The sequence below is a fragment of the Myotis myotis genome, unplaced genomic scaffold (genome assembly GCF_014108235.1).
Source record: "Myotis myotis isolate mMyoMyo1 unplaced genomic scaffold, mMyoMyo1.p scaffold_m19_p_1, whole genome shotgun sequence".
In the NCBI taxonomy this organism is placed as follows: Eukaryota; Metazoa; Chordata; class Mammalia; order Chiroptera; family Vespertilionidae; genus Myotis; species Myotis myotis.
The window spans coordinates 69732500-69876678 of NW_023416313.1; the positions used below are offsets into that span (position 1 = coordinate 69732500).

At 37.7% G+C, this 144179-nt stretch overlaps 1 protein-coding gene, 1 long non-coding RNA gene and 1 other non-coding gene across 5 annotated transcripts; 1 reads left to right on the forward strand and 2 right to left on the reverse strand.

Annotated features, from left to right (window-relative positions):
• Positions 1–13805: 13805 nt before the first annotated feature.
• Positions 13806–115273, reverse strand: EMCN (endomucin). 3 transcript variants are annotated; one of them, XM_036340727.1, is made up of 12 exons: positions 115027–115262; positions 77671–77793; positions 67797–67874; positions 57435–57539; positions 45647–45685; positions 32297–32389; positions 31827–31880; positions 30118–30213; positions 25473–25497; positions 24313–24374; positions 18904–18977; positions 13806–15047 (listed from the first exon to the last, which is right to left on the reverse strand). In XM_036340727.1, the coding sequence occupies exons 1-11, from the start codon at positions 115091–115093 to the stop codon at positions 18943–18945; spliced, it is 777 nt and encodes a 258-aa protein (XP_036196620.1). In that variant the 5' UTR covers positions 115094–115262; the 3' UTR covers positions 13806–15047; positions 18904–18942. The 3 variants fall into 3 exon arrangements, with proteins under 3 accessions (XP_036196620.1, XP_036196611.1, XP_036196629.1); XM_036340718.1 differs by lacking the exon at positions 18904–18977 and having other exon boundaries at positions 115027–115267; XM_036340736.1 differs by lacking the exons at positions 18904–18977; positions 31827–31880 and having other exon boundaries at positions 115027–115273.
• LOC118671842 lies at positions 49157–52533 on the forward strand. The gene is made up of 3 exons (XR_004972888.1): positions 49157–49205; positions 50137–50285; positions 52035–52533. It is a non-coding gene; the product is annotated as an uncharacterized LOC118671842 (long non-coding RNA).
• Positions 50134–50293, reverse strand: LOC118662458. The gene has a single exon (XR_004969774.1). It is a non-coding gene; the product is annotated as a U1 spliceosomal RNA (small nuclear RNA).
• Positions 115274–144179: the final 28906 nt, after the last annotated feature.

Consider the following 144179-nt stretch of genomic DNA (forward strand, 5'->3'; position numbering starts at 1 on the left):
AAAATTAAATACAATTTAATAATTACCAAATAACAATGAAGCAAATGCCATCAGCTGTTAATATGCTGATTTAGTTCTGAATTTCCTGATATAGTTGGCAAAATGGGAGCTATACCAGGATGGGGCAGTTGTTTGTATGGAAAATAATACAATAATTAATAAATAATAACACAAGAATAAACTATTGTTTTGTGTACTCACAACTGCAAACCTACTTTTGCCCCCATCTGTATTGGCTTTATATTGTCTAATAAGATAAAATAATACCAGCTCATCTTCTGAGACAGACTTTGGAGGCACAAATTTAAATCCATTGTGTGATACAGAGAACAGACTCAGAGCTGTCAGAATGGATGGGGGATTATGGGGCTGGCTGAAAAAGGTGAAATGATTAAGAAAAACAAAACAAAACAAAAACTCATAGATACAGAAAATAGTATCTGGGATTACCAGAGGGAAAAGGGGATGGGAGGAGGTAGAAGAGGATAAAGGGGGAATAAATGATGACAGAAAGAGACTTGACTTTGGGTGGTGAACACACAATACAATATATATTATAGGATTGTACACTTAACACCTATTTAATTTTATTAACCAATGTCACTCCAATAAATTCAATATAAATTAAAAATAATAAAATAGTAAAAAATAAAAATTAATCCATTGTATCTTATATTTTTAAAATTTATCTTTATTGTTGAAAGTATTACAGACATCCTCTTTTGCCCCCCTCCACCCACACGCCTCCCCCTTGAAGTCCCCAGGCCTTCCCCACACTATTAACTGTGTCCATGGGCTTTGTGAGTCTTTATCTACAGGCTACGGAGCAACATATCTGGCAATGTTTTCAATTAGATTTTTCAAAAGACCCACCTATGCTGTTCAAAATGGAGTTTTATGTATATATTATCTATGAACTTGAGTGAATAACATTAAAACATCACTTGGGGAAGGCACTTCTGCAGGAAAAAATGAGTCAGATTAAGGAACATTACTTCCTAATGGTCTTTCTTAATGCAGACATTAAGTTTAAAGCTTCTAGGAGAATGCTGAGTTAAGGTACCCATTATGTTATTTTTCTGACATATCAGTTGCTTAAAATGATCTATTCACAAATGCTAAGAGTTGACTTTGTGTATTTATCTGATAAGAACCTGGAGCAGAGCTGCTGCCAAATGAATCTGATTTATTGGTCAAAATGGGAGTCATGTGTTTGACTTTTAGGAGTTGAGCATTCTATTGGCACTCACTTCTATCTGCTTCAGCGACATTTCTCTCTCTTGGTTTGTCAGCACCCCTGATACTATTCAATCTTGATTTTCCTTCTGCCCATTCTTTAATCGCTGGTGCTCTTCCACTGTTTTATTTTCACTGTGAGTTCAACTCTTCCTGTGGCAACATACTCCCTCTCTTTAACCACCATGCATATGCTATCATGCCTCAAAATATTTCCAGTTGGGACACCTCTCCTGAGATCCAGGCTTCTAGTTCCCACCACATCTCCATTTGGAAGAATATATGTATGTATAGATATTGTAAACTCCACTTCTTCAAAATTTAACTTATCAGATTCTCTCTTACTTCTCTGTTCCTGATATTAATACCACTATTTAAGCAGTCATTCAAGGGTGCCATCCATCTGGAAATCAACTAAGATGTATTCCCTTTCCTCTTCTTTCATATCTTACATTGCAGAATACTATCAATTTTCTGCCTTTATGGTAATTGTCTTAGTCCACATACTAATAAAATTTAAATGGAATTATATTAATAACTCCCTGCACACACATGTGTATGCATTTGTGCATGGGTGCACACACACACACACACACACATACACTAGACTGGAGAACCTTAATAGCATAGATTTTTTATCTCATTTTTGCTTTTCTGACACATTCTAGTTGCAAAATGTTTATTGAATGGATATGTAATGGGACAAAATAAATAATTAAATTTAATTAAATTTAAAATGGCCCTGTCTTTCTTATTTTTATTATTATTATTTTATTTATTTTATTTTTTTGTCTTTATTGTTTTTAACAAGAGTTTAGAGGTCTTGTCGTTTCATTTCTTTCCTTTCTCTCTGGAGGTTTCCACCTTTGCTAGCCAGCATGGTTCTTTGGGATTTTGTAATAGTGAATCAAGATAAGAAGAAAGAGGGAAGGAAGAGAAGTCTTTATTCAGGGCTTGAAGTGAATTTACTCAGAGAAACTGGAGAAGATTCCAGAAAGGCAAGTGTATTATCCTATATAATAAAAGCAAAGTATGCAAATTGTCCCCTCAACAGGGAGTTTGTCCGGGAGTTCAACCAGGGGGCAGGGCCAGCCAGGGGAAGGGAGGGAGGTCCCTGCCAGTGGTGGCAGCTGCCAGCCTCTTGGGACCTTACTAGAAATTCATGCACTGGGCCTCTAGTATTAATATAATGGACTAGAGGACTGGTGCACAACATTCATGCACTGGGTGCGGGGGGGTTCCCTCAGCTTGGCCTGCACCCTCTTGCAGTCTGGGACTCCTCAAGGGATGTTCACCTGCCAGCTTAGGCCTGCTCCCCGCATGGCGGACATCCCCCAAGAGGTCCTTAGCACTGCCACGGAGAGGGGAGAAGCTCCTGCCACCACTGCTGCACTTGCCAGCCATTAGCCCGGCTTCTGGTTGAGCGTCTGCCCCCTGATGGTCAGTGTGTGTCATAGCAACCGGTTGTTCTGCTGTTTGGTTGATTTGCATATTAGGGTTTTATTATATAGGACTAGAGGTGTGGTGAATTCATGCACGGGTAAGGTCCCTAGGCCTGGCTGGCGATCAGGGCCAATCAGGGCCTTCTGGCTGATAGCCAGGGCCTTCCTTCCAGCTGCCAGCTGGGGCCTTACTTCCTCAGCTGCCAGCTGCTGGCCGGAGCCTTCCTTCATTCCATTCACCCCATGGTGGTCAGTGCACGTCATAGCTAGCGATGTAACTCCTGGTCTCCCAGTCGAACTCCTGAGGGGACACTTTACATATTAGCCTTTTATAAATGTAGACAAGTGGCCGAAACCGGTTTGGCTCAGTGGATAGAGCATCGGCCTGCGGACTGAGAGGTCGCAGGTTCGATTCCGGTCAAGGGCATGTACCTGGGTTGCGGGCACATCCCCAGTAGGAGATGTGCAGGAGGCAGCTGATCGATGTTTCTCTCTCATCGAGGTTTCTAGCTCTCTATCTCTCTCCCTTCCTCTCTGTAGAAAATCAATAAAATATGTTTAAAAAAAATAAATAAATAAATATAGACAAGTGGCCTGGTGCAAAAAATTTGTGCAACGGGGGGGGGGGGGGGGGCGGTGTCCCTCAGCCCAGCCTGCACCCTCTCCAATTTGGGACCCCTCGCTGCCCTCCCCTGCCAGCCTCATGGCCCCCAACTGCCCTCCCGGACTGTTCTCCCAGAAGGTCTCCTAATCTAATTAGCATATTATCTTTTTATTAGTATAGATGTGGCAGAAAAGAGAAATTTCAGAGTATGTTATGGTCAGGAGACCCCCCTCAAGTGTTGAGTAATGCAAGCAGAATAAAAGAAATATGAAAGATAAAATTTGAAATTACTTTTTATTGCCTAATTATGTCCTGACAAAAGAGTCACAGATTCAGTGCAGATAATGGAGTACAGAATTCATAAAGGAGTGAGATAATGATTGATTGAATGAATGAAATCCTGACCAGCATTTTCATCTAGATGGAGAGTATTTCATATCTGCATAGAATTTACTGCAGATGGTCCACGGGTAAGGGATTGTAACCAGAGAATTTTGTGAAAGTTGATTTACAAAAGGTAATTTTGATTTATGTATTTTCAAGATAAGGTGATAATTATTTCTTAATAGTAAAGGTGCTTTAATAGAACTGTATCCTGATGAGCCTATTGAAATAAATTTATATGTGAATATTTGTCAAAGCACTAAATAAGTTAATTTCTTTGATGAGATTGCTTAATATTTTCTAATTAAATTACATTTACAAATATGCCGATTTCAATTTTAATGTAGTTGGTGGAAAGCTTTGTGAGTATGTATATATTTTATGGATAATGTTCAGCAAATATGTTCAACTTTCTTTAATTCACCTCCTCATTATAATAGAACTGTTATTCACTTAACAAAGAATGAACGCTCTAGCAGATGCATCTGCTCACCTAGTAACTAAATGTTCATTGTAGATGGGGGCCTTTAGGACATAGGCTTGACTTCCACATCATTACAAATGGATTTTTTTTTCTGTCATAAGTTTACTTCCTCTCATGGTGATATCAGCAATTTTATTAGAAAACACCCTCAAGGAAGCATTAATAGTGTAAGAGCGAGAGAGAACGATGATCCGGTTTGGTTCACAGGCAGTTCCTTTTTAAGAATTTGCAAAATAATGAATGGTTGGTACAATTGCAAGCAATCTTACCTTATCTTTACCTATATTCTTAATAATTATCTCACTGTCGATGTCAAGCAGAAATATCTGCTGGGTCCATACTAGATTTAGAAACCGAGTTGTAATCTTTTTTTGAGAAGAAAACTGGAGAGTGGAATATCTGGTAGGACAACTAATGTGTAATTTAAGATATATTCTCTTTATAAAGGTAATATAAACAACACTTTATTTTGAAGACATTATTGGATAATTTAACAAACTTTGACTCCATCACGAAGGCCTGGTTCTGAACTACTTGATATTTTAAAGCATTAGCCCGGCTTCCAGCTCTTCTTTTTCATTTCTGAGGATTGGAGTTTCTAAACCTGAAGATTGGGGTCCCTAGATTCCTTGTAGCTATGCCATCTAATGAGGCAGCCATTAAACAGCATGGCTATTGGATGTCTGAATGTGGCAAGTCTGATTTGATGGGGTATCAATGCAAAATGTATACACCTGATTTCCAAGGCTTAGTTTGGAAAAAACATTGCATTTTTCTTAGTTTTAAACATTTTTTATTTTTTATATACATGTTGAAATAATTTCCATCCATTTCTTTCCAGTTTTTTTGTAAATGTGGTACTAGACATCTTATTTTATATATTTTGAAACTTTTTTGTTCCATTGACTTATTTTATTGCGACACTGTTATGTATGTACTCATCCCCCCACCCCCCACCGCCAGCTTCACTTTGCCCATCTTCACCCAGCCTTCAGCCCCTCCTTCCCTCTGAGCATCACTATACTGTTGTCTGTGTCTATGGGTTATGTATGCACATATGTTCTTTGGATAATCTCTTCATCTTCTTTCATCTACCTCCCTCCCTCTCCCCTGCTTCCCCCTGACAGGTGCTAGTCTGTTAAAATTATATATTTGGCTTACTTTCTATTTCTATTGAATAGTATGGCTTTAGACTGTAGAAAATTTGTCATAGGATTGTGACTCTAGTGACATAATTTGCTTAGATGTCAGTGGGTATTTGAGCTTTAATAATTTTATTAGCTTAAGACATTCTGATAATAAGTGTCTCCGAATATGCACCCATTAAAATTTTTTTCTCATGCAGTTAAGGTGTTGATAAGAGAATTTTCTCTTAAGTCTTTGGTGACTGAATGACTTCTTGGTGATGCAAGGACAATTTTTGGTAATCCAGCAGCCAAGGTGACAATCCAGATAAGGTAGGTAGGCTAGTTGATCTTTCAAGTCTAAGGCAAGAAAAAAATTTCAGCTTCTCTGATGGAAATGGCTCTGGACCAGAATTCAGAAGACCTCGATGAAGCCAAAGCTTTCTTGGCCACTTACAAACTAGTTGTATGTTCTCCAGCAATAAATTATCTTGCCTGGAGCCAACAATGTGTTTTCATACCTATGAAAGGGGGCAGTTAATACCAGCAACACAATCCATCCACAGGGTTATTGTGGTAAGTGGAATTCTGATTGATAGAGTGCTCAGTAAAATTTGTTGTAAAGCCTTATCACATAAATAAGATGTTTTGATTGTATGACCTTTTAAGAGACAGTAAGATTGTATATATATATTTGTTTTACTGTATTTTTTGAAGGGAAAAATATATACATGGTATTTATTTCGCAGAGCTCTTGCAGAGCCTAAATTGATACTTCTACTCTCTGGTCCCTAATTCAGCCGGAGGTGATCACCTTAGCTGTTTCTGTGTTCAGTTGCTGTGAGGCTTATTACCACAGTGGTAAAAATAAATGTATGTTTTTTCTGTAACAACTTTAGACAGTAGCTAATGACTCCACGCTACGAGTAGAATTTAGCTCACTAATACTACTTTGCATTCATCTTCCTCTCGCCTCCCACATTTTATGATCTATATCACTATTTAATGCTTTTATTGCTTCTTCTATTTAACTTTAAATAATATAATTAAACTCATCTTTCTCCTTTTCATTAACTTAGTGTCTCTTGGTTTTTCCTTGTGTAAAATGAAAGCATTAGGGTCCCTACTGCATCTTCCCCTCTCCTTCTCTCCATCTTGTAACTTCTTTGAACTATGCCATCCTATCTAATAAAGACGGAATATGCAAATTGACCATAACTTCACGACAAAGATGGCGGCACCCACAGCCAATAAGGAGGAAATATGCAAATTGATGCAACACGGAGAGAGGTGGAAGATGGCTCCAGGCCGGAGCAAAGGCGGTGCTGGCAGCCAGGGGAAGGAAGGCCTATTTTTGCATGAATCTTCATGCATTGGGCCTCTAGTTACTTTATACCTTCACAGTTTCAGTTCAACCTTAATTTCTGTCAACTGAGTGATTCCAAAATTGAGAACCTCTAAACACATCTTACGTGATCAGGATTAGATAAAGTGTATTCACAGCAGAATCCAGCAGTGAGTTTTTCTTCCCTTAAAGGGGTTTTGGATAATTCTCCTGGGGCTTCCTTCCTGTGGACTTAAAACACCATACCGAGGCGTGGTAGAGAAAGCCTTATGCTGTTCTATTCCAAGAAAAGCCTATGTATAAGATGAGAATGACAGCACTAACCACACTCAAATCATCATGGCTTGTACTTTCATGAGAACGTTTGCCTAAACGTTGAAATGTCTTTTAGAGAATAATGAAGACCTGCCTCTTGATACCCATAATAGGAAAGCACGTGTTGTAATTGGTTGTTATTGCTGTCCATCATGTTGGGATAAAAGAAGTGGACAGGTTACCTCGAAGGACAGATTAGTTTATCTTTAGATCTTCGCCCTAGATGGATCAAAATTTGAAAATCCACCTTTTAAAATATGGAAATAGAGTGGGTGAGTTATAGAAAATCTCAGGTCTTTGAAACAGTTAAAGCAGTGGTTCTCAACCTTCTGGCCCTTTAAACACAGTTCCTCATGTTGTGACCCAACCATAAAATTATTTTCGTTGCTACTTCATAACTGTAATGTTGCTACTGTTATGAATCGTAATGTAAATATCTGATATGCAGGATGGTCTTAGGCGACCCCTGTGAAAGGGTCGTTCGACTGCTAAAGGGGTCGCGACCCACAGGTTGAGAACCGCTGAGTTAAAGAGATACTCAGGTGACTGAGTTTGAGAACCCAGTGTATATAATCTTTTATTATTAATTAAATTGACTAGCAAATAGAGAAGTTTTTCTGGAATCTTTCTACTAATGTTTGTATCTCAAGGGTGTGAACTTTTTATTGCTTAAGTAAAATACCTTATTAATTTGTTTGGCTCAGCAAAAAGAAAGAAGTCTTTCTTGATCTTGGGCCAAAACAATTTCCTAAAATAGGTTAAGAGCAGGAAACATAATCCTGTGTCATTCAATTGTGCCACTTAAAGTCCGCTATTCAAAGCATCAAAAGCACATATGTTCTTTTGGAAATATTTTTGACTGTGTGTTTTTCCTTTCTTCCAGCATTAAAAAAATAATTAACAAAGCAAGATAAAAAAAAGATCTGTTGCATCTTCCTGAAACTGCTTGTTGCTGCAATAAGACACTACTTGGTTGAAATATATTTAGTTTCTTCAATGCCCCTGGGAAAAGAGGCAGACCTTTTTCTGGATGTGGCTTCTGCTTCTGTTTAATGTTGCATACCAAATTATTTGTCTTTATTAACTTTCTTTTTTGTTTGTTTTGAAGTTATTGTTTCTCATGCTTGGTTTATTTGCAGGCATCATGCTAATCTTCTCAAAACCTCCATATTGCCATTTTAGAATCGAGAGCATGACAGATGGAACCTAGACTTAAGCTCGTGTCTAACTCAGAACTCATCATTCATTCCACTCCTCTGCACTGTACACAGTGTATGCTCTGGGAGAACAAGCGATGCCACATAACTGATGGTGTTCCATTTCATCATTTCAGCTTGCCTGCCCCTATTAACAGTAAGTCAGAAAAGCTCCCCCCCGACCCCCCGCCTAAGCTCTCTGTTTCATCTTCTATAATAGACAATAAGCTTTTACAGGGAATTATCATCATTTATGATGCATTTTCATAACTCCTGCGCCTAAAATAAAACTTTGGCCTAGTAGGAGGTAATAAAGCTAAACTGATGATGATGAAGATAATAACTATTAGCATTTAGTATTAATAGATAATTTCAATTTCTGTTCCCTTCCCACACACATTTTTTTAAAACTTCACTTTTGAAAGCTTCCCACACTTCTCTATCTAGATAGTTTGACTTCAACTCTAAACTTCACACTCTACCCTCTCCAGAGTGGGAGCTCAGCTATCAGAAAGTCACTGTTCTTCTTGTGAAATAAAAATTTAGAGCAATCCTAGGGAGTGGGCCATATCACAATAAGAGGATGGAGCTGAGACAGAGCACATAAGTCTAGAATGCCAAAGTGAAGTTTAATCCTTTTCTAAACATAATTCTTAGATAATAGAGACATTAATTAAAACCTGCCTCTTGCAGCATATATAGGACAAACAGTGTTCTGCACTCAGTAGGTAAGTGGGCTTCCTGCAAAGCCAGCGGAAACCTCAACTGTGCCTTCTCCCATCTATCAAATCATCTGAGCAATTTGAGTTAACGAAATGGCATTGCAATGGAAGCAGCGATGTAGTGGCTGATAGTGTTTGTTTAAATGCTTTCATTTGCTTTATTTGTTAAATTAAATGTATTGGAGTGACATTAGTTAATAAGATTATATAGGTTTCAAGTGTACATTCCTATTATACATGATCTGTATAATGCATTGTGTGTCCAACACCTAAAGTCAAATCATCTCCCATCACCATTTGGCTCCCTTCAGCATTTACTACCCCATTCACCCACTTCTCTCTGGTAACCATCATAGAGTTTCTGTGTCTGAGTTTCAGTTTTATATTCCATACATGAGTGAAATCATATGGTTCTTAGTTTTTCTGACTGACCTGTTTTGCTTAGCATGATATTCTCAAGGCCCATTCATGTTGTCACAAATGGCAGTATTTCATCTTTTCTTACAGCTGAGTAGTGTTTCGTTGCATATCTATAACACATCTTCTTTATCCAATCATCTATTGAAGGACATTTTTGTTGTTTCCATGTTTTGGCCAACATGAATAATGCTGCAATGAACATAGGGGTGCATATATCTTTGCGAATAAATGTTTTCACATTTTTTTATGTGTAGACCAGAGGCCCAGTGCACGAATTCATGCACGGGTGGGGTCCCTTGGGGTAGCCTGCAGAGATTGGGCCCCCAGCCTCGCAGTCCAGCAGCCCCTCCTGGCACCCTGCCTTGGCCTGGCACCACCCGCTCACCTGCTCAACCATCCCGGCCCGGGTCCTGCTCTCATCGGGGCTCATTGAGGCCAGCAGCGCCTCCACTGCTGCCCACTGCTGTGTCACCGACATCCACCATGTTCCATGCCAACCCCTGGTCATCAGTACATGTCATAGCAAGCGGTCGAACTCCAGGTCTCCTGGTTGAACTCCCAGTTGAATGACCGCCCAAAAGGACAATTTGCATATTAGGCTTTTATTATATAGGATACCCAGAAGATAGATTGTTGGGTCATAAGGGAACTCTATTCTTAATTTTTGAGGTACCTCTATAATATTTTCCATTCTCACCAGCAGGGAATGAGGTTCCTTTTCCCCCACAGCCTGGCATGAGCCACAAAGTGAGTGAGAGGGAAGGTGCTAGAATCCTAGGCATTCCTCAGATGGCTGCTATTTGTGCTGGGCTTGGAGGGGTCCATGAGAAGCCAAGCTGTGAACCAAGTGTGGCTGCTTCTAGTGCTGGGCTTGGGCCACTTAGCAAAGAGCATGTTGAGGCCAACTCTGCACCCAAGTTGGGTGGAGTGGGGTCTCAGGGAATCACTAGGGCAGAATGAGAAATGTTAGTCAGTTTGGCGCTCATCTGCTGGCTCTGTGAGGGGAGGACTCAGAAAAGGTACAATAGCCTCTACCAGCACTTCTGTCTGGGAGACAGTTGCCCCTCCAGCTCTTACCCTGATTCCAGACAATTCAGTTCCTCCCCATATGTCCCTGGAGCTTTTTGAGCTGCTGCCCCAGCATGGGGCTCAGAGCAAGTGAGTTTGAGTAAATCTGTGTGCAGGCCCTTTAAGAGGAATACCTAGGATTCCAGCACCCTCCCTCTCACTCAGCCACAATCTCTGCTGAATTTTACAGCCAGAGATAATGGGGACTTCTCTTCCTTGGCACTGGAACCCTGGGCTGAGGGTTCTGGTGTGGGACTGGGACCCCTCGCTCCTCAGGGGGAACTTCTACAGCTGAGCTATCCTTCCCAGTTTTTATCCGGCACATGTGGATGTGGGGCCAGACTGTTCCACCAGTCTGCCCCTCCTACCAGTGCCGACGTGGTTCCTTCTTTTTATCTTAGTTGCAGAACTTCTGTCCAGCTAGATTTCAGGTGGTTCTGAATGATGGTTGTTCTATAGTTTAGCTGTAATTTTGATGTGGTTGTAGGAGGCAGCGAGTTCTGCATTTAGCTACACTGCTATTTTGACTAGAAGTACCCGCTAGGGGTATTTTAATACAACTACTAAGGTGTGAATCTTCTGGGATCATTGATCAAAGTGATCAATGAGGATTTTCCAAAATGGATGATCAGAATGTCTGTCTGCCCTGTATGATATCTAGGAATTTTCAGCATACAACTAGTCAGTAATCTTTACCTGGTTTCATGGAGTTTCATGCTAAGTGTATATACAGCTTAATATCCCATTAATAGATACAAATTCAACTATATACAAAGGGTTTTGCTTTGTTTTTTTTTTTAGGTTTTTTTTTTTTTGCTATGTAGCTCCCTCCTGTCTGATGCTCTGCTCCATGAATTCCAGCTACCTGAGTCTCCTTGCGCCAATCTACATCTTCTCAACTCAGTGCGCTTATCAGGTTCTACCTAGGTGTCCTCTTCTCTGCAGCTAGACTCAAATGTGCCAGAGTTGGTTGTTCATAGAGATCACAATTTTGTCCTCTCTTCCTAAAAAGCACAGCTTAATTCTGCCTCTGTCTACTGAAGCAGTTGTTCAGTTTTATAATTGTTTATAGTGGGATGATAAATCTGGACCCTGCTTATACCTATGGCCAGGAGCATGATTGCATAACCCCTTTTTATAGATAAATAAACTGAGATTAGAAAGACTAAGTAGTATAGTGATGAAGAACAGGGACTTGTGATTTAGGTTGGAATTTAAATTTTTGCTGTTTACTAGTTTTACAACCTTGGGTAACTTATTTATCTTTCTGTCTTAAAATGGATATGCTTATAATAATGATCATGGTAATAATAAAAATAATAATATTAGAAATTGTCTCTTGCTATTATTGTGACAATTAACCAAGATGATGAAAGTGAGTTTTTAGCACAGTGCTTGGCACAAAATGAGTCTTGGATATGGTGTTAGCTAACTAACAATATTATCCTTAATTACTTCGGTAGAATTCTGACTTTAAGTTGAGGAATGCAATATTGGTTAACAAGATAGATGTTTTTTCATCACTTATCAAAGCTTGGTTTCCTTTAAAAAGTAGCCAGAACAGGAAATAGCTATATTCAGGCCCATAGGACAAATCCCCTTGAAACAGTGACAAGGTACACTCATTTAATGAAACACGAGAAGTCCTGTTAGTGTTTGCAGGGAATATTTTTAAGAGAAGATCTCTGGATAACCCATCACAAATTCTCAGTTCAGGGTACTTATTTAATTAATCACAATGATGGATATCTTTAATATTAGGCAAAAAATAACAGTTCCATTGTCTTGAGACTATAATTACTCAAAACATAACTTTAAAAATTTTATTTTTGTTGTTGAAAGTATTGCCAATGTCACCTCCCTCCCACCCCCCACATTGACCCCTTCTAGCCCACACCTGCTGCCTGCCCTAGGCCTTCACTACACTATTATCTGTGTCCATGGGTTATGCATATATGCATATAAGTTCTTTTGTTAATCTCTTGCCACTCACCCACCCCCGCCTTCCTCTGAGATTCCATAGTCCATTACATGCTTCTATGTTTCTGGATCTATTTTGTTCATCAGTTTATTTTGTTCATTAGATTAAACATATGAGTGAGATCATGTGATATTTGTCTTTCTCTGACTGGCTTATTTCTCTTAGCATAATACTCTCTAGGTCTGTTACTCTTTGAGACAGCATGGAGGGACCTAGAAAACATAACTTTTAGAGGACATACCCAGTTGTCTTATTAGGACTCTGTGCAAACTTGAATGATCATAAATAGAGCTCAACAGAGAAAAATCAGGAAAAGCTAGCAGGTTCACTGCTGAATGTTCTCTGATGTCCTGAGTTGTATATCAGGTAGACAAGAAATAAGACACACAGATTTGTCAGAAATGTAATGAAATATTTCAGCCCATAAAGGAGAATTTTGAAGTCTCTCTATGGGCTGATTATAGCCGGTGTGTCAGCCAACAACATTCCCTTACTTTTAGATAACAAACATGCCAGTTAGTTAGCTCTTGTTTGTGTTTTACTATAGATAGACTTAAATTATATTCATATTGTCATGCAGAGCAAACACATAGAAAAGTTTGCCTTTGATCTAAATACAGCTATTCCCTCTCTGCAGTGACATTTGAACTGTATATTAGAATAAAGAGTGTGTAACAAGTGAGGCATAGAAAGTAGACAATTTAAATAAGATAATTAAAAATCTAATTAATTATAATGTTGCCTTGAAACTTATTTCAATAGAAGGTTAAGTTGATTTATGAAAATGCAGACATCTGAGATTGATGCTCCAAAATGCCATGAATATCTGCAAATTCCTGAATTTTCTTACCACTCTGACTCTGAAGATTTAATGCAATAGTTGTTAGTATAAAGCATATTCTTTATGCACAATTCTTGAACTAGAATGAATTTTATTCTTTCATGGCCATTAAGAAGCTTTCCCTTTTCCCAATCATTGTAAATTCTTCCAACTATTCTTATGCAAAGTCAAGAAAATGGTTTTTCTAGACACCGGAATAACATATCACTGCAGTAATTTAAGTTGCAGAAGAGTTTGTTTCTCTCAGCACATTCGGTGTAACAAAGCTTCTGCCGAGGAGCTCAGTAAAGCATTCTAAGGGTGTTGGCATATTTTCCTTCTGAAGACAAATGCCCCATGTTTGGCACCCTCCAGCCCCTGTGGCACCAGTATAGAAGACTTTTAGGTTGGAGTTAAGCATGGATAGAACATCTCTCATGGGAAAGTGTATGTATTGGGGATCCTTGCCCTTTTCTCTACCCTCTTACTTTCCTTTTCCCCTTCAATTTCTTATCTTCCTTCTCAAAGAAACACGAGGAGATACCACTTAGAAATTTAGATATGCTTGTTGGTGTCTTAGTGCGCAGACATCGGAAAGCTAAAACCAAGAAGATTATTTATATAATCTTTAAAGCTGGAAGTTTTCAAATACACTGCAACAAAAGAAATTTAAAGGGTAGTTTTATATACGCCGTTCAGATTCTACTGCACTGTCCTCACATCACTAGGATGATTTAGCACTGACTTGGTGAAGGTAATCATACAAGTGAAAGAGCTGCCCCTGGCAGCTTGTTAGTTTCCGAGCTTTCCACAGAACTTCACCCAACATGACATTTTGATTGCATGCATCCAAGAAGTGGTCAAGGTTGATCAGTCAGCTTTCAACTGAATAATCTGCTCCTGATGGAGCGGCAGCTACAATCATATGTTTTTTAAGGAAAGGGATACAGTGAAAAATAATATCACAATCATGTATTTATGAAATGTTCATTTCTGTTAACAATCACTGCTAGGACAAATCATTACATTTCTAAAAGAAATTAAAAAACTGCATGGAGATAGTCTTAACTGAAAGGATTACCCTCAATCCTGCTTATGTTCTTAACGAATGCAGTACAGTGTCATAAATGCCCTTACATCCTTGTTACATAGTGTGAATTACAAATAGAAAGATCAAAGAAATGTTATGACTTACCCCTAACAGGATCTAATACATGAATCCTCTGTCCCTTTCTCACTTATTACAGATGCCTTTCATTATAGAGTTCCCATAATCTAATAGTCAATCCAAAATTTTTCATAATTATAGGAAGACAATACCTTTGCCATCTTCACGGTCACATTCTGATATTTTAGTGTGTTGAATACAGTCAATATTTATTAAAACTAACATATGAACATATGAATAAAGTATCTTTATGTACAAAGTGGCACGTCATGATTTCTACCTAATATTTAATAATACACTTGCAAATTTTCCCTGCATTAACATAGTCATAGTAGAAAACAATAAATACAAACATTAGGTAATAGAAGAACACCAGGAAAGTAGGAAAGGCACCATGGGTAAAAACTGCCACTTCCGGAAACTTTAAACTTGAAGGAAGGTCACGTCGTCAGGGAACCCACATGCCTGGGCTGCCTGGTTAACTGCTCACAAATGCCTTTCCTAAAATCGGTTTTCCTGAGAACGTTCCCAAACAATGTACAAATGTGCTTTCTCCCGTCTCAATGGACAGGAAAGAGCCATGACTTTTTATTCTATCAGATTATTGCATGTCATCTGGACATCATTTTATTGGGACAGGTGATTGGTATAGACTGGCGAGCAGGACTGGAAGTCAGGATCAATTCCACAGGTCTTTCTCTCTTTCTACTCCTGGAGCATAGAAGCTGAAGATTAAGCCTGTAGGGAAAAAACAGTTCAGATTCCAAGAAAGTGAGTAAGTAGAGATGTTGGATATGGGGGTGAATGTGTTAGTGACTAGAATAATTATTTTCCACCCAGTAGAGTCACTTGAAACTGAACATGTCTGAAAGGAAAACCACTATACTGCCTCCTAAACCTGCTCCCTCTCACTCCATAATTCCCAGCTTTGAGATTACCTCCATGACCCATCCAGTCACTCATGCCAGAAGTCTGGACATCATACGTAGTTCTAATCTTCTTCATTCCTCACTCTCCACATTCAGTCAATCACAGAATCACATGTGCCTGACATTTCTCTCTTCCATTCTGTCTCTTCATCCCCATCTCTGTGTCACTGCAGATGTGGTAAGTCCTGTCCTTTTCCGAGAGAATACTGCAATAGTTTTCTGACTTCTCCGCTTACAGTCTCATTCCTTTTGGATTCATCTTTCACAGTAAACATCAGCGATGTGTCTCAAGCACAAATCTCATCATATTCCTCTTCTAATTAAAGCTCTTAACTGTACCTTGTCACTAAGGGACATAATTCAAGGTGTGTTGCTTAGGGTGACAATGTGGGTAATTAAGAAATTTATTGGCAACGTTCATTCTTCTCCTAATAAGTAGAGAGAAGAATGACCAGGCAACTCTCTGCGTCTCTTTCATAGGAAGCAGAGCAAAGACTTTGGTTGATTATATTGGGGCAGAAACAACTTTCTCTGTTGGTCTAAAAAATAGCCGGAGATGGGAAATGGGCAGTGGCCTGACCTGGCAGGGGCTAGATGTTTGCTGTGTGGCAATGCTGGGGTTTGCTAGAGTCTGGGAGGAGGAGGATATGATGGGGGTGGGGCAGGCATGGTGCTGGGGTGGAGACCTGCACCCTATTCTTTATGGCACAGTTGGCAGAAACAGGGTCTTTGGTAGAGTTGGTTGCATTCTTGCCTTACATAGGGGAAAGGTGGCCACTGGCTTCCATGGCATGAGGGAGAGGCAGTTTGAGGAGCAGAGAGTGGCCATAGGGGCTATGTTAAGCCTTAGTTTGTGGAAAGGACTGCAGAACAGGGTATTTCTGATGGTCTCCCAGAGCATCTGCAGCTGACAAGAGGGTTCAGCATTAAAATCTCTCTAAATTTCAGTGTATGTGTCATCTTTAGGAATAATAGTAATAATACAGGACTTTATAAGCACTGAATCTCTCACAACCTTAAAATTTCATAAATTTATAATTCTTACAAAGAATAAATTATTGCTTTTATAGTAAAGTATCACGATAGGCTCTTTAAGTATATTAACACTTTAGAAACAAAGAAGCACAATGATCTTAGGAGAAATGATTGTTTTAGCCTGGTTTTTGGATGTGGAACCCAATGTAATTATTAACGTAATCTATACTTTCAAATGCAAGATATGAAACTATTTGCTTCACCAGTATGATTTTTCAAAATTACAAAAAAGTTCAAGTAGATTGAAGGTTATATATTTTGGTCTTGATTCACATTTTTGATTAGCAGTAGTATAGGAATCCTCTATACAATTTTATGTTATCATTTCTATTCCATCCTCCATAAATGATCTGTTCATGGTCTTTGCTTTACTTTTCTATTTCCCAATATGTATACAACATATTTGTATGTTTAGAATATTAATGAACTGGTGTCGTATTTATACATTTCCTCAATTTGTTTTCTTATCATTCTCTTTATATTTGGAACTTTTAAGTCATAATATAGTATAATTTCTATCTTTTCCATTGATTTTTCTTACATTGTTTTATGTTTTGAAAATTCTTACTCAGTCAGGCACTTAAAGCATGCCTAATTTTTCCTCTATTGTCTCTTTCTTCCTTTAGTCCTTTATACATTTTCTCTGTGGGGTATTAGTAGCTACTATCCCCATGTCCACACTGATTATTGACCACTTCATTCAGACCATTTGTTGGCATCAATAAGAAGGAAGTGTGCTTTCTCTACTTCACATTTTCGCATTGAAATTCTGGTCTTAGCTGAAGTCCTATGTAACAGCAAATCAATTCCTTTAGTGATGTCATCTTTGCTACTTCTTGTCATAAGAGAATTAATCTCAGAAGAAGAAAACAGAGCACATTTGCATTTAAAACACAAATGTGTATTGAACTGCATAGAACTAACATATGTCTAGTCTTTTACTTCAGTGGCCTTCAAAACTTAACACAAATTATTTTTGTATTAATAGCTCTTTTGACAGTGGTCCCAGTTATTGTTTAACTGAACTTGGCTCCTCTGTAGGTGAACTTCCAAGTAAAGTCAAGTGTTTGCAGCATAGATCAGCTAGGTAAACATCTGGATTCATGTGAGTAGGGTAGTGCTTATGATTAATGTTGCATCAACCATTTTTTCTCAAAAATCTGCAACCAATATAGGAACAAAGGAGTTTTTTATTACAGTTTCTGTAACAGCATCGTATTAGTGGCTGGGCAGGTGACATAGGGAGTAGACACAACAATGATAATCTCCCCCCTGGACATTACCCAGAGTGACTGCCATTTTGGTCAGGCCAATTATGGGCATATATATTTTTTGTTCTTTAAAAAAATATTAGTTGCCAAAGGGCAAATTCTTCTGCAGGTTCTAAAACGAACCAAATACTAATTGTGAGGGCTCTTAATCAATGCTTCATATGAAAATAAAATGAGTCAGAAGAAAATATGAGCCAATTCTAGGAAAGCAAAGACAATTGCATGCTAAGCTGGGACAGTTAATTCCAGGAGGCCTAAAATTGGCTTGTGCTCTTTTAAATATATATTTTATTGATTTTTTTATAGAGAGAAAGGGAAAGGGATAAAGAGTTAGAAACATTGATGAGAGAGGAACATCAATCAGCTTCCTCCTGCACACCCTCTACTGGGGATGTGCCTGCAACTATGGTACATGCCCTTGACTGGAATCGAACCTGGGATCTTTCAGTCTGCAGGCTGATGCTCTACCCACTGAGCCAAACCAGTCAGGACAAGGCCTGCACTCTTTTAATGAAATGAGAAATACACCTGCTTTGCCCTGATTCCTGGTTAAAGCATGGAGCATGCAGAATAGCAGTGTTGCTTGTAAACATAGTTTTGAAAAGTTTTAATTATTTATTGATTAACTATTATTGTAGCGAAATTGATCATCTGCATATGGTAGTCACTAAAATACCTGGAGGGCTTTGTCACTCAGCTAGTTATAGACCAAGAAATTGTCTGCATGACTGGCTTGGTATAAAAAACTCCAGGTGAAACTACATTTTGGATCACCTTGTTTGAGGTGCTCTGTGCACACATCCATGGTTCCTGGGCCCAGAGAGGAAAGACATCCTGGTGTAGTCCTTACAGAGGGAGGACAATCGGACCTCCAAGCTGGCTTCTCTGGATTTCATGCCCTGTGCCAGCTTTTGGCGGTGATGCACATCCCAACACTAATGCTGCTGCTGTGTCATAACCTTTCCTGCAATAAACTACACATTTGTAAGCATTCTCATTTTGAGTCCTGTGAGTCTGGAATAGCAATAGGACCCTGTCTAAGTGCACTGTCAGTGTGTGTATAGTGACCCAGATAAAGGCAAACTGCAATGAGAAGGAAACATCCCCAATAGGCAGGAACTGTGCCATTCTGAGGTAGGCCGGGCGATTGGAAGAACTTTTTACAGCACCCCCCAAGCCATTCATTGCTCTGGCAAATCATTTTAGTGTTTGTTTTTAGACAAGTAGACAATGATGGTTTCATTGGCACAAACCATTAACTTTTCTCCTAATAAAAGTCTTTGAAAGTCATCTAAGCTGCAACCGGCTAACAAAGCAGACATTAATGAGTAGCTCAGTGAATGAAATTAGGAAACTTACATATTTACTGCCCAGGTGTGGGGAGGATTCATCAAGCTGTCAGTTTTTGGTTTTTCCTTGTGCAGAGCGCTCACCTAGGAACAGAAGATGTTTTGAACCTTAAGCTCAGGGAGTGAATAAGGATGAAAATAAAGTTTCTTGGCTTGTTTTTGTTTTTCAAGAGAAGTCTAACTTCCCTGCAAGAATGACATTAAAGCCACAATTTGCCTCTTGGTATGGCCTTTTCACAAAGACTTATGAGCTCTTTTAGGACATTATCTGTTTCACCCTAAAGGAGCAATGGACGCTAACTCACTCCCTGGGAATTGTGTGTGTGTGTGTGTGTGTGTGTGTGTGTGTGTGTGTGTGTGTGAATGGGAGGTGATAACAAGAGAGGTACCCTAGGGAGTGAGTTATTGATTATTGCTTGTTCCATGAGCTGGCCCTGCCTCAGTAAACCTATGTCATATATTTCAAGTGCCATTTTATCAGGAACACATTCTAAGATCCTCTGTTTAATTCAGTGAGAGTTCTGTGAAATTGAATTTATAGGTCAATAGGAACACTTTGTTGACATACAGCATAGCAGAGGGGACATTACTCAAGTTAACAGTGTTATTCCATTATCCAATATAAGAATAAATATTAACCTAGGAAACGGAGAGGCATGCCCCTGGATTCATGATCAACACATTTCACACTACCTGCATCTTTCAGACAGACTCAAATATCAACACCTGTCACACTACATAAAATCAAAATGGATTATAGTCTCCAGCTTTGAGAATAAATGTCATTATGTTACTCCAGGTTTTATCTACCAGTTAGGAAAGCTGTCTTTTGGGGACACCGTTGATGTCACCTGTTACCTGCACAGTCATGGAGATAATAAATAGTGCCAGAAACCTATGAAGAGAACAAACCCAGTTTGTTCTTGATATTTTTCTTGCAAGATTGCCTTAGGTCCCATGCTCTGAGAAGTGCCAACGCCATGACCCTCATGGCCTCTACCCCAGGACAGCTCTTGGCTCACTAAAGGCACAGCATCTCCTGGAATCAATGGGTATGAAGTACAGGAATGAGAAGTAAACAAAATAAACGTTCATCAAACCTTACTGTCTTTCAGAAATGTAAAGCAAACTTTATGAAAACCATTACAATTCGTAATATCCCCTTCCAGGTCTCTCTAATTGGGCATAGAGAATGTGAGAAAGATGCAATAGCAATCTGATTCCAATAGAGTTATAATAATGATGTCTATGGTAAAAGCAAATGAAACACATGTACCTAGAGAAAAGAACCTTCGGTGAATGCATGCAGAGAATGAGCCAAATATTGAAGGGCTGGGAAGGCAGAAGCTGAATCTATGTATGGCTTTATAAATCCATTGTTTTGTTTTGTTTTTGGTTTTTTTGTGTGTGTGTGTGTGGTTTTTTTTGCTGATCTTTACACTGTTGCTTATTTCTTGTTGTTAATGAACTTTTAATTTGTAAAAAAAAAAAGCAAATAAAAGTGACTGTGCATTTACGATAATATACTGATCAGTATTAGCATACTGATAATGTGTAATGACCATATTGAGGGAGGGGCAGGGGACAGGAGAGACAAAGGAGACTAAGACACCATTGAAGGGCGCGGCTACAGGTTTAAGCCTTGGATTGACCAGTTGGCAAAGCCACAAACAAGTCCCAGCTTAGAGGGCACAGCCCGCTTAGCATAATTAGGCTTGACCTTATGATGCTCCCTAGATCTTGGGCTGAGGGAGATGCAGCAAGTGCTGCCAAAACAAGTGAAACTCACAAGAACACTGTAACTATGGTGACCACTACCTTGTTTGCCTCTGGCTATAAAGTAAAGGCTCAGCTTGCTGTCTGGATCTCTCTCTGTGGCCTCAGCCAGGCACAGGAGATCCACCTAGACCCAGCTTATTCTCTTTGTCTGTCTTTTCTACATCCTTTGCCGCCCCGGCTCAGGCTCACCAAACCCTTGGCTGAGTTGGCCTGGCACACACCATCCCCTTCAAAAGAGCTTGAGTGCATTGAGGAACAGAGGGATAGGAGATGAGTGACATCTGGGGAATGTGCCTTATTAAGTGGTTCAAAACCGAGCAGGAGAAGTCTGGCACAGCACAGCAGGCCCGGCACACAGGGTCAAGTGTTTGAGCTTAATCTCAGCTAATACACACTTAGAGTTTTTAAGCAGAACAATATTATAATGAATTCAGATATCATTTTTTTCTTCCTCCAAATGGTTCAAAATCAAGCAATGCTTTGAAACTAAATTCAAAGATACTGTGTTTTCTTTTTTTCTGTGCAGTCATATATTCTTTAACTAATTAAGCAGTTTTCTTCATAATTCTTGTTGCCTTTAATTTAAAAAATGAGATAATTTATAATAACTTTCTGAGATGTGATGTCGCTGGGAATCACATTTAACATGCATCATGTCACATGTATATTTTGCAGTCATCATGGGATGTTTAACTTGGCCAGATTCTTTATTGAAGCTGTGTGGTATCTTCTGGGTATTCATAAAAGACCCTTTGATCTGCCATGTTTCGTGTTTAATTTTTGCTAAAAGCACGTTCTTGTTATACTCTACCAGGCTTTCTTTTACTTAAAGAAAACACCTAATTTAAATAATCAAATTGTAAACATTTATGGGCTCCATTTTCAGCAGAAGAACGCTGTTTGAGAGAGAACATATTCAAAGAAAGCAGGGAGTGTGGATAGATGAATATCTTAGTCTAATCAGAGGAGGTTCAGGGGCAAGGAACTTTCTTATCAGCACAAAATGACCAGAGCAATAACCAAGGTTCACTGAAGCTTCTAGAAACCCAGACAATTTAGCACACACTGGCATTTCCCTTGAAGGTGGTGGCTACAGAGCTCTGTTTCCTTGGAGACATGACTTAGTGACCTCTAAAATGACACAACTCATTTTCAGATATAAGACCAGAGTTTATTAATTGAAATACTGACTAATCCAATGAACTCATGGCCATGGAAACTCAAATTTCATTCTGTTACCACTTAGGCACATGAATTCTTTCTTAGAAGCAAATAACATAAAATGTGTCACTCATCAATTTTGAGTGATGGGTAGTCAGGTATTTGTTCTAACAAATTACTTTCTACATTCTTAAAATTTCTAAAAATTTTTATATAGGAGATAGGGGGAAATTGGGCTAAATCTGTGAACTTATATCAAACCTAATCATTTTAGATTTTATTTTAGTTTTATTTTAAGAAAGATGTCATTGTTGGACAAAGGATATTTAAGTAAAAATAATTATAATAATATAACTTCTGTTAACTATGGTGAGCATAATTTTATAAAAAAATCTTATTTTAATAAGTTTGAAAAGCAGGGGAAAGAGATTTATTTGTGTTTTAGGAACCAGACTTTAGTAAGAATTGTGGTGGCACAAAGAGCATTTGCAGATCATTATGTTTCAGATGATTAAATCTAGGCTGTTGAAACCTTTGAAACACCAATTCACTCTTGTCATCTGGTCGAATATTTCCACAGTAATCAGTTGGGTTGCCCATTTAAAAGTTATTTTATTAAATGAGATGTGAGGCCTAAATTGAAGTTGGCAGAAATACCAGAAAAGTATCAGAGAACAACAGATCTGATTATTTCCATGATAATAAAGCCTCCTTATGAAGTAAAGGGAGCTTGGAGAGTTAAGAGTCTTAATTATCACACCATAGTCTATTCCATTTATTACTTCAATTACTAGGAGAGTGAGAGAGGTCAGCTGATGTGGAATTATCCTTGGTCCTTACAGGAGAACCAGATATTAAATTTGCCATCAAGAAACAAAAGGTTCTTTAGAGTTTTCCCCTCTGGAAGCCTCAATTCTGGTGTGCGTTGTCATTTCCCTGGTAGAAAAGGATGGTAGAGTGGGGGGTCCTGATCCCAGCCCCTCCCCCAAGGAGAACCAGGGGCTCCTACACAGAGGCTTCTTCCAAGTGCTGGGCAGCCAGCCCATCCCCAGCTGGGGGAGCCCAGGCTGCAGGTTAGGTTAAATTCCCAATGGACATGACGTTATTGTGATGCTTGCTTACAAGTCACAGGCAGATTCTGAGAACTCTTCTTGACAAATGGTATAGGCACGCTCAGGATCCTTCATGGACTTACTCAGGACTAGTTCATATTTAGGCTCCTTTTCTCTGACCTGGTGGAATAGGCTAGGCTACTTCGTGGAGCCAGGTGAATGGCTAGGGGTCCTGTGAGTGGTTTCCAATCACCCTATGAATGAATTTTACTCCTCTGCCCATTCAGATGGTTACCTCTGAAATAACCAGGTAGGAATAAAGGAACCAGGTACATCATGAAGGAAGGTCTCTCTTAAGAGACTGGCTCATGAGAGGGGTTTGGGCCTGTCTACAGATATTGGGTACCCTCACTTCTCAAGTTTTCTGTTTGCTTCTTGTAGTTTGCTCTAGTTAGAATTTCCTACCTGAAATTGGGACCACATTCAGCCTTTGAGAGCTTGCTCTTGAAGTGAGACAATATTTATAGCTTTCTGTCTTATTAAAAAAATTGCTACATATTTATAATGTAGTTTATCATTCCATAGCTCATACTTTAAATAACATCAGCATTCTCAAACTATTTTGCGTAGGTAAAATTGGGGGAATTGAATGGTTAAATGTATTAATGTAACTTGATAGTTAAGTTAGAGCCACATGGACCATTTTGTAAAGCTAATAATTACTTTTTATTTATCTGCTTTGTGATATTGGTGTTTTAAATATGTGGTCTACTCAAAACAAGAAAACAATCGGTGATTTTTTTAATTTTAAAAGCTATGTGGCATCTCATTTATCATTGCTCTTGATACACTATAACTCAAACAAATCATATGTATATTTTGGAAAAAAACCACACATTTACATTTCAAATCAAGCAAAATCAAAACCTAAGAAACTGGAAAAAGAAATGTAAATGTTATCAACAGGAAATTGTGTTTTTTCCTCATGGGGAAACTCAATTAACATCATGTGAAGTTACAAAATATGATTTACACTTTAACTGATAAATCCTGGTTCCAGGGGAGTATACACAGCAATTAGCAAAAATGAGACAAGATAACAGAGATAATAAAAACCCTACATAGTACATGTAGTGTTCTTTCTGCCATTACTGCAGAATGGAAAATGACTCTAGTTACCTCCCATTATTTTGAACACATCTACACATTATAACAAGCAACTTCTAAAAGCCAGATAATCCCAAAATTTTTACCCCAAAATTATATTTTTAGGGCTTGTTTTTCCTTTCAAGGAAAATTTGAAAGGGAGCTACTAACTGACTATTTCTGAAGAAGCTATGCTTTCCGGTTATGTTTCAACATGAACAAAATCCAAGCAGAATTCTGAAATAACCCTTTTTCATCTAATCCACAATTTGGGAGCTTACCCGACTCATGAGAGATTGTCTTCACAGTGAGGAGCTTCACACTCTCTTTATCGGACTGGGGTCTATTTGGGACAGAAAACATTAAATTAACACCATAGTAATTAGCATGGCCTGTCTGGGATAGAAAGTAAACATTATACACACAGAATGAAGAAGATACACAAGCATATATATATATTTTATGTGTTTTTATGGCAAAACTCGTGTCTCTTCACATGCAGACACACACATAGCACTTTCCACTTCTGGAATCGAGCCAATAAATCCCCATCATTCTGCTACAGCAATGGTCCTCAGAGAAATTAAACATCAAGATGGGTCATGGGAAACACCTGTCACAGGTCTTTATGGCCAAACTTTGGGAGCTGCTGATAAATTCTAAGAGTATCCCTTTTTACGAGGACACTGGACACTGCCGGCCATTTTAGCTAAGGGTTCCCTCCTCCTCTTTCTCAAATTCCATACACTTTCAAACCCTTTTTTCCCCCTGGACTTCTCAAGAACCTTTATTTCTAATTAAGCAGGGTAGGTGACCTACAGATAGTATTTCTAAGTTTCATGGCCTGATGAACATACAAAAACACCTACATAAAGGCAGCATACAAATTCAGATCAACAAAGAAAACTTAAGCACAGAATTGGTTTTAACATTCATTTAAAAAAATAGTCTCTTTATAGCACCTTGATGGCAACAGTCGGGTGGATTGGTAACAACTGCTTTGCATGTTTTTAAAAAGTCAAAGCAGAACGCACATCTACTGTTAAAAAAACCACTCAGAGCTGTCTCAAGGTGCAGACATGATAGTTCCCTAATTGTGAGAAACATACTGAAGATTCCACTGGGAAAAGTATTTTAAAACTCTAGGTATGTTTTATATTATATTTATTATTGTAGTGATATTCATTTTTCTATTTTTGCATTTCACTTTTTGATTTGCCATTTTAATAGTTTGAATAGCTTAAGAACAGTCCTCTTTTAGTTGCTGGAATTTCCGTTGAAAAGAGAGAACTCTGAAAAAAATAGTTAAACTCCATTTACAATACTTTCTACACAAATTCTTTAAAAATACAAACAAAGATGTGTAAGTAAAGGATCAATGATTTTCCTATGTAAATGATACAGTCAGAGCTTCTAGAAAAAATGGTGTAGCTTTACTTACTGGTCATTCCCATTTTCTGCTGTGCCTAGGAGAGGAGAGAATTATTAGAGTTATAAGAAGCTTGGCTACAAAAAACTTGAGACCCCTGCCACTTTCAGTGCAGAGATATTTCTAAAGCCAATTTTTGACTTTTTTAATCTCTTCACTCCCTGTCTCATTGTTCATTTTCTCAGGCATGATTAGCACTCCTTCCTCAGGTATGGCTAATACATTCACGGGATAGCCCCCAAGTAGGCCAACTCCACTGAACTTACTTCTGCACTAAGTTTCTTATCACTATGTGAAACTACTATTTGTTATCACATAGTCCACAAACACCAGAAAAGGTCTCTGTTTATTTCAGTACCTCTGAAAAAAATTCTCCTCAAAGTTCAATATTGCCTTTTTATGCCAGAGAATTGAATTTCTGACATTTCTTTATTCATGGCTCTTTCTGGGGACACAAATCTCTGTATTTGTGGTGAACTATGATATTGCTTCTAATTGCATCTGAATCACATTAACTGAGTCTCTCTAAAGTGCTCTGCAAAATATCACTGAGGCTACTAATGGCATCTAATCTTCTGTATGCTTTTCCAAGCTGCTTACAGGACCTGGCAGAAAACAACCTGGGCCTAGAGTGAGAACGCTGGTGATTCACATGGCCCTGGGAAGCAATGGTGGTAAAACCTTGCATTCACTGTGGCCTATCCTATATAATAAAAGCCTAATATGCTAAGTGTCCGGTCGGCCGTTCAACCAATCAAAGTGTAATATGCTAATGATATGCTAAGGCTGCTCAACCACTCACTATGATGTGCACTAACCACCAGGGCACAGACGCTCTGACCAGTAGGTTAGCTTGCTGCTGGGGTCCGGCTGATTGGGACTGAGCGATCGGGACTGAGTGAGACAGGCTGGACATGCCCCAGAGCCCTCCCGCATCCCTCCCCGGCCCCGACCATGCACTGGTGGGGTCCCTTGGCCTGGCCTTCACCCTCTCGCAATCCGGGACCCCTCGGGGGATGTCAGAGAGCCAGTTTTAGCCAGATCCTGATCCCACAGGCCAGGCCAAAGGACCCCACTGGTGCACAAATTCGTGCCCTGGACCTCTAGTTGTGTTATGAAGACCTTGATTTCCACTAATATTCTGGCTAGTTCAGCTTCACCTGGTAAGAGTCATACACCACCATGACTCTTAATTCCTGCAATTTAATTCATGGTACCCTATGCTGTTCACCAAGTCGACCTGACCTTATCTTCCCTACCATCAGTAGGGTTTTAACAGCACTTTAAAATTCCTACTATAAGTGCTTTATATGATATCACCTGTGACACTCACAGCCCTGTTCCTACATGCAGTGATACTGTTTCTATGCCTATTTTAATATTTTTCCTTGGGATACGGTAATAATGGGTTTATTACCGATAGACACATACCAACAGACTACTTTTGGAATATATGCTGTTCTATTTGGGTTAAAGCTCAGACTACTGTCAACATTATCCGGATAAACTCAATTTCATATTGAAATCTGATTCATGTTGTCTTCCAGTGAGCAGAGTGGGCTTACTAATTTTCTGAACTTAATGAAGTCTCACCCACATTTTGAAGACTGATTACTGTAGGTGTTTAATGGTGCTAATTTAATGACAGCAATGCTATAAATTCTGTTTGGCAAGCAAAGTTAATGAAAACCAAATAGATTTGGCTAATTGCACAACTGCCAAACTTGGTTATAAAGTATTGTATGTCTTCAGAATAATTCTCCATAATTATACTATTTTTATTTTATTATTTTACTTTTCATAGTGGTTGGAATTTTATACATTTCCCCCCTCAATGATTCAATTCATCCATAGAGTCTTCTTTAACTGCAAATGTCAACTTTTCAGTTAACTAATTTGCAAATCTTCCTATGTAAAACAGTTTTTCAGTAGAGGGTGTTTTTACAGATGGATTTAGCACACTAATTTCTCTTTTTTAATCTCTTCTATGTGCTCAACACCCACAAGCTTCAACTTGGATGGTTGATTTACCATAAAAAATAGTATTGGTGGTTAGAAACTTAGAGAAATTAAACTGATTTATAAAAATGCTATTTCCCTTCTGGAAACTGAGGAAGAAAACATATTTTAGACATTATTAAGAGGCTTTATTCACCTACTCCCAAAGGGAAAGTCATTGATGCGCTTATTCTCATTCTCCACCAAGGTCTAATATGAACACTATTGTTTTTTGTTGTTTTTATTTGTTTGTTTTTGTCTCATAACTTCCCCTTGCACTGCTACGCTCTTGCACCAAGCTGTCCGTGCAGTGCATGGTTAGACACTGGCTTCAGGAACAGCATTTGTTAGTACCCAGAGGGCACACTGTCTATGGGGTAAACAGTGTAGCTTATATATCTTATAAAAATGGATGTTTACTTTTTAACAGTATTTGAAACTTAGGTAGAGTTCTGCTGGTGAAATATTTAGAATTAAAATGGGGAAAGGCAAGGTTCTATTTTATTGAAAATTTCAGTCAACAAGCATATAGTAGATTCTGTCTTATAACATGCACAATGCAATGAGAATAATACATGATGTGTGACTAGAAAGGCTGCCCGATATTATGGACTGAATGTGCGTGCTCCCCTAAAATTCATATGTTAAATCTTAATGCCTAATATAATGTCATCAGGATGTTGGGCCTTTGGAAGTTGATTAGGTCAGAGGGTTGAGTCCTCAGTGGGATTAGTGCCCTTATAAAAAAGACCACAGAGTACTTCTTTGCTTTCTACTATGTGAAGACATAGGGAGAAGGTGGCCATACATTAGCCAGAAAGAGTACCCTCACCAGACACCCTATCTGGCACCTTGATTGAACTTAGCCTCCAGAACTGTGAGAAATAAATGTTTATTGTTTAAGCCACACAGTCTTGGTATTTTTGTTATAGTACCTGGAACCAAGTAAGGGGACACAGGTACATGGAGAAGTAACTATACTATAACATGATGAATTTCATAAAATTCTATAGAATTCTGCTTAAAGAGATGGTGTGTTATGCAAAGAAAGATACATTAAATTGGTGTTTGTGGTAGGTGCTAATGGACAGATGGGACATTGGAATTTTATGAAAGTTACATGCTGGGCTGGACATTCTAAGAGAAGGAATAGCATGGACAAAGGCATGGATACATAACACCACATTGCACAAGCAGGGCAGGGGCCTGTGATGGGAAATTGATTTATGTTTAAGATAATAGAGGGGAGTGTGAGCCATGGGAACTGAAGGGGGATTCAGATGAAACATTGAATAAAAAGTTCAATTTCCTGGAATAGAGAAAAGACAATAAGGTTAGAAGAAGTCTGAAAAAGTAGGGACCTTAGTTAATACTAATGTATCAACTAATATTAGTTAATTCATTGTGACAAATATGTCATCTTTTTATTTTTATATATTTTTATTGATTTCAAAGAGGAAGGAAGAGGAAGAGAAAGATAGAAACATCCTATATAATAAAAGGCTAATATGCAAATTGTCCCCTTGGGTGGGAGTTGGACCCACCAGGAGCTCAACCGCTCTCTGTGAAGTGCACTGACCATCAGAGGGTGGCACGGAATGAAGGGAGGACCCGGCTGTCAGCTGTCAGCCAGCCACCGCTAAGGACCCTACCAGTGCACAGATTTCGTGCACTGGGCCTCTAGTCAATGATGTTTGAGAGTCATTGATCAGCTGCCTCCTACATGCCCTCTACCTGGGATCAAGCCTGCAAACCGGGCATATGCCCAGACCTGGAATAGAACTGTGACGGTGACCTCCTGGTTCATAGTTTGACGCTCCAACACTGAGCCACACCGGCTGGCCTATATCATCTTAATAATAAGAATAACAGTTATGTGGTATGTGGGAACTCTTTTGCAATGTTTCTGTAAATGCAAATCTATTTTAAAATTAAACATTTATTTAAAAAAAGAATAAAAAATAGAATGCCATTACAGGACTCTTAAGTATTCAGAGGCAGGGAGAAGATGAAACATCAAAAAGAAGTAAACAAAGAATGTTTAAAAGAGAGCAGTGACTTTTTTGAAGAAAGGGGAAAAGACTTCCAAATGCTACTGGAGAGGTTAAAAAGGGTAATAATTTCAACCTAGATTTCCACTAAAAATTGCAATAATGTTCAGTCCCTAGGAACCAATTCAATTAGCAGAACACCCAGTCATGAAGGAAGACATTGTCATTGGAAGGAAGCTGTGCTTCCCAGAAGGGAAGTGAGTCACAGGACACTCTTCAGATTATGGGCCCCTAAACTACATTCTCAGCAAGACTTCGTTTCATCCTCTGTTACCCAGAAAAAGAACAAGCCTTCACAATAGGTAAGGCATACCCTTTCATGCCTTCTGTACTCCCACATTCCCTCAACTGCCCACAAACGGGCTGTTAAATTGAAAGGTATTTGTTCACATTTGATATCTGCCACTAGTAGTTAATCCCTTTTCCTTACATTCACCAGCATTCCACAGATTTCTCGGTTCATTCCCCTCTATATTTGAGATCAAGCAATATGGCATTTTATTTCTTTCTACAATTCCCACCTTCCCTTAAGAGTATAAACTTAAGTTTAGATCTAGCATGAGCATTCTCCTTCAGGAAACAAAATGAAGCAAAACACTGTTACCTACCTGGGTCTGTCTTCCTGCACAGTCGATACAAACCCACCAGAGCAAACACTGAAAGTGTTATTACAATTAGAGCAATAACCACCGGCAGAATAATACCTAAGAAGCAGTGGAGACATTGTCAGTTAGAGTGGCAATTGAGTTTCACAATAGTTTATGAACTGAGCAAAAAAAATGCATGCTTTCTTCTTTAAATATCATTCTATTTAAAATATTGTATTTTAAGCAAAGAAGATCTATCTGATTCATGGGTTTTGCTTTAGTTGTCGTTTCTGACGTATCCACTTGATGTCAGTCTTGTAGCCTTTCTGAACTAAAATTTCAAACCTAAGAAAGATAGTTCTCCATTCTTCTGGAGACTGGGGGAGTGAGGAAATGGGAGACAAGAGGCAGGAGATGTCCTCTAGACCTACAGTCAGACCCACATTCACTCATATATTCTTTACTACTTTATAGCCGAATTATTGGAAAAAAGGACTTAGATAGCCAATACTGAAACTACCCTAGTTATAAAGCTGGCTTTCTAAAAACCTCACAAATATCTTTCAATGGTAATATCTTAGAACCAGAAAAAGTATAAAATAGCATAAGTGGATATAGTTGGATATCACAGGGCACATTATTTCTAAACATGAACAAATGGTTCAAGAACAATGTGCATGTGTACATACATGTCTCGGTGATTATGTTTTTTCCTATTTTTATTAAGAGGAGGGTTTTACTGTTTATTTATAAATTAATTTATTTTAGCATCTGCCTCTTTTCTGCCAGTCATTTCCAGATTGAAACAACAGTGATAAGATGAAACCTCTGTCCTAGGGGTAAAGCTAGAGTTACAGAAATTACAGTTACCATTTAGTAGGTATTCTCATCTGCTTGCTTACTGGTATGTGTTCCTCAAGTTTATCAGGGAATGAGAATAGTTAACCAATTCATTTGTAAAGTGGTTTTCACTTCCATTGTTATGATTAAATATTTGTTTTAAGTAAGTTCTGGGTTCATATTAGACCTTCAGTGAGATCATTAGTGCTTCCCAAATGAAGAAACCATAAATCATCAAGTCAATGAGTGCAATTCTGACCTATTGAATGGAATGGCTTTACCTAAACCTATCATCCCAGCTTCATATGTATTCATATTAGTCTTAATTTCCAGGGAAATTAAGTCCATTTAGTCCTAGCATAAACATATACAAGGTGGAGCAAAAGTAGGTTTACAGTTGTTCATATGGAAAATAACACAATAAGAATACATAACAAGAATGAACTCAGTGTTTCACTCAAAACTGTAAACCTATTTTTGCCCCACCTGTATGTTATATGACATACTAGTATATCTATTTTTGCTAAAATGGAATATTTCTTAAAAGGCCATTTTAACATGAAGACAAAGTTTTGTAAAGGTAAACTCATTTTTATGGGGATCTCTGTCTGTATACTTTGGCTTATCTGAGACCAGTCCCATCAATTCACCTTGACGTTTGGTGGTAATTGCTTAGCACTAAGGTAAGAAAATAATCTCAAAAGTGTGTTCATTAAGACTCATACGTAAGAAATTCTCTAAGCAAGTGGCAGTCAGACAGGATTTTAATGGGATTGCAGGTTCAGTAAAGCTGATAAAAGTCTATCTGTAATTGAATTCCTTCCCTTATTGCTAACATTAAAATATTCTGCATATCTATGTCTATGAATGAAGATATGTCTGTTACTCACTGGAATGAGAGGAGCTGGTTGAAGAAGGGCTTGCATTTTTTTCATTCTCAGTGCCTATTATTTTAAGAAAGAAAAAATGAGTTACCTTTGGTTAATGTGCCAATCCTCACAATCCTCCCTTTATCCTCAATTTAAGTAAGCCTCTGTGATCTATAGGTAGGATGCTTCAAATGAATACATTTGATCTCATTCTGAAAGAATTCTGTTTTGCAAATTAAGATTGTCCGGGTGTTTATGTATACAATTTTATGAGTTTGGACATACATTCATGAAACCATCACCACAATAACAATAGACATATCCATCACCTGTAACAGTTTCCTCATGTCTCCCCTTTTATAGATGTGTGTTTTTGTATAGCAATTATAATTTAATAAAGCTGTTGTTATATTTTTAAAGATTGGTAGGGTTTTCCTGGTGATAAGGAGTTGAGCAAAGTGAGTTTCTAGTCATGCACACAGAAATCATACCTTGAGATTGTGAGATGTTTTCTGCAATTGCTGTTGACATTGGGGGTAATATACTGGGTTGAGAAGGTGAGGCATCTGGTTGTGAAGTGCTAACTGTAGGAAAAAATCAGACAGCCAGAGTCAAACTATAGTGTTAACTCTTCTTATTGAATTTCTTTGCAGATTCAAAGAGTTTGCATTTCTGAAAATCTATGAAAACACTTTCTTATTGAATAATAGAATACATACAATTGTACATTAAAACCTAAATTCATCTTTTCCTCCTGTAATAACAATTACATTCTGAACCTCAAAACCTGGCTATCAGTATTGCATCTTTAAGAACATCCAAGAAAATTTGAGTACATCTCTTATCTTAGGCTACAACCTGTATCACCTACAGCATGAGATTCTCCTGGGATGAAAATCTATACAAAAGCATTATTCACATTTCAGATATTATAACTTTGGGTGATAGTGATTTTTTCCATCACACATACTTATAATGAACATAAATACACAGGACTTCATTTCTATAGTGTTACTTACTGGTTAAAAAGAAAGACTGCAGTTGAGGCTATGGTTAAAAGTTGGGGGAAAATAAAAAAAAATCCTTTGTTTTCATCTTTAAAGCTCAGCAGTGGTTTACATTTATGTGGCTTATCTAGAGTAACTGCTGCTTGGTTACATTTTTACCACTGCCCATAATCTTTTCTTTCAAAGAACTGTAAATTAAATTTATTATAATTATATTTGTTTGCTTAAGTCAACATTTGCCATCTTCAGTTAGAAGGAGTGAAACAAAAAATTAATAAAAATATACAATTCAAAACCAACAAATCTCAATAAATTTCAAAGAAATACAAGTAATCAAATATTTTATAAGTGTATAGAACTTATTCTTATAAATTTTGGATAAGATTAAATTTAGAAAATTTTTGAAAAATCATCTACTTTTTCTTGTTCTATAAAGTGATATCTTTTCATCACACCTGTTTGCCTTGTCTTTCTACTGAACTGCAAGTTTCTGGAGTGAGAAGACCACAACTCCCACCACACCCCACATGGAGCTCTGACTACAGTGAGTGTGCAGTAAAATGTAGCTGGCAGCTTGGCTGAACTAAGAGACATCTCTTATAATCATGGCCCCTCAAGAGTATTGAGGCCATGTATAGTTGCCCCAAAGAAACTGATATTGCATTTGACTGCCTTAGATCTTTTCTCCTGTGCCACCCACAGCCCAGCATGCACTGCATGCTCATGCATTTTGACATCTGTGGGGGAAGAATAATTTTTAGAGTTTATACCATGTAGGAGATCTGTGGGAGAAAGCTAGATATATGCCCATAAGAACAAAGAAAAATGTCAGACTAGTGCAGTCGGCAGGCAGAAAAAAAGAATATTAAATAAAAGAAGGGGAACTAGCTGAATCCTTCATAATTTCAGCTTATTTTTTCAGTGTCCAGGGTTTTAGTGAAAATGAATGTTTTTCTATTGTGTTGGTAGAGTATGAGATGGCTGATAAAATAACCAGTGGCATTAATCCATCTGGGATTTCCCAAGGGTTAATTTTCAAGACTCCTACTTTATTACCTTCTCATAGACAGGTTAAGTGGCAGCTACAGTTCTAAGTATAAACTATCTAGTTCCGAGGAAGCTCCCATTTTCCTATTTAAATTATGTCGATGACCTAGTGCCAATTGTTATTGATAATGATCTATAGGTAGGCAATAGAATTAACTCTTCTCAAAAGGAGAATTCATTGGGTCCTTGAACAAAGACCTAACATTTTTTCTTTTTGTTTTCCCTTTAACCTCAACCTTTAGTTAATAAATAATTTCTGAATCCAGTACACACACACACACACACACACACACAGCCCTACAATTTACCTCTATTACATGTAATGCCTTCTGTTTCTTTCTATTCATTTTTATTTCATTTTTAAAAATGCTGCTCATGATACACTAATGGGAGTTAACTCACAATTTGAGAAATCCTGTCCATCAGCATGATCATATTAATGCAGTTATGTGTCTTGGCTGAATTCATCAATTGTGAGTCTAATGTAATTCATTCATGACTAAGATAGCAGGAACCACAATGTGTTCAGAGCTAATAATCTCTGTGAATTTTGCTAATACTTTATGATCCTACATTACTACTACACTAGTATTGGCAGAGAAAGTACAAGAGAGGTATAATAGATGGTTAAGATCAGGATTTTCAAGACTGAGTACCTGTTTTCAAATTTGAATGTTGCACTTATTTGCTGTGGAATCTTGGGCAAGTCACTTAACTTCTTTGTGTCTGAGCTTTCACATCTACAAATGGTGATTATAATAATTCTACATCCCAGTGTTGTACAAATTAAATGAGTAAAAATAATTTAAATTGCTTAGAAGAGTACTTGATACTTTTTATATTATATACTAGAGGCCCAGTGCACAAAATACGTGCATGGGAAGGAGAGGGTGTCCCTCAGCCTGGCCTGCACCCTCTCACAATCTGGGAACCCTAGGGGGATGTCTGACCTAAACCAGCAGTAGGACATCTCTCTCACAATCCGGACCGCTGGCTCCTAACCGCTCACCTGCCTGCCTGCCTGATCGCCCCTAAGTGCTCGCCTGCCTGCCTGATTACCCCAACCACTTACCTGCCTGCCTGATCACCCCTAGCCACTTTGCCTGCCTGCCTGATTGCTCCTAACTGCTCATCTGTCTGCCTGATCACCCCTAACTGCTTGCCTGCCTGCCTGATCACCCCTAGTCACTCTGCCTGCCTGTCTGATTGCCCCTAACCATTCACCTGCCTGCCTTATCACCCCTAACCACCTCTGCCTCAGTCCATGCCTGCTGTGGTGGAAGCCTCTGCCTTGGCCCCCACCTGCCACAACTTTGTCCAGAAGGTCGTCTGGAAGGACGTCTAGAATGACATCTGGAATGTCCTTCAGCTGTCTGGTTTAATTAGCATATTATGCTTTTATTATTATAGATAATATTAGAGGCCCTGTGCACGAAATTCTTGCATGAGGGGGGGATACCTCAGTCTGGCTTGCACCCTCTCCAATCCAGGACCCTTCAGGGGATGTCCGACTGCTGGTTTAGGCCTAATCCTAAACCAGCAGTTGAACATCCCTCTCGCAATCCAGGACTGCTGGCTCCTAACCGCTCGCCTGCCTGCCTGCCTAATCTCCTCTAACCGCCTCTGTCTTGGTCCCTGCCACTGTGGCTTTGTCCGGAAGATGTCCAGTCTAATTAGCATATTACCCTTTTATTAGTATAGATCAGCAGTTCTAAACCTGTGGGTCACGACCCCTTGGGGGTCGAACGACCCTTTCACAGGGGTTGCCTAAGACAATTGGGAAACACATATATAATTACATATTGTTTTGTGATTAATCACTATGCTTTAATTATGTTCAATTTGTAACAATGAAATTGGGGGTCACCACAACATGAGGAACTGTATTAAAGGGTTGCGGCATTAGGAAGGTTGAGAACAACTGGTATAGATGATTATAAATTACATGAATGACTTAAATTATATTTTATTAGTTTATTCTCTTATAATATCCTATTATATTATGATTAGGCCATTGGAGAGTTGTATCTTTCAACCGAAGCCAATTTACCTAATTTTCTCCAAAATTTTAAGTGTAAAAATATACCAAACCTCTATGTTTTCAGATGCTTCTTTGCTCTAGTCAGGAATGGGGAAAATTGGAATGGATGGCACTCTAAGATTATATGGGTTTGCTCTTGAACCCTGAATTTTGGTGATTGTATTGCTTATTGAATTGCAGATATGTTGTGTCATGATTTAAATCCAATTTGCAAGCTTTGGGCCAGAACTTGGAGCTGGCTGTTTGAGGCAGGGACCCTCAGAACAAAGTCTATTATAATAAAGAGACCCTCAGAACTAAAACTGTTATAATAATATGTATGCAGATTTATGCCATTGATGTCTGACAGTGGTACATATTTAGCTTGTGCTATAAACTAATTACTAGATAAATGATTGGGAGCTTAAAAGACAGAAGACCTTGTTGATGTCCCAGCACCTGAGGTGACTATGAAAATGCACCTCACAAAACGCCAACTAGAGACAGTGTAATTGACCAAGGTTCCCCACCTCTTCTCTAAATTCCATCCCTATGTTTTGGCTGAAGCCATGCCTTCCCCAGACCGCTCCCACCCAGTGATTGAGCCTGGCAAGAGCATGAAAGCAGGCTTTTCCTGGAAGGAGGGACTTGGACCGAAAGAGTCTCTGATGATCTTCTGGAACCTTCCTTAGAGGCAGTCAAATAATACATAGTAATTAATAAGTGTGAGAGACAGTAGAGAAAAAAACATGCTAGTGTAAAAAAAAAAAGTAAAACTGTATTCTAGTCTTATTTCCCTTATGTTTTCTACACTTTTTTGGGACATGTGTACATTCAATGTGTCTGAAGGGTAAATTCAATTGAATTAATCACTTTCAATTATTTAAAAATAATTGGAACAGGTCTCTAATTGCAATTTGATGAATTCCTGTTCCATTTTAAAAAGAACTTTTCAGTGTTTGGAGCTAAATCTTTCACTTCTCCTTAACCTGTTTTCTTCATGTGGCTTCCAGTAAAGCACAATCTATTTCTTTTTCTCTACCTTATGGCCTATTCTTCTTAGTCTCTTTAGCTGATTCCTTCTCTTCTTTTAGACTCACAGATTTGGAGGGCCAGCACTTAGTCCTTGTTCCTCATCTATAGCTACACTAATTTCTTTGGTGATTAAATTCAATATTAAGGTTTAAATACAATGATCAATGCCAATGACCCCAAATTTATATTTGTAGCCTAGATTTTTTTCTTAAATTCTAGCTTCATAAATCCAGTTGACTTTTCAGAAAATAATAAAAATCTAAAGCCAAATATGTCCAAACTTGGGACTTCTGCTTTATCTACAGCCTTCCCATCTTAGCTGATGGCAATCATTCCTTTCAATTGCTCAGGCCAAAGACTTTAGAACTATTTTGACTCATATCTTTCCATCCTATCCCACACACAATCATCAAAACTATCTATTGGATGAGCTTTCAAAATACATCCAGGATTTGGAGACTTCATGCCATCTACCCTGAGAGCACCTCAGACTAAGCTACTATCATCTGGCTCCTGGAAAATGTATCCTTGCTTCACTGGACGGTGTCTGCTCAGATCTCATGTTACACTTATGAAGCATGAGTCAGATCATATCACCTCTCTGCTCAAAATCCCCAATGTCTCTTCATTCCACTTATAAAAAAACACACCAAAGTCCTTACAATAGCCCTGGGTAATGTATCCAGCCAATCCCCTGGCTTTCCTCTCTCTCTGCCCACTTCCTTGGTGCAGTTTCTTAAACATGCCAAGCATCTCCTCAAATTCAATCTCTGCTTGGATGCTCTTCCCCCACCGATTAGGTGGCTCACTTCTTTCCAGGGAGGCTTACCTGATCACTTTTTTCAATATGCAAACAGCATCTCTCCAGAACTTATGATCCCTCCTTCCTAAACCCCTCTACACCTTCTCTTTCTCATAGCACTTATCACCTTTTACCTTACTATATAATTTAGTTAATTAATATATTTATTTAGCATAATTTTTCTCCCATACCAAAATACAAAATGCTTGATGGCAAGAATCTTTATTTTGCTCACTGATGTTTCCAAATGCTAAAATACTGTCCAGAAGTAAGATCCACAAGTCTTTGCTGAATGCATACATTTTTGTCAGCAAAAGTGACTGCTGTTGAAGACGAAGTGTACTAATGAGATTACATTTTTAATCTTAATTTAGGCCTGTTATATTTGTAAAATTATGGTATCATTAGTTATTCATTCATTCTGAATAACAGAAAAAAATAGATATAACTCTGGGTCCAAGAGTAGATGTTGAAGGAAATACAGCAGAGTAGAAGAGAGTAAGGATTTATAGCAGGGAAAGTGAGAAGCATAGCCCAACGCTGATAGATGTGAAGAGAAAATTAGTAAGACAACAATATGTCAGGGATAAAAATAGGAGAGACTATGTTATTGTTTATTGACTCTTACTTATAAACTAACTCTTAACAAGAAGGATTTGAGGAACGTAAGCAATGACATATGCCATAAAGTGAATAAAATAGAAATAGGAAATGGAACAAATGCAAATGGAAGAAACAAACAGGCTCCTTCTAAAAGTTAATACAGTTGCTGGCATTGCAATAAGAATTGATTCTGACACTCAGGGAAAGGAAGCATGGTCTACTCTAGGTTTTTGTTATCATAGAGGAAAATGGTCTATTACAGAAGGAAGTGGCACATAAGTGTTACAGACAATAAATGCTATGAGCGTAGTTGGTACCAGCCTGTGTTTTGGGTGAAGAACATGCTGATATGATCCCTGAAGTCTCTTCTAGCTAGAAGATTTTAGATTCTTGTCAAGGTTCTTTTCAATACAGATTTTGTCATAACTAGAATGTATTTTCACCCATGATGGCATACCCTATCTACTTAATGGGCAAAATATGAAAGGCGACCTTTTCTGACATAGTTGTGTTCTTAAAGTAATGCAAGAAAAAGTTTTATCTCAAATTTCTTTTACTTTGCTTTGGGCCATCAATATGACTAATCTGAGGTAACAATGTCCTCTAACCCAGTAAAAGCTGTGAATGGAGTTTTATTTACTTTAGATGATAAGTTTATAGAGATATATATTGAAGAAGGAAGATGTATTTTTACTTTGTGATTTGAATATGACTTATTATTAATTTACAGAAAAGTATGTACAATATACAAAGAAGGAGTGAGGTACTGTGCTAATTACTTCCATATGTGCTAATTAACCTTATTCTTAATCATTTTAATCTTGTGCTTTAAAGAAAGATACTGTGTCTCAGAAAGATAAGGTAACTCATCTGACAATAGTGAAAGAGCTAAGCCATAAGCCATAAGCCAAGTATGACTCAAAACCCTCTTGGTTTCCTTTCCATTACTCTCTCTCTCTCTCTCTCTCCATGAGTGCATGGTGCATGAAATTTGTGCAGGGGGGGGGAGGTTCCCTCAGTCCAGTCTGCACCCTCTTCAATCGGGGACCCCTTGGGGGATGTCTGATTGCCGGTTTAGGCCACAGGGATCAGGCCTAAACCGGCAGTCGGACATCCCTCTCGCAATCTGGGACCACTGGTTCCTAACCGCTTACCTGCCTGCCTGCCTGATCACCCCTAACTGCCTCTGCCTGCCTGCCTGATTGCCCCTAACTGCCTCTGCCTGCCTGCCTGATCGCCCCTAAGTGCTTCTGCCTGCCTGCCTGATCGCTCCTAACTGCCCTCCCCTGCCGGCCTGATCTCACCCCCAACTGCCTCTGCCTGCCTGATCACCCCCAACTGCTCTCCCCTGCTGGCCTGATCTTGCCCCAAACTGCCCTCCCCTGCCAGCCTGGTTGCCCCCAACTGCCCTCTCCTGTAGGCCTGATCTCACCCCCAATGGCCCTCCCCTGCTGGCCTGATCTCCCCCCCAACTGCTGGAAGATGGCCAGTGTCTAATTAGCATAATATATATATATATATATATATATATATATATATATATATATATATATATATGGCATTTGGATTGAGTTGAGTTCTCTTACTTGTTAGTGGCATCATTCTCAGTGATCAATTACATTTTTCTCAGCATTCTGAAAGGTTTAGAATGTTCTCACCCCTCCCTAAACATAGATACATCATCTTAACTCAGATTCACACTTTGGATAGTATGGCCTGAAAACACTGAGAAGTTTTTCAATATGTAACTGTGCCATATGCTTTTTCCAGGAATTGCTGATTTCCAGGAATTCATATAATGTGAAGCATGAATCATTCTATGCAGATGATTATTTACCTGAACGTGAATGAAAGTGATCCAAAATATGGACATAAAAATTTTAAAAGATATTTTGTCTTCAAGCCCTGGATACTATGTGCCAAACATTATTCTACATGTTTTACAAATATTAACTCATTTAATTATTGTATTGTTAATATTTGCATTTTAGTGAAACATAGAGAAATAATTTGCTCAAGGTCACACAGCAAGTAAGTGGCAGAAGCAGGATTTGAGTTCAGGCTCTAGTGCCTGTGGAGTCAACTGCAGCCCAATGCTGCCTAAGCTGCTGCATTTCAGTAGGAATGAGTTATAAGTACAAGCCTCTTATTTTTGTTACATGAAATATAATCTATTTCAATTTAGGCTCCTGTCGAGAATGTATTCTTTCCTTCAAGATAAATTGAACACCTCTTTCCTTCAACAGGCCAAACCAGACCATGCAGGTGCATACAAGGAGACAGATATTCTTAATGTATTGAAATAAAACACACTTTAGAACTTAGTGGAGGAGCACACACCCATAATGATACCCACAGTTGAAAATATTGGTTCTTAAAATGAATGCTGAGCAGCTAATCAGCTGAGACTGAGTTTATGGCCTTTCAGTGTGAACTGGAGAGACATAAGAACAGTGCAGAACATGTCTTAGAGACTCAGCAGATCTCTGAACCAGAGGAGAAACCACTTAGCCATAGCCAGATTTATATAATTTCCTAAGTGGAAGTTTATGGCAGACGCTCCCTACCACATAAATATTGGTATAGTTCCCATTACATCAGTGAGTTCTTATTCTCAACTTATCTTTCAAGCATCATAACATTTCCAAGTTCAAAAACAACAACACACCTCTAGATATTGCTTTGGTTTTAGGTGTATTTTTAGCTTGAGTAGATCCTAACTGAATAATAGTGTCAAGAATCTGTCATTCAACATTAGAATATTCAGGTAAATAATCATCTGCATAGAATGATTCATGCTTCACATTATATGAATTCCTGGAAATCAGCAACCAATCCACTGGAATTGCACAGGGTGCTGAGCACAGTGAATATGACAGGACAAATATGACAGGATGAACCATGGGGTTCATAGATATTAATTTTGATGGAAAATCAGAAGCCAGAACAGATATAAGTACCACCAAACCTGACCATTGGCTTTTGAAAAGGAGAACACTTCGTTCATAGCAGCACAATTCACCATAGCTAAGATTTGGAAACAGCCTAAGTGCCCATGAGCAGATGAGTGGATTAAAAAACTGTGGCACATCTACACAATCAAATACTACGCTGTGGTAAAAAAGAAGGAAACCTTACCATTTGCAACAGCATGGATGGACCTAGAGAGCATTATGCTAAGCCAAATAAGCCGATCAGAGAAAGATAAATGTCGCATGATCTCACTCATTTGTGGAATATAATGAACAACATAATCTGATGAACAACCATAGATCCAGAGACAGAGAAGCATCGATCAGATCGTCAAACCTCAGAGGGAAGGTAGGGGAGGATGGGGGTGAGGGGGAGAGATCAACCAAAGGACTTGTATGCATGCATTTAAGCCTAACCAATAGACAGAGACAACAGGGGAGTGAGGACATGAGTGGGGGGGGGGGGAACCAGTGCGGGGATAAGGACACATATGTAATACCTTAATCAATAAATAAAAAAATTTTAAAAAATTAATATCTACAATGCAGTAGGGCTTCTAAAATACAATGAAGGAAAGTGAAGAAAATAGGTACAATGAAACCCTTCACAAGGTGTGCTGGTCACTATAGGAATACTTCTGTAAGGATTAGTTTTATGTGTTAACTTGACTTGGCCTTGGGATGACCAGATATTTGATCAAGCATTACTCTGTGTGTGTCTGTGATTGTGTTTTTGGATGAGATTAACATTTGAATCAGTCATTGAGTAAAGCTGATTGCCTTCCAATGCAGGTTCTCATCTAATTGGTTGAATCCAATTCAAGAATAAGAAGGCTGATCCTCCCTTGAGTAAGAAGGAACTCTTCCTGCCTGACTGCCTTGAGCTGGGACTTTGGTCTTTCTATGCCTTTGGACTCAGACTGAAATACAGGCTCTTCTTTATTTTCAAACCTGCTGGCTTTCTGACTGGTACCATTGGGTCTCCTGGTTCTCAAGCCTTTGCATGTAGACTGAACGACACTGTCAACTTTCCTGGGTCTTCAGGCATCCAGCTTGCTGACTGCAGATTTTGGGACTTCTCAGCCTCTATAATTAATCTATCTGTATCTACCCACCTATCTATTATCTATCTATCTATCTATCTATCTATCTATCTATCTATCTATCTATCTATCTCTTATCTATCTATCTATCTCTTATCTATCTATCTATCTATCTATCTATCTATCTATCTATCTATCTATCATCTATCTATCTATCTATCATCTATCTATCATCTATCTATCCTATTTACTCTGTTTCTCTGGAGAACCCCAACTAATATAATTGTATTTTCCACAAAATTAAGGGCAAATGGCTTATTTCTTTCCTAATACACTGAAACATGTATGTCCATTTTCCTTCAGAGCTGAGGTCTTTTATCAAGGAAATAAAGAGGTTTATTTACAAGGACAAGTCTGTGGAAAAATGATAACGCTAAAGAAAAGTGAATTCCATCATTGCTTAAACTTTTAATAGCCACGTGAAGTCGCTAAGTAATAAACAGCCTTTCATCACTTTATAGTGGATCTTTCCATCTCCTTAGGAACTCTGAACTCACAGAAAATGAATAGGCAGAATAATCTGGCAGCTAGAAGGTCACTTTTTCATAAACCCTTTCCTCATCTTTCTTAAACTGCTTTTCCCATATTCAATGTATAACACAACCACAACTTAAAGAAAAACATGTTTCCCTCAATCAATCTTAACATTAGGTCATCTGAAACTTGTCTATCATTTTATACCTACAGAACTACTAGAATTTTAGAATTATTTATGATGCTGACCAATCTTCCTTGAGAAACTTAATGGCAGCTTCCATATTACTGAATGCCTCAGTAATGGTTGGCTGAACATACTATTCTGTATATTTAGCAGGGTATCATACTAAATTTGAAGTCTTATCAGATCTGTTACAATGAGAAGTTTAAGTTGGACTTCCCTGCATGCTTTAGACATTGAGCATGACTTCTCCATCCTTAGCATTGTTAACTATAGCTGTCTACTGCATACTATTGAATAAAATGAATGGATATGTCTTCAGGCCTGTATCAATCATTTCCATATAACTACGACTACCTTTCTTTTATCTTTATTATATAATATTAAACATCATATTTGTGTATAATATCTTATAATTCACACTTTCTGTAGAGTTGTCTTACTTATTTTGATTTCCAAAAAAAGATCCTATATAAAACAATCATCAGTTTCTTGATCCTTACTAATAGGTTTTGAAAGGGGTGGTAAAAACATCATTCTTCAAGAAAATTAAAGCTGGATGCATAATATGAAAAAAATCAAATATGATAAATATGTATGATCTAGTCAAACACATGCATATTAACTCATATTTATTTTTTTTAAAAAAGAAGCAGTATTGCTGAAACCGGTTTGGCTCAGTGGATAGAGCGTCGGCCTGCGGACTGAAGGGTCCCAGGTTCGATTCCGGTCAAGGGCATGTACCTGGGTTGCGCGCATATCCCCAGTAGGAGATGTGCAGGGGGCAGCTGATCGATGTTTCTCTCTCATTGATGTTTCTAACTCTCTATCTCTCTCCCTTCCTCTCTGTAAAAAATCAATAAAATATATTAAAAAAAAAAAAAGAAGCAGTATTAACAATTCTGTGGGCTGATCTTTGGTCAGAAGACAATCCCACAACAATACCTCAGCTTCTACCTAAAAAAGAAATATTGTTTTTAAATGTCCCTCTCCTTGATCATATGGTCTAATATTTCACAAATTTGATATTTGAACATTTTTGATAATATATATATATATAATCAAACCTTTTAAATAAATAAACACAATTACAGCTGTTAACAGAGGTTTAAATGAATACCTTGTTAATAAATGCTACTATTATTATTTTTAGTGAATCTTGATTTAGTCTTTAGCCACAACATATATCTGAAACTTGAGACTGACTTTTCTTGTGGCTTATGAAATTAGTGTCATTTCTTTCTAGTCCACTATTCAAATCCTTGGCTCATTTTATTGTCTGTTTTAGGAGAATTCGTTTCCATAACTCAAAATTAAAATATTCTAAATGAGCTATTCATTACATTTAAAAATCAATTATAGCTAAAGCTGGCATTTTGTAAACAAAAGGAACTTTTCTAAACAAAAGAAAGGATGCTCAGTCCCTCCTTAAAAAGAGCTGAGGCTTTCTGCAGCTTCCCAGTTCCCCCTCTACAGCTCTTCTAGGAGAGCCAGTCTGTGGACCAGAAGGAAGGACTTCTCCAGACATGCACAGCATCACCAAACGCAAAGCCAAGCCTCGCTCTTTGCTTGGATGTACTACTGTATGTTTGGTTTTGCTAGGTTGTTTCCAGTGTTCTTTCGAGTGCATTTCCAGACTATGTCAATGGAGATGAGAATGCAAACGTGGTGATGAGATGAGATACAGAGAACTGATAATATAAAAATTAAACTCTTCATTCATGAGATATATAGAAAATAAATCGTTAAAAGTTAAAAGCATAATCACTTCAGTTTTGAATTCCTTGAACATTAAAAGTAGAAGGTAGATTATGATGATTATTTGGGCCATTTGCTGTGAAAATGTTATTAGATTCACTTAAAATTTTCATGGCTTTATTTTTCTGATTTTTAAAAAAGTTACATGATCTTGTATATTTATTTCACATATTTCTCATTTTATAAATACCAGAGGTGACCAGGATTGAGAACCTAAGAGACTTGTCATTTAGTAAAGTACCAGATAGAATGTAAGAAGATAAAAATCCACCAAATAATTTTTGATTTCGAAACAACAGGAAGATTCAACGTTACCATCTTCCCCTATCCAATTATCATTTTCAGTTCCTGCTGTCCCATCATCTGAAATTCATCCGCTTAAAACTAAGGATGGCAAAACATGAGCACTTCTTGGCGTGACAAAATTTAGGCTGTTAACTGTGGTTTATAACATCATCTCTTTGTATGCCAGGACCAGGCTTTGTTAGGAAATACAGAGAAAACAGCTCATAGACACACTATACTTCTGGGAGAGGGCATGCCAACCATAGAAACAGACCAGGAAAAGCAGGTTCTGGTCAGAGGACAATCCCATAGGCTTCATCTACATACCAGGGCTGGTTCCACTCACTAAAGCCACAGAATATTCAAGCACATTCTTGTGTGTTCCTCTGGCCTGCTTTTATTTTTAAACCTGTGCTCTAATAAACATCTGAGTTGCTATATAATGTTTTCCCTGGACTATTTCACCCTGCCCTCAAACTGGTTGATCTACTTTGTCTTGTTTTGGGGATTTTACACACAAACATCCTCAGAGGATAAAAACATTCACTTACCTGGTCTTTCTGTTGTATTGACTGAACTCTGATTTTCAGCTTTAAAGGAAAGAAAAGAAAAGAAAATCACTAAAATAAAATGCTGAGTATCGGATCTACTCATAATTATTTCAAGTGGTAAATGAATATAGAACTTAGCTCATCTGAGATTTACTTTCCCTTAAATAATAAGAACATGAGGCTTCATGGTTAAAAGATACTTTAGAGCAGGGGTCAGTCAGCTTTGACTTAAAGGGCTACTTAGTAAATAGGTTAGACTTTGTGGCCCATGTCTCTGTAGCAACTACCTCACTTTACAGCTGTAGTGAGAATGCGGCCACACATCATACCTGAAGTATAGGTGTGTCTGCGGTCCAATGAAACCGTACTTGGAAAAACAGACGAGGACTGGATTTGGCCTGCAGACCACAATTTGCTGAATCCTGCTTTAGAGAGTCTAGAACAGCCGTGGGCAAACTACGGCCCGCGGGCCGGATCTGGCCCGTTTGAAATGAATAAAACTAAAAAAACAAAAGGACCGTACCCTTTTATGTAATGATGTTTACTTTGAATTTATATTAGTTTACACAAACACTCCATCCATGCTTTTGTTCCGGCCCTCCGGTCCAGTTTAAGAACCCATTGTGGCCCTCGAGTCAAAAAGTTTGCCCACCCCTGGTCTAGAACACCTATGACATGCATGTCAGAGGTGACACACAAACTCATTTTTTTGGTTGATTTTTCTTTGTTAAATGGCATTTAAATATATAAAATAAATATCAAAAATATACATCTTTGTTTTACTATGGTTAAAAGTATCGAAAAATTTTTATATGTGACACAGCACCAGAGTTAAGTTAGGGTTTTTCAAAATGCTGACACACCGAGCTCTAGAACATCACTGGTCTAGAACAATCTCACATCTTGAATACATTAAGGTAGCACAACTAGCGGTCCTTCGGCAGGTGCTTTCTGTGTGGGGCTGCCATTTGTCTGTGTCTAGTAGGATATGATTCTTGACCTGGGAAAGATTCAGGAAGGTTCAGGCAGATACCTTTGACATTTAGGGAATTCCTTCAAAGTAAATACAGTGCAGAGGAGCTCTCTACAGGTCAGATTACTTGAGGGAATGATAAAGTTCACTTCAGCAACTTTGAGTATATTCACCATAAACAATTCTTGCCATGTGGAAAATATAGAAAATATTTTTGAAACAAATAGAAGCCCAATAATAAATGTTTAAAGTATACATTTGCTTTCTTTGTACCTTTACTTGACTGATATTCTTAAATTGCACGCCCCCCTCCTTGGTTCAATGCATAGTACAATTGTCCCCTCTCTCTCTCCCGGCCTTACCCCTAGCCCCCTTACCCCCTCTCACTCCCCATACAAGACAAAAAGTAGTGGCCTTTCTTGATTCTCTTTTTTTTGTCACCACCATCAGCTCTAGCTTCAAGTTATATTTCAACTATCGCTCACCACTTAATTGGCTACTATTCATCTGGAACCCATATTTCTCCCTTTGGCACCTGCAATAATGGCCACCTAGAAAAACCTTTTTAAACTTAAATTTGGCTGCTTCAATAGCTCCCTAGTCTTGCTACAGCTGGCAAGTATTTACAGGAGGTGGCCCCTGCCTCGCTCCTCAGTTCATCTCCAACCAGTCAGCCCCTGCTTAGATCAAAGTCACGGGTCTCTTCCTGCCTCGGGCTTGTTGGCTTGTTCTCCTCTGTACCTCATGTTCTCTCAGGCTAACACCGGCTTCCTTCTACCTTTCCCGACTCTGCTCAGATATCACCACTCAAAGAGGTCTCCTCCCACCACCTTATCTAAAGTTGTCCTCTTTTCCCTCCATACTAGTCCACCACTCTGCTTCATTTGCTCAACAGTACTTTCATTGCTACAGTAACATTTACTTTATTTAAAAAAAATTGTTGTCAAAATGTAAACTCCATGAGGACAGAGATTTCTATTTTTTAATTAAAGTCTACTTGATATGTAATGTTATAATTTTCAGTGTGCAACAGTGACTTGGCATTTATATACATTACTATGTGATCACCATGATATGTCTAGTAACTATCTGTCACCATACAGTCATTAAACATTACTGACTATATTCCTTACGCTGTGCATTGTATCCCATGATTTATTTGTTTTATAACTGAGAGTTTATATCCCTTCACCTTTTTCACCCACTCCCCCACTTACCTTCCTCCAGGAACCATCAGTTTGTTTTCTGTTTCTATGAGTCTATTTCTGTTTTTTTTTTTAATTTGTTTTGTTTTTTAGATTCTCCATATAAGTTAAATCATAGTGAATGTGTCTTTCTCTGCCCGACTTATTTTACTTAGCATAATACCCTTTAGGTCCATCCAAGATTACGTTTTTCAATCAAGCCACAATTCCAGTGCCCACCACCAGGACATGGCAAAATAGATCTCAGTAAAAAAACACACTCATATGGAATGAACAAATAAGGGTAGAAAATAATAATAAATAATAATAATAATAATAATAATGTTACTATTATTATTAATAGTTAAGGCTAATTATACTTACCTAAATTTAGTTTTAAGGGAAAATTAATGCTGTATTTAAAATGGCTAGTTGGATAATCATAGCTACCATTTTTAAAGCAACTGTTATGATCAGTGCCATATATTATTTGTTGATGTCTACAAGAGAGATACTCATTTGGAAACCTGAAAACATCTTCTCAGAGAAGTAAAAATACTTTCTCAAGGGGGTACAATGATTAAAAGTCAGGCCTGTTGGTTCTAGTGTCCATCTCCTTTTACTAAAAGAGACAGCTTTTCTTCCATTAAACTATTCTGAAAGGAAAGCTTATGTAATTAAGTCCAACATTTGAAAACTAGTTAAAATACTTTTGAACATGGCATAATGCTGTATGTGGAAGATGCAGATGAAATATTTATCAGCTGCTAGAGGGTTAGAATACGAAGACAATCAAAAACCCTTTGTTTCTCTGGCTATTAATATCAGGTCATAACCTTTCTTGCTGATAGACTGCATTAAGAATGAAAAATGTTTAAATTTGTATGAGAGAAAACCTTCTGACTAACCTTCAGTTGTGTATTTTTTTTCAGCCTTCAAAAATGTATAATAATTTTAGAACTTGTTAAAACTTATATAAAATAAAAGTAACTATGTTTTAAGGTGTAGCAGAATTTAAAAAATACATCTACCAATTTATATCTTTGGATATATATTGAGTCCTAAGATGACCATATTTTTATATATGAATGAATATATTGTTATTCTGAGGACAAAATTCTGCAAAACTTAAATATTTAATCAATATTGAAATAGTACTATTTTTCTGAAAGCAAGTAGAATTATTCTGAAGAAATACTGTGTTTTCATAGGCATACCACTTTCAAATCTGAAGTCAGTTCTATGGATATAAAAGCATAATAGAGGTGAATGCTGTGAACATGGCTAAGTTATGGGGATTAACCAAAAGTGAAGATAACTATAATTATTCCTGTCTTTTATTTATACTTTTCAGAATACACATGTGTGTTGAGAAAGGGCCAAGATCTGATCTACAGAGAAAGTGAGTCAAGTTGAATAGCGAATGAGTTTAGTGCACCCTTTTGACCTATTCTCAAATTCAGGTGTTTAATAAAGATGAGCAGCTTAAGATTGTTGGCAAATTAAATCTGTTTGTTGAATTTGATTTTCTAATACGATACTGAAGTTTTAAGAAATGCAAATGGACTTCTAAACTGTTAAACTTTAATCCTCATTAACACAAAGCTAAACTTTAACTCAAATAATTAGCTTTTAAAACAGAAAGCTTAAACAACAATACAACAAGTAACTTTGCTGAATAGTCTTCTCTTACAAAGGATATTGTGTTTCCAGCTATACAGAGCTGTATATAGTTATACGCAGAACATCATTAACAGGTCCAGGAGAAAAAATAAATAGTTATTCCCAAATATAATTCTTTACTGATAAAGAATTTAAAATAATTTGCTTAAAATAATTTGCTATAAACCATTCAAGTTTTCTTTATCATTCTCCAATACATGGCATGGATCAAGTCATTGTATGTGAGATTATTTCTCCTTTGGCTGAACCATGACTTGTGACTAAGACTTTGTTATCTCGAGGATTCCTTTGGCATGTGTCTACAAGAAATTTTATAAACTAAGTAGCATATAAAAAACATTATGATACACTTCCCAAATAAGTGGCATAAATAAATCAAGTCGTTCACAAAAGAAATAATGGGTCTGGGAGATCAGATAAATTAATGTTTTCCAAAGGATGAGATGCATAGCACTGTATGAAAGATTTTATAAGCTGTACTGGAAAGTGGCATTAAACAACATCGAAACACTCAATTATAAAGTTATTCCACTTTTGCTTTCTTTCAGTTTATTTGATGATTTAAATGAAGAAGTTTTAAAATTTGTTTCATGCAAATATGTCATTTATACCTATCATGGGTTTACCTTGATTTTTTTGTTCTTTTTCAGGAGAAAGTGAGCGCACAATCCCCCACGACCACAAATGATACAGTTTATTTCCACATCTGGGGAAATGATAGGGGTCAGCACATCTGGAGTTCAGTGGATAAGCCTGGCCTTGGGAAACCACCTTCACGATCATGGTATCTCCCCTATAGGTAAGTATTTGATTTATTTTTTTTGTAACCAAGGGCAAGCAAGCCTCAAACTCAGAGCCTTTGGCAAGCGGCAAAATCTAGCTAGAATTTAATTTTATTTTGCTTACATTATAGTGATTTGATAGCTCCTGCCTGTGCCAGTGAAACTGGTTTTGCATTTAAGATAACGGTATCTTTTTCAAACAAATTTAAGAAAAGTTGCATCAATTTAAAGAAAGTACTAAATAAATAATAGTGCAGATGGTACACATATCTGGCAACTCTCATTAAGCTGTGGAAAATATTGAGGTAAAATCTTGTAGAGACCCTTGATGAATGTATAGAATTTGAATAAGAAGTTGGGAGCTGTATATAGTTATACACAGAACAAGGGGAAGAACAAATGAGGACCATACAAATGTGAGGGGAAGGAAACACACACACACACACACACACACACACACACACACACACACACACACTAGTCAAGAATAAGTCAAGACTAAGTCTGGCATAGTGGGCAACAGGGAGAGCAGTAACCTTGTTAGAATCATACATAGGTTTATAGTCTGTCAGCCAACAGCCACTCAGCCAACCTCTTGTGTTACAGTTATTGAACACCTACTTGTCAAGCATATGATACATCCAATTAAAAGCTGGTTGTTTTCTACTTCCTTTAGCTACTTTATGTAAAATAGCTGCAATGGGAACAAGTGTAGTATAATAAAGTTTATGGGGTTTGAGGCAAGAAAAAGAGGGTTTGAATTTCATCTTCTTAATTTAAACTTGGCCAAGTTATTTAATCTTTTGAACCTGCTTCTTTATTTGTGAAACTGGTGTCATCAACAACAATGCCGGGCTTTTGCAGGATTATTATTAATAGGAGCTATAATTTATTGTGTTTACCTGCCATACACTGTTTTTATCTCTTTTGATCTTCACAAGAATCTGAGATGGGCATAACATCATTATAAAATATTTTATGGATGAGAAAACTGAGGTACAGAGAAGTTAAGTAAACAAATGGTTGTGCTATTATTTGACTCTAAGAAATCTTACTTCAGAATCATTATTTATAACCAATAAGCTAAGTTCCTCTTGACATGATTAGAATGTACAATTTTTATTTTGAAAAGGGTATGTTGTCTTAAAAATTGCAGGACTTTGTGTAATTTTTTAGACAACAGGCTATTCTCATGTTCATCCAGGAATATATCTAAAATGTCTACAATTATCTATGCTTTTTGTGTAGAAATCAACTCCATATTCAAATAAGAATTATGCAAAAGGAAACATATGAGGAACTACTTATTATATACAAATGCAATTAACTCCTACTTAATAACCTACTGATTACTTATAAGTGTTATTCATTTCTACTTAACAACAGCCAGATTTTCCCCTTCAGATTTCAAGTCTGTAATATTGTATATACTGTGATAGCAGAAGGTTTGGCTTGGAAAAATCCTTACAAGAATTTCTCTCTAAACACTTGCCTTAACATAGTCATGTATTGGCATTTTGTCCATCTTAATTTGCCTTCTATCTAAAATCTTATTCCACGTTTTTTCCTTGGCCAAGTCTGAATTTACCAAAGGAAGATTCTCTTTGGAGAATAGTCTCTTCTTCCCTGTCAATCTCTTACAGTGTGCACTGTGCCTGCTTTCAAATCTGATTATTGAAACCTGAATGACTCATTTTCCAGCGAGTAAAGCATTTATTTTGCTTCCTTCCTTCCATCTTCCTTTCTCTTTTCTATTATTTCCTCAGAAATCATCAGTATGTGCACAAGAAAGGAAAAAAGAAGAGTCAAAGAGGATGCCATATGTTCAAGCCATGAGAAGAAATAAGGAACTCAGGAAGAGAAGATTTGTAGTTTTATGACAGAGTCTCACACCCAGTCCTTCCACAGTTTAGATATCAGAAGGTGGGGACTCCTATGATTGACATTTCCATTGAATTGCCCCTCAATGCCCAGCAAAGTAGCCCTGTATATAGACAATGACAAATGTATTGAAATCTACATGTAGTAAGGATAAATTCAGGATCTGGTCTGGAGTGGGTTAAATAGTGACACCCCTTCCCTCCCTGGAAAGATATGTGCATCTGAAACTTGCAAATGTGACCTTATTAGAAAAAAAGAGTCTTTGCAGTAGTGATCTTTCTAGATTAGGTTGGGCCCTAAATCCAATGACACATCCTATATAATAAGGATATGCTAAGTGTCAGACGTTTGTTCGACTGTTCAACCAGTCGCTATGATGCATACTGACCACTAGGGGGCAGACGTTTGACCAGTAGGTTAGCTTGCTGCTGTGGTCCGGGCTGGACATGCCCTGGAGCCCTCCCAAGGTCCCTCCCATGCCGGCCCCAATCAGCCCTGGTCAGGACTGGGCAAGATGGCCCAAATCGGCCCCGATCGGACCGGGTGAGATGGGCCAGACACGCCCTGGATGAATCCGTGCACCGGACTTGTTTCAGCCCAATCCCCACAAATCAGGCTGAGGGACCCCACTGGTGCACAAATCTGTGCACTGGGCCTCTAGTGTATTTATAAGAAAAGACAAAGACAGAGAAGAAGTCCGTGTGAAGAAAGAGGCAGAGATTAAAGCCATGCATTTACAAACTAAGGAATACAGAGGATTGCTGGCCACCCCCAGAAGCTACAAGGCATGGCACACAGATGCCCTCCAAAGGATCTTCAGGGAATAAATAAATGAATTAATTCAAAGGGCCACCACATCATTATAATGTCAGAGCACTGAATTAATGAGGATTTATTTATCAAAAATTCTAGGATTCTAGGAATGTATATTCTATAGACAGAATAAAAGAGTAAAATAAGAGAAATGCACACAACTTTTTTGTTAGTTTATTTTGTTCATTAGATTCCACATATAAGTGAAATACTGTAGTATGGTATTTGTCTTTCTCTGACTTTTAACAGTTCTTGTAATACTGGTTTGGTGGTAATTCACTCCTTTAGCTTTTTGTTGTCTGGGTTTCTCAATAGAAACATTTCAGTCAAAAGAGATTGGCATGAGATATTCAAAGTGATGAGAAGCAAGGAGGGAGAGGAGAGAGAGAGAGAGGGAGAGAGAGAGAGAGAGAGAGAGAGAGAGAGAGAGAGAGAGAGAGAGAGAGAGATGACTTTAAAAGAATGAGAAAAATTAGAATTAGAATTGTTTTCAGGACAAACTTCATTTTGACCTACATTCTATCTTTCTGGGGAGTAAAGCAGCAAACCTCACTAACTCTTCATTACTCCAAATCAAGCCTGCACCTGAGATAAGGTACCCACAGTGCCTTTATTTGATAGTCACCATTCAAGGACTCATTGCCCATATGTTTAAGAGGAAAACTAGTTTTGATCTGTTCAAATTTCCCCACCAATAGACTGTTTTGTTCTCTTTCTGCCTCTCTGTGCTAGCTCCACTATTTCTGAACGTTTATGTATGTGAGGGGTGGAAATGGAAAGGGTGCTAACTAGGAATCTGGGCAAGCTCCTGGTTTCATAATGCACAAATGGAAATGTGTATAAACTCACTATTATCCAGTGGAGTCCATGCTAACTAAGTAGGAAGCACCTTGAGGAATGTGAACAATCTGGGGAGGAATGATTTTTTATTACAAAATTTCCAAAGGACTTAGTACAGAACTTGTTACTCAAATGACAAATGCAAAGGGCAGCAGTAAATACCCTTATTTTATTATCTTGCTTTCCATGGTGTTTCATTTTTCAAGAAATGGCTTTGTGGGTGTATTTTTTTACACTACTTGGTCACTTCTAACTGTGTTTAGAAGCCAAATGAATACAGTAGTCCCTAGAACTGAGATGCAGAGGGCATTGTACTGCATGAATCAAAGTAAATTTAGCAGTTTTAAATGACTCATGGGGTTGGCCACTCACTTCTGTATAAGTGCTAATTTGAATAAACTATGGACCTGAACGACAGTGTCCTCATCAGTCACTGAATGTATCAGTGCAACATGCGAAGTAATTGAGTGTAATCCTCAAATGTTACACATTTTGCAGCAGATGCATGTTCACTTTTATTTTTGTTTGTATTTGGGGCAATCATATTATGAGATGAGGTTTATGAGGTTTGGATTTGGTAAAGGTACTTTTCATACATATGTTGCCTACAAGATAGGTTATACTTATAAGCAGCCAAATATTAACCTAAAAAATGTTCTTCATGTGAAGTAGAAATGACCCTACTCTTCAAATCCTTCTTTGTGGTTACTGTCTCATGAAATAAAATTATTAGTTCACAATTACTGTGTGAAATTAGCATCTTAATAGATAACCTTCTTTCTGTTGTGCTTAAGATGATCATAATAAAAAGGGGAATAAAAACAGATGTTCCTGATGTGTTTCAAGACAAGAGTGGGCCTTGGATATGCACAGTTTCCACTTGCCATCTCCTTCCACCTAAGACACCTCCCAAGAAAAGACTTAGAAACTGCTTTTTGTTAAAGACAATGGACATGTACAAATATATATACATTATTTAAAATGAATGGCATCTGGTAATGCTGTTAGGGCCGATTACTAGCTTCTCTAGTCAGGATACTTTCAATAAAAGTACAGATTCCTTCATATCATGGAGGACAGGGTATGAGAAGTGCTAGTTATGAATATATTTGTAGACTAGAAATGGAAATCTGTCAGAAATCAGGGGAGTTCCAGGTCCTGCTACTCTCTCTGTCTCTCATGAACAACTTAATCTTGCTCATGAGGTTTCTCCATCTCCCCATGTACTATCTCCATTCTGCTCTATCAACCCTACTTATTCATAGTATTTTTTATTATGTCATAGGGATGCCTAGAAATCACCATGGCTGTCTCCACTCACTCTACTAAAACCTTGCTGCTTTAGTTCCCACAGATAACCATATTTTTGTTTGTTTGTTCATTTCTTTGGGTTTTCTAGTTCACATGACACAGAAAGGAAATTTGATTGGACTAAGCCAACATTTTCTTCTCTTTAGCTTTTAAACAGAGCTTTATAAAGAAATTTAAAACTAAATTAACTAATTTTAAGTGTGCAACTCAATACTTTTTAGTAAATTTATAAAGTTGTGCAACTATCACTATAATCTAGTTTTAGAACATTTTCGTTAACACAAGAAACTCACTTGAGATTTTTAGCACTCAATCCCCAGTTCCACCTTCAGCTTTAGGCAACCACTTGTCTGCTCTTCTCCCCTATAAAAATATTCATTCTGGATATTTTATAATGGAACTACACGATATATAATGTTTTTGGAAAGGGTTCTATCACTGAGCCTAATGTTTTTGAGGTTCATTGTGTTATAACATGCATTAGTATTTTGCTTTTCTAAATTGCTGAATATTATTCCATTATATGGATATCCCATGTTTTAGAACATTCCAAATCCACTCCAAATGGAAAATCCAATAGAATAGTCCATTTAATCAGTCAATGGATATTTAGATTATTTCCAGTGTGACTATTATGAATAATGCTACTATTAACATTCATTACCTCAATAACATTCTATCTTGATTACTATTGCTTTAGAGTAAGTTTTGTAATTGGCTTGTGTAAGACTTCCAACTTTGTTTTTTGTTTTTTTAAAGTATTTTGTTTATTCTAGGTCTTTTTCATTTCTCTATATATTTTAGAATCAGCATATCAATTTATAAAAAAGCAAACAACAAAACAAAAATAAACCCCCGCCCCCATATTTGCAGTGATTTTCACAGGGATTTTATTGAATATGTTAATTAATTATAAAATTGGGGAGAACTGCTACCTTAAAATATTGAGTCTTCTAATGTAACGTCTCTCTATTTAATTATATATTTAATTTCTCACAGAAATGTTTTATAGTTCAGTGTACAAATCTTTCACTTATATTGTTAAATTTATTCCTATATATCTTCATTGTTTCTCATGCAATTGTAAATGACATTATTTCCTTAATTTTATTTTTGAGTCATCATTGCTAATATATATCTTATATCCTGTGATATAAAATATTTTTTACTAATTTGTGTAATTTTTGTGGACCCTATGGATTTTCTACATAGATAATGATGTAGTCTGCTAAGAAAAACTGTTTTGTTTTCTTCTTTCAAATCTGTATGAATGGATCTATCTGTCTGTCTATCTATCTATCTATCTATCTACTACCTTATTGTACTATCTAGAATCTTTGGTTATAATTTTGAACAGAAGTGAAGAGAATAGCCATCTTTGTTATGTCCCAGATCTTAAGAGAAAGACATTGTTTTTCACTATTACGTATATTGTTTGCTGTATGTTTTTCATTTATGTCCTTTATCATTTTGAAGAAGTATCATTTTATTTCTAGTTTATGGAGAGTTTTCATTATTAGTGTGTGTTTAATTTTGTCAAATATTTTTCTTTATCTACTGATTCTATTATTATAGTGTATTACATTACCTGTTTTTAATGTGCTAAACCAATCTTGCATTCCTGGATAAATCCTACTTGTTCATATTTTTATCTTTTTATATGTTATTAAATTTGGTTTGTTCATATTTTAGTAGGATATTTGTATCTATATTTATGAGGGATTTGGTCTGTAGTTTACTTGGCTTGCTTTTTCTTTTTATTCTTTTCTAGCTTTGGTATTAGGATAACACTCTCCTCAGATAATTACTTATGTGCTGTTCCCTCTTCTACTTCTTGAAAGAATTTGAAAGTAATTATCATTTCTTTTCAAAATATTTTACAGAATTAGCAAGTGAAGCCGCCCTGTATTGAGCTTTCTTCATGGAACCATTTTAAATTTCTAATGCAATATTTATCATTGTTTTCAGTCATTTCAGACTTCCTATCTAGTCAGTTTCAGAAATTTGTTTTCTAAGAATTTTCCTATTTTTATCAAACTGTCTAATTTGTTGGCCAGGCTCACATTTTTGTGCCAGATGATATCACAGGTGACTGCCCACCACTGAATTGATCTTCATTGGCATCTGACCATTTGTGGCTATGGGGAGCTAGAGTGTCACTGTACAAAGCAAAGTTGCCAAATGATTCTCTTATTTGGTAGAGACTAGGAGGAAATATGGGTGGGGCATGGTTCTTTGGTAGCAGAGGTCTAGAAAACATTCCAAATATAATTCTATTTAACACACTAGGTTAACGTTTCAGCACACATGCTTATACTTACTCTTCTTTTGGGAACTTTGTGATGTTGAAACATCATTTGGAAGATCTGTCACTGTTGCACTTTTGGTCATCAACTCTTTCTTTGTCACACCGTTGGTTGTGGCTTCTAATCATGTAAAAAGAATCAACAGCCATCAGAGGTATAACCAATCACCAAATAGTATCTTTAATATTCATATTAACACCCAGTTACAACCCAAAGATTAGTTACTAAATCTGATCGAGATTCAGAAATTCAGCATTTTGATGTCTACCTTTTGGCGATCTAGTTAATTACATTAAAGAAACTAAGAGGCACTTTAGACTCTCCTATATGTTTCCAATTGGTTGTCTCATTTAATTATAACAGTAATCCTATGAATTTATAATTATGATAATAATTTTATATATAAGACTCAGAAAAGTTAAATAATGTTCCCACAGTCACATAAGTCAGGGCAGGGGAGAGCCAGAATCTGAATCCAAGTTTTCCTGATGCAAAGGTTAATCACTCAGCTACCCACTTCCAGTAAGGAAGTGGTAATAGTTGAAGATGCTCCCATGGTTCCCATTCTGTCTGGGAAACAATTTTCAGGTAGGTGAAGTAGCCAGGAGGAGAGGGATAACAGGAAACAAAAGAGAACAAACTTGTAATTATACTTTATTTTTTTTAACAAGAAGATTAATAGCAAAGATAAGCCGGGTTTCCAAAAATGACATTGAAACAATCTGTATTTGCATAAATATTATAAAAACAAAATGATTGATGCCCTTCAGTCTTCTCAGAGACTAGTATGGGAACATTGGGTTAGTAAAGAAAAGGCTGGCATGCTGGTTAGTGCCTACTTAATGTTGGCTAGATAGGATGTTGGCCGGAGATGGGGAGGAAGCAATATAATAGATTTCTATAACAAAGTGGGCTGAAACCTAGAATTGCTGGTACCTTCCAGAAGTGTCTGTCAGTTTCCCATTCTATAGCAAGAGGTGTCTATCATGTAATGCCAATTCTTAATGCAGTTGAGAGATTTATGCTAGAGAAATTAATAGTTTTCAAGATGATCGCATAGACAGTGGGTAAACAGGTCTTCAGACAAAAATCATTCAGGAATTGGCATGCAAACAAATTGAAATAAATTCAAACATAAGCTGCAGCATTCGCAGTGCATGTGAGAAAGAATAAGTGGAAATGGGCATAAACGTCAGAGGCATCTGAGATATTTGAGGGAGTAAAGAAAGGTCTTATTGTAGCAAGAGGGCAGAACCTGATGTTTGTGACAGCATGGAAATGGGAAGGTCACCCAAGGTGCAGAAACTCAATACTTGAGGTTGGAGGTACATGTGGGGGGTAAAATTTTGCTTCTCACTACAATTCCAAAAAAACCAAAATGTTCGCAAAATATCAGAACAGGAGATTCTCTTCAACAATCTTTGGAGAAGAATTCTTCTGTTGAGGTAAAAATTAGAAAACATGAAAAGCTATCCTGAGGGCCTAAAGAATGTCATAGTATAAAGCAGACTCAACAATCTTGGTGACAGAAAGAGAATATACAGTTAAGAAAGATGTGGGGAGTGGCCAGGCTAGAAAAATACAAACAAAAGAGTAGAATAATGGAATAGCTGCAATGCAACACCATTGATTTTGCTTAGAGAGCTACTATTATTAATGTGGAATATATTTCTCAAATGAGAGTAGAACTAGAGTTTACATTCAGTGCAGGTTGTCAATTACTCCAATTAGACAATGGAAGGAATCTTAAATGATTTGAAGGCAATCAAAATATTTTTAAATATCCATGGTGGACTTAAAATGGCTAGAATAAAAGATGCATGACTGATGCGCCAAAGTTGTAAATTCTCGAATTTTACTAGTATACTGAAATGTTTCAAATCCTAGTCTCAGGAGAGAAAAAAAAACTGGATGACTGAAATTTATTAATATATGAGAACAATTGTCTTATATTAATATTTTGTTGAAAAAAAATCGTCCTAATTGCATTTTGGGTTCACATATAGTAGATTCTGGACTCCTGCCCGAAAGTGACTGCCTCCTCAGATTAAAAAGAAAACCAAACTTAAAGCTGTTCTCTAAACTTACATGGTTTGCTCTTTTCCAGTTTTCTGTCTGGCCATTTCCCCTCAAATACCCCTAAATATCTGCTTTGGTCTACAGGTCCAAATAGCACTATGTCTAGCTAGTAATATATGTATTAGGTTTGATGAACCTTATTTTAGTAGAGAAATATTAATTTATATTGCAATATTGAGAAAATATTGGCCTTAATTTTAGGGTCTGTTTTTTTTAAGTTCATGATTTTTTAATTCTTAGAGCTTTGTTTTAGGTGAAATGCACGAAAGACAAATATAAGTAATTTTTAATCCATATTTAAATTATAATAAGGAAAATTTAACACAAGAGATACTTTGAGAGATACACACCAATACTAGAGTGTAAATACAGAGAAAAGACCTTGAATTCAACCATACCCTTAAGTGGCTTGACTGAGCTGAGAAATAGAGGCTGTTTTATAATTGTCTTGAAAATATTAATATGGAATTCATCTTGTATATTTTGGGAAATTAAATGTTGGGGAGCAAGCAATAAGTGTGAACATTAATTATATTAGAAATTTAAGGTGTGATAATACTAGTATGGTATGTTATTTGGTTATATATTTTTTAAAAAGATATTTTTTAGCCCTGACCAGTTTGGCTCGGTGAATAAAGTTTCGGTCCAAGGACTGAAGAATCTTGGGTTTGATTCTAATCAAGGGCATATACCTGGGTTGCAGGCTCAATCTGGCCCTGGTTGGGCACATGTTGGAGGCAACCAATTGATATTTCTCTCTCTCTTTCTCTCTCTCTCTCTCTCTCTCTCTCTCTCTCTCTCTCTCTCTCTCCTTCTCCTTCCACTCTCTCTAAAAATCAATAGAAAAATATCCTCAGGTGAGGACTAATAACAACAACAAAGATTTTTTTAAAAATCAAATTATTTGAAGCTGCATAGATTTTTAAAATCAAGTGAATGTCTTTATGTTAGTATTACGAAGATTTTTAAAAAATGTTATTGTGCATTGTAAAACTCTAGGGGGTAGTATTTTCTTTCTTTTTTTTTTTTATTAGTTAAGGTATTACAAATGTGTCCTCATTTCCCCCATTAACCCCCAACCTCCCTCCCCTCCCCCGCACACTCATCTAGGGGGTAGTATTTTCTAAAGTAATTTTCCAAGAACCTTAACTCTCAGGGATCACTTGATGTACTAATATTCCATAGAAATGTTGTCCCCATGACGACATGCATACCTTGGGATAAATTAACTAAATTAATGTCCTGATTTGTTTAAATGACATCTGGAGTAATATTAAAGAGCCTCTCGTAGAAATATTGTGAGGAGCATAAATGCTTATGCCAATGGTCCTAGGGCAGCGGTTCTCAACATGTGGGTTGCGAACCCTTTGGGGGTCGAAGGACCCTTTCCCAGGAGTCGCCTAAGACCATCCTGCATATCAGATATTTACATTACGATTCATAACAGTAACAACATTACATTATGAAGTAGCAACGAAAATAATTTTATGGTTGGGTCACAACATGAAGAACTGTATTTAAAGGGCCAGAAGGTTGAGAACCACTGGTCCTAGGGTGATATAAAAACAGTGCTAAACATATGGAAAAGCAGTTTTTTAAGGTTTCCTCAGATTCTCTTGATCTCCTCCCTTGAAGTGAAAACCAATACCCCAGACTGTAAATAAGTTTAAATTCCAAGCCCAAGATAAAAAAGTAAAAAAAAAAAAAAATTAATTATAGGAGTGTAGGCCAAACACCTGAACAATTCAGGAACTTAAGACTGCATCTCCTTCAGTCCTTCAGTCCTAAGAAACCAATCTAAAAGAAAGTTTCAAAGATTTTGAAGAAAACAAAATGGTGATGGTAGACAAATATAGGTAAAGTGAAACTACAGCTTTCAGCAGAAGGCAAGAAGCGGAGAGAGTTTTATTTAAAAGTGAATTTTATATTTCTTTTTCTTTTTCATATTATTTAGATGGTGGGTTAAGGTAGGTGTTAATGGCCCTTTGGAATTGTATATTCATCACTGTCCTCCCTCTTGCAAGACCAATTAGACACTGTGTATAAGCCCAAGGACAGTGAGTCAGAGCAGACCACCGAAGAGCCCTCTGCCATTTAGGCACTGACGAAAGGGGTTTAGGTGTCTCCAGATCTATCCATCACCTAACCCACTTTACTAAGGTAAGTTTATATAGGAACTTGGGACTGATCCCAGGCCAGGAATAAACTTATACTGTACTTAGAGATGCTCTTTGCTAATGTATCCCAGAAATCAGATGGGTTGGTGTAGTTCGGTGACTTCAGAGGAATGTAGTAATTTGGGATTCTTTTTCAATCCCTCTGCTCTTCCTTAGAGACCTCACTATCAAGTAGATGTTGACTTACCACTTCCTTAAAATCTATTTTAACAGTGTTTCTTGGAATTAGAGAAAATATTTCTAGGGGCTTCACCTTTATTTTCTCTTATCTAGTTGTCATCTTTTTCTGCAAGGTTTTACGTGACAGTGATTAATTAGCAATGATGCTTATGGGGCTTTAAAAGCTTCTGGAACATTTGAGTTGCCCTTTTGAAAACTGTGGTTTACAGCAATTACACAACGGTATACGCTCAGGTCAGGTGGTGGGTGAAAAGGGTTGCTTTGCTTGTTCCCTGCTTATATAGTATACATTATAAAAACTATAAATAGAATTTAAATAAACATACTATCTTATTTCAGTAATTTTTAACTGTACTGCTGTAGACCTAAGAGTTCAGTGGGGAAGCCTCATGGACCCCCTATCTTTAGTGGTAAGAGAGAGGAGTGGGTAGAGGTCCACACTGCCCATATACATACACCACACACAACATTGTGTCAAATTGAGCAACTCAACTTTTACTGTTTGATATATTGGCATTATTTATGTACCAATAAGACTTTCTGTAAATATGTTTCTGCCAGTTAAAAAATAAAAGTTAGACAACAGTAGCCTTATTCAATAGTGAGACTCCAAAATGGTAACCTTGCCTATCCACACTGAAAGCAAGATGAAGAACATCAGAGTAGACAGAAACAACAAGATCTATTGTTGCTGCAAAGTTTATCTGCACATAATGTTCTTACACTATCCTCAAGGGCATGACTTTATACCTGGACTTATGTAGTCTTTTGTAAACACAATTCAAGTTGTTGTTCTTGGTGTTATGTGTGTTCAGTTGCTCTCAGTTAAAGGAGTAATTAAAAGAAATAACCATTCACAGCAGGCTGGCAATCTCACCAGTGGGATGGCTGGAAAGTAGGGAAAAAACAAGAACATGTACCAAAAACAGGAAAAAAACACACACATATCCACACATAAAACAATTACAGAATTTGGTGACCACATTGTGGAGGGAGAAAAAAAATGCTCTGTGAGCCTTATTGATACCTGAAGGTGTCACTACTTAACAGCCAAGTGATAAATTGAAGTTAAAATACTATAAATTCATTAAGAAAGAGTTGATAATGAATTTGTTAAATAGAAAAATTTGAAGTTAAAAGACCAATTTTGAAATTCAAAATTATTATTATAAAATTTGTGTTTTTTAAAAAATTAAGTCATTTAGCCTTTCTGAAACTCAGTTATCTTTAAATAATAATATTTTAAATAAAATTGTTAAAACAATCTAAAAATGATAATACATTTCTCAAGATGAGAAGCAAATGCACTATTTAAAAATAGTACCTTAAAAAAGTGCAATGCACTTGTGAGTCAGTGCTTACTATGTTCTGCTGGATGAGACAAAGATCCATACTATTTTTTAGAATAATCTCTATACTATTTATTTTTAAAATTTAATTTTAAAATTAGATGCTTGAAGGGGAAAACCTCTGATAGGTAGTAAATACACAGAAGAAAAATAATTTTTAAAACATAGTGGGGGAGGAATTAATAAATATGTAGATATGAAACAATATAATCCTAAATAACCAATGTGTCAAGGATTAAATTACAAGGAATTTTAGAATATACTTTGAGATGAATGAACATGAAAACATAATATATGAAAATTAATGGGATGTAGCAGAAATCTGAGAAGGAAATATATTGGTAAAAACACCTATATTTAAAAAGAAATATGATCTTAAATCAATAACCTAACCTAACCTGTGAAATTAAGAATTTAGAAATAGACAAGCAAACTAATGGGAGAAAAGAAAAAACACATACTAAAGATTAGAGAGGAAAGAAATAGAGAAATCAATAAAATAAAAAGTTGTTTTTTTTTAAAGATCAACAAAATTGATAAACCTGGTTAGCCTGACAAAAAGAGGACTCATATTACTAAAATAATGAATGAAATAGAGGATATTACTACCAACTTAATAGAAATAAGAAGGGTTATAAGGCAATGCTATGAACCATTGTGTGCCAATAAATTAGATAACCTAGAGGAAAGGGACAACTTCTTAGTAAATCACCAACTAGCAATCTGAGTCAAGAAAAAATCTGAATAGACTTATAACAAACTCTATAAAGAGGCTGAGATACTAATTCAAAATTTTCCACAAAGAAAAGCCTGGGCCAGACAGCTTTATGGTAAATTCTGATGTATGTTTAAAGAATAATTCTTTATAAACTCTTCCAAAAATTGGTAGAGAAGGGAACACTTCCTAATTCATTTACTGAGGTTAGAACTAACCTCATCCCAAAAACGTCACAAGAAAACTATTAATCTGTATCTTATAAGTGTAGACACAAAAATTCTTTGCAAAGTAATACAAATCATATCCAGCAACATACAAAAAGCATAATATGTAATAACCAAGTGGGATTTAACCCGAAATGTAAGCTTGTTGAGCATACAGAAATCAATGTCATATGACATATTAATAAAATGAGAGATAAAAACCATATAATAATCTCAGTATAGTAAGAAAATGCACATGATAAAATGCAACACCCTTGCATGATAAAAACACTCAACATCTCTACTAATAAAAGGATAATATGCTAATTAGACTGAGAGACCTTCCAGATGTCCTTCCAGACAAAGCCATAGTGGCGGGGCCGAGGCAGAGGGGGTTAGGGGTGATCAGGTCAGGAGGGGAGGGAAGTTGGGGGTGATCAGACTGGTGGGGGGCAGTTGGGGGCAAGCAGGCCAGCAGGGGGGACAGTTGGGGGTGAGAAGGCCGGCCTGGGAGGACAGTTAGGGGCCATGAGGCCAGCTGGGGAGGGCAGTTGGGGAGAACAGGTCAGCAGTGGGGGGCAGTTGGGGATGAGCAGGCCAGCAGTCGGGGGGCAGGTGGGGGCGAGCAGGCCAGTGAGGGGGCAGTTGGGAGCAAGCAGGCTGGCAGGCAGAGGCAGTTAGGGGTGATCAGGCAGGCAGGTAGGTGAGCAGTTAGGAGCCAGAGGTCCCGGATTGTGAGAGGGATGTCCGACTGCCAGTGGGATCAGGCCTAAACCAACAGTCAGACATCCCCTGAGGGAACCTAGATTAGAGAGGGTGCAGGTTGGGCTGAGGCACCCCCCCACACACACGAATTTCATGCACCAGGCCACTAGTACTAGTAATAAAAGAGGACTTTCTTAATATCCCCTCTCACCACTTCAATTCAATGTTGTATTGAAGGTTCTAGCCAGGGCACATGAGCAAGAAAATAAAATAAAAGGCATTCAGAGTAGAAAATAAATGGAATCACTGGGTCAAGAAGTAAAATATCTCTATTTGCAGATGAATTTTGGATATAGCAAATCCTAAGGAACACACACACACACATTAGAACCAATAAATTAGCTCAATCAGGGGGAAGGATACAATATTAACATTTGAAAATAAATTTTATTTCTATATAGTAGCATTGAACAATAAAATTTTAAAAATCATTCCATTTCTAATAGCATCACAATGAATAAAACATTAGGAATAAATTGAACAAGAACAATCTTCTACACTGAAAACTATAAACATTATCAAAAGAAACAAAAAGACCTAAATAAATGGAAAGTCATCTCACATTCATGGATTGGAAGAATTAAAACTGTTAAAATGGTAATACTTCCCAAACTGACTTTTTCCAAACAGAGTCAATGCAATCCTTATCACAATCTCAACTGACTTCTTGCAGAAATTGACAAATTTATCCTAAAATTTATATGAAAATTCAAACGACTAAAAAATAGTCAAAGTAATCTTGAAAAAGAAGAAAAATGTTGGAGCACTCACATTTCCTGATTTCAAAAGTTAATGCAAAGCTATAGTAATCTACAGTGATGATTCTGGATAAGGGTAGACATATAGATAAGTGGAGTAGATTTGAGAGTCCAGAAAAACACACATGCACTTATCGCCAATTGATTTTCACCAAGAGTTCCAAGACGATTCAAATCAAGAAAGAATTGTCTTTTCAATAGATGATGTTAGGACTACTGAATAATCACATGCCAAAGAAGGAAGCCAGATGTCTACCCTATACCATATACAAAATCAGCCTTAAATGTAAGAGCTAAAACTATAATATCCTTAGAAGAATACATTGGTGTAAATCTTGTGACTTGAGTTGAGCAATGGTTTCTTACATTTGGTCCTACTGCACAGTGACTAAAAAACTAGAATGTCACCCCAAAATATGTCTCTTTGACATAAAAATTTAAAGCTGAAGGCAATTAAGAAGCAGCAAATGCAAAAAAAAGCTTCCCCTTTTTTGCCTAAAGGCAGGATATAAATTCCTTTTTACTAGAGACAGACTTTTATCAGGCAAGAGGAATTTGCAAACAAAACTTCGCCCATTAGTTTCCTTTCATATATTAATCAATTAATCTTCCCTCAGTTTGCTACCCTTGGGAGGCTTACTTCTTCCTTTGTCCTGTCACTTCTTTTTTTAACAAATGCATTGTTTTGTTGTTGTTGTTGTTGAAGATGGTATATAAGCTGAATTCTAAGTCACTGTTTTGAGATACTCTCTGTTTTAGGTTTCTCACATGATGTGCACTGCATGTGCTAATAAACTATTTTTCTTTTGTTTGTATGTCTTGCTGTTAAAGGTCCCAGCTAAAAACCTATGATGGGCAAAGTTTTGCTTCCTCTACATGACAAAAGAAAATATAGCTACATTTAACTTCATCAAAATTAGAGATTTTAGTCCTTCAAAGGACAGCTCAAGAAAACGCAAAGACAACCCTCAGAATGGGAGAAAGTATTTGCAAATTATCTACTCACTAATGATCTAGTTCAAAATATATAAAACATTCTTACAACTAAACAGTAAAAACTCATATAGCTCCATTAAAAAATGGGCAAGGACTTAAATAGACATTTCTCCTAAGAAGATACACAATGGCCAACTGGTACATGAAAAGATGCTCAATGTCATTAGTCATTAGGAAAACATAAATCAAAACGACAATGAGATATCACTTAACACCCTCTGGAATGACTATGATGAAAATATAGAGTATTGGTTAGAAAATGGAAAATTCATATCCTCATCATTTCTGGTGGGAATGTAATATAGTACAGGTGTTTTAGAAATCAGTTCTTCAAAGAGTTAAACATAGAATTACCGTGTGACATAGTCCTTCAAGGTATATAACCCAAGAGAAATGAAAACATGTGCTCACACAAAAACTTGTACATGTGTGTTCTTAGCAGCATTATTTATAATAGCCAAAATGTAGAAACAGTTCAAATTTCCATCAACTAATAAATAGTTCAACAAATATAGTGATCCATCTAATGAAATATTATTCAGTCATTGGAAAGAATGAGCTATAGAAACATACTACAGCATAGCTAAACCTCAGAGCATTATCCTAAGTGAAAGAATTCAGACACAAAAAGTCATAGGTCATATGATTATACTTATATGGAATTTCTAGAATAGGCAAATCTCCAGAGACACAATGTGGGTTAGTGGTTGCCAGGGGCTAGGGCAGGGGTGGGCAAACTTTTTGACTTGAGGGCCACAATGGGTTCTTAAACTGGACCGGAGGGCCGGAACAAAAGCATGGATGGAGTGTTTGTATGAACTAATATAAATTCAAAGTAAACATCATTACATAAAAGGGTGCGGTCTTTTTTTTCAATAGTTTTATTCATTTCAAATGGCCGATCGGGCCTGCGGGCCGTAGTTTGCCCACGGCTGGGCTAGGAGAAAATGGGAATAGAGAGTGATTAGTAACAGATACAGGGTTTTTTCTTGGGGTGATGAAAATATTCTGTAATCAGGTAATAAATATACTAAATTACTCATAAATATACTAAAAAACCATTGAACTGTGTACTTTAAAAGGGTATGCAGTATGGTTTATGATATGATGGTATACAAATTATATAGAGAAAATAAAAATATTATTACTCACCTTCACCTTTAACTGTCGTGATTAATGAAGGAAGTGTTGGCAGCAGAGGTGTTTGTAAGGATTCCTTGTTGGTTGTTCCTAGTTTGATAAGATAGATGACATTATTATTAATCACAATTTCATCTCACCTACCAAGGAATAAATAAAAATCAGTCAAATCTGGAGGTGGACTGTAATCCCTCTCTAAGGTACTGGGTAAGCCTTTGCCTATCTTTAATTTGTTCATTTTCCAGCACCTTTTGTCCAAGCTACCCCACTCACATACACACATATGTGTGTTCACACACACATTTTTTTTTGTGTGAAAGACCAACAAAACAAATTTTTACTATAGTTTGCTACTTGGGGATCTTTAAATGTACAAAAATATTATTGTGAAAGCAAATGATTTGAAATCATTTTATTTTTCCCAAGGGAGATGCAATGACCTGGTCAATAGCATCTAGGAATAACATGTCTTTATTTTTCTCAGAATCACATGTTATTTTGTTAATTTGCCTATGACATTCAGACTTCCAAATAAACATAACTTAGAAACTTGCAGACTCCTATAGTTAATTAATTTGTTCATTTATGAAACATTCATTGAATGCCCACTCAGTACAAGGCCCACTCTTACACTCTGAAGGGCAACATCTGATTCTCGGTCATCTTTTTAATCTGAGTGGTATCAAGAGTAATCCCTGGCATATAACCTGCATGTAGTAAATGTCGTTGCAGATAAGGTGGCACTCATACAGGACAGGCGGCCAACAAAGGGACAAGCTCTGCTTTTAGTGAGCATGACTAACCCATTAGATATCCAAAATAATCAGCATTTCCTTCTTTTGTAAAACACATTAGAACATCCCTTTGTGATTAGGGACCAGGTCCCATTTTTACTATGGGACATATATAAAACTTGGTTCATATATATATGCTGTATTGGGAGAAAGAACTGTGCCTCTGAAAAGTTTATCTAATGCTTTAAAACCCTACTCCAGAGAAGGCTTTCAAGGGTAAGCTGGCTGGAGCTACATAATTTTGGGTGCTATATAATTTGGGTTGAGGTGGAAGAGGGCATAAGGGGATAAATGGTGATGGGAAAAATAAAATAAAACAAAATAAAATTTTTTAAAGATACTTAGAAACCACAAGAAGAAGATAAGACCTTTGGAGAACTACTGAGGACAAACAGCTCTAAGATGGTGGAGATTTTTGTCTACTGCTCACTCCTCTGTCCTCACTGCTAATTAAGGGAAATAGGTTATTACAGCAATGGACACTGCCTGTAATAGGCAGCATTTGTGAATTAAAATGTGGAGTGCACCGAGGTACGTAAGACTTTCTAAAAGGTTTCTTTTAAAACCCATATGTGGTTATATTTTAAAAGAAGACACCAATGAACAAAACATTATTCCTAAAAGCTAGGTTTGAGATGGTATATTGCCCACTCACATGATGCTAACATTGTAAAGAGATGTAATGATATAAATAAAGTGTCCCCACTAGGCAGACATGGTGCCTTTGTTTTCACTTCATCCCTACTCTTGAGATTCTTGGTACCAATAACAGGCTGAATTGAATTTTTATAATCACCTTACCATTATGTTTTACTGGTGTATGGCTTGTATATTGCTTGAAAATTCAAGAGATAATTACAGGAAATAATCAGGACACATATAATCTATATCCTATCTAATAAAAGAGAAACATGGTAATTAGCCATGCCTCCGCTACCCTTCGCATTGGCTAATCAGGGTGATATGCAAATTAACTGCCAGCCAAGATGGTGGCCAGCAGCCAGGCAGCTTAAAGCAAACATGAGGCTTGCTTGCTTCAGTGATGGAGGACTCTAACATTCCCGCCTGCTGCTGTCGGCCTCTGAACTTGCAGTTTGAAACATTGTTACAAATATAGAAGCTAAACAAAACCCCAGAAACCTGCTTTCAGCCAGCCGGGATCTCAGAGCTGGAGTTGAAACAGTGTTTCGATTATAGAACCCAAACAAACCAGATACCTGCTTTCAACAGCCGAGCCTCAGAGCTAAAGCTGGCCCAGAATAAAAAAAAAAAAAGAAAAAAAGGAGCGGTTGGGAGCTTCAGTCACCCGCCAGCCTGAAAACAGCCCTCATCCCCTCACCCAGGCTGGCCAGGCACCCTGGTGGGGACCCCCACCCTGATCCAGGACACCCTTCAGGGCAAACCAGAAGGCCCCCACCCATGCACCAGGCCTCTATCCTCTATAGTAAAAGGGTAATATGCCTCCCAGCACCGGATCAGCAGAGCCAAGAGGCCTCCCAGCACCGGGATCAGCATGACAGGGAGCAGCGCCCAAACCCCCTGGTCGCCCTGCGGCTCTGTGTGTGACTGGGGGTGGGGCCACAACCTCCCTATCCTCCCTGCTCTGTTTGTGACAGGGGAAGGCTCCCCAACCCCCTGATCAGCCCTGCTCTGTGCCTGATAGGGGGGAGCTCCCCAACCCCCTGATCGCCCTGTGGCTCTGTGTGTGACAGGGTGGGGCACCCCAACCCCCCCCCCCCCACGGGCCCTGCTCTGTGTGTGACGGGGTAGAGCCATAAACTCCCCATTGGCCCTGCCTTGAGTGTGACAGCCTGCGGCGCCCCAACCCCCTGATCCGCCCTGCTCTGTGTGTGACAGGGGACGGCGCCCCAACTCCCCAATCGGCCATGCTCTGAGCCTGACCAGGGGCTGCACCTAGGGATTAGGTCTGCCCTCTGCCACCCGGGAGCAGGCCTAAGCCAGCAGGTCGTTATCTCCCGAGGGGTCCCAGACTGTGAGAGGGCACAGGCCGGGCTGAGGGACCCCCTCTCCCCGCTGAGTGCACAAATTTTTGTGCACCAGGCTTCTAGTATATATATAAAAGCCCAGAGACCAGAATGGTGAAACGACCAGAATGACCAATGGCTATGATGTGCACTCTGGCAGCCAACCAGCCTGATCCAGGCCCTGATCATACCCCATCCCCAGCCAGCCTGGGCCCCAACCGACCCCCAACACCCTGATTGGGGCATGAGCAAGCTGGCCAACTGCCTGCAGCCCCTCCCTCCCCGACCGGCCCAGCCCAATGGGTCCCCATCAGGGCCGGGCGGCCAGACCCTCCCCCCCAAGCACGATTTCATGCACCATTCCTCTAGTCTATATATATAAAACTCTTATATGAAAATAGACCGAATGGTGGAACAACTGAACAACCGAAAAACCAGTTGCTATTATGTGCACTGACCACCAGGGGGCAGGCATGGAACATGGAGGGAGTTGGCTGTGGTAGGATGGTGGAGCAGGGGCACCAGTTGCTGTCACAAGGGCAAGTCTCTGGTGATTACTGAAAATTCTTTGCTCCTGCTCACTGCATTCCTGCCTGGTGCTCGCACCTGCTGCTAGTGCTGGAGTCACTGCTTGCACCCACTGCCTGTGCCAAGCATTGGCCCTGGTCACTTGGTTCTGTCAGCAGGTGTGAGCAGCGCCTGCCGGCTCTGATAGTCCCTCAGGGCTTCTCCCCTTACCCCTGCTCCTGAGGGGTGATCGGGGCAGCACAGCAGCTGCCGCTCGCACCTGCTGCTGGTACCTGCCCCAATCACTCTGTGCCATTAGCAGGTGTGAGCAGGGCTGTCAGCAGAGAGGGAACTGAGGACTGCGGTGGGAGGGGCTGGGCGGGGCCTGGAGGATGGGCTAAGACCCACCCCTGTGCCCACCACAGCCTTGCAGCCCACAGTTCCTTTCAAGGTGCACAAATTCATGCACTGGGCCCCTACTGATGATATAAATAGAGAAAATGTCAAATTTATATAATCTTTGAGTTTCTGAAGCCCTTGACCCATTTTTTTAAATACATATCTTGAATTCATGTTTGTTAGAGAGAAAAGAGATGTAATGAAGTTGAACATTGGCTAAAGTATTTAACTCAAATCTTATATTTGGGTTCATTTTCAGTCTTGGTCTTTGGAAAACTGAAGAGCCAAATAGATGTGCATTTCTGAACAGTGATCTTATGATCATTCTGATGATCATCATATTTTATCAGTATAAAATATCTATAACATACACATTATATAATTTATTTTAGATTTTTCATTAATGTATAATAATGCCCTTTCAAATGTAGATAAGAATTCTACATATAACTTATAGTACAGTTCTATGTGCTAAACATGTTAACATTCTGAAGTGTAAGTGCATCTTTATGATTGCAAAATTAAGGAAGGTGGGTGGGAGGAAAGAGATTAACCAAAAACTTATATGCATATATTCATAACCCAAGGGCACAGACAATAGTGGGAGTGGGTTGAGGATGGGATGGAAGGGGTCAATGAGGGAGAAAAGGGAACATCTTTAATACTTCCAACAATTAAGATAAATTTTAAAAATGTAAGTACTAATGAGAATTGTTATTTCTGTTAATTTTATGTGCAAAACAATGATTAAGTACTTTAAAGTGGTCAATAAAAGAAATAGACTGAATTTAATGTGAACATTAAGAGGGTATTATAGCTATATATGTTTAGGGATATAATATAATTTTGAGTCAACAGATGTTTATAAAAGATTAAATCAGAGAACACTTCTATTTGTAAAATTATTTAGTAAACTATCATTTATAACATTTTCCAAAACAACCTTTTAGAACTGTATTTAATTCCATTCACAGGACACAAGGGTTTCCAGAAAATGTCAACTTGTAAACATTTCATATTTTGTGAAAATAAACTAAAAGCAAAATGTCAACTTTACCACTTAGGAATTCTGTAAGAAGGAAAGCATAAGAGATCATGTATAAAGCTATCTCAGGTGATTCATATTCAGTTCAAACTTAAGGAATATAAAGACGATGGATAAAAGAAAAAAATATGGAAAAAGAGGTACCCAAACCCATTTTCTTCCCATTAATAATACAAAAAAATTATAAAAATGCCTTCTAAAAGTCTGTTCTTTATAGATGCATGTTAGTCCATTTCTAGAAAGGCAGTACATCTTAAGCATCACCACAGCTGGTACTCCATATGGAAGAGATGGCCAAAGTATCTGGCTCCTCTACTGACCTCAGTTGAAACTGAACATCCACTTAGCATAAAAAATGTTCAGTATCAGGGCTGAGAAATTTTTATTTCTTCATTATAACTCAGCTCATTAAAAAATTGACTATTAAATGTTTCAAAAATCAAGCTGGAAAATAATTACAATTTAAGAATGAAATTTCAGGTTTATTTTTGTATCGTAGAAGTTCTTTTTATAATAATGGTTTTCAGTGCCTGCCAAATGTTGATTTTTAACTCTGGCCATTGGCCTTTGAACAAAAGGGTGGTGCACTTGATATACATCTAGGAAGAGAGCAAGTCCTTGCTCTCTAATGGGGTAGATCTCTGAGAGCAAGCTCTGCTCCAGGCCAAGTTCCATCCATCACCTCTGCCATAGCTGTAAGAATGCCCTTGTTGCACATTTTCCATTTTTCTGATAACATTTCTGCCATTTTCTGGAGAAATAAAATGTACATGCTTTAGAAGGCACCTGAGCACTTTTAAATCAAGTGTCTTTGATCTCTAAACAAAAAAATCTGATTGGGAAGCCTTACAATGGAAATAAAGAAACTCCTCAATGGCATGCTTTTTGCTTGTTTTTTTTTTTGTTGTTGTTAAACACTTTTATTACTGCTAAAATTACCATGTTGGCCATGAGGAAGAGGGGAATATGGAATCACTTCACTACAGATATACCTTTTGTGATATTACTGTATAATCTAAAGATAGTTATTTTGGAGGATGAGACACTGTATAAAACTCCCTAATATGTAAATCCCCTCACAGGTCTGAAGTTAAGAAAACGTCTAAGTCCGTCTGGGTAGCTCCCTTGGTTGGGGCCTTGTCCCAATACACCAGGTTGTGGGCTCCATCCCTGATCAGGACACACAAGAATCAACCAATGAATGTATGAATGTCTGTTTCTCTCTCTCACCATTCCTCTCTCCCTCTTTTCCTTTCTCTCTCTCTAAAAACATAAAAATAAATAAAAATAGATGTTTCTCTCTCCTTCCCTTTCTCTGTCTTCCTTCTCCACTCATTTTCCTTTAGGCATCATACCCCCCCAGCTGCCTGATGGCCCCAAACATCCCGACCACCAAGCCAGACTTTTCGTTTCTCATACTGCATCGGAGTAGATCATGCCCATCAGGGCCTGCCTTTCCTTCTTCATCCACCTTCCACCGTCACTCTCTCAGCTGCATTCCTGAGAGATCCCAGAATGGACTCTTTCCTTCCCCTAATCCCTCTTCACTGCTATAGTAATGGTTACTAAAACCCTTAAAACACTTCTAAACAAATATTATATGATTCTAAGAAATTCTTAATTTGAGAGATTTTATAATGACATTGTAGCTTTAAAATAAATTGTATATATTTCCTATCTAATAATAGACAAACATGGTAATTGACTGTACCTTTGCTATGCCTCCCATTGGCTAATCAACGAGATATGCAAATTAACCCAACCAAGATGGCGGCTGGCAGCCATGCAGCTGAAGCGAGCAGGAGGCTTGCTTGCTCCGGTGATGGAGGAAGGCATGGTTCCCCGCCTGCCACGGACCGGCTCTGAGCTCCGAAAGCAACAAAGTTTTAATTATAGAAGCTAAACAAACCCCAGATACCTGCTTTCAGTAGGCCGTGGCCTCAGAGCTGGAGCGAGCAGGAGCCCGGCTCTCAGCTCCAGTGACGGCAACAAAGTTTCAATTATAGAAGGTAAATAAATGCTAGAATTAAAAAAAAAAAAAAGAACAAAAGGAGAGGCTGGGAGATTCAGTCGCTGGCCAGCCTGAAAATGGCCCTCAGTCCCTTACCCAGACTGGCCAGGCACCCCAGTGGGGACCCCCCACCCTAAAAGGGGTGTGGCCAGCTTGAAAAGAGCCATCAGCCCCTCATCCAGGCTGGCCAGGACCCCCACCCTGATCCGGGACACCCTTCAGGGCAAACCAGCCGGCCCCCACCCATGCACCAGGCCTCTATCCTATATAGTAAAAGGGTAATATGCAAACTGACCCTAACAGCAGAAAGACTGGGAATGACTGGTCACTATGACACACACTGACCACCAGGGGGCAGACGCTCAATGCAGGAGCTACCCTCTGGTGGTCAGTGCGCTCTCACAGGGGGGAGCTCTGCTCAGCCACAAGCCAGGCTGATGGCTGCCAGTACAGCAGTGGTGGTGGGAGCCTCTCCTGCTTCCTCAGCAGCGCTAAGGATGTCCGACTTCAGCTTAGGTCTGCTCCCTGCTGGCAAGTGGACATCCCCCTAGGGCTGCCGGGCTGCCAGAGGGATGTCTGATTGCCAGGTTAGGCCCAATCCCCCTGGGAGCAGGCCTAAGCCAGCAGGTGGTCATCCCCCGAGGGGTCCCAGACTGTGAGAGGGCACAGGCCAGGCTGAGGGATCCTCCCTCCCCCGAGTGCACAAATTTTTGTGCACCGGGCCTGTGTATATATATCTATATATCTATATCTATATCTATATCTATATCTATATCTATATATATATATATATAGATACACACACACACACACACACACACACACATATATATATATCCTCACTCAAGGATATGTTTTTATTGATTTTTGAGAGAGGAAGGGAGAAAAATATCAATGTGAGAGAGAAACATTGGTTGGTTGCTTCCCATATGTGCCCTGACTAGGGATTGAATCCATGACAATTTTCTATACAGATTAAGCTTCAACCAACTGAGCCACCTGTCCAGGGTAATTGTCCATATTTTTTGAGATGCACATTTAGTTTGTAGAGGTAAAATGACATAAAGTCTGGATTCCCTTCCAAATACTTTACAACAAAATAAAACACAAAAAGAGAGAAGAGAAAGAAAAAGAAAGAAGGAAGGGAAAGAGGGAGGGGAAAAAGGAGGAAAGGAAGAAGGAAGGAAAGAGAAAAAAATGAAGAAGTTTGGTAAAATCTTGATAATTATTGACTGGGAGATGGGCATATGGATATTATTTACAGTACTCTACTTTTGAGTTCATCTGAACATTTTTATAATAAAAACAACAAAAACAAAAGCTTCTCTAGCTTATTACAATTTTTACAATAGAATTTCAATAATTTAAAGCCCTTCTGGAGAACTTTTGAAGAACAGACTAGAATTTAACGTTTGTTAACTGGATACTATGAAGAAGTAAATGTGCCATGGAAAGGAATGAGGAGGAGTGTGTGTCTGTGTGTGTGTGTGTGTGTGTGTGTGTGTGTGTGTGTGTGTTTACATCAATCTCAGTGTTCTATTCATTTGCTTCAGAGAAGGGGGCTTCACTGTCCCTTTACAGGAGCTCCCAACTGTAAAGTCACTAAACATGTCTCTCAGTTATGCTTTACATGAGTAGATATAGAGTTTCTGTTCCAATAAAAAGCATGAGATGCATTCCTGGTATCACAAATGACAGTTCAGTCTGAATTCCTTCACTGAACTAACCTCCACCTCTGCCTTTTCATGGTCATTTACATAGTGGTTAGGATTTGTGTTATTATTTGGACAATGTTATTCACCATAGCTCATTGTAGGCAGGGTTAAGACTCTTCCTATTGAAAAAAGTAAGTTCCAAGTAGTTAACACAAAAACTGAGAAAGTTCAACCTTTTGGGCCTGCATGTTAAGTCAGTACTTATTTATACCAAGGTGTCAGTTAGAAAAACTGAAAGAGATAAAGATAGAGATAGAAAGAGAGAGAGAGAGAGAGAGAGAGAGAGAGAGAGAGAGACAGAGACAGAGACAGGGAGAGAGAGAGAGATGCCCTCATTGTATACTTTCTCCTGGTTTGGTAGAGAAGTTCTAGGAGTTTAAGGTTTCACCTTAAAATTAAACATTTCAGAGATAATCTTTAATAATAAAAGTATAATATGCTAATTAGACTGGATATCCTTCCAGATTAAGCCGGGACTGCAGCCACCATGGCTGCGAGGGAGGGATCTAGGCAGCCCCCCAAAGGCCCACTCTTGCATGAATTTCCTGCATCGGGCCTCTAGTGGAGTGTATTTATTCCATTTTACTCTGAGAATCCTCAAACCATTCAGGCCCAGTGAACCACCCCTCATCGGTCCTCATGTGTTTAAGCTTGTGTTTAAGCTTGGCATTAGACTGAAAGGTGAATGAAGAATAGAGGGATAAGAAAGGTAGCTGAGGGAATTTTAGTCATCCATTCATCTGGATGTATGATTTTCAGGTATCTCTGTGAATTTAGCATTCTACCAGGTTTTCTGCCCACAGGTAGTCAACAAATAATTTTTTTTCTCTCTCCATTGGTTATTGGACCTGAATGATCTGCCTCATTTATGAAAATTCAGTATTCATTGGACTGATAACCTCTTGAGTTTTAAATTGAATGATCATAATATCTCCTTTTACTTTTCATTGATGGTAAGGTAATCCCCTTTATACTTAGAGCATAAAACACAATAATGTTGACATTGCTACTGACACCTGCAAATTGAAGCTTTTATCAGCCCAATATAACTAACAAAATCAGCTTGTTATTAATACAGTCAACTCTGCTGTTTAAGTGGAGAACTGCAATATTTAGAAAGATATTTTTATGATTTAGGAAGTGATAATTTCATTCCTTTTTAAGAATAAACTTTGTGTATTTAACTTTCACAATAGGATAAGTCTCAAACAGGAAGTGATCTAAGGGGACATTATCAAAGAATCCCACCGAGATTGCAGGGTTCTGTATTCAGTCCAAAATAACATGAGTTTATAAATAGTAAACTAGCACAGAACTTCATATCAACAGGTACAAGGTCTTAAATTATTTCCCTGTGATTAAATTACAAAGGTGCTACTAATTTTATTTGTTAAAGTTAGAATATATTTCACTCTAAGTATTTATCTTACCTTTGGGAGATGTTCCAACTGTTGATTGTGTAACAAGATTTAGTGATGTTGTTGTGACTGGTGACAGTACAGGTGTTTTTGCTGCAGAAATTGTTGATGATTTTAATTGAGGAATGGTTGTATCTGAAAAAAAAAGTAAATTGTGTCAAAGTGGTTGCATTAAAATTTACATTTATTTTGCCAATCAACAGACTATTATATTTAAATAAAATGAACTCTATGTATACGTTGCTAACACAGCCAGTAGGGTATGAATTTGAAATTAAGTTTCTAATTGTTATTAAGTCAGCCCTGAGCAGTATTCATTCACAATCCCATCTGCTTCTCACCAATGGTGTGAATTTTCAAGATGGCTGGCATGAGCAGTCTGTGTGTCTGAAACAAAATAGTATCTGATAAAACTAGTGAGGAATATATGTGTACATTTAAAATTTAACAATATTTCAAATCAATTAAACTAATGTCAGATGAAATAATTAGACACTCTCTGGGTAGTGGATATTTTACTAATATTTTCAATTTTGCAACATGCCTACATTTTTGGCCATTGAGTTACTATAAATCTGCATTTTTAAATGTTTTACTTCTCTAAATTATAACAACCAAGGGCACAGAAATGAAGGCAATTGTGATCTATATTACATATTTACTGTTAATAATTCATTTTTTGGCAATAAAAACTCAATATTTTAATAATAATTCTTAGAAGTCCCATTAAAATATTAATAATTTTTCAAATTGATGTAGGAGTTAATTCTGCATGATTTATAAAATATTTGTTTCACATAATATTATTATAATTTATTAGCATTTGTATAAGCTTTTTGATCCTCTATATTGCTATTTTGCCTCTGTACACTGACTGTTGGGTTGAAGATCAAAAAGCAACAAACAAATGTCTACATACTTGGAAAAAGTATTCATGTCCATAGAAGGCATTATTTTTATGGTGTATGTATAGTCAGTGGAGTATAGAGTATAGCATTTAGTTAAGAAGATGGATTTTGAATAACGAAGACTTATATTCAAATCCCACTGCTATGTCATTTCAGTAAATGTATGTCACTAGTATAAGTTTTCAAATTTAAATTTCATCCCAAATTTTCCTCTTTTAAATATTGAATGACAACCATAATTTTAAAAGTTTTTTTAATTAAAAAATAAGATATGTAGCCTACGTATTATAATTATGCCTTTTACATTTCAAAAACAGTAAAGTTCAAACGTTATTTTTCGCTGTACTAAAATAATTGTTTTAATCCTTTAAAATGTATACATAAACTCATCAATTATAACTTTTATTACATTAAAATATAATGTGCTAACTTCTTCAGTTATAATGAATAAAAATAAACTTAACTTAAAAATTTTTCCTCTTTTGAATCTGGAAAATACCAATAATTTTTCATGTCAGTGAAAAGTAATATTTCAGATGCCATGACATGGGTGTATTTCCTATTTCACTTTATAGCAGTGATTTTCAAACTTTTTCATCTCATACCACAGATAAATAATTACTAAAATTTTGCGGCTCATCAAAAAATATATTATAGAATTTTTTGCCAATTTGACAAAAATAGTAGGCGTGATTTTGATTCATTCACCTCGGTGGCTATTGTGTTGGCTGTAGTCTGTTTTTTCATTTGACAATCTAAGGGACAAGAGGTCAGTGGCCCTGACTTACTAGTCAGGTGTTGCATGTGTTAAAAATTCTTGTGGCACATCCGTTGGAAATCGCTGCTTTATATTTTTGAGCGCTTGGAAATGTTAGCACTTAGCACCAACTTTATTGACAGCCAAGTACACAGAAATTGCTTGATGTATTCAGCATATACTAGTTGTGTTCAGCACATACCAAAATGACAGAACTGCTTTTTCACAGGCTTATGGAAATCAAGTCAAAAGCTTTTTTCACCTCTGGAGATATACTTCACACCTTTGGTGTCACCCCTCTCCTTCCCACAATATTCATCAGGGAGAAGGAACATAGCATAAATGAGGTTATCTTCTCGCTTAGTCTATTTGTTCTCGCTATCTTTCTTTTTCTCCTGTAGTCCATGATGAGACACTAATTTCCAAGTGTAAATTAAGGTTGACGAAGTTATTCAAGGAAGCACATACCACTGGAATTTTTTTCTTGAAATAACTTCAGTGATTCCCATCTGTTGACTTCCAAAATAGTAACAATCTTAATTTCTGAGTATAATCAACATCTCTAGAGATATTTTTCTTATATCTTCCCTCCCTCTCTCTTCTTCTCTTACCCTTCCTTCCTTCCTTTCTTTCTTTCCTACCTTTTTTCTTCCACAAACAGTAACAAATATGAAAAGCATGCTTCAATACAGTAAAATATTCTATAATGTACCACATGGTATCATCCTTGAGTAGCTTTCAAAACTGTAAGGAATGTGATGCTTATACATAATAAATGATAAAGGATATTTTTTTATGTAGAACAGTGTTTTCCAAAGTGCAGGTTATGATGCATTTAAAGACTAGTATATAACCTGTTGCATTTGAAGTCATATCTCCTTCTATCCCCATACACTCAGCTTTGAGTGGTGAGTACACAATTATACTGATGATGTATCCTAGAATTATACACTTGAATCCTATATAATTTTATTTTCCAATGTCGCCCAATAAATTTAGTTAAAAAACAACAAAATCTGCTTAGTGGATTATAGTCAGAGCTTTTGCCAAATGAAAGAGAAAAGAGACAATATTAGAATGATATTGCAAATAACTTCATGAAGCTTTTGTTTTGGTGCATGTATGTGTGTGTAAATTTAAGTGAAATATGTGCCATGCAAAACATATTCCTTACTGTGATTCCAGCTAAACATTTGAAAGGTGCTCTACAAAATACTGGGCAAGGGATTATAAGATAAAAGATGACCACCCCGAATGCGCAAGGAATGCTTCCTTTGAGAATTGACATAGAGCTGGAGTTTTAAGAGTGTTTCCATACAGGAAGAGGAGAGGACATGAGCATAGGTCTGGAGTGGGGAACTGAGAAGTAATTGAGAAGACTTCAAACAGTTCTTTTTGGCTGGATTGTAATATCCTATGAAAGGATAGGTGGATGTTTGGTAAAATTCTGGAAGCCAGATTTTAGAGAATCTTGAACATCAAGCCAGGGACTTGGGACATTATCAATAAGTCAGTAGGGAGTTTTGGAAAATGAGCAAACATAAATTGTCCTGTAGAAAAAATGACGAGGAAATGGTGTGGCCGAGAATGAGAAGACACCAGTGGAACTGAATGTCCCCATTTTTATGTTAGCAATGTCCTCTGCCCTCCTGAAGTCAGCAGGTGAGATCAACGAGTTCCCGCCCATGAAATGACTTGAGACAAATTACAAGGAGGCATATTTCTAACCACTGGTGAGGTAAGATAGAGCTGTACTGTAAGACTTTTCTCCCTCAGCATCCTTCCACACATTTGGCCACTGATTTCCTTACTCCATTAATACTCATAATTAACATATCTATTTATTAGTTCTTCAGATTGTTCAACAGAGAGTATGTCCTCTTTTGGCAAGGACTGACAATTCCTAAAAGTATTGAGTGAACCAGGCGAGCTAGGTTCAATGTGAGCTCTTTCTGCAGATTATCTCATTTAATCCTAACAAAGGCAGTGCAGTGCTCATACCGTTATGAGCATTGTTTTACCCATTAGGGCCCTGAATCTCAAAGAGGCTAAGCAGCTTGCCCACATTACACAGGGGGGAGTAGTACAGTCGAAATGTTAATTCAGACAGCCTGAACTTCAGAGAAGACACCATTCACCACCACACGTCTTGCTGTGGGAAGGTGGCTCTCTGCAAAGCCACATACCCCAACTCCACCTGCTCTTTGCCTGTGATAGTAAAAGGGAGGAAATGACTAGACAGTATTTTGCCTTTATGTATCTAGAATGAGAAAACAGATAAAATAATTCACCATTTTTTTCCTTAAAAATAACAAACATTCATTCTTTCATGTACACATACATACACACACATATTAGACTTATTGCTTTAAAAGAAATTTCTAATCCGCTAAAACTACATTTGAAAAATAAAAAATAGAGATGAATTCAGCTTAAAAATCAGCAAATAGAAACTTTTTTTTATTGTATAGTGGATAAGAATTATTCCCATTAACTACTACTGTTGAAGGTTTTATTGGCCATGATGCAAGGAGCAGTTATAATTGTACTGTATTTATTGTCTAAAGTTTATTCTAGGCTTGATTTGATGTCATCAGAAACTATGTAAGAAAATGGTTTATTCTGAAGTATTTTCTCTTCATAGGACATGGTGAAGTAGCATGTTCCCTTTGCTTAGCTCCAAGGCGATTGAAGATAAATTTAACAAGACCTGTGCTTTGCTTATGCCAATGACTTTGCTTGTGCCAAGTCAGATAGTGTTGCTCCTGGGAAGTTGTAAGAGAAACAGATGGCATTTTGTCCTGATTCCATCCTATGGCCATACACCCAGACTGAGGGAGCACAGGGACACCATGACACTAGTTTCCTGTGCTATGAAAGGACAAAGTATTGTTGGGATTTTAATCAAATAATTACTTTAATTGTAGAAATTATATGATAGATTTATGCTAAGGATCTATTTATATAGATCCTAAATAGTCTTTCATTCTCTGAAGTTCAAGATAGAGAATTCCCGCGTGTTCATATATAACACCATATGGCAGTGATGGCGAACCTATGACACGTGTGTCAGAGGTGACACGCGAACTCATTTTTTTGGTTAATTTTTCCTTGTTAAATGGCATTTAAATATATAAAATAAATATCAAAAATATAAATCTTTGTTTTACTATGGTTTCAAATATCAAAAAATTTCTATATGTGACATGGCACCAGAGTTAGGTTAGGGTTTTTCAAAATGCTGACACGCTGAGCTCAAAAGGTTCGCCATCACTGCCATATGGGATCTTCCCTGTGAACTTGCATATCTTGTCTTTGAGAATTCAGCTTATGGCTGGAAACCAAGTATCATATTTTCAAATGACCAAGTCATCTACCCTAATCTTTCTAGGTAACTCACAAATAGTCTCTAAATGTTAGAATTTCATTTATCCTCGTAATGAGCAGCTATTGCTCCAGTTATCTGTTCTCTTACCAAGGCCATGTCTAAAGTCCACTGGAAATCCACTACTAAAGAGAACAGATCTTGCTTCTTCTAGGTCAACACGAACACCAAATGACTAAGTTAGATTTCTAGAACTTGAAACCTGGCAAGAACTTTTTGCTATCTGACTGTAATACAATTTCTACATTTTATGGCTTAGATAATATATGAGTTTAAGGTAGTTTCAAAAGATTATCACCCCAGTAAAATTGTTTCCCTGATTCCCAGTTTAGCATTCTATTATGCAATTTAGAAAGTTCTGTGTTTGTTTCTCATTCTACTACTAGAGGCCCAGTGCATGACATTCATGCACTGGGAGTGGGGTCACTCAGTCCAGTCTGCGTCCTCTTGCAGTCCGGGACCCGGCAGGCAGACATCCCCCAAGGGGTCCTTAGTGCTGCCAAGGAGGTGGGAGAGGCTCTGGCCACTGCCACTGCGCTTGCCAGCCGTGAGCCCAGCTTCTGGCTGAGCATCTACTGCCTGGTGGTTAGTGAGCATCATAGCGACCAGTTGTTCCAATGTTGGGTCAATTTGCATATTAGCGTTTTATTATATAGGATATGGGCATGTAAAATGCACCCCTGAAGGAGGCAGTGTTGAAGTTTCTCCTGAACTATCTCTGAAAAAATATTTACTTTGCCAGTTTTAACTATGAGCAAACATTTTATAAGAATTAAATTCTTTAAGGAAATAGAAGAATTATTTCTTTAGAAATATGTAATTACAGTATGTTAAAATGCTAATTACTAAATAGTCTCATAAACCCTCAAAGTACCATTATTAGGTAATATAATTTTAACCTAGGACAACCAATCTGTAGAAATTCAGATAAAAATAGACAATTCTACATTTCAATAGTTTATGTATTATTTCCACTAACTGATATTATCATAGTGCAATGCCACCTCCTATATTACACTGTCAGGCACTCAGAAATTTTATATAGATTTTATCATGAAATAAAGTAATTTCCAACTGTTTAGTTTTGATTTTCTGATGTTTAGCCTCATGTGTATCAGAGCTTATAACGAATATGAATCCACTCTTAAGTTTGCATGTGATAGCAATGCATAAATCAGGGTATTATAAGTAGTAGGAGTTATTATTTTCATAACTTGTCAGTAGTTATCATCATTATAATAATTCTTTCTCAACGGGTACCTTTTATCTTCTTTGTTAGTAAATGATCATTAGTGAAGTTTAAGTTGAAAATTTTAATTTTATCTCACACATTAAAAATGTATATTAAGCCTGCTCTGTGTGGCTCTGTAGTTGAGCATTGACCTATGAACCAGGAGGTCAAGGTTCAATTCCTGGTCAGGGCACATGCCCGGGTTATGGGCTCAATCCCCAGTGCGGGGCATGCAGGAGACAGCCACTGAGTGATTCTCTCTCATCATTGATGTTTATCTCTCTCTCTCTCTCCCCCTTCCTCTCTCTGAAATCAATCAAAAATATATTTAAAATGCATATTAAAAACTTAAAACCAAAAATGTAATATATGGCAAATTTCTGCATAAAATTAAAGTATATTTAAATTGATTAATTAAATAAAATATGACATCATTTTTCATATTTCCACCAAAACAGAGCCTTTAGGAAAGATAAGGCACCAACTCTTTGATGATCAGTTTCACAGTAACACACATTTACGCTAATGAGATCCTTTTCAACATAGTAAAGGTTCACATTGGTTCTCTGCTAACCAAATACAATGCAGTTAGTTTTTTCTCAATTAAAAGAAACAAAAAAACACAATTACTATGGGAGGATGCATCCTTAATGATTTCTTCTATTTGCATCAATCCAAAACTTTATAAATCCTCTATAAAATGTATAACTAATAAATTATTTAGCTCAATTAATTTTCAAAAAGTAAAATATGTTTTAGATTTTATTTTGATACTTGAGCCATATATATATATATATATATATACATATATATATATACATATATATATATATGAAACATTATATATACATACATATATGAAACATTATAAGATTATGCTAAGGTGCCATATAAAATGGTGCTATAAATTAATAATATACATTGCTGGTTCTACACAATATTAAGTGAAATCAGAGTAAGGTGATGTCTCTGTATGAATCTAGAACAACCAAAATCATTTTCTTGTATGAAGAGATTCAAGAAGAATCAAATAATTCAGGACAACAAGAAAAAATGTCTCATGGGAAAAAAAGAAAGAACCTTCAAGTAGAAGGGAAAGTCAAGAGGGTCAAATAAAATAGAGGCTGTATCATATAAGGCTTGTAAGGGGACACTGATATTAGACACTATAAGCAGAATCTTTTGGGAGAGGTAAATTGGAAAAATCCCATTTTCAATAAAAACATCAGAGTTCGTGTCAACTCTTGAGAAAAGAATTTAAAATATGTAGTACATTTTCAATTAAGGCTAACAACGCACTGCAGCAGGGACAAAAATTTTGAGAATCTTTAAATTTTCTAGGTGGAAAAAAGAAGAAAATCTCATTTTTCACAGGGAGGAAAATACTCAGATCAGTGGGAGAAAGCTGTGCCCGATACAGGAATATCTTCAGGTTGCCAGCCATCTGTGAGGTGTGTAGGGAGCGCCAAGCTTAGCAGGCTCGGAGCGTGCACAGGTGTCGCAGCCACCTGGCCCCTCCGGGGGAGCACAGGAAGGCAACATTGCATTGGTGAGTTGCTTAAACAGAAAACAACAATAGCTGCAAAATGGACCTGAAAATCTGAGGTGTTTTGCTGACAAATGGACGGAGGTGTACCAGGCAAATGCCTCCCCTCACCCAGGTGTTAGGTTGGAAATTATGGGGCAAGGCAGTTATTTTTCCTTCACAAAATAATTGTGATTCTTTAAAAATCATGTTCCATAATGAGATGTTTTAAAATTGTGGACTCTATGGTAAAGGATTTTTGTCTAATGTACCAAGTTTGATGGAAGAGTTTTGACTCTGTGAGATGTAAAAAGGCAAAGGTTATATTTAATATTTATAAGGGCGGGAGTAAGAGGGAAAAGGAACAACCTGGCCATACTCCTGGGCTCCTAGACAATTGTCCCAGGATCCCCCCCACCATGCTATGCTCTGACTCCAGAGAGGAACTGTGGTTCTGCAGGTCAAACACTTCTTCCAAAAAAAAAAAGAAGAAGAAAAAGAAAAGATGCTTAAGCTTTGCAAGTCCTTGTACGCCCCAGCAATATTTACAAGCAAATACCTTGGGCCCATTTCATGACTTCATGAAGGGGATCCATTTGGGGGCCCTCTTCATCCTGAAAGAAACAGCTGCTCTGTCCCTTCTCTGGACTCAATTAGGGGCAATAATACAGGAAAGTGCAATCCCATGATCTCTCTAGTGGCACCTCCAGCTTTCCTCTGAACTCAGAATGCAGCCACTTGAAGTCTTGAGTCTTAACTACATTTTCCTCAGCATTTCTTCAGAAATGGGGATGGTCTCACTAGGCACTTGTAGCAGCAGATCAGGATAGTTTAGAATAGTGACTCTCAGACATGAAATGACACAATGGGAGGTAGAAGACAGACAAAGACCTGGCAATTCTGACATGAGCTAACTATGTAACTTTGAGTGGGCCGCTTTATCACGCTCAGCCTCAGTTTCCTCTCTACAAGAAGTGGCTGTTGAACAATGTTTTTCAACTATAAGATTGTATTACCTCTAAGATTAATTATAATGTAAATACTGATTATGGGAAAACATTAAGTATATGTTGCATTTCTCCAAACCAAGAGGAGACTTGTACTTTAGCAGTTTTGCACAAAGGCTTTGTGGAAATATTAACTTGTTACCTGGGAGAAATCTGAGCCCTGAAGGGAATTCCATATTTTTTAAGGACAAAAATGTCTACATACATTTGCAATCTGATAATGTTACCTGGACTGAGTGAATTTCCCTTTAGAGTGCTGGTCTACCTACAACCAGAGAAAATGTGAAAGACAAAGTTTGAAATAGACATTTGGAATACTTTGTTTTAGAATTTTCTTTTCAACAGAAGACCAAGTGTAATGAGATGAAGTATTTTGCATAAGTAAGGTAATTCCTATGTGAGCAGATAAGAGCTCACCTCCAATAAGCTAGTCAACTCCCACCCACCAAGGTGTATGTGTGTGTGTTCATGTCTATATTTAATTAAGAACAGTTTTTTTTTCTGAAAATAGTCTACAATTTTGCATTTGGAGCTAGAAAATGATATTTGACTAAATTAGAGATATCTTATTTATCATTAATCTACTTTTATTTTTGTCTTCTCTAAATGTAAAGAAAAACTCTAGCGGATTTAAAATGTTATTTCATTTGTGTCAGTTGAAGGACTGTACTTTTAGTTAAAAGAGGTTAAAATAAAAGAACAAAAAAAGTAACTTCTACCTTTTGAAAACTCAATCATTTGTTGCCCTGAAAAGAGTTATTTAAAGAGACAAAACATTTTAAATAATAGATATTGCTAGAACCCAAGCATGTGTAACAATAATTAAGCTCTGATGTTCTAACTTCTACATTTCTATAAAACAAGAGGAGGCTTGCGCTTTAGCAGTTTTACATGATGGCTTTATGGAGACATGAACTTGTTACCTGGGAGAAATCTTTCATGTTTGTTCCCTCTACATTGACTAGAGTCTTTGAACTACAATGTCATGTTTGTGGTTGCAGTATTGCTATGCTATTATTTTAGTAGTCTAATGACTTTAGAGTACATTTTTTATATTATTGCTAATTGTTATGAAAGTGAATATAACTAATTAAGGTATGGAAAGTATGGAAAGTAAAAAAACATTGATCATCAGTATTGCCTCCTGTTTTTGGTTGACCAACCAGTTTATCCATCAGGAATTATTAAATAAATCAAAACAAAACCTCTTAGCTCAAAGTTTTGTCTTATCTTGTTCATCATTAGAACATTAATGTGCAACATTTTACTAAAAATTTAAAAGTAGAAAGGTCAATGATATTTTAATATCAAATGATTCAGAGAAGCCGAAACCGGTTTGGCTCAGTGGATGGAGCGTCGGCCTGCGAACTGAAAGGTCCCAGGTTCGATTCCGGTCAAGGGCATGTACCTGGGTTGCGGGCATATCCCCAGTAGGAGATGTGCAGGAGGCAGCTGATCGATGTTTCTCTCTCATCGATGTTTCTAACTCTCTATCTCTCTCTCCCTTCCTCTCTGTAAAAAATCAATAAAATATATTTAAAAAAAAATGATTCAGAGAAAATTTGTGAAGGGCTTTTTAAAATACTACGTCTTTCTTGTTCTTATCACTTTATTGGTTACTTGTCCTGTATTTAGGGCAAAGTTGCAGAAAAATGTTTACCTTTTTTTGTTTTGGGGTAAAGTAGCAGTGAAATGGTAAATATATTATTGTTTGGCCTCACTTTTATAGAAAAATCATTAATTACCCTGATCACAATAAAAAACTATTTTGCCCTCTTTATTTTATTTGCATTGATATATATATATATATATATATATATATATATATATATATATATACATACACACACACACACACACACACACACACACACACACACTGAGTGGCCAGATTATTATGACCACCTGACATTTGTAGGCAAATTAGCTGTACACTGCATCGTATGGGATATGGAAGCCGAAGGCCTGTTCGAACACCTTTGTTGTCTGCAGTTACCAAGATAAAATGTCTCCAATTCTCACAGGAACACAAGGATTGGACAGTCGAGCATTGGAAAAAAGTCATGTGGTGCTCATATTGTGCAGGAGTGGTTTCAAGAACATGAGGGAGACTTTACCTTGATTAGTTGGCCCCCACAATTACCAGATCTCAATCCAATTGAGCATTTGTGGGACGAAGTTAAAAGAGCCATCAGATAGCTGGTTCCACAACCATCAAATCTCACAGAGCTGGACAGTGCTATTCATCAGGCATGGTGTCAGATTCCTCGCATCACCTTTCAACATCTCGTGGAGTCAATGCCAAGAAGAATCACCGCAGTATTGAAATCCACATGGGTCTATATATAGACCCATGTGGATTTAGAAAATTCACTAAGTAATTGAAGATAATCTGTGAGCAAGGATTAAATCAAGGGCTGTGTGGTGTAGGAAGTACAGGGCTCTGAGGCCATGTCACCCAGTTTGAGCTCAGGCCCCACCAATTACCAGTCATGTGACTTGATGCAAATTGCTTAAACTCTTTAGCTTCAGTTTTCAATATTATAGAAACCTACCCTATAGGGTTTTTGCACAAATCAAAATATTGATATATATAAAAAGGTGAGAGGTTCAACTAATATCGGGGTTGTACTTGAATTTATCCTAATTAAAAACCAATAGGTCAGATACATTTATGTTTCTTGCTTATACTATCTCTCAATGCTTGATTAACTTCTTACAGGGCCATGCCAAATGCAGTCAGTGGATTCAAGCTGGTCAAGTCTTTTTGAAAGACTTAAGCTCCACCTAAATCATAACATAGCTTCTATTTATGTCTTAATTTTGACAATTACTTCGCCAGATTTTATAAATTAGTTTTATTAGTTTCCTTTTCTAACATCTTTATACCATTTATTTCCAGAAGTTTTGATTATAGTGGTAGAACAGATAATAAGATTGCAGGATATTAAAAAGAAAATTTGAAAGTTGTTTTCACATAATAGAAGTAAGAGATTTTATATAGTGCAAGTCTATAGGCCCAGGTTGCTAAGATGCTGTGGGCATGATACTCCTGGGATCTGTAGCGTTTTACCAGGAATTATTAAATAGGTCTCCACTCTCAATATTGTCTGTATACTGAAAAAAAAATTCACATATGTATGCTACTATTTTAAAATATGTATATCTTCTACTGTGATTAATAAAATATAACATTTTAAAAATTGCTAAATATTTAGAAAGATTCTATTTCTAAATATGTGGGTGCCATTATTATCTTCCTAGGAATAGAATTTACAATAAATTCCACATAAATGAGATTTATCTTCAGAAAATTGGGGGGGCACTCCCTTGCATATCTTAGTATAGCAATAACAGTACAATTTTGTTATTTTGATTGAAGGCTTCATCTAACATCACAAACTGTGTCAGAATTAGGTAAATGGTCTCACACATGTCCTGCAAATGGTTAGGGGCTCTCTTTAAACAGTGTGACTCATACTTTTTAATTAAAAACAAGCAAGCAAAGACTTACAGAGCAGGGGGTTTATGAGCCCTTAGGGGTCTGGCATATCCTAGTTGTAAGTGATTTCTGTGGCTCTGTTTCCCCACAGTCTCTCCACATTGGAGATGGAAAAACTGCTCTGAACCACATGCCCGAAAGGAGCCCATTATGGATTTACACAAGAGCAGAGAAGTCGTCGTGTCTACTTTCTGATTTGAGAGACTAGCTTTTATATGGCATGTTTTCCAAATTAAAAAATATTTTGAACATTCATTAGGATGCCATCAAAGGAATCACATGTGGTAGGTTAATTAAATCTAACACATTTAAAAATAACTCTGCATGTTGTGGGACAGATGCCGTCCCTGGAAAAAGAAAGAGCTTGAACCGAATACTGCAACAGATTATTTAAATGGTAGGCCACAGACACACTTCCAGAATATGTTCTCAAAGCCTATTTGGGAAGTATCTGCTCTGCTGACAGGGGCTAAAATCAGAAAATACATTAAAAGAAAAAAAAAAAAGAGCAAGAAATAAACTGTATACTTTTACTTCTCAATCAACTTAAGTTTGTCTCATTAATGAAAAGTAGTGCCCTCTTGCTTGATATCACCCAGTTTTAACTAGAAGAATGATCCCTCCCAAATCCCTTCCCAAATGCCAAGATGAAGACTAGGATGGGAAATTTTTTCTTATCTAAGAACAAATGTTTAGATGTATTCTTTCTAAAGGTGATTTTGGTATTTAAGAGGATGTCCAGGCTGTGAGGGAAGTAAGAGAAGGAGCTAGAGAGAACTGAATTGTTCTGACCAAGGAAATGGAAACGATTTGTTATTTTTTTACCCCTGAGGTTGAAAGGGCAGAAGATGTGGGGAAACAGGAATAAGAAAAGGCTAAGAGAGAAGGGATTTTAAGAACTGGGAAGGGATATCCTCCATGCAGGAAGCAGCTGATCAGATTGAGATGCTACCCTCTCACATCAATGTTTCTCTCTCTCTCTCCTCTTCTCCCTTCCTCTCTCTCTAAAAATTGATAAACAAAAATTTTCTTTTTTAAAGAACTGGGATATCTAAAACTCATTCTTAACTTTGTGTCACTCTGATGTAAAACCTTCCTTCCTTCAGTAAAGTCTGTTTGTACACACACACTCGGCAGATACCAAAACTTTCCTTAAGTGGGTCTTCTGGGCCCCTATGAAGGAAAGGGGAACTACATTTTGATTGTTGCCAATGCATAGTGCATTGTTGCAAGATACCAAATGGAGTACAGGGTTGGGAGGATGCAGGATGCTGGAAGGAAAGGTGAGCCTGGAAATGTAATCTTCCCTCAGTCACAAAGGGTTTGTTTGCAGAAAGGTGGGGCACAGGTGTTTCCTTTGAGCAGAAAAAAAGTCTTCAGTCTGAGCATGCTTTTATATTACCAGACGGTAATATCCAAGTGACATCTGAGTTATATAAATTTATTTTATTAGTTGATTAAATACTGTTTACTGGATCCAGAATTGCTGAGTCACAGTTATGCACTTGCTGAGCAGAGGATAATCGTAAATTTGTTCTATAGTAAATTATTCCAGATAGAGTTGGCTATAAATTGTTTGCTTCAAAGATATGGCAAGATAGATAATCAGAAAAATAGATTCTGGAGCTATGAGTAAGCACTTCAATGCAGCAGCAAAAATTATTGAAACCTGAGATCTTACTGGAATTAAGCAATAAAGTATTTTCTAAGTGTGAAGGTTGCCTTTAAATTATAGTTGCCATTCATTTGTAAACTGATTTTTTTCTTGTTTAGAAGATGAATTCTGGTCAGAACAATTAAATTAACTTGCCTGACAGAGTAACAGAGATAGTAAGCGAAATAAGTAGATACAATTTTATTATAATCAATATATAATCAGTTTCATTTATTCAGAAAGCCCAAGAAATATGGTGCATAATTAAACATTTTTTATTAGTTTAGAATCATTATTTAAGATATTCCAGAATGATAGATTCAAACAATTAAAATTGAATATCAGGATAGCATTGACATTTCTGTGTATCTCCTACTATAAATGCTGTACTTGACAATAGGCCCTTATTAAATATTTGTTAAATTGTAAATATAAATAATTTTTCCTGAATAGCCAGAATCCTCAAAATATTGTCATTACTTTACCATTTTTAAATAGAATTACCAATGGCTAGGAAGTAAAACTTGGGTTGAGTTTATACTGAACATAAGATCTGTTGAAATAAAAATTCTGGTTAAAATTTGTTGGTAACTCATTATTCTTTACGTTTTATTACTATTTACAAACACATCTCCGCCCTTTTGTGACCTCAACAGTGTTGAATGCTTGATACATTTTGATTTATGATTCTTTTTCCTGATATAGGAAACTCTGGGAAGAAGATGTTAGAAAGAATATGTTTTTGGCATTTTTCTTATCTCTCATGAGTCTTATGTAATATTTGAAAGCATCACACTTCATATTCTCCTGGGTGATAAAGGTTGAAATAAAATGTATTTGTTAAATTCAAAAGAGTCACTTAACAACTTAAAGTTTCCTCAAAACTCTTGTCCACTTAGCAGCCTACTAGTGAGAACAAAAAGTTGACAAAACGAAATGCCAAATTTAGCTGTAGCTGCTTCCTATGATTTAGTCTCCAGAAAAGTGTGTCCACAATTTAATTCTCTACTGTACAATTTTGGAGGTTTTCATATTCTTTATCTACTACTAGTTCCTTACTCTTATTATTAAAAGTTTTAAGCATTAAATTTGGTTTTAAAAAAGAAATATAATACTCTCGCCCTGGCCGGTGTAGCTCAGTGTTCACAGGTTCAATTCCCAGTCAAGGGCAAGTACCCTGGGTTGCAAGTTCAATCCCCAGCCCTGGTTGGAGCAAGTGCAGGGGGCAACCAATCGAAGTGGGTGAGGATAAAAAAAAGAAGAAGAAATATAATACTCTCACAAAAAGAGAATAAGGTCACTCATCGTTAATTGAAATAACCACAAGAGTAAATACTATGAAAAGTCATTTTTATACAGCTACCGCTAACCTTGATGATTCCATGCTTGGATCCTGCTCTCCCTGTGTTGACAAGAGAAATAAGTGGTGTAAGGCATAGTAAAGATATAAGAATACCAAGTGTACACTTAGATATCCAGGAGTATAATAAAGATTTGCATCAGTGTTATTTAATTCTGTGGCCATTTGTGGTTATCTCACCTATCACCAGTATTACCCATTACATACCCTAGAAATACTGCTTTAGGCGAAAGCCTTTTAAGTTGTAAAGTACCTTGTAATGCACCAAATTACAGCTTGTTCTTCTAGCAGAAAGTCAACCTTTTTATCCTCTTTTCTCATATTAACATACATTGGTTCCCACCCTTTAAAACTAAGGTCCAAAGGAGTACAAAGATCAGTATTGCTTAGGAGCCCAATAATACAGATAGAAATTAAGGGCTGAGTAAGTGATTACTAATCATTTAGGCTCAAATACCTTTGTGGAGACTATATATACAGCTGTCCCCCTTTATCCACAGTTTCACTTTCCACATTTTCAGTTACCCGCAGTCAGCCATGGTCCAAAAATATTAAATAAAAAATTCCAGAAAGAAACAATTCTGGAATTGTGAATTGCACACCTTTCTGTGTAGCATGATGAAATCTTATGCCATTAGCCTTCCTGTCCGTATTGTGAATCATCCTTTGTCTAGTGTCTCCGCTGCATACGCTCCCTGTCCATTAGTTGCTTCATAGAGTTCTCATTATCAGATTGACTGTCGCAGCATCACAGTGCTTGTGTTCACGGAACCCTTATTTTACTTATAATGGCCTTGAAATGAGTAGGGATGCTGGCAATTTGAATAAGCCAAAGAAAAGCCATAAAATGCTTCAAGTGAAAAATTGAAAGTTCGATACTAGCTGTGGTCTAGGCATTCAGTGGGAGTCTTGGAATTATTACCCACAGATAAGAGGGGACTACTGTGCAAAGCAGAAGCCATAAGGACTACACAAATCTAGTTAGGCTTGAGTAAGGCTTTTGATTTTGACAGTATGAACTAAATTATAAGCCAAAAAGGAGAAAAGCAATTTAAGAAAAAGTTTAGAGCAATATAGCAAACAGACCTGAGCTTTACATAAAAAAAAAATCCAAATCAAGTTTTTAAAGGACAGTATGTTGAACTGCATTTTTAATATTTCTGATAATAGTAAAGAAGTTGACAATATAAAAAATAATTAGATAAATTATTGTTCATTTACAGGATAAAGGTCAGTAGAAATAAATATAAACAGCAAAAGAGCAAAAGCAAATTTAGTAAAACAGTATAAGAATAAATATACCATAAAAAGATGTAAAGTTAAAAGGAAGCCTTAAGAAAGAAATAAATAATTAATATTCTATCTTTAAATTCTACTTGCAATGAAACAGTAGTGATGACATTATGCTTTATAACTAAAAAGTAAGTATTATTAACTGTTCGATGTGGCTAGATCTTTATTACACCATGAATTCAATTTTTATGTCTGTGTTTTATGCAAGTAGGGGCAAAGTTGTCAAAGAAGATAAAGTAATGTGAGTAAAGATGCACACTGGATTCCAGGAGGGAAAGAAAAAGGAGTTGGAATAATTTACTGTTTAACCTGAGGAAACCATGTCTAAAACTAAATTCAATCCTTTCCAAACTTAAGTTTCTCTAATATCATTTATCTCTCTATTTTTCATTTCCCAATACATAAAGGAAAGTGAAAAGAATTACACCTTACAATTACTGATACTTCACTAGATGAAAAAAAATCAGTAATTATTTCTTAATATTCAGAGAAAATAGGCAAATATCGTTCATTAACAAATGAATTCTCTGTAAGCACATCAAGAAATACAAATGATATCTATAAGCCAAATTCATTAGTAAAATATATCTTCTGTGACAATAACATGATGATTTCCAAAATAACAACGTGTAACTTTTAAAATTGCCTGTTGGAAGAATAGAAAAAACTATCCTATCCAATAAAAGAGAAACATGGTAATTAGCGTACGACCGCTACCCTTCCCATTGGCTAATCAGGGCGATATAAAAATTAACTGCCAGCCAAGATGGCAGCTGGCAGCCAGGCAGCTTGAAACTAACATGAGGCTTGCTTGCTTCAGTGACGAAGGAAACCAACGTTCCTCGCCTGCCTTGCCGGCCTCTGAGCCTGCAGTTTGAAACATAGTTACAAATATAGAAGCTAAACAAAACCCCAGAAACCTGCTTTCAGCAAGCCAGGATCTCAGAGCTGGAGTTATACATTTTTTCGATTATAGAACCCAAACAAACCAGATACCTGCTTTCAGCAGCAGGGGCCTCAGAGCTGGAGCCAGAGCTAAAGCTGGCCCAGAATAAAAAGAAAAAAAAAAGAAAAAAAGGAGCAGTTGGGAGCTTCAGTCACCTGCTAGCCTGAAAACAGCCCTCAGCCCCTCACCCAGACTGGCCAGGCACCCCAGTGGGGACCCCCACCCTGAAGGGTGTGTGACCAGCTGCAAACAGCCATCAGACCCTCACCCAGGCTGGTCAGGCACCCCAGTGGGGACCCCCACTCTGATCCAGGACACCCTTCAGGGCAAACCAGCCAGCTCCACCCATGCACCAAGCCTCTACCCTATATAGTAAAAGGGTAATATGCCTCCCAGCACCGGGGTCAGCGGAGCCACGAGGCCTCCCGGCACCGGGATCAGCGTGACAGGGGGCAATGCCCAAACCCCCTGATCGCCCTGCGGCTCTGTGTGTGACAGGGGGCGGGGCCACAACCTCCCTATCCGCCCTGCTCTGTTCGTGACAGGGGAAGGCTCCCCAACCCCCTGATCAGCCCTGCTCTGTGCCTGATACGGGGGAGCTCCCCAACCCCCTGATCACCCTGCAGCTCTGTGTGTGACAGGGTGCGGCGCCCCAACCCCCTGATCGGCCCTGCTTTGTGGGTGATAGAGGGTGGCGCCCCAACCCCCTGATCCGCCCTGCTCTGTTTGTGATGGGGCGGTGCCCCAACTCCCCTATCGGCCCTACTTTGTGAGTGACAGGGGAGAGCTCCTCAACCCCCTGATGGGCCCTGCTCTGTGCATGACAGGGGGGAGCTCCCCAACCCCCTGATCGACCCTGCTCTGTGCGTGACAGGGTAAGGAGCCCCAACCCCCCTGATGGGCCCTGCTCTGTGCTTGACAGGGGCCAGCGCCCCAACCCCCTGATTGGCCCTGCTCTGTGCGTGACAGTGGGTGGCACCGCAACCTCCCCATGGACCCTGCCTTGAGTGTGACAGGGGGCGGTGCCCCAACCCCCCAATCGGCCCTACCCTGAACGTGACTGAGGGTGGCATCACAACCTCCTGATTGCCCTGCTCTGTGCATGACAGGGGGCGGCGCCCCAACTCCCCAATCGGCCTTGCTCTGAGCCTGACCAGGGGCTGCCCCTAGGGATTGGGCCTGCCCTCTGCCACCCGGGAGCAGGCCTAAGCCAGCAGGTCGTTATCTCCCGAGGGGTCCCAGACTGCAAGAGGGCACAGGCCAGGCTGAGGGACCCCCCCTTCCCCCCCGAGTGCACAAATTTTTGTGCACCGGGCCTCTAGTATTGCTTATAAAATATATTACTATTATTGCTATAATATTACAAAAATGATGATTATGCAACATTCTAATTCTATCCATACCAGTTCTTCAATGATAAATGAAAACTCTGAACTTAAAGAATTTAATAGGCAAGGCATATAATCCTAAAGATGTTTTGGGCTTTATGCAGCAAGCAAATAATGGATCAATTAACAAAAAATTCAGCCCGTATCAATTAAACATTTACTGTGGGCATAGCTTGAGAGAAAATAATTCACCTTGCCTCTAGAAAAAAATTTCTTGATACAAGGTGTCTTTTCTGTTCATCTGAATATCAATCAATTTTGTGTCAAAAGTTTAAATGTATTACAGGTTTTCATTTATTGCACTTGTATCAGCCATTTATTTCTGCATAACAAATTGTACCTAAACATGTGTCTTAAGACACTAATCATTTATTATCTTTCACAGTATTTAATGGAGCAATACATTTAGACTACCTTTCACCAAGTCCAGGTTGAGGGTCTCTCATGAGATAGCAATCTCTAGCAATTACAGCTTGGGCTGCAATCAGCTCCAGGCTTGGTGGGTCTGGAAGAGCCATTTACCAGGTGGCTCACTCACAGCGCTGGCAACCATGCTGGCTGTGGTGGGAGGCCTCAGTTTTCCCCACTGGCTGGCTCCACAAGGCTGTCTGATTGCTCTCACAACAGGATGGCTGGCTTCCCAGGGAAAGCCACCTGAGAGACTGAGGTAGAAACCATAATGTCTTTTACTACCTGGCCTTGGCAATCACACACTATCCCTTCCACTGTATTCTGTGAGTCACATAATTCAGCCCTAACTGAGAATGGTCCACTCTAGGGCTTGAGTATCAAAAGGCAAGGATCATTGGGGCCCATCTTGCAAACTGGCTCTCCCAAGTTAACAATTTGTTGGATTAGTCTGAAGCACAGAAATGATTAGATTGAAAGTGAATGTCTGTATTTTAGAAGAAAATCCAAGTTTTCTTTATAACCTGAATCTATGCTGGTTTCTCTGCTACCCCTTAAATATGGCATGTTTATTTTCTACTCTGTAATATCGTTTATGTTTTCCCTCCATCTTTTTTATTTAATAAAACTCCTAGAGAACACAGATAATTTTTCTTTAACATTCAAATGAAGTTGTGCCATCTGCAGGAAGCCTTATTTATCAGTTCCATCTGCAATGACTACCCCTATATATACAATTCTTAAACCACACAATTGAACACTTAGTGAGTCCATTTCCTCCATTTAACACAGACCATAACTGAATGCTTAGTATATACTAAGCATTACATACTGTGTTAGGTGATGGCATAAAATTTTTATTTCCCTTATCAATCTAATTCAGTTATACATATTATATTTATGATGCTAATATTTAATATATGTTTTGCAAGTACATTCTTCAAGTTGTTAAATGTAAGGTCGTGTGTGTTTTTTAATTTACATAATAAAATATATTTCTTAAGTTTAGTTTACAAATATTATTATTGTATTTATTAATATAGCAAATTTAGCAATAACAGAGGCCCTTTAAACATGTATTCCAATTTGTATGTTTTGTTAATTAAACTCCCTTAAGTATTTAAAACTCTATGCATAAATTTAAAATAGTTAACACATACCAGTTTGCCCACCTTTCAGGGTTTTGTAGAGATAACATAAAGAAAGTACTCTATAAACTCTCAGTTAAGACACAAATATGGCATCCTTGATATTAAATCATAAAGTCAGGCATGTTACCATATTGAAATGATTCTATGGTAAAGAAAGCACATACGTGCTTTTAATAAATGTTTTATCATGGTGAACATTTTTTTAAGTACTTCTCTTATCCTGAATTACTTGGAGAAAGTTGAAATGGAATTAAATTCCTCAAAGTATTAAACATCGTTCCACTCATGACAACCTGTCTTAAACACCAACAAGCATACCAAGCAAGCTCCAGTTTGCACTTCAGAAGGTAGTCTCCAGCCTCACGAAGAGGACCGGGTGGAGACCAGGGCTTTTGAGGCGCACTGCTAGCCATGAGACCTCAGGGTCAGCCATTAGTGTCCTGGACAGACTCACACATCAACTAGTGTCTATCAAATTAAAGATGACGAAGGCCTCTGGTTACTAAAATTCCAGGTCGTAACATCTTAGAGAGAGCTACCACAATACAAGGGACAAACTTGAATAGAAGCAGGTCTTCCATGAAAGACTTCTTACCCTGAATAAGAGTGAATGCCACCTAAGAGAACAGCAGAATGAGATTGAGAGGAAATTGATAACAGCTCAATTAAAGCTTAAAAGTGTCCAGTAGGTCTTCCTTTTTCATAGGAGATGGAGAATTCACAATAGTTTATGATGAATGACAATAGAGATTTGTTTGCTAAAAAGAGATTTTTGTGTCACAAAATACTTCAGAAGGCTGTTGACTTTACTTTCCATAGCTTGCTTTTATTGGTGTTTCTTAAGGTTTTCTGATTAATATATTCTGCCTCTGTTGTGTACTAGTCATTCTTAAAACCTTGACAAATTTTATCTGATCATTTTCACTCAGTAAGACAGTTCATTTCCCTTTTAATAGATCTCAGTTTCAATTTTTAAGTTTCTTATGCTTGTATCTGCATTTTATTCACTCTCCCCAGCTTTTGTTACAATAAAAGGTAATATGAATAGAAAAGTGTAAAGATATAAATATACATATAATGCCTAAATAATAGCCAGAATTTGGTGTAATTATGACTCAGTTTAAGAAATAGAATATTATCAGCCATTCAGAAGCTCCTTGGGAATGTTCTGTGAGTTAAATCCCTCTGCTACTACTAGAAGTTACCCATAGCTGATCTGACTTATGGTAATGGTTTCGAGCATGTCTTTATAGCAGTGATTTTCAACTAGTGTGCTGCAAGAGTTTTTAAAACATGCAATACCTGACTAGTTAGTCACAGGCACTAACCTCTTTTCCCTTAGATTGTCAAATAAAACAAAAAAACAAACAAAAACAGCCAACACAATAGCCATCTGATGTGAATGAACCAAAAATTATACCTATTTTTTTCCAGATCAGCAAAAAATATAATTTTTTTGTGTGCCTCAAAATTTTAGTAGTTTATGTGTACTATGAGATTAAAAGGGTTGAAAATTGCTGCTTTATAAATTTTCTATCTATGTGCACATCTCAATATAATCAAACTTAGATTTGACTGCTTTTAACTTAATGCAAATGGAAATATATTATAGGTAGTTTTTGTATTTTGTTAATTACTATATTTTAAGATTTTTTATTTTGTTGATTAAAGCTCTAGTCTATTCACTATCAATGTACACAGAAAATTAAATGAATAAACCACAATTTGCTTATTAATTTGCAATCTAGACATTTGAGCTGTCACTAATTTTTGTGTATTATAAAAATGTTGCTCTAAATATACATATATATCTAGTGTAAAATTGAAGTACTATTTAAGTCTGCCTTTTTTTTTAGATTGGGTTGTTTTTATTTTCCTTACTGATTTGTAGTTTTTCTATATATTTTTAGATGAGGTGTTTTTTGTTGTTGCTTTTTGTCCATTATATCCATGTCCAATATTTTCTCCCATTTTGTGCTTTTATTTTCACTTTTACTATTGTGTCTTTTAAGAGAGTAATTGCAAAACAATAGAATATATGTCTTTTCTTTTATGGTTAGTGATTTTGTGTATTTTTTTACAACAAAGTAATAAGAATACTTTCCTATATTTTGTTCTTAATGTTTTAAAATTTATATCTTAGGAAACGATTCACCTGGAATTGGCTATTTGAAGTGTCTTGTAAGAATCCAATATGATTTTTCCCCAATAGCTATCTGATGGTGCAAGTAGCATTTATTTAAAAAGGCCAATGCTTTCTCACTGCTCTGTTGTGTCATCTTTGTTTTACATCAAAGATCTATATTCTACCCACTGATCTACATGACATAAATGCTACTACTGCCTAATGTGTTTAACGTGCATCAAGTTGACAATTTTTTTTGCTACATCTTTGATATGGGTCTTGATAACTGGTAGAGCAAGTTCTCCTTTCTTGCATTTCTCCTTCAAGAATTACTAAGATATTCTTGACTTTATGCATTGCTTTATTCTTTCCATAAATATATCTTTATTGTGGAAAGTATTACAGATGACTTCTTTTCCCCCGCAATTGACCAACTCCTCCCCATCCAACCCCCTTCCCATGCCTTATCTGTGTCCATAGGTTATGCATATATGCATATAAATTCTTTGGTTAATCTCTTCCTCCTCCCCTTCCCTCTGAGATTCAGCAGACTGTTGCATGCTTCCATGTCTCTGGATCTATTTTGTTTGTTGGTAAATTTAGTTCATTAGATTCCACATATGAATAAGATCATGTGATATTTGTCTTTCTCTGACTGGCTTATTTTGCTTAGCATAATGCTTCTCTAGGTCCCTCCATGCTGTCTCAAAGGGTAAGAGATTCTTTTTTTATAGCTGCATAGTATTCCATTGTGTAATTGTACAATTACACAATGCTTTTTTATCCACTCATCTACTGATGAGCCTTTGGGCTATTTCTAGATTTAGTTACTGTAAATTGCACTGCTATGAACATAGAGGTGCATCTATTCTTTCTGATTGGTGTTTCAGGCTTCATAGGTTATATTCCTAGAAGTGGGATCACTGGGTCAAATGGCAGTTTCATTTTTCATTTTTAATTTTTTGAGGAAACTCCACACTGTTTTCCATAGTGGTTGTACTAGTCCATATTCTCACCAGCAGTGCACTAGGATTCTTTTTTCTCTACATCCTCACCAGCACTTGTCCTTTGTTGATTTGTTGATGGCAGCTATTCTGGTAGGTGTGAGGTGATACCTCATTGTTGTTTTAATTTGTATCTCTCTGATGATTAGTGATGTTGAGCATATTTTCATGTGTCTCTTGGACATCTGTATTTTCTCTTAAGAGAAGTGTCTATTTAGGTTCTCTGCCCATTATTTAATTGGATTGTTCATTTTTTGTTGTTGAGTTATATGAGTACTTTATATATTTTGGAAATGAACCCTTTACCAGCTGTATCATTGGCAATTATGTTCTCCTATTCAGCAGGTTCCCTTTTCATTTTGATGCTCATTCCTTTGCTGTGCAGAAGCTTTTTATTTATTTACTTTAAAATCTTTGTTGTTGAAAGTATTATATATGCCTCCTTTTTTCCCCCCACTGATCCCTTTTAACCCACCTCATACCCCACCCCAGGCCTTCACAACCCTATTGTCTGTGTCCATGGATTTTGCATATATGCATACAAGTCCTTTGGTTGATGTCTTCCCACCCACCCCTGCCTTCCCTCTGAGATTTGACAGTCTGTTCCATGCTTCTATGTCTCTGGATCTTTGCAGCAGTAAAAAAAGAAGGATCTCTTACCCTTTGAGACAGCATGACAGGACCTAAAGAGTATTATGCTAAGTGAAATAAGCCAATATCAAGACAAGCATCACATTATCTTACTCATATGTGGAATTTAATAAACAAAATAAACTGATGAACAAAAAGAAACACAAAATAGAAGTTTGCCATTTTCAATACTAGAAGTTTTACTGCATATCTAGCTCAAATTCATAATATTGCAGCTTTTTCATTTTCTTTTATGTTCACAAATTATGTATTAATGCTAGTTATTCAATCCTCCCCACCCTCTCAAACTCCCTTGACCTTTAGCAGTTGGTTCTCTGAGAACCAGAATAAATTGTTTGGAGTGTCAAAAACATCCTGACCCCACTTGAATCTTTGATGGAAATACTCCCTAATCAAATACTCAATTATTCAAGGTCGCTAATTTTCTTGAGAACTCTATAGGGCAGAGGCCCAGGTTCTTTCAGTGTTAAACAGGAGGGAGAGTAATAATAGAATTGAAAGCAACCAATGAAATCTTATAATGAGTAGGGAGTAAAGGGTATATCCTCACGAATAGATGGTCCAAAAAGCTGAAACTTAAGCTTGTGTGCCTAGGGAGATTTGATTCCTTCAACTAATATTTGTCTTAGCGAAATCTAGTTTCCTATTATCCAATTCTAGTACAAGCAAAAAAGAAAAAAACAACAGATTACACTGAATTCATATGAAAATTTTCTCTGAAAGCACTAGACTCCAACACTTCCCTTGAAAGGTAAACACTGCTGGCTATCTTGTGTGTATGGCCAGTCAAAAGGACTAACTCAGGTGACTAGTCAGTAAACTTGAGTCCAGTCCAGGATCTCTCAGAGTGTGTTAATGTACCAATGTGTAAAAATTATCTGTAAGAATTGCTGGAAACATAGGTTTTTTTGTTTTATTTCAGTTTGGTTTTACTGGAGATCTGGGGATCTCTGGGGTTGAGTTCTGGGAAAATATAACAGAAATCTTAGGTGATTCTTATGAGTAAAACGGATTAAGAACTACTGGTTTGTGTCACAAAGTTGTGATCTTAGGGCGCTTTCCTTCTCTGATAATGAGCACAAACACCGGTCTGCCCAATCCCCTGGGCAATGGCAAGGATTCAGTGAGATTACCGATCATTGAAAGTGCTTTGAAAATGTACAACATTCTGCAAATGAAATGGATGGACAATTGAAGGGCTGGCAAGAGATTTAATAAGAAGGAACTCTACTGGGTACTGGGCATGTAAAAGTAGTTAGAGGGTCTATGGGGAATACTCCCAAATCATTAGAGCACTGAGTGCTCCCCTCATCTCTCTTTTGTATGGTTCTCCCTCCCTTTCTCATTCTTGATCTTCCTATGCAACCCTGTCTGAGAGGCTCTCTCTTTCTCTTAGTCTCTATCACAACCTCAATTTCTTTTAATCTCCTTCTTACTTTCAATCTTTTTCTGGATGTCAATGAATTTCTCTCTCTGTACCTCTCTGTCTTTTTTTCTATTCCTCTCACCACTAAATCTCTCCAATTTATATACAAATAATACCACATGGAAAAATGTTATTTGTTGGTGTGTACTATGAAAAATGTATCTTTGAGGCAGAAAATAGGCCTTTCTCATACAAACAGATACTTTCCAATAGTCATATCTGAAATTCCCCAAAGAAATCGAACATTAGGGAATACAATTGAAACCTTGCTCTTGTGAATTTATCTAGGAATAAAAGGATGTAACTGAAGCAAGATATCTTGAGTTAAAATGTACGGTAATTGTTGGTTATGATAGGATCATACAGTAAGAACTGGAAGAAAATTTTAATATCTTTAGTTAAGCCATATTCACTTTGTAGATGGAGAAATTAAAGCTTTGAGCCATTAAAACAATTGCTTAGCTCAGTCACACAGCAAGCTTGTGGCCTATGGTAGTTAAACCACGGGCTCTTGGGTCAGAGGACAGTGCACTCTCCACCACTGCACAGTGCTGACTTATGACACCAGTCAGAGTTCAGTGAGAATGAAATTTAAAGACTTTGTTATGTTGCACAGGAGAGAGAGAGAGAGAGAGAGAGAGAGAGAGAGAGAGAGAGAGAGAGAGAGAGAATGCTAAAGTAGACTTTATTTAATGTAATGCATTAGTAAATACTATACATATTGTAGGGATTTTGTGTCTCTATTTGACAAAGTCAAAAAGCTGTTACTACCATGTCACCTGTCCAGAGGGCATTTTGATCATTTATTCGTCAATGAAATTTTAAATAGGTGGGAATAACTGAATTGCTTCTGGGCATGATTAGAATAGTTTATTTCTCAAAATGCTGAACCAAGACTTCAGAAGTAGAGAAGTGAAATCTATAATCAACATGTCTTTATGAGTGAATTTCCATAATTTTATATTCTATTCTACTGGGAGTGAGAATTAGTCTGATCTAAATGGTTCTGGATTACCTGATGACTGATATAAAGAATTACAGGATATCAATTTTTTTTTGTGTGTGTGTGTGTGTGTGAGTGTGTGTGTGTGTGTGTGTGTGTGTGTGAGAGAGAGAGAGAGAGAGAGAGAGAGAGAGAGAGAGAGAGAGAGAGAGAGAGAGGAAGCCTCAGGAATGATTCACCACTGCATTCAGATAATCATGCCATTCTTGTGTGATATGGATAGTCACTATAAACCAAAGACAGGATTTTCTATTATTTATACAACAATATGATGGCAAATCAACTTCACAAAGCAAGTCAAGTATGTCCAGCCCACCAAGATAGTATCCCAAAATGACACTCACAACTTCTATACGACACAGGTCAAGGATAAACATAAATATTGCCCTCAAGTTACTGAAAACAAATCCAAACTGCCTTGGGTATTTTCCACTCTGTTGACTTTTGAAGAGACAGAGTTCTCCAAATTAAAGCAAGAGCTGGTTAGCAAGACTCATCTAAGTTTTCAAAGATATTCTCTGGGGGTGGGGGATGGGGGTAGCAAGTAGACCAGTGGTTCTCAACCTTCCTAATGCTGCGACACTTTAATACATTTCCTCATGTTGTGGTGACCCCCAATTTCATTGTTACAAATTGAACATAATTAAAACATAGTGATTAATCACAAAAACAGTATGTAATTATATATGCATTTTCCGATGGTCTTAGGCGACCCCTGTGAAAGGGTCATTCGACCCCCAAAGGGGTCACGACCCACAGGTTGAGAACCGCTGATTTAGACATTTCCTTGCTCCCAAGAGATTTATATTCAGTTAGAGTGAAATAGACCATAATAACAGGCTTTTAAATGGTTGGGAGCATTGTAATTTTTCTTTCTTCTACTTTGCAAACCTATAGAGTTCTAAACTTAATTGATATAAAACTTTTACCCAACAAATGAGGCTGTCAGAAAGGATAAATAAACAATAATAAAAAGCTTATTGACTCATATAAATGAATCATCTTAATCCTAATAATGTAATTACTAATAATAAATCTTTAAATTAGTTAATTCTTGAATTTAAAAAGGTGAGTCTTATTATTTAAAACTGGATTTTCGGGGAGACAGATAATTGGGATATGTCTCATAGGATAGATGAGTTGTCACAATGTCCTTGAGCTGGCGAGCTCAAGAGTGGCCTCTGTACCCTCGAGAGAGTGTCCAAGACTTTGGATGTTTGTGCCCTTACACTTGCTGAATGCCCTAGGAGGACAATTTCACAGTTCATACAAAAAAAAAAAAAATCATTTCTTTAGCCACTTCGGTTAAAATAAATTCAATGTGTTATACAAATGTTTTTCCTTGTTTTGTGCGTGTGATTTTTATAACTCAAGCATTATTTTAACACAATTGAATGTGTTGGCGATTTGAATGTGTACCAACCATAAAAAAGATGTAAAGGTATTACTGTAAAAGAGAAATGGTGGATTGTCAGTTAAAGGCCCAGCCAATAAAGAAAAATTCTCACATTTATAAAATGCCTTCTAAGTTATCCATTGATTCTGTGAATTAAATGTTCTAGCTTGCATATTAACAACTGGTATTTTAATAATTTGTAACTTACCCAACGTCTAAAATAGGTTTTCTTGTTTTCATGTAACACCAACACTGTTTCAACACATACTTTTTCTCATTTGTAGAGAAAAAAATGGGGCTAAGAAATATTTACTGTCTTGACCTAGTTCAGCATATTAATAAGCTAGATTCAAAGTTGGTCAGATTAAGACAGGTTTTTTTACTAACCTATTTCAACTATCAGATTAAGCAATGCTTAATATTTTAAAATAGGTAATAATATTTGAGACTATTGATTCTCAGGACAAAAAGAGTTCTCATTAAACACAAACACAATTTTGCTTATTAATTTGAATGATTAGTTTATACAGTGAGTGAGGAATTTACTAACCTGAAACGTATTCTAGAGACTACACCAGTCTGTATATATCAAATTGTGCCTGTATATATTGTGATTAAGAATGTAACTTGCCAATCATCTTCCTAGTATCCTGTATCAATTTTATTGAGAACAATTTTCATGTGCTGGATTTTCACTTTGTGATAATTCACATTATAATTATTTAAATGTTTGCTGTTTCTGTATTGGAATCAACTTGGAAATAAATTAATCTAAGGAATGGGATATAATAAACTCTAGGACTAATTCTAAATCTCAGGAAAATTTACTAAGTTACCACATGCCTAACACTATCCTAGGCATTTCATGTACATTACCTCAAGTGATCTTCTCAATATTCCTATGAGGTAGGGACTGTACTCGCTCCATTTTACAGCTGAGGAAAATTTATATAACTTTTCCATGAATCCACAAATAGTGAGTGACAAAGTTGGGATTTGAAACTAGACAGTTTGGCTCCAGAAAAATTACAAATGTGACACTAAGTGATTAATTCACTAATAGTTATTTCCACTTTTTTTTCCTTCTCCTCCAAGTGCCATATTAACTGCACTGACGTTAATATTAGAACCCCAAATGAGTAGGTAGGCAAAAGTCTACAATGCCTTTCAACCAATCCCCTAAGGATGAATTGAATTCAGAATATTAAGAAAATTGTTATAACTAAGTAGAAATTCATTCATATATCTGTTATCTTAGTGATACTGTTGTAATAAGCTAGTAATTAATAATAGGTAAGGAACCAATGCAAAGCCAGATATTATAGGCATTGCCATATGGGAAGCTTCACCAAGAAGCTGTAATTTCACACTCCCCAGAGAACCTCCAGCCCATTCCCTGCAGATTATTGGGGGAAGGGGTTCAACAAAGGGGAGATAGGTGAAAGGGCAAGGGCTATGCCCTCCATCTTACTCCGGATCACACTGACTTGCGCCCCGCCAATCGGCAGGGCCCACAGTCCTCTCTCCTCCCCTTACTTCAACCCCCCTAGTAAACCCCTAGTAAGTGCTCTCTTGGCCTCGTGCCGCTGCGTCGGCAAGTGTGGCTTGCCGGGGTCCAACCCCAGCAGGTCCAGGGGTTCCCAAAGGCGTAGATGGAGTCGGCGAAGAAGGAAGGACACAGAGACAGTGTTCAGTTGATCAGCAGCCTAGCCAGGATCTCCAGCCAGGATCTCCAGCCAAGTTCTGGTCTGGATCTCCAGAGAGGTTCTGGTTTGGATCTCCAGCCAGGTTCTGTGTCCATGTTCTCTTGCTAGGTTCTCCAGGTTCTCCAGCCAGGTTCTGTAGCCATGTTCCCTCGCTAGGTTCTCCAGCCAGGTTCTGTCCAGGTTCTCCAGCCAGGTTCAGTCACCAGGTTCTAGTCAGGTTCTCTTGCCAATTTCTGTAGTCAGGTTCAGTCCAGGATCTTTTGCCATGTTCTCTCCAGCGAAGTTCTTCTGTCTCTAGGTTCTGTGTAGGTTCTGTCTTCTAAGTTCTGTGTGTAGGTTCTGTCTTCTAAGTTCTGACTTGTTACATCTGTATTTATACCAGTTGATTCCAATCCTATCAATCTCTATTCCAAAGGTTAGGGCATTTCTTATCTCCATTCCAGGGAGTAAAGATTATGTAGCTTAAGCATGATTGTTCATAGTTTAAGTGATTAATTACCCACCTGGCACTTAGTTAAGAGGTTTTATTCCCTCCCTAACTTCAGGGGAAAATCCCTACCTGGGGAAACAACCTTTCTCAGAGACCTTGGTTAAAACACATAGTGCCAAGAAGGTGAGCAAACATATTAAGAACAGTATGCCATATATGCCAGGTCCCTTGAAACAGCAAGCATGGACCGGCTTCCGGCAGTGGCTGACGGGGGCAGGGGCGCGGGGGGGGGGGGGGGGGGACACTAGTTTGAATAAAGACTCTCTGCTTTTGCATAGGACTCAGCTGGCTCCCTGGTGGTGTATTGGGGATCTTGAAATCTGGGCATAACAATAGGTACTAGTAGATGTACAGTAAAGTTGGAGTGACTAGGGAAGGTACCTGTCAGTCAAACCTGGGAACAGAGATCATTGGCCAGAATGGGCAGGGCCACTGCAAGTTCATGAATGTTTGGGGAGACATAATCCCCCAAATAAAGGAATTGTTTCTCTTGGCTCTGGGTTCACTCCTGGCTCTCTTGCATTCACCCATGTTTCCTTCATAGCCATGTGGCCTTGCAAACCCCACATGCAATAGATTGATGGACTGCAACTGGGAACACAAACTAAGTCAGCCTGATGCTGGACTAGGCACTGCTCAAATATGAAGCAAAATTTCTGGACACTGGCTGAAGCCACAGCTACACTTTTCTATGGTGGGGCAAAGGGAAATGGGACCTTGGAAACTCAGGGGTTTAACTCCACAGAAATAAAGCTTTCTACAATAACTCATCCTCCCAAGCGAGCCTCAGAAAAAATGCCTTTTCTCAGGATATCGCAAGAAGCTCACTCCACCAAGCAACAGGTGGGGATGTGGAGCTGTCCCCACCAAAAACATTAGTTGTTGGTTTAGATGTGCCAAAGAGGCTATGAGAGGTAGAAATGGCTTCTGAATTACTCAAAGGGTAAATCTCTATACCTATTACTTTCTATCAGAAAAATTCAACTTGTAGCTTTATTACATTGGAAGGGTACAGGATTGTAGAGGAAGATTTTGAAGAACAATGTCCTTTGGTTTCATTGTAAGGCATACCATCCTAGTAAAACTTTATATTATCTCCAAACCTATGTTTCCTAATCAGTAAATAAGAATAATAAAGCTGAACCTGAAGTGTTTTGATGGAAGTAATGTGTGTCAAGTGCCAGGCACAATAAATGGTAGCTGTTAGTAGCTGTTGTGATGATACTTATTTGGGTTAACTTTGATACAACTAATTTAGGTTTAGGCCAGAATATGCCTGATTAAAAAGATTAAAAAGCAGTTCACATTTCAGATGAGCAGGATACCAAGAATGAAACCAATGACATTGACATTTTTGACTACTAACCTCACAATATAATTTATTATTGACTCTTTCAGACTAATGATTGCCTTAAAATAGAACCTGCTTAGAATATTATTTAACTTATGCAACAAAAGATTGATTAGAGCTTTTTTTTTTAAGCAAAGAGGAGGAAAGCCAGTGCATATTAATTAAAATGTCAGAGAAACTGAAACAAATCTATACCTACACATACATTATCATCCAAACCAAAATGTTCCCATTAGGAAAAATAATAAATCCTGGGTTGCCATAGCAATGGCTGGACCACTAGTAAACACAGCCAGAGAAAATATAGGGAAAAACACAATAGGTGTCTAATATTGAATATTGTGGTTGCTTCTACTTAGAAGCTAGTTATGATTATTCTGTGAATATATTATTCTACAAGACAAAATTTCTATTCAACTTTAGAAAATTATTTTTCTTATGCTTGCCTGAAGCTTAGGTACCATATAGTGGCCTTTCCAGATATAGTTAAGGCCGCTAATGATTCCCATGCTGATGTTGATATTGAGAGCAACAGTACAAAAGGATCTTGTTTGCTAACTAAAAGAGCTTTTTCTAACACTGGACAGGCACTATGATTCTATCCTGATAGTGCTATAATGACTCACAGGAATTCAGTAACAGGAAAAGAGACACTTACTACACAGGAATTGAATGTCCCTTAGAGTAAATTCCTGCTTTGACAATCACTGCTTAGCAATGTTCATCTCAATTTGTTCCCAAAGATGAAGAGGAAGTTGGAAAGTGATAACTGATAAAAAGAATCTAAATTATTTGGATTAGATAATTCTTTACACATTAAAATATTTATCCGAGGCTTGAAATGTGACTTCATCAATAAAAGAATGGGTAATGACCCTGTAAATTAAAACTTTTCTGAGACTCTCAACTGCTCATTGTTTTTTCTCAATATCTGAATAATTACAATCAGCAGAATAAAATTGCCAGAGAATTCTAGGATGATCATGCCAACCTTTAGGTAGAGACTATTAAAACATAAGTAGTGAAGAAAGAATGCTAAACAAAAGGATCAAAGACTGAATACTTTTCCCATTGGGTTTATTGCCATATCAGTTCACTCTTCTTGTAATAGATCCTCCATTTTAGGTAAGCTCTGTTGAGAGTAATTAAGCTAAACAGAAGTTTTCAGTAAAATGATCACTAAAGCAACTCATATGTTACTTAAGGTAATACAGGAATTAATAATGTACAGTATTTACTTAACTTTCTTCCAACTTCTCTTTTTTGTGAACTTCGTTTTTATAGAAATCCATTCTGTATCTTTGAGAAGTTGGTTTAGAATAATTCTTACTACAAGAAAATGTCATATAAAGTATTTGGTGCCCCCAAAGGAAAAATAAGTAGAGTCAATTCTATTTAGATATTCTTCCTCAAAATGATTATAGTCATAGCAGTTCCTTCTTCCAGATTTTTTAAATTACTATTATCTGGCACTGGGTTGTCCATTTATCCCTATCATCTCTTCTGCTGAAGTTTGGGAATTGATTTACCTTTTATAAGAAGCTCCTTTCCCTATATTTGATGCTTACTTTCATAGCTAAGAATCAAAATAATCCACTTGTATCTATCTTATATTCTGTTACTCATACCTGTCCATAACCTTTTCCCAAGGACTAGGACTAGGCAGTAATCTGGTAAGTCACTGTGATAGGAAGAAATGAAAAATAAAAAAAAAATAAGAGGAAAACTATATCATTCATTTATGCATTCATTAGCAAATTATATCCTTATGTGTTTAGAACTGTTACTAAACAAACAAACAATATTAAATATGTACCTTACTTTCAAAGCACTTGTTGCCTGGTAAAGGAGATAAGAGATACACACAAATAACTGTGTCAGATTTGGAAAACAAGTGCCATAAGACTAAGAAATATGAGCATCCAGAAGAGACATAAATTGTTTCTCTATATTATTCATCTTATAATGGGCATGACTAAAAATTCTTGGGATCTAGAGTAAAGGAAATTCATTCCCTCACTATCACCTCCAGCTCCAGAGACATTCCAACTACCTACTAGACACTTTCAATTTCACTGGATTTCTCTATTTGAAAATCTTATTATGATTTCAAACTCACTATGTCCCAAACAAATACATCATTTTTTCTCTCTAAACCATCTATCTTTCCCTATGTCTACTCCCAAGTCATTTCCCTACTTGTATTATTAAAATAACCCTCTCTGTACATCTCAGTCATTTTCTCCCTCATTGCCAGCCAATAACATGTCAAATCATAGAGTTTCTACTTCCTTATAACGTTTCCCCAGACCTGTCTTTTCATTTTATTGATAGACTCTTAGACTTACAATAACATTTGAACTATTTTCTTGAACTTTTACTTTTTCTGACTACAATATTCAACCTCTATCCTGCTCACAGATTAATCTTTCCAATTTATAGCCCAATCATGTAATTCCCATACTCAAACTCATTTAGAGGCTCTGAACTAATAAACTATATGAGTCAATATTTCTCATCCTGGTATTCAACATATGCTAAGGCTGTATTTCTAAGCTCATTTCCCAACATTTATCTATGTCCAACCTGTGATTGCCTTACATTGCTAGTCTAGACTCTATTGATGTTTACTATTCCTATTCAGGAAGCTACATTCATCTGGAACCTCCTCATTTTCAAGATTAATAGTTCATGATAATTTCCATTTTTATATGAAGACATTTCTGATGTCCCTATACCCAAAACTAAGCTAGTTGTGAATTCTCCATATCACTCTTGATTTACCACTCAAGGCCTACAGTATAATCACACTAATAATTATTTGGGTCCTCCTTCCCCTCAACCCCCACTTCTAAGGCAAGGACTGATTGATCTCTATAAATCTTCAGCATTTAGTATAGTATGCCTTTCAGTGTGTATGATCTATCTCTTTTTCATGAAATTGAATGTTAAATCACTAACAAATGAATTTCTCCAAGCAATTAAATTCTTCCTCAGATATCAATACAGTGATGTTTGTTCCTGCCTGCAAATGCCTAAAACATATTAATCTTTCCTAAATTAGTGAAAAGTTCAAAAAGCAAATGGCACTTGAAGAGGCAATTGCTTTCAGGGCCTCCCTTTTCTTGGAATCCCTCTTCATTTAACTTCTCTCAGACCCAATAGTCAAAAGCTCATTGATCAAGACTTAAAAGCCAAAGGGGTTTAAAGCCACGGTAGGAGTCTGTTCAGTTTGAAATATAATTTGAAACCTCAGGAAAGAATGACAGTTCCTTTTCAGGAACCTCCCATACATATCTCACAAAACAGCTTTCCAAATTGGAGATAGTATAATATTATACCACCAACCAAGGAATAAAAAGTAATTCACTGCCAAGTAGAAAGATCCCCTTGATTTTCACAAGGAACACAAAAGACTATATTGTATTTATTTAAATCTCAGGCTGATAAAAACATCAGAAAGAAAAAGAAAGCAGTCAATTTCTCTAAAAGATCATTATTTAAAGAAATAAATTACTATGCAGAAAAGCATGGATCTTCCTGGCAACTTATGAATTTAAGACACGAAATACTTCCCTCCCCACCTCCAATAATCAACTCTGCGGATGAAATACGTTAAGCATTCTGAGTTTGGGGAACATAGAGAGCTTTGAAATCAATGTGTTTCCGGTTGCAAGGGTTAGGGGGGGAAACGTACTAAATCAGCTTAGGAAATGCTTCATTTCCTGCCCCATATCTGGGAAGGAAAACATAAAACAGGCAGAACCAGGTGCAAAAAAATCATACACGTGGATGGGAAAACCTCTCCAACTCCTAGGCACCGCTCAGGTGGTCGATTTATGCTCCCAAGCTGGAGCTTTCTTTTCTAAGATACATGGAGTGGTTTTTACAAACACTCGCTTGAAGTTAACAGATAGGCTTGTTGACAGAGGTTGAAGAAGATGGCCATTATGTAACTGTTGTCTGGGCTCCAAAGGGAAATTACCGGACTTGGGTAAATAGTTCATTAGAAAGAAGACACCATTAACAGAGAGAGTAGGCTCATTACCGGTGAGCTAATGGAGGTTGGTATTCTCCTCCAAAAAATGACCGGTAGAAAAATCTACTAGGTCATCTCTGGGTTGTCCTTCACCTTTCCATCTTTCTAAAGCCTGGATTTTGCAGGCTGCTTCTATTGATCCTATTCCCCTTTGCTTTCATTCAGAGTTTAATGATGCCAGGAAAGCAGTGTCCTCATGGATGCTCGCAGACCTGAAATGCTCAGCAGCCCAACCCAGCCTTTCAGAAAGTATACTGACCTGACACCTGTTTGTGAGCAGTGCTTTCCATGCATCAGGATTCTTATTAATCACAACTCCCCACACCCCCCCACACCCCTGCTCCCCGTGCATACTGAAGGGTTTCTTCTAAGGGAGTGTGAGTGCATTGATTTCTGGGACACCTCATACATACTCTTTATTTTAAGAAATCGGATTCTTAGCAAGTCTTCCAAGTCAATTTTAGGGCCTTGACAGTCACGGAAACTTAACCCTGAAAACTTCAAGATGCATGGTAAGCCATCATATGTGATATACAAATACACCTGAGAAATTAATGATACAAGTTTTTCAGGAAGGAGTGTGCTTACTTTTTTCCTACATTATCACTGGATATTCAAGTTTTATAGGAAGCAAACTTTTTAAAAGAGCACTAGCGAAATTAAATCAGAACAGAGGTGTGTCCCCCTCCCGCGCCCAGGACCCGTCGGAATCAATCTCTCCCACTGTGTTCTTCTATGATAGTCTGTACTGTGGTTTTGTCAGGCATTAAGTCTGTCTTGTATTAGACTTACATGCTTACTTATCCCAATAGCACATTCACAGCTGTGGGCAAGGACGAGGTCTTGCTCATTTTTCATTCCTTGCCCCCTGAGAACATGGTAGGAGCCTAATAAATATTGATTAATGTAACTGCTTACTGTGAATCCCTCTGAAAGGGTTACAAGTAAAATGTAATAATTTGATTGCAACTGGTCATTAATATACTTAGGGCTCATGTAGGTACATAGATAACCTTTATCTGAGTTTCAAAACCTACAGTCAATGGGTAAGGTTTTTATGAATAATCCTCTGAAATGTTATGCAGAATGTTGTGTGTAGGTATGTGAATATTTCTGGAGCAAATATCTATAAACTTTAATCAAACAAATCTCTTTACCCACCACATATTCTCCAGATATTATAGTTCATTTTCCTAGACAGCTTTACTCAACCTCTCAATTTATTAAAGCCTACTATAGTAGGGGCAAATATAGGCCAGCATCTGCAATGCGATATTTCCAGTTACAGCCTTTCACACACACATGACAAGCTTGTGATTTCTAGACCCATGTCTGAAAAGAGACCATTTTAAACCAGCATTTAATCCCCAGATTTTTAGTCTCCAAAAAGGTCATTCTATATTCCCAGTACCTTTATGATGCCATCAATGGCACTTTAAGGCCCCTGCAGGAGCAAACATTTCCCTTCAGTGGAAACAAACATTCTCCCTGTAGACTAGAGCCTTCTCTTTGCACTCACAGTCAACACCCACACATTTCACTCAGGAAAATGAATCGCCGCCTCTCAGTTTCAGGGGAAGCTCCTTGATGGGAAACTGAGGCTAACAGCCCCTCTGAGGGACATCTGATACACACCATTAGAGAAATAAGAGAAAATGGTACCTATTTTGTCTTCACTGCTACCAATGCTGGACAGAAGGCAAAGGACGGTCACTTGAAGCAGTTTCATGGTGCCTGTGGATTGTCGCCGCGGCTCCTCGCTCCAGTGTCAGCCAGGGACAACTCCCTCCCAGCCTGGCAGGGCCTGATTAGCAAATGGAAAAGGTGTGCGGACTGTGAACAGCCACTGCCCATTCCTCCTTATTTCGGGGGCTGTGATAAAGAACGGGAGGAAACACACGCACTCCCTTGGGGAGTTCAGCAGAGAGGAGATTTATTGTTTCAGTCCCTTACAGGAACTTTTTTTTTTTTTCTCTCTTCCTTTGGCAGCCACTTGTGTTTTTGTTACTACATTATTTTGTTCTTCTTCAACAAAAAGGTCAGGGCGGGTTTTGAACAGAAACAGATCTTTCTTGAGAATGGGTCCTACAGCTTTCTAACTTTTGTTTTGAAAGTGCGTTTTGGAGTGGTTATAAAGGGACCTCATTAAAGAGTGACTCAGTTTGGATAAAGAGGCTTTAACTGCCCGAGAGTTAAATTTTGGAGCAAAATCCACAAGGAATCAACTTTTCTTCTTTCTTTTCAAATTGAAAGCCAGATTAGCAAAGACCGCCTCCTGAAGATAACTGCACAACCTTCTTAGATAAGAGCATGCTCTGTTCTAAGTGAGCAGCGGCTGCTTAGGGATGCCCAGGGAAGTGTCTCAGGACCGTCCTAATAGAACTAAGCAAAGACATAAACATTCACTGATCATTCCTGGGTTTTATTGATGGAAATTGATGAAGAGGAAAGAAAAATTACTTCTAATACCTGGGTTCTCTTCTCCAGGAAATACAATTGGAATGGCACTGATTGGGAGGCTCTAGCAACAAATCAGTGAGTTTGGGAAGGAGGAATTCTTCAAATCAGAATGCCAAGCAAGCCAGATACTCTGTATACCAAGGATCTGTTTGATATTAGCAGCGATTGATTAAACATAGTGAGTACACAGCCCCAACCCTGGCTTCAATCCCCGCGGGCTGTGCTGGCATCTCAGCTGATTGCCCTTTTATACATCTTTAGGCATAAACCTGACAAACAAAAGACTAATGGTGGATCAGTATAGATTCATCTGCTCCACCAAAAAAACAAACAAAACAAAACAAAAAACAAACAAAACATCAAAAAACCAAAAAACTATTCCAAAAGTATACTTTTACCTGTTTTTTAGGAAGACACACATTGCACTGCTTCACAGGGCCGGGAAGGACTCATTCTAAGAGGGGTTAGAACAAGTCAACTAGTCAAAACACCCCAGAACACTAGTTTCATCCCAAGTAATGTCAAGTCCCAAAAGGGCCTCTGAGCTCTATTTTGTATATAAGCAATACTCAATTTTATCATCTTTTCGAATTAATATTCTAAAGCAGACTACGTTTGGAGTTGTTGCTTTATTTGGTATATCCTGAAGAGTATAAAGATAGCAATAATGTGAACAGATGTCACATGCACATTCCAGAAATACGCTGGGGTGTGGCCATCAACTCACAGTGGAGTACTCACATTGCCTCACTTCCTGCTCCTTGTTCTGCTTCATCTCTGGAGTTTTCAGCACACAGAGTCACCTCTGGTGTTGGCCACAGTCATTGTTATGGATTCAATAGCATTTTGATTTCTCAGCCCTGACTGCTGGGCGTTTCATGAAAAAGACTAGAAACCTATTCCTAGAATACTTGATAAAAATATTATGTCTACCTCTGGCCAGTGTGACTCAGTGGACAGAGATTCAGGCCAGGTGTCAAAGGGTCAAGGTTCAGTTCCTGGTCAAGGGTATGTACCTGGGTTGCAGTTTTGATCCCCCACCCAGTGAGGGCATGTGTGGGGGGCAACTAATAAATGTGTCTCTCTCACATCGATGTTTTTCTCTCTCTCCCTCCCTGCCTTCCCAACACCATTTATTGAACAGATTGTTTTTACAGCATTGTATAGGGTGTCCCAAAAAATGTATACCCACACTTTAAATAATTATAAAGGCAGTGTTTATTAAAATACATTTTATTTTTAAACTGCGCTATCAGCTGTTAAAGTGTGTATACATTTGGGGGGACACTCGGTATGTTCTTGCCTCCGTTGCCAAATATTAATTAACCATATAGGTGTGGGTTTATTTCTGGGCTCTCTATTCTGTTCCATTGGTCTATATGTCTGTTTTTATGCCAGTACTATGCTATTTTGATTATTATGGCCTTGTAGAATAATTTGATATTTGGGTAGCATGATACCCCCAATTTAGTTTTTCTTTTGTGATATTGCTGAGGCTATTCGGGTCTTTTGTGGTTCCATATATTTTTGAATTATTTGTTCTAGTTCTGCGAAATATGCCATTGATATTTTGATAGGAATTTCATTGAATCTATAGATTGCTTTGGGTAGTATGGACATTTTAATAATGTTAATTCTTCTTATCCTTGAGCACAGTTTATGCTTCTAATTATTTGAAACTTCTTCAATTTCTTTCTTCTGTGCCATAATTTTCCAAGTAAAGGTCTTTTATCTCCAATGTCACTAATCATCAGAGGTATGAAAATTAAAACCACAATGATATATCACCTCATACATGTCAGAATGGCTATTCAATAAATCAACTCACAGCTAGTATTGGTGAGGATGTATAGAAAAGGGAACCCTAGTACACTATTGGTGGAAATGCAGATTGGTGCAGCCAGGATGGAAAAAAGTGTGGAGGTTCTTCAAAAAATTAAAAATAGAACTGTCTTATGACACAGCAATTCTACTTCTGAGTATTTATCAGAAGAAAACCAAAACACTAATTTGAAAGAATACATATACCTCTCTGTTCATTACAATAGCCAAGATATGTAAGTAACTCAAGTGCTCATCAATAACCGAGCAGATAAAAAAGTGATGGTACATATAATGGACTATTACTTGGCCATAAAAAAGAATGAAATTTTTTTTAAAACTATATTTTATTGATTTTTTACAGAGAAGAAGGGAGAGGGCTAGAGAGTTAGAAACATCGATGAGAGAGAAACATCGAACAGCTGCCTCCTGAACACTCCCCACTGGGGATGTGCCTGCAACCAAGGTACATGCCCTTGACTGGAATTGAACCCGGGACCCTTGAGTCCACAGGCCGATGCTCTATCCACTGAGCCAAACCGGTTAGGGCAAAAGAATGAAATTTTACCATTTGCAACAGCATGCATGCACCCTAGAAGGTATTATACTAAGTGAAATAAGTTAGTCACAGAAAGACCAATACCATATGATCTCACTTATATGTGGAATTTAAAGAACAAAATAAATAAATTTTAAAAGTTGGAACAGACTAATAGATACAGAGAACAGACTGATAGTAGCTAGTGGGGAGGGAGGTTGGGGAACTGGGTGAAAATGTGAAGAGATAAAGATATGAAAATTCGTTGTTACAAAATAGTCACAGGGATGTAAAGTAAAGCATAGGGAATATAGTCAACAGTATTATAATAACTGTGTATGGGTCCTGGTGGGATACTTGAAAGATCAGGGGGGACACTTTGTAAAGTATATGATTGTCTAACCACTATGCTGTACACCTGAAACTAATATAAAATACTATTGAACATAAACTGAAATTGGAAAAAAAAAGACTTCTCTCACTTCTCACCAACCCCCTACTCTGATAGGAAATAATCTCTTAAGACTCTTGATACTTAAAGACATGAATATGGGGTGGGAGTTCATAAAGCACAGTCTCTCAGAGATGAGATATACAGGAAGTTCTTTAATACAATGTTATTATCATTTGTCAGAAATCCCACTGTCCAATGATGAGTGAACCTGCGTGTCAACAGTTGAAACAATTGGACCTCATTACTCTGTGAGGCAGTCCATTCTTTTGTGGGACCATTCTTCTTGTTACAAAATTCAAAAATTTTTCTTTACCCTTATCTGCCTTAAGAAGCTCTTCAAGCCACTGTCATAAATTGATTTCTTTATGGACAAAACTAAACTGAAGTGTATTTATTCCATTAATCATGTAAATCATATGAATAAGTAAATTAGATTTTTCCAAGATTTTTTTAGGGAATAAGATGGCTTATAATGTATTCAATTATATCTAATATAGCACAGGTATGGGTACCTCCGGGGAAATCTGGAGTATGTAAATAAACTAAAAAATAAACAAGCAAGTAGAAAGTTCTTTAATAGTTTTCTCAATTTTCCATTTAGCTCAGCTGTTGCCATATTTACCATGTCCAAGATTTCTGTTCAGATGTCTCACTTTTAGTGTGCCAGAAATAGTATCTTAGGGTAATATTCTTGTCTTTGTCAAATGATACCTATTAAAAGTTACTGACTGCGTAGTATATGCCAGGGATTTTTTTTTTTTTATAGATATGTTCATGGAAAAGTGTGACACATAACTGTGTACCCTGAGAAAGAAGATTCCTACAAGAGGGCTCCCAGTGGCAAATTTGCTTCAAATTTAAAAAACAGAGCCTAGCAGCCATTTCTACATGATGAGGGGGTGAGCGGGGGTCCTATGAAAACTGCATTTCAAGGAGAAGCCTGCACTAAACTACCTGTCTCTGCACTGAACTGCCTACCGGCACTGTTTCTGCCACCTGAGCCAGCCCTTATAAAGGAGTTCCTGAAGTCCTGTTTCAACCAATAGGAGAACTAAGGCTCTCTTCATCCAATCAGATCTGTGCAGCTAAACCCCCATCAGTTTCTTCATCGTCTAGAGAGGCTCCATTCTGGCCAATCAGGAAAGTGCCCTTTAGACCAAACAAACTGTGAGGATTTAGAGTCCTCATGCACATGAGGACTAACTAATCAGGGACCAGGATCAGGAACTTCCATCTATATTGGTCAGCACTCTTCTGGCTCTGAGAGCAACTTTTCCTTTCCAGGGAAAACTGGAGACTGTGTTTTCCCCGCTGGAGCTGAAACACTGAAGATGGAACACAGAAATCCCTCTGGAATAGAGCGGAGCAGACCAGGGAGGAGCAAAGAAGACCAGTGAGGAGCAGAGCAGACCAGGGAGGAGCAGAGCAGAGCAATCTAGCCAGAGAGGGGCCTGGCCCAGGGCTGCCTCCTGGCCTCAGGGCCTCCCGACAGCAGGGCTGTTTTCACAGCTGTGCTCTATCACAATTGCGCTGTTTGCACTAAATAATTTTCTTCTTGACTGCACCCCAAATTGTGGAATCCAGTTGGTGTTGAACTGACTATGCCAAGGACCTTCGGTTGACAAAGTGAATAGCATCTAAGTGCCTTTACTTTTCCCTTTATATGTGTTCCACTAATTTACTAATTTTGCTTCATTAATTTACTTACTCAAAGTTTACTCCTCCTCCCCACCCATTTTAGTTCTGCTCTCATCTTCCCAAATCCCTTTTTGCATTGTCAATCTCTGGCCATTTCGTAACACTCAAAAGAATCTTTTACAAGACCAGATCTGAACCAATTTAAAAGCATGATGAGGTGATTTATTTACATCTCCCTTCCAAACTCCAGTTGAATGGAAGTTGAAGTTAATTCTCTAAAACTGTGTTGTTTTTCTCTCTCTCTTTTTTTTCCCCAAATAAAGAAAGGCAACTTGCAAGCATAGCTTTCTGGTATTTATAGAAACATGTAAACTTAAAATTAGGAATGGAGTGTTTGTACTGGCTCATTTCTCTTAAAAACCCACGCTACACATAATTCCATGAAAGAGTTACCTTACTCATGGCTCCTGGACTAAACCCCAAGGATTCAAGAAACTGCTTGCTCTTTGTCGATATTTCATTCCCAGTCTTCTTTGGTCTTTTTCTTCCAGGATTCTGACTTTTAGCTGAGTCGGTGCCTCTACCTACTGATGTTTCAGTTTTGTTTCACTTTGGATGCTGTATCTCAGATTAGCATTCTGCTAACCTGTGGAGATATTTCCCAGATGATTCTGTTCTACACACTCCACCCTGACTCTTGTGAAAATTGACTGAGATTTGTAGCCAAGATTTTTACTGCTTACTGAATGTCTAGCACCCTGTGTTAGGTAGGTTCATGTGGCTAGTTCTGGCCAGAGGCTTAAAAAAAATAACGTGTCACTTCCAGGACAATACATGAAAGAACAGGTATGAGTCCTCTATGTTTTCTATTTCCCTTTCGTGGCAACCTTTGAGGCTATGCACTCCTGATGGTGCAGCCTGGATTCCTGTGTGACTGTGTGGAGCAGAGCCCTCCACTTCCAGTACCATAGATCTGTTGTGAATTTGCATGAGCAATACATAAACATCTATTGCATCAAATCATTGAGATTTCAAGTTTATTTTGTTACTGAAGTCTATCCTGACCAGTAAGAATCTTATTTATTACTTTCTTTTAAAAATTCTGCTTTGATAGAATTAAAATTAAATTGATTACAATTCTCAGACATCATCAGCCTCCCACACTAAATAGTAAACTTCTCAATGGCAGAGCATTTGTCTTGGTCATTTATCACCATAGTTAAGCACAGTGCCTGACACAAAATAATTAACTTTTTCTATCAACTAGGGTGATCTCTCAGCTCTAATACCTTATATTGAGTCCTATTTTCTCCATTTTTCTTTCCACAATAAAATTGATAAAATAAATACCTTTCTCATGGAGCTGTGGAAATAATACATGAGATTCATATATGTAAACTACCTGAAGCATTTGACACTCCTAAGATTCCTGTTACATGACACTATATAGAAATAACTTTTTCTTTGAGTCTTAGTTTACTCAGGCCCTGGTCGGGTTCATGTGGGAGGCAACCAATCGATGTGTCTCTCTCATACTCTTTCTGTCTCTTCCTCTCTCTTCTACTAATTCTAAAAATCAATGTAAAAAATATCCTCAGGTGAGGATTAACAACAACAACAAAGTAAAGATAATTTGAATGGAAGTATTCTAAAACCTCAGTTTCTATAGACAAATAAAATACTGTTTTTTTAAGTTTACTGAATTAAGAATATGTTTCATAAAATAATGCAGATAGTTTTATGGACAGGGTGTTAATAATCAAGAACATGGACAATAATACATGCCTTACCTTGCCAAAATGCAAACAATTTGAGCAAAATGCAAATGGTTTTTGAACCAAGCTTTGCAAAATACATAATTTCTATTTCATCACCAACTAGAATTGCTTATAATGTTTTCAACTTTATTAAACTAGCACAGGCTTAGTATTTTCCCCCTTGTGTAACTAAACATAAAAATATCTTGGATGAAAAACAAAGCTGGCACCCATTTTGACTAATCCTTTCAAAACTATTCTTTGGTCAGAGGAAATGACATAGTAATGGTTTTCATAAGAAGATGAGTGTGGTATCTGAACACATTTCCAATCATAGAATTCAAATTTCCTGTCCTGGGAGGTTTGGGTTCTGATATCCTGGACTGACCTGATGCTGAACCACTGGAAGTTTTGCTTGCATTTATCCATGGTTCTTAATATCAGAATGAACATATGGAGTTTTTAAAAAACATACTTTTAGGCCTCATCTATAAAATTTCAACTTAGGAAGTCCAGGGTGGGAACCAAGCATACATAAAGAAAAAATATATATGTTTATGGTGATTCTGATGGCCATCCTCAGTTAATAATTAATGACTTAGATCATTATTAAAATGTTATTTAAAAAGTGTTCTTGCTAACATTTCAAAAGAAGTAGCTGCATTTTCACTCCCAGCAACCATTACAAAGTCTTCATTTTAACATTCTCTAAGTCAGTGATTTTCAACGGGTGTGCTGTGGTACATTGGTGTGCTGCAAGAGGGCACACTGGTGTTCCTCAAGGGTTTTTATTTTTATTTTTATTTTTATTTTTATTTTTATTTTTTTAAGGTAGGTTTGCATTTTATTTATTTATTTGTTCATTCATTCATTCATTCATTCATTCATCATTCTTGTTAATTTTCCCCCAAAGATACTTTTCCATTGATTTTTAGAAAGATTGGAAGGAAAGGGGAGAGACACAGAGAGAGAAACATTGATGTGAGATACATTGATTGGTTGCCTTCTACATGTGCCCTGGGATCCAGCCTGCAACCCAGGTATGTGCTCTTCGCTGGAATCGCACCCAAGACCCTCAGTCCACAGACCAATGCTCTATCCACTGAGCAAAATCAGCTAGGGCAAGGATTTTTAAAACATGCAATACCTATACCTGACTATTTAGTCAGAGGCACTGACCTCTTTTCCTTTAGATTATCAAATAAAAAAAGGACAACAGCCAACACAACAATTGCCATCCGGAGTGAATGAATCAAAATTATACTACGGAGTATTTTTTTTGTCAAATAGGCAAAAAATAAAATATATTTTATGGTGAGTTGCAGAATTTTGGTAATTAGTTTATGTGTGACATGAGATGAAAAAGGTTGAAAATCACTGCTGTAAGTCTTTCTAAATGACTCTTACCAAGACTTCTCAACATCAGTATAATGAAATTTTCAAAAGCAGTAACAGTATTCGAGAAGTTCACTTTTAAAAAATTTTTACTGCTCTAAATTAAAATGTAAATTCCAGTTATATTGTCAAACTCACAGCTAATTAAACCTGGCTTGATCTTTTAAAGTGGCAATGAGTTCAGTCTATGGAAAGGCATAATTAATTTTTATGATTTTTGAGCCTTTAAATCCCAAATATTCTAAATTGCCTTGAATAATTGTTCATAAATCCCCTTTTGAATCTCATTATATTTGCATCCTGATTTATAGAACAAGAATAAAATACCTCTATCCTCTTGAGGTAATGGTTATATATTCCAAGTGGTTTTAGGTTTTTTTCTTTCTGCTTGGCTGAGGTAAACACTCAAATTTGAGACATGGTGACTAAGGTGTGATTCTATTCGAATGGCATTCTGTCTCATCAGTTTAATTAGACCATGTTTTATTTCATGCTGTCCAAATAATCTTCTAATTATAAATTTGCCAAAACTAGAATTATCCCCTTTGAAAAACAAGAATACCATGCTGACCCATAGGGCAAGTGTCTCAGCTCTTTAGCAGTAATCATGTTCTACATAAATTAATAAATTAGCATTTGTGTTTCTATGCAACCAGTCTCTTTTGAATAGGACTAGCATGGTTCCATTCCCCATATCTGACAAATTTGAGTTTCTGAGTCTCTGAAACTGAAAGCCAGTAGCTGATCCACTGTGATCCAAACAAGTCATTCCTCTATGGAACCCTGCCTGAGTGTCATCTGGATGACATCTCCATTTATTGCTGTTTTTCCTTCCATAAAAGGGATTTCTAAACTTTATTACCTATTGAACTTTATGGAACATATTATTTTCTTTATTTTTCCCAAATAATTATTTTGAACAGCAAGGATGGCTCTTTAAGCCTTGAATTCTGGAATTTAATGAAAAAGTCACATTTTTCTTTAAAATTGTTTTCCCATTTTGATAAAAAACTCTTGATGGTAGTTTATTTTGTTTCTTTAAGTACCACTTCATTGAAGCTCCGAATTGATATATTATTTATTTGTTTAAAGATAGGCGGTTTTTGCTTTATGCTCTTGTTAACATCTACAAATACTTTTGGTGGAAACTTACTTCATGCTGTGAAGAAAGCTAAATAGCAGGCACCCCATTGTCACAATGTCCTATGCATGAGTAGCCACTTCTTGCATTACAATCAGGTGCTTTATCCTGAAATTTCTCTTTGTAGCCTCCTCCTTCTGCACTTAAAGAATGAGAAGATCTTATAAACTCTATAGCTGACACTAGTCTTGAATTGAGTAGGTCTGAATTTCTAAAACTGATTTGACTTTTAAATAATTTATGTCAAATTTCCATAGTAGGCTGGACAAAATTGATGTTGCTTGCTCTCTCTTAAGTATAATTTTTGGAAGACATTTATGGTTTATTGACAAGAAGAAATCAAGAAAAGATGAAACTTGTACGTGTATGGTTTAGAAGAACATCTGACAATTACTGAACATATGAAGATTTACCCACAACGATTTCTTAAACCAAAGCTCAATCTTAACTTCTGAAAAATGCCTTAGTTCAGTATTTTTTTAAAAAGTAAACTTATTATAACCCCCAAAATAAAACAAAGAAGCCAACAAAAACTAGAAAGAATCATTAGAAGTGGAAAGACAAGAGAAAATAATCAATGCTTAGAAATTAGGATTGGCTATTGGCTCCAACCCAAACTGATGTTAGGCTAAGTAATAGCCAACAATAGTCTTAGTTTGTCAGTCTGAGCTTGGAAATACTGTAGCATGGTGCTTCTCTAAGCATAAAATTCCCAGGGGTGCTTGTTTTGTTTTGTTTTTTAAAAAAAGAGCATGGGTTTTAAGTTTGGAGTAGATAGTCAAAATGCTAAAGATAGGGCCCAAATATTATACTACTGAGAGGCTCACCCAGGCAATTCTTATGCATGCTGAAGTTATGGAAGCACAGCCATGATGTGTGTGTGTGTGTGTGTGTGTGTGTGTGTGTGTGTGTGTGTGTTTCCCTAGCCCTGGTCAGCAAACTGCGGCTCACGAGCCACATGCGGCTCTTTGGCCCCTTGAGTGTGGCTCTTCCACAAAATACCACGTGCGGGCACGCACGTACAGTGCAATTGAAACTTCGTGGCCCATGCGCAGAAGTCGGTATTTTGTGGAAGAGCCACACTCAAGGGGCCAAAGAGCCGCATGTGGCTCGTGAGCCGCAGTTTGCCGACCAGGGCTAGGGCTCACTAAGTGTGAATTTAATGTGGAGCCTGGGATCTGTCAATCAGCAATTAAGAGAGCCAAGCCCTCTGTACTTGAGAAGCGATGTGGTTTTCTCAGAGATATTCAATCCATATTAGATATTCAAGTTCAGCTCCAAAATAAGGGAATCCATCAATACTCTGGGCTCCAGCCCTCCCCCACACACATCCTCCCTGGCTCATTAGCAGTTATAGGAATGCTGGTGAGGAGTGAAAGAAAGGGAATGCTTCTGTTTACTTAAATGCATGTTTAGTGATTTCATTAGATAGAGAAAACCAAGCCCCACTAACTACAGATTCACACATTTTGCTAAACCCAAACCTGCAGTGCAGTAAGACATGCATTTGGGGAAATTTGTCTATAGGTAGACCTGAGGCTGAGATGAGTAGTCATCTTACAGTATGAAGTTATTTGATAATTACAATCATCTGAGACTTTTGAAGAACAAAGACTGTATATAGAGCAGAAACTCAAACATGAGAAAGATGTCACTGGAGATGTGAGCAGAACTCATAGCCTGAAACTTCTTATTTTCTTTCAGACATGTTCTTATTATGTTAGTTATAATTCATGTATAGAAAACAATCCAAACCTCTAAAAAGAAATAGCAGAGCCTGTTTCTTCTGGACATTTTCTTCACGATGAAAACAGTGAAAAAATAGAAATACTTGCTAGACCAAACATAGTTCATTCTCCCCTTGACATTTCAGGAGACAAAATATCTAGACGACAAAATATGAGGTTCAGGATTAATGCTTCTTTAGGAGCCCAAGGCTAGAACCTCTGCTCTGCACGAAGCCAGCCTCCCTCTCCACTTATGTGTCCTTAAGGCCCTAGTCTTCACTCTGCAAGAAAAACCATAGGTCAATGGGAGAGACTTCCACCAGAGACAGATCCAGGGACAGAGGCGGAATTATCACAAACCTGATGAAATTTACACTTCAGAGCCTTTCACTTGCATGTATTTATATCAAGGTCATCTGGGTGGAACCTAGCGATGTTTTCATGTAGTTATATATTTTTTGCTATAGAATTTGCAAAAGGAAGATGTTTTAACTGAAGTCAGTTAAGATTCTTGTCTCCCTCTCCATTGTCTCTCTTCCTCTCCTTCTGGCTAGCGCTGAAATGGATACTATGGGGAAATGGCTAAGGGGAAGTTGAGTTGGGAATTTAGTTAAGATTGGGTGGTATATGTTTATTGTGGTTTATAGCCATTTCTTGCTCAGTTCATCACAGTTACATTAAGTTATGGCGAGCCGTCCCAGTGCACAGTGTTCAGTATATCAGGGACATCTTTACTGGTCACCATACCAATTGGCCTTGTGCATGCGTAGGGGAGGCCCATTGTCAGATTATGATATGAATGTGCTTTATGGCTCTTGCTACTGAAATTTTGTGGATCGTGGAAGCAAAGAAATATTTTAAATGTATGGTGTCAGACGCTAATTTATGGATAATTCTTCTAATTATCAGATGTATCAAGTTATATGCTGAACATGTGTTTCTCTTTGTTCTCTTCTGTTAGGAATGCACTTAATAAGTGCCATATATTGAAGTATAAATGCAATGTAAACTTTTACTTTTGATAGGCATCATAGGAAATAGGTTGCCAGTATTTATCAGATTGCCAGTACTTCTCAGATTAATATTTTTTAAAAAACAAGTATATATGTGTGTACAGTCACAGGTTTAAGCACCTCAACTAGGAGTAACCTAAAACAAATTTTATTCAACCCCACTTGAGAAAGATTATCTTTCTCTTCTCCCTGTAAAAAAAAAAAATGGTTTTACAAAATCTTTTTCATGTGAAGAATTGACAAATATTGCAAAGCCAAAACATGTAGAAAATAGGTATTATAGAAGTATGTTTTTATGACATTTGTAATGTTTGCTGGCTTTTAAAATGCAATTTTGTGCCTTTTTCTAAATGAATAATTACTTACCTTCATACCTTATATATTTCCCTTAAAAATGAAGACTACACTTTATAAACTTCAGGCCCCGCAAAATTTTTTTCTTGTTCTCCCTGGGGGAGTAAAATGGAGGATATTAAAATGCCTAAAATATTCAACTAAACATAATATGGTTCTGAATAAAAATTTCTAAAACTGTATAATGTAGCATGAAACTGAACCAGGTCTCTGTCTTTTAGTCTCTCAGTCTCTCTCTCTCTCTCTCTCTCTCTCTCTCTCTCTCTCTCTCTCTCTCTCTCTCACACACACAGACACACACACAGAGAGGCTGTCTAGACTTTTATGCTTTAGAGAACAGAGCAGACATTCTCCACATTCAACACTGTAATTTGCATAGGGGATCACCAAGCCTCAGTGAGTGTATTCTACACTAACTTTGTTTCTAACTTTGTTTTCTTGTCTCCACACAGGCTAATTAATACTTCCCCCTATTGACTGCAAAGCTACTTGGAAAGTGCACTCTTCTCAAGCCTCTGTTTCTCTAAACACTGTTTATCTGCTCTGTTTCTGAGAGTAATCTTTAAACTCCTCTTATATTGCTGAGCAGTTGTCTTTGATTATTTATGCCGTAAATGCTAACTAGGAATACAACTCAAAACCATGCAGAAGAAAGGTCCTGTTATCTCTGGATAACAGATGAATAGATCGTATAACTAAATCTACAGGATTAATGACTGGATTCTTGTTTGAACACAGTCTTTGAAATAAAGGAAAGTCATTCAGGTGGCTGAGTTTACACTAAAAGAAACTTGAGAAGTCTTTGTTTAGTCTAACACACACACTGAAGTCTTAGAAGCTAAGTAGGTCGGGCCAGGATCTGAACCAGCCTCCCTTCTGTTGGTCCAGTGACTTTCTGGTTACATTCCTATGCCATATCCACAGCTACAACAAGAGCTGACAGGACTATAACAGCAATAAATTAAAGTTCAGCTCACAGAATAAATCTAGGGCTCAAAAACTAGACGGAGTTCAGACTTGTGAACAATTTGGGAGCTTCCAGAGAAACTGCAGGCAAATAAATAAAATGCAGCAGTTTATTAAGATTAAATCATAATTTGTTCATCAGATATCTATTGAATACCTACCATGAATGCCTCACTGGTATAGGTACTAAACATAAAACAATGACTAGGACAGACATCTGCTCTCATGGTGTCTATGGTATGAAGGAAAATCTTAATTACTTTAAACTATTTAATTAGTAAATTGCATTACTTATTGTATTAGTTGCCTCAAGCTGGCATAACAAAATACTATAGACTGGTGGCTGAAAAAACAGAAATATATTTCTCACAATTCTGGAAGCTTGAAAGTCCAAGATCAAGGTGCTGGCTGACTTGGTTTCTAGTGAGGACCCTCTTTCTAGCGTGCAAAGGGCCTCCTTGCTCTGACCTCATTTCTGTGGGACAGAGCACAAACTTTCAGGTGTCTCTTCTTCAAAGGACACTAATGAGGGCAAAACCTCATAACCTTATCTAAACCTAATTACCTCCCAAAGACCTCATCTTCAAATCCCACCACTTTGGGGCTTACAGTTTAAACACATAAATTTTGGGGAACACAATTCAGTCCATAACACTTATTAATTAAAAATATAAAAACATAATTATAAATATTTAATTATTAAAATTATAATTTAATTATAGTTTTGATGAGAGTTATAAGAAAAATGTAAATTATGCAATAAAAATATATCACGAAACTACTCAATTCTAGTAAGTTGGAATTCTCTAAGGACTAGATGTTAAGTCAAAACCCAGAGAATGAGTGTTTTAGAAAGATAAACACAAAGAGCTTTTAGGAAAACATGGAAGTCTGGAAATAGAAAAGTATCCTTACATTCAAGGCAGAGGAAAATAGGTAATCATGGCTACAGAGAAATGAGTAAGTAGGTAGCAAAAATGAGATCAGAAAAGTAGGCAGGAGCCAGATCATGCAAAAGTCTATCTTACATAGAGCATGATAAGAATATTGAATTTTGTTTTAAGGGCCAAAAGTTTTCATGGACTTATTCCAGGCAAGAGAGTAAGTTGCTGAAGCAGTGAGTGAGAAAACACTATTTAGGGACATACTAGGAAGTCATGATGAGAGGACTTGATGCAAGGTTAAGTTAATCATTGAGGGAGAGTAAACTGTTGCTAAGATTCTGACTTGCAAATTTTAAATATTAGTGGTGTCATTCACAGAGATAAAGAACAATAGAAATGCACAGGGTTTCAGGAGAAGTTCATGTTATTTGGTTGTGAAGTTTGAGTTTTAGGTTCTCTTGAGATATTCAAAAGAAGATACAAGTAACTATGTGCATGCGTCTTTCTGCAGATAAGAGAACATGCATGAGCTGGAGATGTAATTTAGTGTGTGTTATGTATGCACTGTCATTTAAAAGAATGTCAGTTGTTGAAATTGCCAAGGAAGAAAGAGTCTACAGTAATCCTAATGTTAGTTGTTGGGTAAAGAATGAGGAGTCTACAAAGACAAAATAAAACTTTTAAAAAGTGTGAGTGAAAGACCCACACTGTCAAATACAGTTACAAAGTTAAGTAAGATGAAATGCCCTATGGACTTAGCAATACTCATCAGCTAATGTGGATGGAAGCCATCCTGGAATGGGTCGATGAATGATTAGAAGAATGGAACAATCCTGAGGAAATGTAGACTGTAAGGATAATAGAACTTTTTTGAGAAGTTTAACTAGGAAGAGTAGGAGAAGAGAAAAGGAATTTCTGAGAAGGGAAAACTTTTTGTGGGGGCCAATTATGACTAAGATATGGGAAATAAGAAATGTAAATTGCAACTATATATAAGAAAAAATTTTGTTCAACTGGGAAAAAGAGAGTAATTACTGGGAGGTAGGTGTCAGGTCTGGGAAATGGTTTTGGAAAGATCACTTCTACTGCAGTTAAGCAAATAGATTGGAAAGCCAATGATAAGTTCATTGTTTTAGTACAGCAAAGGGTGGCTTGACCTAGAGCAGAAATTGACTGAACTAGATTAATTCAAGAAAGATTTTATAAAGTAAAATTTATAAGACTTGGTGACTATACAGAGGGAGAAAGGGAGAGCGAGGAGTCAAGGATGATTTTCAGATTTCTGGTGTGAGTAATCAAATGAGTGATAGAGCCATCTACTAAAACATAAGCAGCTGCTTGGTGGGGCAGAGCATGGATTAAAATTTGAGCAAGTTGCTCATTAAAGTGTGAGTATGGGTTAAAGTTTGTGGTGTCTATAAAACACCAAATAAAAATAGACTGTCGGCAGTTGGATTGGGGCTCAAAAAGAGGATTGAGTCAAAGAGATTTTTTTTTTTTGTAGGAGGCAGCTCTAGATTATATGTGGTAATTAAAGTCATGGAATGGATGGGATATCAATAAAGAACATGTAGAGAGAGGACAGGACATTCTAAAATGTAACTCTGATGAACTCTATCATTTAAAGGAATCACAGTAGGGGAAAAGAAGGAAAGCAGCAACTAGAAAGACAGGAGGCAATCCAGAAGAGGTCCCTGTCTTAGAAGCCAAGGACAAAATAATTAGAGAAAAAACATTGTTAATTTGCAGCAAACAAATTGAGTAAAATGTACTAAGATATCTAGGCAATACAGGCCACCAAGTTGAGAGTGGTGACCATGATTATGTGTTTTTTTTCCCCCCTACAGCTATCAATTATGAGGGTACTGGCACAGGGAAGGGGAGGGAGGGGCTTTTGGGTCACCAGAATTTGTCTCAGAGATGTATTTTCCACTTCTTTTTACCTTAGACAAAAATTTGGACTTCTTTTTATATTTTGTGAATCTTCAGACAGTTGAGAATTAAAGATGAGGTACTGTTAAAAGGCATGTTAAAATTCAGATGGAAGTTATTGTTAGATATTCGATAAATATTTTGAATGAAGGAAATTGTTTTCACATCAACAAGGTGAGCTTAAGTTCAAACTTTAAGTTGTACACTTGTCTTTTCCATCTAGGAAAGACTTGTGTTTATTGGCAGATCTGTGAATTTGCTATTTGGATGCTCCATCCAGTCAGTGTTTAAGTTCAAAGGGTCACAGACCAGACTTAGAGTCCTGATATGTAAGTTAGTACATTCCCATCTAATTTCCACTCCCAAGAAATGGAAAAGATTGGGTCATTTAGTGATAAGACCTTCCCAATTGTGACAAACAAGTCTTCTAGTGCAGCATGGAGAGGTTGGTCTAACCAATGGAGTAGACAGGAGAGAAAGGACACATTGTCATGAGACTTTAAAGAAGGTACTTTAATCTTCAACTGACAATGTCTCACACAGAAACAGTGCAAATATTATGGGCACAGGAAACCTTCAAGGTTTGCTAACTGCAGAATCCTGGGTCCAACTCAGGATCCAACATGGAAACATCTCGCAGGCATGGCCTTAGGAACTTAAGTGTTAGTCAGCATCACAGCTGGTTCTCTTGTAAGTTGTCTATAAACCAAGCCTAAACAAACACTGTAGAACATAGCCCATAATAAAAAGAAAGCGAAATTAGCTTCTAAATTACCACATTGGCGAAAGTTGGATACTAAAGCTCCTGTCTCTTCCTACAGGAGGAAGCTTTAGGTCCTCATCCTGAGTCTTCTCACTTTTATCATAAACAAGTGTATAATAGCATTGCATGGTTATTTCTTTTACATTTTTATAATTGCATCAAAGAAAGCAATTAGGAGAGGGAAAGATGCCTGCTAGAGCCAGGCGATATGACGCCTAATAATCAGAACTAATATCCGAGAGTCTGTCAGGGAATTAGGAAAACAAAACTGTTTCCAAAAGTACACAGAGCACAGAAAGAATTGCAGCCTAGGACCTCTTTAGGTGGAATAAACAGATCTCAATAGCTCCGGAGAGTACCACTGCATTACAGACTAACAATGTCCCTGAGTTAATAATGAAAGATTCAATCATTTTTAGTATTCTCTGTTTAAAACTTCAGGGAAGTGTAATGATTCTTACAAAGAGTTAGAGGCACAAAAACAATATTAAATATAGATTAAAGTCAATTCCAGTTATTTGGAAAATTAACGGAAATGAAAAATCTTATTCCCCAGATTATGAGATACTCACATCCTTTCTGTATGGATAGTGGTTAGATAATGTTTTTATGTTGGACCTGGGGCTGGCCTGGCATAGAATTTAGTCTGAAGAATGGTGCCATAGTTTGTATTTAAGGTCCCAGAAATTGGGGTAGATTCCTACTTAAGGCAGCACAGGGCACTGAGTCTGAGAGGAAACCACACCAGTGTTCCCTGGGGCTTGGTCACAAGGGCAGGCCATGGACCAGTGGCTGTACCATCACCTGGGAGCTTATTGGAACTACAGACTCTCAGAACCCACTCCAGACCCCAGGAGTCAGAATCTGCAGTTTTACATGATTCTTGGACATAGTAAATTTCGAAAAGTGCTGCCTTTGGGACTTATATGTCAAAAGATGGAGTTCATGTTGAAAATCTGAGATTTCAGTGTTCAGAATCATACACAGATCACAAATTCAAAAGCAAGTTCAAATTACTATATAAAACTGCCGGGAATAACTGAGGGGCATCCATATAGCTCTTAAAGAGAGGGCAGGTGTAGTCAGGGTCATAGGTAGGATGGACCCTTACACATATTTTTCCTTAAAAATATCACTGGTTTATCTCAAATTTTTACTATAATATAAATACTAGAGGCCCGGTGCACAAAATTCATGCATGGGGTAGGGGAGGGTAACCTCAGGCCAGCCTGCACCCTCTCCAATCTGGGACTCCTCAGGGGATGTTCCCAGGATCAGGCCTAAACCGGCAGTCAGACATCCCTCTCACAATCCAGGGCTGCTGTCTTACTTGCCTGTCTGCCTGATCACCCCTAACTTCCCCCTCTCCGCCAGTCTGATCACCTCTAACTGCTTCTGCCTGCAAGCCTGGTCACCCTCAACTGCCGCCCCTGCCAGCCTGGTCACTCCCAACTGCCCCCCACCAGCCCCCCGCCGGCCTGGTTGCCCCACACAGCCTGCTGTTCATTTGTTAGCTCATCCCTCACTAACACCCCTGCCCGCTTTGTTGCTCCACGCAGCGTGCTGTTCAGTTGTTACTGCGACAGCGTCCTGGACAATTTGCATATTTCTCTATTATTAGTATACTAGAGGCCCAGTGCACAAAAATTTGTGCACTCGGGGGGGGGGTGGGGGTGGTCCCTCAGCCCGGCCTGTGCCCTCTCGCAGTCTGGGACCCCTTGGGAGATAATGACTTGCTGGCTTGGACCTGCTCCCAGGTGGCAGAGGGCAGGCCCAATCCCTAGGTGCAGCCCCTGGTCAGGCTCAGAGCAGGGCTGATTGGGGAGTTGGGGCGCCACCCCCTGTCATGCACAGAGCAGGGTGGATCGGGAGGTTGCGATGCCACCCTCAGTCATGCTCAGGGTAGGGCCGATTGGGGGGTTGGGGCACCACCCCATGTCACACTCAAGGCAGGGTCGATGGGGAGGTTGTGGCACCACCCCCTGTCACGCAGAGAGCAGGGCCCATCAGGGGGTTGGGGCTCCGTACCCTGTCACGCACAGAGCAGGGTGGATCAGGGGGTTGGGGAGCTCCCCCCTGTCATGCACAGAGTAGGGCTGATAGGGGAGTTGGGGCACCACCCCCTGTCACACACAGAGCAGGGCGGATCAGGGTGTTGGGGTGCCACACCCTGTCACACTCAGGGCAGGGCCGATGGGGAGGTTATGGCTCTACCTCGTCACACACAGAGCAGGTCCCGTGGGGGGTTGGGGGGTTGGGGCGCCGCACCCTGTTACACACAGAGCAGGGCCGATCAGGGGGTTGGGGCCCCCCACCCTGTCGCACACAGAGCCGCAGGGCAATCAGGAGATTGGGGAGCTCCCCCGTATCAGGCACAGAGCAGGGCAGATCAGGGGGTTGGGGCGCCTTCCCCTGTCACGAACAGAGCAGGGCGGATAGGGATGTTGTGGCCCCGCCCCCTGTCACACACAGAGCCGCAGGGCGATCAGGGGGTTTGGGCGCTGCCCCCTCTCATGCTGATCCCAGTGCCGGGAGGCCTCATGGCTCCGCTGATCCTGGTGCTGGGAGGCATATTACCCTTTTACTGTATAGGATAGAGGCCTGGTGCATGGGTGGGGGCCAGCTGCTTTGCCCTGAAGGGTGTCCTGGATCAGGGTGGGGGTCCCCACTGGGGTGCCTGGCCAGCCTGGATGAGGGGATGATGGCTGTTTGCAGCTGGTCACACACCCTTCAGGGTGGGGGTCCCCACTGGGGTGCCTGGCCAGTCTGGGTGAGGAGCTGAGGGCTGTTTTCAGGCTGGCGGGTGACTGAAGCTCCCAACCGCTCCTTTTTTTCTTTTTTTTTTCTTTTTTTTTATTCTGGGCCAGCTTTAGCTCTGAGGCTTGGCTCCAGCTCTTAGGCCTCAGCTGCTGAAAGCAGGTATCTGGTTTATTTGGGTTCTATAATCGAAACACTGTTTCAACTCCAGCTCTGAGATCCCGGCTGGCTGAAAGCAGGTTTCTGGGGTTTTGCTTAGCTTCTGTATTTTTAAAAATGTTTCAAACTGCAAGCTCAGATGCCGGCAGTGGCAGGCGGGGAATGTTGGAGTCCTCCGTCACTGAAGCAAGCAAGCCTCATGTTCGCTTCAAGCTGCCTGGCTGCCGGCCGCCATCTTGGCTGGCAGTTAATTTGCATATTGCCCTGATTAGCCAATGGGAAGGGTAGCATATGTACGGCTAATTACCATGTTTCTCTTTTATTAGATAGGATATTATACAATGAACAAATTATGTGTACAACTCAATGAGTTTTGAAACTGTTTAAATGGGTAGAATATTACATGCAATAAAATGTATAACTTTTGACAAATGTATAACCCAGGTGATTACCATGCTGATCAGGACCTAGAAGGTATTCATTACCCCAAATTAATTTTTTCCCCCACAGGTAGCTACCAACCTGATTTATATGACCTTAGATAGTTTCGCTTATTCTTGGACTTAAACAATATGTGCTTTTTTGTGAGGAGGGCCCAGGTGGATAGGAACCAACAGTCAACACCAAGTTGCATCATGCAGGTGTGCCAATTTGGAAGTGAATCCTCCATCCCCACTTGAACTGCCTTAGCCAATACTAAGTGGAACAGAGACAAGCTGTCTGCACTGAGCTTTACCTACATTGCGGATTCATGAGCAAAGTGCATGATTGTTGTTGCATGGAACCAGTTAGCCATAGATGGCTTGCTATGCAGCATTAAAAAAATGTATTTGCTTTATATAAAAACTATAACATGTTGGCTTTATGATTGAATGATGAAAGTAAACAATAGAATATTAATTAAATCCTAAGGACCTCAAGCGGAAACTTAAGAGACTCTAGATGGCTGTCAGTGACGGTTTAAAGTAACGTGAAGAAAATATCAGTGGAATCTGAAGAAAAGGGGATCCTTATCATGTGTTGATTAGACATGTGGCAGTACTGTCATCTAAAGTAACATGGAAGATAGAATATTTGCCAATCTTACCAGATGAACTCCATGATTAGTTTGTTGGGGTCAGCAAACTTTTTTTAAAAAAAAATAAATTTCTTTATTGACTTCAGAGAGGAAGGGAGAAGGAGAGAGAGAAACATCAATGATGAGAGAGAATCATTGATTGGCTGCCTCCTGCACACCCCGCACTGGGGAACGAGCCCGAAACCCAGGCATATGCCCTTAGCCAGAATCGAACCCTGGACCCTTCAGTCCATAGGCTGATGCTCTATCTACTGAGCCAAGCCGGCCAGAGCAGCAAACTTTTTTTTTACAAAGGTCCAGATAGTAAATACTTTATGATTTAGGGCTATATGTTTTCTGTTACAACTATTGTACCATACCATTATTGTGTGAAAACACCATAGAAACATAAATAAATAGATGTGGTTGTATTATAATAAAACTGTATTTACAAGAATAGATATTGTGTCACAGAGCATAGTTTGGTGACCCCTCGTATAGCAAAAGAGATATCCAGGCAGAATATCAAAAGGACAACCTCATGTATTCTTTTTTTATATAAGTGGTATTTTGCTTTTATTTTATTTATTTTATGGTTTTAATTTTATTAATTTTTAAATTTGTCTTTATTGCTGAAAGTATTACAGATGTCCCTTTTTCCTCCAATTAACCCCTTCCACTGTACTCCCACCTCTCTCCCCCCTTCCCACCCCAGGCCTTCATCACACTATTGTCTGTGTCCATGGGTTATGCATGTATGCATATAAATTCTTTGGTTAAACTCTCTTCCCCACCCCTTCACTTTGAGATTTTTCAGTCTGTTGCCTCCTTCCATATCTCTGAATCACAACCTTTCGTTGTACGGGATGATGCTCCAACCAAGTGAGTCACTCGGCCAAGGCAGCCACTTTCTTGATTAGGGTCAAGTACTGCTGCCTAAAAATAATTCTCTGTAGCTCATGGCTTCATACTTTCTTCATTTAGAAGCATCATCTTAGATCTTCCTGAGATCTTAACAATGGATCTTAAAATACTGCCTGGATTTTATCTTTGCTCTTAAATTTTTTCTTACTTTGAGAATATTTGGGCATCTGGAGAGAGTAGGAATGAGGAACATTTTAATTTTCATATACATAAAGTCCTGGTTCCTTTATATTTAACATTTCATTCTTTAACTTATCTCTATCCTTTTGCATTTTATCATGAACAGCAAGAGACCCCAGAAATCAAACCATGACTTCATGGTCAATCAACATTTGATAAAGGAGGCAAGAGCGTACAAAGGAGTAAAGACAGTCTCTCCGATAAATGTTGTTGGGAAAATTGGACAGATACATGCCAAGAAATGCAACTAGACTACCAACTTACACCATATACAAGAATAAACTCAATATCGACAAACGACTTAAATGTTTAAGTCACAAAACCATAAATATCCTAGAAGAAAATATAGGTACTAATTCTCAGACACTCCTCAGGGCAATATTTTTGCTGATATGTCTCCAAGGGCAAGGGAAACACAGGAAAAAAAAAATAAACAAATGGGTCTTCATCAAACTACAAAGCTCTGTACAGCAAAAGAAATCATCAACAAAATGAAAAGGGAACCTACCATATGGGAGAACATATTCACCAATGATTTATCTGATAAGGGGTTAATCTCCAAAATATGTAAAGAACTTATACAAGTCAACACCAGGAAGACAAATAATCTAATTAAAATTGGATTATTGCAAAGGACTTGAATAGACACTTCTCCAAAGATGACAGGCATACGGCCAACAGACCTATGAAAAAGTGTTCAACATCACTAATCAGAGAGATGCAAATTAAAACTATAAGGAAGTATCACCTCACACCTGTCAGAATGGCTACCATTAGTAAATCAACAAATAAGTGCTGGCAAGGATGTGGAGAAAAGGGAAGCCTACTGCACTGTTGGGAATGCAGACTGGTACAGCCACTGTGGAAAACAGCATGGAGTTTCCTCAAAAAATTAAAAATGGAACTCCCATTTGACCCAGTGATCCCACTTCTGGGAATATATCCTAAGAATCCCAAAACACCAATCACAAGGAATATATTCATAGCAGCTCTATGTAGACTAGCCAAGATCTGGAAACAGCCCAAGTGCCCATCAGTAAATGAGTGGATAAAAAAAAGCATGGTCTGGTAGATTTACACAATGGAATACTACGCAACCATAAAAAGAAGGAATGCTTACCCTTTGCAACAATATGTATGAAGCTGGAGATTATTATGCTGTTAAGGAATTTTTATTACTATGTTCAAAAGAGATAATGGACTCTGATTTTCTAGTATTTTTTTTTTTATCAAGTTTTGGTAAGAGCTAAGCATGCCTCATAGAACAAGTTTGGACATGTTCCCACTCCTGTATTTTCCAACAGAGTTTGTACAAAATTGGTATTATTTCTTCATTAAATATTTTGTAGACAACACCAGTGAAACCATCTGCATCTGAAAATTTTTTTATGGCACAGTTTAGATGACACAATCTCTCTAATAGAAATATAAAGCTGTTGACATTTTCTATTTCTTTCTTATCTGTCCTAAATAGTTGTGTTTTTTGAGGAATTTGTTTATTTTATATAGACTGTCAAATTTATTGACCTAAGTTGTTCATAATAATTCTTTATTTTCTGTTTAATGTCTGAAGAACCTATAGAGATGACTTTTCTTTCATTACTTGCAATGGTAATTTGTGTTTTTATTTTTATTTTCCTTTTCTCAATCAATACTGTTAGTATTTATAAATTTTATTGATTCTCTCAAAAAATCAGTTTTCATTTTTGTTTATCTTCTGTACATTTTTTGTTTTGTTTTATACTTTATTAATTTTTTCTCTTATTGTTTCATACTTCTCTTTAGTTTTGGTTTGATTTACTCTTTCTCACTTCTGAATATACACTTATAATACAATTTTATAAACTTTTATTATTTTCTAAAGGCACACCCTAAATATTTGACATATTATATTTTATTATCCAATTCACAATATTTTCAAATCTTTTGTGATTTCTCCTGTTTTATTTAGAAGTATGTTGTTTAAACTCAAAAGAGTTGAGGTGGTATATATGTTATTAACTTAAAATAATTACTGAATTTTTGTTTAATGTGCTGTATTCAGAGAGTATTTTATAAATACTTTCATTATTTTTAAATGTATTGATATTTTTTCATATAGCCCAACATAATTTAATTTTGTGGACATTCTATGTCCACTTAAAAATAATGTGCGTTCTATAGTTTTGGGGAAAAGTGTTATTTTATAAATGTTACTAAGTTTAAGGTAGTTGATAATATTACCAATTCTTCTGTATTATTTCTTTTTTTTTCATGTCCTACCAATTGATGAGAGTTGGATGTTAAATCCATGTATAATTGCCCATTTATCTATATTTTCTCTTTACTTATGTCAGTTTTTTTGCATGTACATAAGATTATATTTACATGAATAATTGATAATTTCAACATTATGCAATAGTGTATCTCTATATATTTATGATAGTTTTCTCTTGGATTTATTTTGTCTAATGTTAATATAGTCACTCCAGCTTTTTTATCCATACGGTTTGCATACTGTATCTTTTTTCATTTTTTGATATGTCTGGATTTGAATTTTAAAGTGGGTCTCTTGCAGACATATTTTAGTTAGAGTTTTTCTTTTTCTCATTTTATATTTTATTCAAAATTTCCATAACACAATAAAACAAATATTGTTGTAAAATATTTTGTAAAGGAGAAACTGAGATGGAGAACATTCAAATGTCTGACATACTCCTTAAATAATGACCCTCTAGCTTCCAATACTATGCTATTTGACTAAGATAACCAAAATAATTTGATTTATCAAAAGTGATTTTGGCCTAAAACAATAAACATATAATAAGTTAGTAAAAAATTCTCTGTGGTCTGTTATCAGCCTTTTGTCTTTAGCTTTAACTCTGTTATCACAACAAAATAACCATTACAGCTAACCTCAGCCTATCTTTTGATGTCTAATTTATATTTATAATACCAGTTTGGATATTCCTGTTGTGGGGGACTGGGCTTAGCCAGCTCAGCCAAGGATTAGAAAGCCTGAGTGAGGGTGGTGAAGGATGAAGAAATGACAGACAAAGAGAATAAGCTGGGTCTAGGTCAGCCGTGGGCAAACTACGGCCCGCGGGCCAGATCCGGCCTGTTTGAAATGAATAAAACTACAGAAAAAAAAGACCGTACCCTTTTATGTAATGATGTTTACTTTGAATTTATATTAGTTCACACAAACACTCCATCCATGCTTTTGTTCTGGCCCTCCGGTCCAGTTTAAGAACCCATTGTGGCCCTCGAGTCAAAAAGTTTGCCCACCCCTGGTCTAGGTGGATCTTCCTGTTCCTGGCTGAGGCCACAGAGAGAGATCCAGACAGCAAGCTGAGCCTTTATTTTATAGCCAGAGGTAAACAAGGTAGTGGTCACCATAGTTACAATGTTCTTATGAGTTTCACTTGTTCTGGCAGCACTTGATGCATCTCCCACAGCCCATTAGCTACCCAGATAAGATTTAGGGAGCGTCATAAGGTCAGTCTGAGGCTTAACCCTATTGCCGCATGCTACATCTCACCCTTTTTTTATTTTTAAGCTACTATAATGAAAGTAAAACTTAAGCATCAAGAACAAAAAGAACAAAACTCTGGCTATTAAAACAATAAAAAAACAATGCCACTGCAAAACCCAAACTACAGACATGTTAACATTTTAAAACTTAAACATAAAGCTCTGGCTATTAACAAAACAATGCCAATGTGTTAACATTTTTTAAACTAGTAAGAATAACAAAACAATGCCAATGCAAAACAGTAATAAGTGAGTTTCTGCTAAATGAAAGTTTCTTTTGCTGATTTACTCAGAGTCCTCAGACTTGGCTGTGCAAGACTTTGCAGAAGACTGGCAGCTAGCCAAGGCTAGTATAGCCAGAAACATGATTGAGGGAGTAGCTTCCACTTCTTGTTTTTCTACCATCTGCTGGGCCTCAGTTGTTAACTTCTTCAGCTGACCCCATGTTGGCACTTCAGTCCCTTGCCTAGACTTCCTTTTCTTCCTTTTTCCTGCTTTGCTGTCATTGGGGCAACTCTCAGTCTTTTGAACAAAGGGACAAGGAGCTTCTCTGGGTCCATTGTGGTGATGCACGTAGCTCTGGCACCCAAATTGGCTGCGTTGCTCCTTCTGGAAAAATACAAACACAACCTCTTCCCCACAGCATTATTGATTCTGGTAAAACTCTTGGCTGGTTTGTGTATCCTTCCATCGGGCTAACCCAGCAGAGGCTATTGTATAGGAGAGCCCAGTGCCTTTCTGCCACTGCACAACTCTGCATTGTAATTCAAAAAATTAAACACATAACACTCTTCTCCCCTTTTTTTGTCTTTATAGTTGCGTTTTAAGAGCAGGATTGGCACATTCTGCTATTGCCTGAGTCCTGATCTATCACCCCAGGGAGAACTTGCCAATCCTGCACTTCCGCGGTGGCATGATAAAGATTTATTGAGTCCTCTGGAAAGGCTGCAGTGGGGTTAAGGATAAGGCCCTACTGTTTGGTGGGGCCAGCCCTGCTTGAAGCTTCCCTGCCTAGTGGGCATGGGTTGCCACAGCAGCCCCCTTTCTTTTCCTTCTGACCAGTGAATGCAGCAGTTAATACCATTCCCCGAATGCAGGCTGGTCCAATGTCAGCACAAACACGAATCTCTAAGTTGTTTTCCTACTTTCTCCCATGTCTCTACATTTACCTTTCCTTCCTCAGGAAATCATGGGCACGTTTTACTTACAAAATCCAACAAATCGAAAAGCTGTTCATACCTCACAGAACAGCCCCGTGCTTGGAGCATAGCCTTAAGCATGGATACTTACATACGATCCTGAATTTCCCATGTTTTACACCTAGTTATATCACTGAACTTCGCTCCTTACCTTCCTTCTTGTTTTCTGCATGTGCTTCACTGGAGCGTCCTTTCACCTGACAACTGTAGTTCCCCCAAACTCAGGCCAGCGTTGGGCGCTACATGGGCCGAGCCAGCTCAGCCAAGTGTTCGAAAGCCTGAGTGAGGGCGGTGAAGGATGAAGAAAGGCAGACAAAGAGAATAAGCTGGGTCTAGGGTGGATCTTCTTGTGCCTGGCTAAGGCCACAGAGAGAGATCCAGAGGCAAGCTGAGCCTTTATTTTATAGCCAGAGGTAAACAAGGTAGTAGTCACCATAGTTACAATGTTCTTGTGAGTTTCACTTGTTTTGACAGCACTTACTGCACCTCCCACAGCCCATTAGCTACCCAGATAAGATCTAGGGAGCTTCATAAGGTCAAGCCTAATTATGCTAAGAGGACTGTGCCCTCTGAACTGGGACTTGTTTGTGGCTTTGCCAACAGGTCAGTCTGAGGCTTAACCCTATAGCCGCGCCGTATAAGGGACCAAACTTTTGCCACCCGAAAATATGCCTTTTGGGATATTGATTTTAAGCTGGTTATTAAGAAACAAAACCTTTATAACAAAACATTTGACTCTCCCCTTTTCTATCTAAAATAATTCAGATTGTTTAAAAAAGTTTGCTTTATGAATTTCACCTCAGTCTTACTTGTATTTTTTTGTTGTTTGTTCATTTTTAATTAATTTATTTTTAATTAAATTTATTGGGGTGACTTGGTTAATAAGATGACATAGGTTTAAAATGCACATTTCTATGATTCATGATCTGTATATTACATTGTGTGCCCACCAACCAGTCAAATGATATTCCTTCACCATGTATTTGTCCCTCTTTGCCCTGTACCACCCCATCTTCCCCTTTCTCTTTGCTAACCACAATACATTATCTGTGTCTATGAGTTTACGTTTTATATCCTACATATAAATGAAATCATATGGCTCTTAGCTTTTCTGACTGACTTATTTCGCTTAGCATAATATTCTCAAGGTCTATCCATGTTGTCACATATGAAGTATTTCGCCTCTTATAAAGACTGAGTACTATTCCACAGTCTACATGTTCCACAACTTATTTATCCAATCATCTATTGAAGGAATTTTGGTTGTTTCCATGTCTCAGCCACTGTAAATAATACTGCAATGAGCATAGTACTGCATATATCTTTGAGACTAAATCTTTTCAAGTTTTTCAGGTAGATACCCAAAAGAGGGATTGCTGGGTCATATGATAATTTTATTGTTAACTTTTTAAAGAACCTCCGTAGTGGCTAGACCAGTTTGCATTCCCACTAGCAGTGAATGAGAGTTCGTTTTTCTCCACACCCTCTCCACCACTTGTCATTATGTGTCTTGTTGATAATAGCCATCTCATTGCAGTTTTTATTTGCATTTCCCTAACAGTGAAGTTGAGCATCTTTTTATATATATGTTGGCCATTTGTATGTCTTCTTGGGAGAAGTGTCTGTTCAGGTCCTCTGCCCGATTTTTAATTGGATTTTTGTTTGGTGTTGCGTTGTATCAGTTCTTTATATATTTTGGATATTAACCCCTTGCCTGAGCTGTTTGCAAATATCATCTCTCATTCAGTTGCCTTTTTGTTTTGTTAGCAGGTTCTTTTCCTGTGCAGAGACATTTTAATTTGATATACTAGTAGTCCCATTTATTTATTTTTACTTTCCTAGCCTTTGTGTCAACTTTATAAAATCTTCTCTAAGACCAAGGTCCATGAGTTTAGTACCTATGTGTTCTTCTATAGAATTTATTGTTTCAGATCTTAGCCTTATTTCTGTCTGCCTAAATATGACAGAGAGAAAGGATCCATCCAATGGATCCTGGTGGATGCTCCTCTCAATCCCCCTGTTTCTAGGTTATCTAGCAGGAATTTGTTTACTATATCTTCTGTCCTTTCTCAGCTACCTATGAATTGCCTATTTTCCTTTCAAAATTTCAGATTCCAGCCCCACCTTCTTCTTTGTTCAAAAGGGCATATAAAGTTCAATTGCCCAATGCCTCTGTGGGACTC

Bases quoted from the DNA above. Each gene is read 5' to 3' on its own strand.
- EMCN (XM_036340718.1), bottom strand. From the start codon at position 115,093: ATGAAACTGCTTCAAGTGACCGTCCTTTGCCTTCTGTCCAGCATTGGT. The intron at 77,794-115,026 runs GTACCATTTTCT...TTTTTTTTTCAG, and splicing joins TAGCAGTGAAGACAAAATAG to ATACAACCATTCCTCAATTA. The intron at 45,686-57,434 runs GTAAGTATAAGC...TTTCCTTTAAAG, and splicing joins ACAAAGTTCCCAAAAGAAGA to CTGAAAATCAGAGTTCAGTC.